Consider the following 144,179-nt stretch of genomic DNA (forward strand, 5'->3'; position numbering starts at 1 on the left):
AACTCCGTATACAAAAGACGTTTATCATTGAATCTTCCAGAGCTTAAAGTAAAAATCTCTGTCAAATTATAATTATAAAATTATTTGTCCTTCATCTTAGAGGAAAAGGTTTCAACTTTTCATTGTTGTGTGTGATGTTTGCTGTGGGCTTGTTATATACAGTCTTTATTGTGTTGCAGTGTGTCCTTTTTATACATAATTTTTGAGTATTTATCATGAACGATGTTGAATTTTGTCAAATGATTATTCTGCATCTATTGATATTATTATATAGTTTTCTCTTTCCTCATCACTAATGTGATATCCTACCGCTATGTATATCTTGAGCTATCCTTGCATCCTAGGGATAAATCTCACTTGCTTATGGTGATAGATTGCTGAGGATTTCTGAATCTATGACCATCAGGTATCCTAATCTGTGAATTTTCTTTTCTTCTGATTTCTTTGTCTGGCTTTACTATCAGGGTAATTCTTGCCTCACAGAGTGAGTTTGGAAACAGTCCCTCCTCAGTTTTTTGGTAGAGTTTGAGAAGAATTGGAATTAGTTCTTTGAATACTTGGTAGTGTTCCACATTGAAGCTACGCAGATCCTGGCCGTTTCTTTGACGGGAGATTTTTTATTACTGATCCAGTGTTCTTATTCATTATGAGTCTGTTCAGATGATCTATTTCATTATTTAGTCATACTAGGTTATATCATCCTAGGAATTCATACGTCTATTTACTATAATACTAGAAGGTTTATCCAGAGCAATTAAACAATAAAGTAAAATAAAACCCATTTGAATCAGAAAGAAAAAGTTAAATTGTCTCTTTTTGCTGGCGATACCATATCATATATGGAAAACTCTAAAGACTCTGCCAAAAATAGGACCAATAAACTAATTCAGTAAAGCTGCCTTATAAAAATAACACATAAAACTCAGTAGCATTTCTATATACCAACAAGAAATTGTCCAAAAAAGACATCAAGGAACTGATCTTATTCACAATAGTTTCCAAAAAATACTTATGAATAGAGCTAACCAATGAGGTGAAATATCTATACACTGAAAAAAAATTAATGAAAGAAATCAAAGAAGGCACAGAAAAATTGAAAGATATTCCGTGTTCCTGAATTTTAAAAATTAATATTCGTGAAAAGTTTATGTTACCCAAAGCAATCTACAGATTTTATTCAATCCCTATCACAATTCCAATGAAATGTTTCATAGAAACAGAAAAATAAATAAAATTTGTACAAAGCCACTTAAGGCCCTGAATAGTGAACAAAAATAATGCCAGAGGTATCACACTACCTGTACCTGGACTAAAATATACTACAAAGCTACAGTAATAAAAGCAGCTTGGTGCTGGCATAAAAATAGACATATAGACTTATAGAATAGAATAGGGAGACCAGAAATAAAGCCACACATTTACAATCGTTATTTTTAGTTTTTTAAATTTATTTTATTAAATATATATATACACACACATATATATGATTTTAATGTGCTAGGAATATACACATATATCATTTTTATGTAGTAGGTATATATCTATATATAGAGATAAATGTATCAATATAGGAGATTATATATATGAGATATCTATAGATAGGGGATGTAACTCATATATATGTATGCAGCAAGATCTCACTGTGTCACTCAGGCTAGGGTGCTTGGCATTATTGTAGCTCACTGTAGCCTCAAACTTTGGTCTCAATTGAGCTTCCTGCATCAGTCTCCCAGGAAGCTGGGGCTACAGGCTTGGATGACCATGACTGGCTAATTTTATTTTTAGTCTTTTTACAGGGACGTGTTCTCACTGTGTTGCCCAGGCTGTTCTGAAACTACTAGTCTCAAGTGATCCTCCCACCTCAGCCTCTCAAAATATTGGGATTACAGATGTGAGCCACTGTGTGTGGCCTATTTATAATTGGTGAAAATCATGCATATTTATCATGAAGTATAAATAAGCTGCGAAGTGACTACATAAAACTAATTTACATTTGTATTACTTCACCAACATCTTTTTTGTCTGTGTCCATAACACAAAAATCCACTCTTTTAGTAGTTTCCAAGAAACAATACATTGTTATTAACCATCCCAGAACTTCTTTCTCCTATCTGACTAAAATTTTATATCCTTGACCAAAATCTTCCCAATTTTACTCCCACATCCAGCTCCTGGCAAATTCTACCCTGCATCTATGAGTTCAACATTTGTAGACTCATCATATAAGTGAGATAGTGCACTATTTGTCTTTCTGTGCCTGATTTATTTGGTTAACTGTTTTTTTTAAAAAAAAAGGTGTGAAGAATACACAACAGAGGAAAGAGTCTCTTTGATAAATTGTGTGGAGAAAATGGGATGTATACATGCAGAAAAAAATTGGACTCTTAACTCACATCAGGTACAAAAATAAACCTAAAATGCAATAAAAAGCAAACAACATAGAAACTGTAAAATTCTTATAAGAAAACAGAGGGAAAAGTATTTTTGACATTAATCTTGACAATAACGCTTTAGAAATGACTTCAAAAGCACAGACAATAAAACCAAAAATAGACAAATAAGACTATGCAAAAATCTTCTGTGCTACAAATGAAAAAAATCAACAAGTAAAGAGACTACTAAGGGAGAGAACATATTTGCAAGTCACATTCCTGATAAGAGGTTAATATTCAAAATATATAAGGAAATAAAATACCTCAATATTAAGAAGGCAAACATTTAAAAACATGTCTTTAGGACTTGAATCATCACATCTCCAAGGATGGCATACGAATGACCAACAGGCATATAAAGAAATGTTCAACATTACTAACGATCAGAAAAATACAAAATCAAAACCACAGTGAGATATCACCTTGCATCTATTATTAGGGCTTTTATTAAAGAGACAAAGATAGCATGTTCATAAGGGTGTGGCGAACTGGGAACCCTTGTACATTGTTGGTATGAGTGTATATTGGTTCAGGTTTCCTGTAAAAAGTATGAACATTTCTGAAAAAACTAAAAGTAAAACTGCAGTATGATGCAGCAATCACATTACTGTGGATATCAGAATTCCTACTCTTTGTGGAAACAATGATGAATGTGGACGATGTTAAGTGAAGTAAGCCAGGTATAAAAAGTTAAATATCATACGATCACACTCTTTTCTGGGGCCTTAAAAAAATGGTACTCATAGACTCAGAGTAGAATGGAGGTTGGGATGGGATTGAGAAGTTGTTAATCAAAGGATAAAAAATTTCAGTTATACTGAAGAAATAAGCTACAGAGACCTATTGTCAACATGATGACTATAATTAATAATGATGTAACATATGCTTAAGGATTGCTAAGAGTCAATTGTAAGTGTTCTTACAACAAAACTGATAAATATGTGAGGTAATGAATATTTTAAGTAGCTTTCTTTAACCATTTTAAATCATTTTGTATGTAATAAATGCATATAATTTTTGTCAGTAAAAATAATTTAAAAATAAAATAAAATTTTTAGCTAAAGGATATTTCCTTCAGTTTATCTCTAAGAAAAACATCAAGGTAAGAAATCTTTGTGCAAATGCATTTTATCAATGACCATAATATTCCATGCCTGCTTACATAGTCACTTTAGGGGAAGATACCCTTCTTCAATATGAAATCTGTGCTTGGTCATGTGACTTGCTTTTGCCAAGTAGGCAGTATAACTAATTTGATTCAAGTAGGGGTCCAAAAAAGAAGCAGCCTATTTATGCTGTCATTCTTGATTCTCTACCTTCTCCTTCAAAACTTGATTAAGATGGCTCTCCCTCTTGGATATCTGTTACTACTATGAGAAGAAGTCTTGTGTAGACAGAAGGTTAGAGACCACGTGGTGGGGAAAAACTGATTCTTTTTAGCTGAGGCTATTCTAGATTATCCAGTCCAGAGCCAACCATGCAGGTAACCACAGATACATGAGTAAGCCCATGCAAGGCGAGCCTATCCTGGTCCAGATTAGCAAAACCATCTCACTTACTTACCAATCTATACCAAGTAGTAAATTGGCTATTTAAGGCACTAACTTGTAGTATGTTTGTTATTCACCAAAGCTAATGGATACAAGCCTAAATCACAAAAGAAGTTAATACACTGAAGTAAATCTCTACCACTGAATACTGTGCAGCTAATAAACATAATGCGCATATCAATATGTTTACATAATAGTTTGTATTAAAGTAGAATGAAAATAGAGAAGTTGATAGCAGTGTGATCTCTGGGTAGAAAAATTATGTATTATAATGACTGTCTCAATTTTGTTTTTCTGACACATATCAAATCATTTAAACCTGTAATATATTTGAGTTCTACATCTCTGATTATAGAAATATCTTTGGTTTAAAATATTTGCTATTATTTGATTTACCCATGTAATATATTGAAAGAGTAAGAGTTAATTCACATGATACAAATGTTGGCACAAGCTTATACAAAAAATAATCCCCTATCAATGTTGTATTGTATTAGAAATATGTAAAGATACTTCTTGGATTTAATGCATTGTCTCTAAAACCTTTCAAACAAAATGTAGTTTTAAAGGAATTGAGAATTTTAGCTAGTTTCACATATGTCATATATATGTTCCAATTTTCCTCTCTAAAGGAGCTAAAAATAGATATGATTCTTCTGAGGGTTTAAATGAGTTAAAATATAAAACGTTCTTAGGGCAGAGTTGAGTATGCAGTGATTACTTAATAAGAATTAGCTTTTTAATGTAGATGCATGCTTATTTCTTTCATAAAAAGTGAGAGTATATTATACACTGTGTTCTGTGTCTTGAATATTTAAACCTACATAAGAGAATTTATCACAATTTTAACATGGCTTAGTTTTTTTAAATATGTAGCCTTTTCTATTTAAAAATTTATCTAATTTTTTTGAAGACAGAGTGAGTCTCTATCACTCTGGCTGGAGTGCAGTGGCAGGACCTCTGCTTAAAAATTAGCTTTAATTATGTAGTATTGAGTAGTGCAGTTTGTAGGAAATAATTCGAGAGTCAGTCCCACTAATAACATTTTTAACCTATAGACCTGGTGGGATAAGATCATAAAGGAAGCATATCTCGATTGCTATGAGAGAAGGTCAAGTGTTAGAATTTTGAAAAATAGCAAATGTAAGAGCATGCAAAAGACAATTATCCAAGTCACTTTCCGAAGTCCTGAAATCAACCTGATCCTTGCTGCTGATCCTTAATAATGGTGATAGCTCGTAAATTTGGCTGACTTACTTATTTGCAAGTGCTAGTCATTCTCTGAATGGATTTGAAAATCTTCTCTTGCATATGCACACACACACACACACACACACACACACACACACACTACACAACAGCATGAACCAGTCATGCTGGAATAGTGTGTCTTGACTTGTGGTTTCAATTACTGGAAACAGGGGAGTCATTAGAGAGGCCACAGCTGGAGAAGAAGCCAAACTGGGTGATATGAGTTCAAAGTTGTAGGAACATTTCACAGTTCCTTTGGAGCAGAAAAGGAAGAACAAATTAGAAAGAAAGTTTTATACATAAGTGGAAGTGCCAGACTTGGAAACATTTTTATGCTAAAAGAAAAAAAAGATATTGTTGAATAGGGTGCTCCTTACTGAAGGTTTTGGCAGAATATTAGCAGTTAAAAATCAAGTTCAACACGAATATACCTTCATAGTAATTTCATAACCCTGAAGAAACAAACCAAGACAAAAAAGTCATTTTCTAAAGAAATATCTTTTAACCACTATAGCCAAATTTGTTTGCTTTTTTATACTGCTTAAACAAATATCACAAAGTTATATTTAAATATATTCATAAAATATTAATACATCTAATACTTTAAAGGCTATTTCTCAAGGACAGAAATAATTACCTATTCTTGCTCTTAGTGTGTGCTTCCCAATCTTACTGGCCCAAGTGATAAATTCAGGACAAAGTAGTACACAGGAACTTTCTGGGTGTAAAAGACCAAAGGAAAAGATGGATGAACTATGACATGAACTGTGAATTTTGCATTTAAAGTAGAACACAGGAACATGGAGTCAGGAATGTCAACTGTGCAGTAGTGCCAAAGAAAATGTGACATTAAGAAAAGTTAAAGAACTCTGGGCTTGGTGGCTCACAACTGTAATCCCAGCACTTTGGGAGGCTAAGGCGGGCGGATAATGAGGTCAAGAGATGGAGACCATCCTGGTCAACATGGTGAAACCCCGTCTCTACTAAAAACACAAAAAAAATTTAGCTGGGCACGGTGGCGCGTGCCTGTAATCCCAGCTACTCAGGAGGCTGAGGCAGGAGAATTGCCTGACCCAGGAGGCGGAGGTTGCGGTGAGCCGAGATCGCACCAGTGCACTCCAGCCTGGGTAACAAGAGCGAAACTCCGTCTCAAAAACAAACAAACAAACAAACAAACAAACAAACAAAATAGCTGGGCATGGTGGCTCATGCCTGTAATCCCATCTACTTGGGAGGCTGAGGTAGGAGAATTGCTTGAACCAGGATCCGGAAGCAGAGGTTGCAGTGAGCCGAGATCACCCCACTGCACTCCAGCCTGGGCTACAAAGGGAGACTCCATCTGAAAACACACACGCGCGCGCGTGCACACACACACACACACACACACACACACAAACAAAAGAAAGGAAAAGAAAAGTTAAATAGATTTCCCAAAGGAAAACATGACTGATGAAAGAAAGAAGTAACACTGAAAGCATAAGTGTCTAGATAGCTAACATTTTGTGAAAGGTTGTATAGACACACATATATACACACGTATACATACATTCTGATAACTTTTGATACATGTACTTTATTCAGTGTATACCTGGGATTGTCAAAAAAAATACAAAATTAGCAACATATTCAGGTAGAAGGATAGAGTATGACTGTTGGCCCTCCTCAAACAACGTTTATGTAAATGGAATGAGTCTGGAGTTGGCCTGTGGAAAAAGGTGATGGAAGAAAAAGAAGACAATGGCTTCTTCCTCAGAGATATCGTATTTTGACAGCTAAGACTGGCATACTGATAGCAGTCTTATTGTAATCTTTGACTAATCAGAACAGGATTACAATTTCCTCAGATTACTTGAATATGAGTTACATAAATATACTGAGATAAAACAAATGTGCAATTTAAAAATGTTTTGCTCGGTTGCGATAGTGGTTAATCTGTAGTGTGGCCTACTTTTGTAGAGAGAAAATATTTGAAAGCACTGTCTGACACTGTTTTGTCAGATATGCATGCCAGACATTTTGTTCATGTATTCTTTTCACAGCAGGAAGTCAAGAAACTGGGAAAATGACTGATTGAAATGGAGGTCTGTGTGCAGGAAATAACTGAGTTATGACAGCAAATTGTGGGAGAAATCTGAAATGGGGCAAGAATGCAGCAATGCATTGTTATTAATCTTTTCTTATTCCAAATATAAAATGACAAACTGACACACATATGTGTACACATATATACACACTGTTCTTAAAATATAATTTTCAATGTAAATATTTTTATGTATAATATAGATAATGAAATCATATTAGTAGGTGACAAACTTACTAATTTCAAACTTCTTTGAATTGGATTTCAAACTTCTTTCTTTTCAAATTGAATAGACTCTGAATATATAGGTTTTGCATAGTTTCTACATCCTTAGCATAAGGTAAAGAGAAAAGAATCATCATAAGCTTTGGTTCAGCTGCTGGTAGATTCATAATCTGATTTCTTTGGAGTGTTAGGAACATGATATATGTATATCTTTTGGAAATTAGTTTACATGAGAAAGCAAAGTTGATTTTTTATGGAATATAATAACAACTGGATTTCAAAGTGCTGACAATAAAAGATTTAAAAACTATATGCAAACATTTTCTGTCAACTTCAATGGCTTTTCTTTTTTATTCTGTCTGATAATCATATACTTATTACTCTTAAGATATAAAAACAGTGATAACTATATCTATTTAAATTATATTGCAGTGTTTTTTATTTGTATTGAAATAGCTGTCATAGTATTAAGAATAATAAAATATGACTATTCTGTTAGGCACCATTTTATTTGGTGTACTTCAAAAAATATTTGAATATATTCAGACAAAAAACCCTGTTTTTCTATTTCCTTTATTTTATTAACAACATACAACACAATTGCTATAATTTATTGTTTTATAATCAATGTGTCAAATATGATTATTTTGCATGTGCAATGTATTATCAGTGACACAAAATAAAATAAAATAAAATCCTAGAAGTTTACAAATTCCTATTGTGTACTCACCTTGATTCTATAATGGTAATCACCTAAAACTTTCACAACAATATTTTTCATATACTGTATGCTTAGTAGACACTGGGTTGAACATGCTTTTTATACATTATAATAGTCGACTCTCACAACAGGGCTATGAAACAGGAGATCTGAATCTAAGAAGACTCAGCATTCTTGCGCCAGATTACAGGGCTTATGGCCAAGCCAGAGTAATAACTCTCGGCTCACTCATTCCCAAAGGCTAGATTTCTTGCCAAGAACATGCATTGTAATTATATGTTAAGAGGCTTATTAACTAAAAGTAAATGCTATTTATAATTTTACAGGTATCGGTTATGAGTAAAGTATATGTATAACAACTTTTTCTTAGTATAATAGTATTTTAAGGTTATTGTCTACTTATATTACATGCCGATATAATACAGTGAATGTGTATAAGTATACTTGTTATGAAGATAGCTAACACTGAACTTTAGTTTTTCTATTTACTAGCTAGTAGACTTAATGGGTTACTGTATTAGTTCCAAGAGGAATACGTGTGTTTAGATATACAGTTGGAAATGTCAGCATGCAGAATCTTTACTTCTATTTCCCTTTGTGTGTGTGTGTGTGTGTGTGTGTGTGTGTGTGTGTGTTGGGAATCTTTCCTTCTCTTCCAGCTATTTTGAAATATATAATACATTACTGTTAATTATAGTCACCCTACTGTGCTATCAAACACTGAAACTTATTCTTTCTATCTCACTTTATACCAAAGGTTCAGCTAACACAACGGTAGTCTACTTAACTGGCATTGGTTTTAATCCTTACTGCCTTATGTCCCATTAAGGAAAAGTCCTGTATTATGGAATAGTGAAAATTCTCAGTATGCACCACCAGTAGGGTTATTTCTGTAAACAGCTTTACTCACTGTTCAGAATTGCACATTTTTTTAAATATATTCTAAGCAGTCAGTTCCTCAAACTTTAATGTTTTTCAAAGTTTTTCCACGATTCAGCTTCAAGGCAGAAGAAAGGCTATAGCGAGGGTAGTGAAAAAAGTAAACAAATTCATTCACATGAATGCTGAAAACACACCATCTGCTAAATGTGTGTAGTAAAGTCTAAACTTAATTCCAAACACTTTATAACTTTTGTCTCATTAGGCAGTGTGTTGACTTCCACATTCAGAACTCTTCCCCAGTTTTGCTATGTGTAAAGTCTGCTGTGGAAATTTTTCCAGTGTTCAACCATTAGGTGAATTTGATTCTTCAGATAAGCTATATCATCTTATTTATCTGTATTAGTAATAAAAATGTCATTTTTCCTTCCCTATTTACTTTGTTTCACTCTCAAATTTTTAGAATTTGAGTGAAGGATTAAGGGAAATATATTTGAGGGGTTCTCAGATCTCAATATGTGTTATATAATTGAAAAAGTATGTGGGTAAATGATGCTATTAATATATTGAAGCTACAGAAAGAAACCAAAGCAATAAGTAGAAATATAATGAGTCCTCAACTATTTAAAGAGTAGCCACATGTCTAACTGAGTTAAACCAAATTTTATAAGAGAGGACATGACCAAGAAAAGTGGAAATGTTCATGACTGTTATTTCCACACAATTTAAGATTGAATTTAAATTCTAACCTTTAATATGTATTGCTTCAGTAAGGAAAATAGGACTTACATTATTTAACTGAAGAACTAATGACCAATTGCTAGGTATCTGGTGGAGTTAAAATAAATATAACTTGGTGACATCACCAAAAGAGATATATAAACAAGAATGTTTTATCTATTGACCCACTTGTGTGTAAAATTAATAAAAACTTGTATAGATGTTTTTATGTCACCAGACTGAAAGATCTTTAAGTATAGGGACCAGATTGTAATCATCTCGGTATCTTTAGCACTGTAAATCTATCAAAAGAAGACTAAAATACGTGATAAAGTCAATTGCACTTTGGTGCAAACTGGTAGCTTACATTAAATTTGTAAAAGAAGTTACTTCAAGAGAGCTTTAATCCACTCAAATTCATAAATTCAGCCATTCCTCAGTAGTCTTGCAACCATTACTTTTTCAAATATAAGTTCTCAAATGAATATATTTCTAAACATCTCACTGACTTCAATTAATAAACAAAGAATGAAACTTAATATTTAAGACAATACAATATTTATAAGGTAAAAATGGACAGATATCATTTGCACATACAAAGGTCTTAAACACGATAAAATAGTTTTCAAATAACCAGAAATATTTAAAATGTAGAAAAAATTGGAATGTTGTTTCTAACCGACAATAGGAGTATCTGATATAGAGTGAGCATAACTTAAGTGATTCAAAAAATATTCATTTGCATAATTAAAATACTTATAAAGATAGTTTATCTAATCACTTCAAATTTTGATTTTATATACATCTTATGAATATAACATTTCAGAACTATTATATGCTCTCATTTGTAAATACAAGTTGTTGAGAGTTTACCAAGTTTTATATATATAGTAGTGTCAAAAGACATCACTGATCCAGAAATCATGTACATAATATAAATAAGAATATTTTATTTTTTCTTCTTTAAATATAATTTTTAATCTGTATCCATGGATTCTTAGAAGAGATTTATAAATGGGATAAATGCCTTTATTCAATTTCTGATATGATATAAAAATTATCCACATATGTTCTTGTTAATTTTATAATCTCAAAATAAATAAATACATAATCTGTGAGTAAACAGAAATTGTTAAACCCTATTACAGAGTACTTTTGTTTGTCTATGGCATCTGGGTACCAATTTACAGCTTCTGCTGCACAATTAAATAGTAATATACAGTAAGAATGTAACTTGCTAAAGAGCTAACTGCTCAAAATAGCTCTCTGGATTTGAGAATGAACTGGAAAATTTGCAGTTAGCACTCATTGTTTTAGTTAGCACTCTATTCTTTTAGGAAATGTTCAATCTGGGTATTTCCTAAAGGAATAGAAAAAATTAAAGAAAATATGCCAATGACCAATATTTTAACTTTAGGATTTTCTCTAGTATTTTAACTTTCAGTGGCTTATTGAGTAGTATTTCAATATTGAAACATTAATTAACCAATCCTATGTTAATTAATTGAACATTATTATAGCAGCAGATTTCATTCTGCCACTGCTCAGCCAGTGTGCTGGAGACTGAAAATATTACCACTGAGTACAGAGAAACATTGGTGTGCAAAAAAATGTATCTGTATCTTGAGTTTCCCCAAGTTTTTACCAAATGTGAAATTCATAGTCAAGGAGATAGTGACAGCCCAACTACAGCTCCTCCTTGGTGAACACATTTTAAAATTCTCTTAATATGTGTGAGACTCTTATATCATTATGTACTTTTTGTACTTAATCTCTATTTTCTTGTTCCTCCTGCTCACTCCTAGGCCAAAGATTTATACTTATGTTAGTTTACTGCAGTCTTCAAACCCCTCTCACTTAAAAGTTCTGTCTTAAAGAAACAAATGCTTCATTTTAAGTATAACCTTTCGATATATATCCTCCATTAACTATTCCTGAAAAGGTTTTGAAGACAGAGAGTAGTTAACTCCACTTCTATCATAATTTATTATTATATTTTTCTAGAATGAACATCATAATATTTACTTAGTATTAAATATGTACCTATGGGTGTTACTAATCTCTTTCAATAAAAATAGTTGGACTAACCTACTCGCTATCAAAAATTCCTCTTGATGCAGTGTGTACAATATTGTGTGTCATATTGGAAGATGTTAAAGAGCAATTTGGAAGTCTGTTGAAGGAATGTTTAGCAGAACCCATTTTACATCACTCGTCATTTTATAGGAACGACTAGGCACAGGCATTGCAACAGACAGTCAGACAAAAATTAGCATTGCATAACCTTGCTTCTAAAATTTTATAGCTGATCGCATCTCATTTCTTGTACTTCATCTCAACAGAAAAGAAAAATTTATTATTCCGTTATTAAAATAGTGCTTTTAATATATTTTGAATATCCCATATTTTTTCAGTATCATGACATTTATTTACTTATTAGCTATATTAATTATGCCCTTTGCTTCAAAGCCTCAGAACACAAGCTGGATAAACCTTCTCATTAAATATTTAAATAATAAAAAAAATTAAACAGCAACATAATAGCTCAACAACAACAAAAAATTCCTGGCATAAAACCACAATTCTCATTTATTGAAACAAGCTCCTTAGTGAGAATAACAGATTTGTGTGTGGTTTCCTTAGCATTATGCATTATTAATGCTAAAATTGAGAACAATGAAATCTGAATTTTGTACAGGGATCCCTATCTTCAATAATTAAAAAAGTCAATCAGTTTGCCACTTCTCACCTTCCATCTTACCCAACTTGTTAAATAATTTAAATCTTATTAACAAGAGATGATTTATGGTTAGATAATTTATACAATTCACTGTAATATGCTGAAAACTTTTAGAGCAATCAATCCCTTGAGATAGAATTTTATATGTATACAGCAAATAATCTTTACTAGAATTATTTTTTGGTGTACTTACCAAAAGGAAGAATTTATCCTATGACAAATAAGTTTAAGAGTACAATTTTACATTACAAAAGCACGATTCTGCTCAAATGCGATTGAGACTAACATCTTCAACTGTTATATTAGAAGATAATTACATGTTTTCCTAAAGACTTTTAAATACTGTTGAGAGTCTTTAGGATACAGGCTGATATGTAGTAGATCCTCAATAAGAGTTGACTCTTTTGCATTGCTTCAGAAAGGTACTTTTTTTCTGAAATAAGGTGTTTTTATTTTAGTACATTCTGCATACTAATTTCCACTGACTTATTTGGTTTATGTCTTAGTCCTTTGCATAAACATAGAAACTATATTTGGTCTTACAATTCAATTTTGCATTAAAAAGTTTAATAATAAATTTAATTATTTTTAATTTTTTATCCAAAGGTAAAATTAAGTAGTATGGCACAATAATTGGTAATTTTGCTTTTGATTTTAGCTCAGGAACACACTACAAGTGGCCAAATATAACAGATTATTTCTGAAAATTTGCTCAATACTGGTTTTAAAACTAATAAATGTTTATTCTTTTCTCCTCTAATAGAAGATCTCTGGTTTTGAACATAAGGGCTCTATTTAGAGTCAAAATAATTTAGAGGTAACATGCTACATATAGGTTAGGCATGGCTCTCCACTTTATGAAGGACTTTGTGGATCTGGTATTTTGGCTAAGTGCTCTAAGTTCCTTTAAAGTATTTGAATGGAGATTCAAATTTGTGGAGAAGCAAATAAATTTAATGTTGTTTTTTGCAGTACTTTAAAATTTTTATTTCTTTAAGCTGTTGAAATAAATATTCCTTGAACTGTGATTTGAAAATTTGACCATTTTTTCTTAGACTCTTATTTCCAGTGAATCTAACAGGGTGCCATTTGTAACAAACACAATTAAAATAAATTTCATTTTGCTTATACTTTATACATATTTTTCCTTCCTTCAGAAAAGCTTTGTAATAAATATATATATTTCCTATTTATCTTTAATTATCATATTTTTCTTGTAAATTATTCTGAAACTAAGATACTTATGGAAAAAAAATTATTGTTTAATTTTACTTTATGTTCACCAAAACATCATTCTTTAAATTTCCAATAAGATCTACATTGTATTTCAAAACATCTTTTTTCCAACACAAATCAGAATTCTATGTGAATTTATTTAGAAGCAAGTGAGGCCATTTTTTCTCAAAGGAGAAGAAATAAAAGTGGTTTTTAGTTTGTCTTTATTTTAATTTTTGTTGTTGAATTTTAGGTTTTGGGGTACATGTGAAGAACATGCAAGATTGTTGCATAGCTACACATGTGGCAGTGTGATTTGCTGCCTTCCTCCCCTTCACCTATATCTGGCATTTCTCCCCATGCTATCTCTCCCCAACTCCCCATCCCCCACTGTCCCTCCCCTATTTCCCACCAACAAACCCCAGTGTGTAGTGCTCGCCTCCTGTATCCATGTGTTCTCATTATTCGACACCCACCTATGAGTGAGAAAATATGGTGTTTGATTTTCTGTTCTTGTGTCAGTTTGCTGAAAATGATGGTTTACAGGTTCATCCATGTCCCTACAAATGACATGAACTCATCGTTTTTGATGACTGCATAATATTCCATGGTGTATATGTCCACATTTTTCCTGTCCAGTCTATCACTGATGTGCATTTGGGTTGGTTCCAGGTCTTTGCTATTGTAAACAGTGCTGCAATGAACATTCGTGTGCATGTGTCCTTATAGTAGAGCGATTTATGATCCTTTGGATATATACCCAGTAATGGGATTGCTGGGTCAAATGGAATTTCTTTTTCTAGGTTCTTGAGGAATCGCCACACTGTCTTCCACAATGGTTGAACTAATTTACACTCCCACCAGCAGTGTAAAAGTGTTCCTATTTCTCCACATCCTCTCCAGCATCTGTTGTCTCCAGATTTTTTAATGATCACCATATCTCAATGTAGTTTTGATTTGCATTTCTCTAATGATCAGTGATGATGAGCATTTTTTCATATGTTTGTTGGCCTCATGTATGTCTTCTTTTGTAAAGTGTCTGTTCATATCCTTCGCCCACTTTTGAATGGGCTTGTTTGTTTTGTTCTTATAAATCTGTTTTAGTTTTTTATAAATTCTGGGTATCAACTTTTTGTCAGATGGGTAAAATGCAAAAATTTTTTTCCCATTCTGTTGGTTGCCGATTCCCTCTAATGACTGTTTCTTTTGCCGTGCAGAAGCTGTGGAGTTTTATTAGGTCCCATTTGTCTATTTTGGCTTTTGTTGCCAATGCTTTTGGTGTTTTGGTCATGAAGTCCTTGCCTACGTCTCTAGAGTTTGTCTTTATTTTGTTTTGCTTTACAATGTGGAGTTTATAATTTTTCTCACAATTATATAGAAAATGATTATCAGTCAAACAAAAAAGTTCAACTAATGTCTTCCTCTTGGACAAAGATGTCTGATCAACTTCCAAATATTAGTTCCATTTGCAAAGGTATGGTACCAATACTCACTTTAAATATATTTTAGTATTTACTATTTTCTGGGTGATTCAGGCACTACTTTAACTATCTGGAAATACAATTCTTATTTCTCTTCCTGAAGTTTACAGTTTCAATTTTTACATGATAATATAGTATCTGGAGGCATGAGTCTGTGAAGAATTTCTCTGCTATCACTGCTCTGTCTACCTCCCATGCATGTCTTTAAGCCTTTCTGTCTATAACAGACACTAGGAAAGAGGGAGATGATGATTTTTTACATAGATAGTTTCTTTCATTGTTAGGTTTTCTGAAAAGGGGGATGAGGACATAACTTTTTCATCTAGTATGAATTACCTGCTTTGTTTCATGACATAGATGTCTGAGCTTAGCTCGCCAGCCTAGATTCCACTTCCAAGATGTCCCTTCTCATCTATACAGCATGAAGTTAGGAAGGTACACATGACAAAGAAACCTGATCTTGGAATCAATGAAAATGATGATAAAACACGTGCCTTTGATAAAAGGTGCCCCCATAAGAAGGTAACAGAATGTAGAAAAGCGGCATTAGTCCCTCAGGAGAAAGCAAGAAAAAACATATTATGTTGGCAAAGATCAACACAGAAAAAGAAACCAAAGTACTATGTAATTCATAATTTTCTTTTCTCAGTGCAAGGAAAACAAGCTTATGTATGGATCAAGAGTGATGCTGATGCCATTAAGCTACCTAGGCATCCTGAGTAATCTGCATATCTTTCTTGCTAGCTGATATTACTCATTTAAAGGCTTTTAATTCCTGTGCCACAGAAATTTGCAGAAATATTCTGCAATATTTTTAAGCTTACAGTCCATGTATAGAGTATGCACTGGCTACTGGATGAAATTCTGCAACTAGACGACTTTGCTCATTGGATGGAGCAAGCACATCATGGCCCAAAAGACCACAACATCAGGAAGTATTTTGGTTAAGGGGAGCATTTATCCACTACCTCCTACCACTAGGAAAGAACTAAAGGTGTTAGAGACCCTCAGGGGGTTTTCATGGCATTACTTGAAGCCTGTTCATTAAAGATGAGCTGGAAGAAGTTACAGTTGTGTACTCAGAAGATTAGTGGGACTCTGACACAATTTCCATCAGCAGATTGCTGAATAAAGTTTTTTTTCAAAATTCATCACACAGATCAAGCTCATGCTCTCATCTTAGAAAACTTCTCTGGGTTTCTTGCCAACTGTCTAAACTCGAGTTAGAAAAAAGGTGGTAAACGGCAGAGACAGATTATTATTTTAGCACCAGCTGGTCAGTTTTTAGATAATTTTAAGAAAGATGACTAAAAAGAAATTAAAGACTGCTTTATTGGCTACTTAGTTAAAACTCTTCACTGAAGAGTTACAGTTTCAATTTTGGCCCAACTTTGGCCACTCTTTGTAAAGAATAAATAACAACATATGTGATTATTGCAAAAAGCTAGTATGTTGGGAGAGGGATTGTAGAAAGAGACTCTGAAGGGTGAAAAATTGTGGAAACATGAGAATCAGAAAAGCCTAAGGAATAACTCACAGTTGTCTTCAAATGGACAGATGTAGGAAGTCTCAGAGGCAGAAACTGAAACTACTGGTGCTACTCAGTCTGTAATTTCCTCAGAAAGTTTTGGCTTTTCATTTGGTGAAAGAACACTATGATATTTTGAGTTAGCTTTCTACTTTTTTTTTTTTTCCTTGCTATTCCCATACAGATAGATTATCTTGCTGAGGACCATACATTCTTATTTTCTTCTGTTTCTCTCATAAAGCTGTTTGGGAAAGACCTGCTTTAAATTGCACATGTTATCCTATTCTCTACTCCAGCGTGTGTCTGTAGAATTCCTTGGGGAAAATGAATGTCATTTGGTTACTATGCACCTTGTAAAAGTAAAGGGTTCTCACAGAGAGTTTCAGGCTCATACTGTACTAGAAAATCACCCCAAGCTACATTGGTTTGGGGAATGGCAGAGTGGCAATTTCATACCATGTTTGTAAAGCACTCCTGTCTGAACAAATCAATCTATCACTTTCAGAGCTGGGGATTGTTGATACTGGTGTAATTTGAGATATAGAACCAATAAAAATAGTTCAGCAAAAGCAAAGTGCATGCCATATGTAAACTGATATCTGATGTCTTAAGCTCAATCAGAAGAAATAAAGCCTGTTATAAAATGATAAAAAGGATAAATAATAATGTAAATAAGCTATCCACCTATAATATATTTCTAGCAAATTAAAAATTTTTTCCCAGACTTATTGAGGTATAATTGACCAATAAAAATTTTGTATGTTCAAGGTGTGTAATCTGTTTATTTTCTTTATCTTTACATTGTGAAATGATTGGTCCAATCAAACTAATTAACACATTGATTCCCTCACACAGTAAATATTGTGTGTGTGTGCATGTTTGTGTCTGATAAGGATACTTAAGATCTACTCTTTTAGCAATTTCAGGAAAACAATACAGCAAAACTGTGGTCACTATACTTGCATTACATCCCCAGAACTTATTCACCCTATAACTGAAAATTTGTATTCTTAGGTCAACATCTTGTCATTTTCCTCAACCCCTGTCAACTATTATACTGTCTGTTTATGTAAGTTCATATGTTTTAGATTCCACATGTACCTGAGATCATAAAGTATTTTTCTGTGTTTGGCTTAGTTCACTTAGCACAATGTCCTCCAAGTTTATCCATGTCATTGTAAATGATAAGATTTTCTTCTTTTTCACTACTGAATATATTCAATTGCATATAAGAAATTCGATATTTGTAATTCATTCATTCATTCAGCAACACTTAGATCATTTCCATATATTGGCTATTGTAAATAACATCACAACAAATATGAGGATGCATATATCTCTTTAAGACACTGATTTAATTTTCCTTAGATATTCAAAAGTGAAATTACTAGATCATATGGTAACTCTATTTTTAAGTTTTTGAGGAAACTCTGGACATGTTTTTCATAATTGTTATACTAATTTACATTCCATGAATAGTGCATGAGAGTTCCCTTTTGTCCATACCTTCAGCAATATTTGTTATATTTTTGTTGTTTTAATAACCACCAAGTGTGAGGTAATAACTCATTGTGAGTTTTATATGCATTTTTTTTGACAATTAGTGATGTTGAACATTTATTCCTAAATATGCTGGCCTTTTGTATGTCTGAAGAATATAAATTTGACAAAGATAGTTGACCACTATATAGATTTTCATAAAAGCCTACCATCAATTCCTGTATTTTCTAAGTCTGTTTCCTAACTTCTGAACTTGGTATCATTTTCTGAAAGTATTTATCTATAATTTATTGATGTTTTAATTTTTTATTACTTTATATTTTTCTAGAGAATGAAACTAGATTCTTATTTGCTTTTGCTTATGAAACAGTCCAATATTTATCACAATCATTTTCTCAAGGGTTTGGGGATTTTCCTCCAATATTTTCTAGTCTTCTATAGAACTTAGAGAAATTTTTCCAACCAGAGGGATTTATAATTATTCAAACTATGGATGTTTTGCTGGTATCCTCAGAAACTAAGGAGCATTGCAAATTTATACTTCAGTTTTATTATAGTTCTTAGCTTCACAGGAACATAAGTCTTCACCAAACAAATTGTAATATTGCACAATTGAACTCTATATTTCAGTCATCTGTTGTAAGCTCTAGGGCAGAGTGCTACAATCTAGGAGTCAGCTAATTTTATCTATAAAATGGCCTATTACAGAAACATAAGGAGTATAGATGATTTTGGGGACTTCTACAATATTGTAGATAGCAGATTTCAGCTTTTGCAAAGAAAACAAAATCTCTGATGGAACAATTACATGACAATTACCTAAATCTTCTGGTTTCATCCGGAAGATCTAGGTAAAAATTGGAAGAAATTATTTAAACATCTGAAGAAATGTTTAAATATACTAGTCATAGCTTCTCCCTAACTTTAAAAAATAGATACCCTTTGCAGTAGGAAATGTTTTATTTCAACAAAAGCTAAAGTATCTTATGAAAAATTGATAGCTGATTTTTCAGAGATAAAACTTTATAACTGCCTGCTTAAATATTAGTATTTCATTGTAGAGTTCCTAAAGGCAAAAGGATGTTTCCAAAGACGATAATTTTGCTGATAGATCTGTAAAAGCTGTTGTTAAAAATACGATAGACTTTAACCTAATATGCTCCACTCTTGAAACAATAAAAAAGTTGTACATTTTAAAACTATGTAGAGATAAATAAATGGACAAATTGATTTAAAAATTGGCTAAAATAAATGTGACTGACTATGGGAACTACCTAACAAAATAATTCCAATATCACAGTCCCTGTTGGCTTAGGATTGTTTTGCCACCAACAAAATAATCTGAATGAGAGAGGGATTTTAGAGGCACTAGAGTCTTAACTACACCTAATAACATATAATTTTTCAAAACATAAAAGAGACATGCTATTTTTGTGCAGAATTATTTTTATGCCACAACCAAAATAACCATAAGAAGTTTTCCTTTAACAATTTTACCAGAAACATTGTGGCAATTGGATTTCATAGAACAACAACAACAAAAAAAAAACCTATAGAAGGTAAGGTAAATTTTTTGTCTAGTTGTGGTGTGTATGATATCTGAGTGGTCTGATACTTTCCCCAATTCATGAACCTAATTTTTGGGAAATGGTAAATGCTCTAGTGATAAATGTAATTTCTGCTTTTGGGATGGCATAGTATCTAAGCCAGACAGAAAAAAAATGTTATGTCTATGGTTATCTAGGAATTATGCAAATGTTACAGATTCCTATAAGACTCAGTTCTCTGGAAAATAGAGCAAACAAATCACTCAAAAAACTCAATTGTCTAAAATTCTGCCACCTTCTATATTAAGATGACCTGGAGCTTTGCCACAATCTTAAAATTGGAGCAACTTCTACAAGCAAACATGGATTCTTTTATTTGCATTTTTGTTTAGTGGACTTATGAATTTGGGTCTGACTTCTTTTCTGTGCCTGATTTAACCGAATCCTTTCCTAATGATTTTAGTACCTCAAAGGGCTTCTCTCTTCCCTAGTGATTCTGAGTCAAAAAGTCCTAAGAACCTGGTAGGACCCACCAGAAGTCTGCCAAGCCTATTTACGACAACATTTCACAAATTAAGGTGTTCTGGAGGAAAGACAGGCTTTTATGTCCTTGGGAAAGACTTTTTAAAATGCTCCCAATCACCCATTTAGCTATCAAAGTGAAAGCAAACTAACTAAAAGTAAAACACAGGATTCATAATTTCCATGTGAAGCAAACATCTCAGGGAAACTGAACTGGGGATCCTACAAAGACTGCAAACAACTTTTATAAAGTAGCTAATTGTTATACTGAACACAACTGAAAGGAGATATTCCAGCAAAATGGATTACTATAGACTGTGTCCTGTCTTAATCACAGTAGGGTTATTTTGATTTCTTCTTTGAGAATCACATTTTAGGCTGGGCACAGTGTCTCATGCCTGTGATCCCAGCACTTTGGGAGTTTTTGGTAAACTGATCACTAAAGTCCAGGAGTTTGAGAACAGCAGCCTGGGCAATACAGCAAAACTCTATCTCTACAAGGAACAAAAAAAATCAACTGGGTGTGGTAGAATGTGCCTAGAGTCCCAGCTGATCAGGAGGGTGAGGTGGGAGGATTACTTGATTGAACTCAGGAGGATTGCAGCAAGTCAAGGTTTTGTCACTGCATTCCAGCCTGAGTAACAAAATAAGATTCTGTTCACAAAAAAAAAAAGGAAAAAAGAATTGCAATTTCCTAAAAGACAAACATATTGTCTGTTGTATTTCTTTTTTTCTATAATCCCAGTCTCATGTATAAAATTGAGTTCCTCAATATTTATATGTTCAAGTCTTAACCCCTGGTACTCCAGAATATAACTTTATTTGGAAAAACATTCATTGACAATTTAATTACTTAAGACAAAGTAATACTGGAATAGGTTAGACCCCAATCCAATATGAAAGGTGTCCTTATAAAAAGGAGAAATGTGGACACATATCGTACAAGGATAAAAGGATAAAGCCATAGAGAGATGAAGGAAGAGGTTAGGCTATTGTTTTTCCAAGTCTGGGAACACCAAAGATTGTCAGGGAACCACCAGAGGGTATGTAAGGGGGATTGAACGGAGCTATTCTAACTGCCCTCAGAAGAAACCAGCCCTATTGACACTTTGATCTTGGTTTCTATTCCCTAAAACTGTGAGACAATAAATTTCTGTTGTTTAAGTCACCCAGTCTGGGGTACTCTGTTACAGTAACTCTAGCAAACTAGCAAACTAACACACCAAGTAACAATTCTCATGATCTCATTTCTATCAACTCTAAATTTTACTCCTTATAAAAGCAAGGTTTCGACTCATAAATACAACAATAAATTACTGATAGAGTAAAAATGAGATTATTCTCATTAGTATAGTAATGTTTTAAAACAACAAAGTAAAACCAATTAATATGCATCTAGACACTCAAGCTGTATTTTGATACTAAAAAATTATTAGAAAGATAATGTAGAAACAAATAATGTGTAATAAGTAGACAAACATATATCTGGCATTTACAGCTAGAGACTGCAAAAGACAGGTCTAGTGTCACTAGAATAAATTGGGAAGCAAGGTCTCCCAATCCTAATATAGACAGATAAACAATGGTGAATGCCTGTTATTCATACAGATTTATTTGATGGGCCAGGTGCAGTGGCTCATGCCTGTAATCCCAGCACTTTGGGAGGTCAAGGTGGGCAGACCACAAGGTCAGGAGTTTCAGACTAGCCTGGCCAATATGGTGAAACCCCATCTCTTCTAAAACTACAAAAATTAGTTGGGCATGGTGGCATGTGCCTGTAGTCCCAGCTACTCAGAAGGCTGAGGCAGGAGAATTGCTTGAACCTAAGAGGTGGAGGTTGCAGTGAGCCAGGATAGCACCACTGCACTCCAGCCTGGGCAACAGAGAAAGACTCCGTCTCAAAAACAAACAAACAAAATATATATAACAGTTATAATAGGATAACTATTGATTCCTTCCCATGCTGATAGAAAACAAACCAATAGACCGAAAAGATGCATAGGCTGAGATTGTCCATATGACTTGAAATAATTACCACTGTGTACGTTAACACAAGAAATTTAATCTGTACCTTTATAAAGTGTATCACAATACAACTTTGATACTAAAGACAGCCAGGAATATCTTTGCATTTCACATCAATAAAAAACTATTGGAGAAAATGGAAAAATTAATAAAAGGCCTAATTATCATATAATTGTTATGGTATTTATGTGATGAACTACAAAACAGATGTTATTTGTTGTGTCTTGAAAGAAAAACCTTTCGCTAAACAGTTATATTATCTGGTTCCAGAATCAAGCTATTCCTTAAGTCTGAATGAGACAGGACTCAGTAAAGGAGTACTAAATGACTATTTGGTTAATCACTTGAAAATATTAAAGACAAATGATTTGTATAATTAATGTATAGCTAATAAACATTTTTGCATGTTGCTAATCAATAATCTGATTTAACCACTCATCATCGATATGTTATATTTGAAGATAGTCCCCTGCTATGGTTTGCTGTGTTCCCACATGAATCTCATCTTGAATTGTTGTCTCCCATAGTCCCCAAAGGCAGAAAGAGGAACTTGATAGGAGGTAATTGAATCATGGAGGCAGTTATTCTCATGCTGTTCTCATGATAGCTAGTGAATTTACATGAGAACTCATGGTTTTATAAGGTGCTTTTCTTCATTTTGCTTGGAATTCATTCCCTCTCCTGCTGCCCTGTGAAGAGATGCTTTCAGCCATGACTGTAAGATTTCTTGAGCGACCTCAGCCATACAGAATTGTAGGTCAATTAAACTTCTTTCCTTTATACATTACCCTTAGCAGCATGATAACTGACAAATGCAGTAAGTTGATACCAGTAGAGTGGGGTGCTGCTACAAAAGTACCAAAAATGTGAAAGCGACTTTGAAACTCGGTAACAAAGGTTGAAACAGTTTGGAGGGCTCAGAAGAAAAGAGAATGACGTGCAAAAGTTTGGAATTTGTTGAATGATTTTCACCAAAATGCTGGTACTGATATGGACAATGAAGTTCAAGTTGAGGTGGTCTCAGATGGAGACGAGGAACTAGTTGGGAACTGGAATAAAGGTCACACTTGCTATGTTTTAGCAAAGAGATGGGTGGCATTTTGCTCCTGTCCTAGAGATCTGTGGAACTTTAAACTTGAGAGAGATAGTTTAGGTTACCTGGTGGAAGATATTTCTAAACAGGAAAGTGTTCAAGAGGAAGCAGAGTATAAGAGACTGGAAAATTTGCTCCCTGATGATGCTATAGAAAGAAAAATCCATTCTCTGGGGAGAAAGTCAGGAGGGCTGCAGAAATTTGCATAAGTAATGAAGAGCCAAATGTTAACCAACAAGATAGTGTAAAAAAATGTCTCCAGAGCATTTCAAAGACCTTCATGGTAGCCCCTTTCATCACAGACCCAGAGGCCTAAGAGAAAAATGTAATTTCCTGGGCTAGGCCCAGGGCCTCCCTTTTCTGTGCAGACTTGAATGTTGGTTCCATGCATCCCAGCCTCTCCAGCCATGGCTAAAAGGAGCACATGTGCAGCTCAGGCCATTGCTTCAGAGACTGCAAGCCCCAGGCTTTTGCAGCTTCCACATGTTGTTAAGCCTGCAGATGTGCAGAAGTCAAGAATTGAGGTTTGTGAACCTCCACCTAGAATTCAGAAGATATATGGAAATGCCTGGACATCCAGGTAGAAGTTTGCTGCAGAGGTGGAACTCTGTGGAGAAACTTTACTAGGACAGTGTGAAAAGGAAATGTGGGACTAGAACTCCCTAACAGAATCCACACTGGGACACTGTCTCGTGGAACTGTGAGAAGAGGGCCACTGTCCTCCAGATCCTAGAATAGCAGATACATCAACAGCTGGCACCCTGTCCCTTGAAAAGCCAATGACATTCAATGCCAGCCCATGAAAGCAACCAGGAGTGAGGCTGTACCCTGCAAAACCACAGGAATGGAGCTGCCCAAGGCTGTAGGAGCCCACCTCGTGCATCAGCAGGACCTGGATGTGAGACATGGAATCAAGGGAGATCTTTTGGAACTTTAATGTTTGATGATTACCCTGTTGGATTTTGGACTTGCCTGGGGCCTGTATCCCCTTTGTTTTGGCCAATTTCTCTCATTTAGAACAGGTGTATTTACTCATGCATGTACCCTCATTGGGTCTAGGAAGTAACTAATTTGTTTTTGATTTTATAGGCTCATAGATGGAAGGGAGTTGCTTTGTCTCAGATGCAACTTTGGACTGTAGACTTTTGAGTGAATGCTGAAATGAGTTAAGATTTAGGAGAACTCTGGAAAAGACATGATTGTGTTCTGAAATGTGAGGACATGAGATATGGGAGGGTACGCGGTGGAATGGTATGTTCTGGCTGTGTCCCCACCCAACTCGCATCTTGCATTGTAGTTCCCACAATACTCAGGTGTCATGGGAGGGAGCTTATGAAAGGTAATTGAATCATGAGGAAAGTTACCCTCATGCTATTCTAGTGATAGTGAGTTCTCATGAAATCTGATGGTTTTATAAGGGGCTTTCTCCCCTTTACTTAGCACTCATTCTTTCTCCTGCCACTTTGTGAAGAGATGCCATCTGCCATGATTATAAGCTTCCTTAGGCTTTCCCAGCTGCGTGGAACTGAGTCCATTAAACCTCTTTCCCTTACAAATTACCAAGTCTTGGGTTTGTCTTTATTAGCAGTGTGAGAATAGATGAATATATTTCCCAAAGCAAATAAAGTACTGATTTTTATAAAAATCAGTAAATATATTATTTTATTATAATTTTGACATTGGTTATGTTTTCTATTTTACTATGGACTTGCTAGATATTTGAATAATTGCAATTTTCCTAAAGAAAGGTAGAGACAACAATAAAAATAATTAGAACATAATAATATTACTATTGTTAAGTAACACAGAGAAGAGATTGAAATGGCAAATTTAAATGTAATATAAAGGCTTAATTCTCCATGATAATGTAAAGAGATCACCCCTTTTCTAAGAAGATTAACTTGTAAATTCTTTTTTTCTTTGAAATGTATGTACATCTTTTTAAAAGCTAAATAAGACTCTTGCCAAGAATGTCTTTCTCAAGGACTTCAAAGACATCTCCTTGAAATATACATACCACAGAAGATAGCTTCCTACCTCCCAGTCTTTTTGAAGAAAATAGAAGCCTGACTTGGGCAGAAGCCTCCCTTTAAATTTCAAAAATGCCTTTTAACATAAAGAAACTGAAGTGTATTTTGTATTTACACAATGACAAATAGTCAAAACAGATGGTTAGGCCAATTACCAAGTGAGTTTAGAATAAACTATGTGTGACGAATGGTGTTACCAAGCTATTTTACTTGAGGACTATACTTTATTTAAAACCTGTATTTAACAAATTGTATCTGCTTGGCTATATGAAAGAGTAAAATTCTCTCTGTCTTTGCAAACCTCTGACAGATTGCCTTTGATGCACATCACATTCTGGTTTTATGTTCATTCAAAAATAAAACTGTTTTTCTTTTTTCTACCTTTGAGGAGAGATTTTCTGGGTTGGGACCTTTTATATTTTATTTTCCTAATATGTTACAGCAAAACTTAACAGAGTTAGTTCAGAAGAGCAAAGAACAGACCAATTTCACTTATAGACACATACACAAAATTCTCAAATAAATGGTTAAACATGAGTGATAAAATATGTACATGAATATGTACTTTTCCACTATTTATGTTAACAAAGGCTGTAATAAATTTCAACTCTGTGAGAAAACATTACAATATAAACATCTATTTTATTAAGTATGCAGCTAACTAAAAAATTGTAAAGAAAGGTATGGAGTATCAAAGTCAGATCTAATTTTTAATTTGTGACTTAGTTTTGCTTTTTGTTTATCCTTATCTATTACTGCTCTGGTCTCAGTCCACTTGATTTTTTTTTTTTCTTGAGTCAGAGTCTTGCTCTGTCCCCCAGGCTACAGTGCAGTGTCACGATCTTGGCTCACTGAAACCTCCACCTCCCGGGTTCAAGCAATTCTCCTGCCTCAGCCTCCTGAAGAGCTGGGATTACAGGCACCCATCACCACACCCAGATAATTTTTGTGTTTTTAGTAGTGACGGGGTTTCACCATGTTGGCCAGGCTGGTCTTGAACTCCTGACTTCATGATCTGCCTGCCTCAGCCTCTCAAAGTGTTGGATACAGAAGTGAGCCACCATGCCTGGCCCCACTTGATTTGTTTATTATACTTTCAATTGCCTGTGTTGTACTGGCCCAAGCATGGAAAGTCAACACCAAGACAAAAATATGCCAAATTGCAGGGTCTTTATTGCCAGCGGAGGATTTTTGTCTCTCCAACCCATGGCCCTGAAAGGAGGGTGTCAAGACATTTTATACCTGTAAAACCACCTGGCGGGGTCAGGGAAGGTGAGGGGTGGGGGTGAGGGTGAGGGACTTCAGACACTCCAAGGGCCAGGGGCTTTTGACATTCTGATTGTTACTTAAGTGGTTCACAAAAGTCAAAATAAGCATTTGTTTACACTTTGTCTGGGTAGGATGGAAATCACAGCCCTTAATTGCTTATTACAAGTTGAAGGGGCCAAGATGGTGTGGGTTTGGACTGCTTGCCTGTCACATTAGGGTCACAGAGAGCAGTTTCAACGGAAAGCCCAGGTATGGTTGAGGTATGTAGTTTTATGTGGCTTTTACCATGGTCACATTCCCCCCTTGTTTTATTTACAGAAATTAAATCATTGATTCCTCCAACAGGTTAGTATTGTTTGTTAGTTCTAAGGGCTCATATTGAGACCTTAATATCATTAGTCTATGTTTTTGGTGTACCCTGATATAGTGGAGATAGTTTCAAAACCCCAATGGGGGCAAAAGAATTCATTTAAGTCTCCACAGTTCCATCTTTTTTTGTGGGGTGGATCCTGGGCAAAGATACCCCATGGTCTGGAGTTGTTGCTCTGCTCCTGAAATGCCACACCTGGTTACACCTCCACTTGTTCTGAAATGGAGACTGTGGCCCAGGAGGGCACAGAGGTCTAGGGAGAAGGTAATGGGGTTCTTTGGAATGTACTCCAGGGTTAAGTTGACGGGGGTGGATCCCTTCCTGGTTAAGGAACTAACATATGCTCCAGTGGAGCCCTTGGTGAGGACCCATTGATAGTAGGTGGGTGTTGGGGGTGGGGTTGCTATAGGGATTTATAGCATGGATTAGGATGGCGAGGGTGGTGACCACAAAGAGAGCACAAGTCTTAGCTTTAGTGAATCAGGGGATGAGTGTTTGACTCTCCGTTGTCCTTCTGGTGGGGCAGTCCTAACGTGGGTGTGATGAATCCAGGCTGTTAATTCATCCACCTTGAGTGCGGTGGGTGTGGTCAGGATAACCGCATAGGGTCCCTTCCAATGGGGAGTGAGGCCGGAGGTGGCAAATCTTTTAAGAAGGACAGAGTCTCCAGGCTGGAAGGGGTGTGTTGGCTGCTCTGCAAGGTTCAGTGGGGTGGGACAGGTGTCCTTAACGAGCTGGTGTATCTGGGATTGAATGGACTGGAGCACCTGTTAAGGACAAGTAAGGGAGGGGGTCTACTGAACATGAGTTCAAAAGGGGAGAAGCCTTTCTGATAGGGTGTGCATTGGATGTGGAGGAGGACAAAAGGAAGCAGGCTGACCCAGTTTTCAGTGTTCTCTAGGATAAACTTTGCCAGGGTTTCTTTTAAGGTCTGGTTCATTCATTTGACTTGCCCTGAACTCCGGGGACTATAGGCACAGTGTCATTTCCAGGATATACCCAGGGCCTTGGCTAGGCCCTGAGAAATGTGTGTAGTAAATAAGGACAAAGGCAGGTTTATTGTCCAACCCCAGCATTAGAGGGAGGCCAAACCGAGGAACAAGGTCCTGTAATAGTTTTTTTGTCACCACCAAGGCAGTCTCTGACCTAGTGGGGAAGGCTTTGACCCATCCAGAGAAAGTATCTATAAACACCGGGAGGTATTTATAGCCATTTGCTGGGGGTTTTATTTCAGTGAAATCTACTTCCCAGTGCTCCCTAGGGCTAGTCCCTCTGAGTCTTACTCCTACCTGGCTAGACCCGTTCCCTTCCGGATTTGCTCAGGCACATACATCACACCGAGTAGTAATTTCCTTGATAAGTTCATGTAAGTGGGGAATGTAGTACTTGGCTTTTAGCAGTTCAGTTAGTTTGGTCTGTCCTAAGTGAGTGGCCTGGTGTATGTCCTTAAATAGAGCCCGTCCTAGAGCCTTGGGGACCACAATCCCTGTGTTCAGTAGAATCCATCATCCTGTGGAATTTTGTGTGCCCCCTTGTTCTTTAGCAATGTTTTTTTTAATCGGGTGAGTACGTAGGAGTAGGGGGCAGGGTTGGGGCCGGCAGAGTTACAAGAAGAGTCAGGGGTTTTATTGGTCCCAAAGTTCCTGTCTGATTTGTAGGTCAGCTGCCCTATTTCCCCTAGCCTCTGCTGAATCTCCCTTCTGTTGTCCTTTGCAGTGTATTAATGCCATTGCCTTGGGCTTCCATATAGCTTCTAGTAGGGCTAGGATTTCTTCTTTGTTTTTGAGGGTTTTTCCCTCTGAGGTAAGTAGTCCTCTTTCTTTATAAATGGCTCCATGTGCATGAGCCATAGCAAAGGCATACCAGCTATCCATGTAGATGTTAACAGTTTTTCTCTCCGCCCGGTCTAAGTCCTTTGTCAGAGCTATGAGTTCTGCCATTTGGGTCGAGGTTCCATGTGGAAGAGCTGGGCCCAGACAACCTGCTCTAGGGTGACTACAGCTGCCCCGGCATACATGACTCCATCGACCATGAAACTGCTGCCATCCATATACAGTACCTCCTCTGGGTTCTGCAGGGGGATGTCGGTGAGGGCCGGTCGAGCCGCATGGAGGATGTCCATTGTCTGTTGGCAGTGGTGTATGGGCTCCTCCGGCTCCCTGTCTGGTAGCAGCATGGTGGGGTTTAAAACTGTAGTCTTTAAAACTTTATGTGAGGCTGGTCCAAAAGTAAAGACTGATGTTGAACTATGCGGGCATTTGACATCCATTTTCCCGGAGCTCCATGGAGTAGTGACTCCACCGCTTGGGATGTCACTAAGTTTAATTCCTGCCCCAAGGTTAGTTTGTCTGCTTCCTTGACTAACAGGGCTGTAGCTGCCACCGACCTCAGACAAGCTGGCCATGCAGAGGCTATGGAATCAAGTCTTTTTGAAAGGTAGGCGACTCGCTGGGACCATGGTTCCAACCTCTGCGTGAGCACCCCCTAAGCGACTCCCTGTTTTTCATGTGCAAACTATAAGGGTTTAGAGATGCCTGGCAAGGCCAAGGCTGGGGCTGCAGTCAGGGCAGTCTTGAGCTTGTCAAAAGCCCATTGCTCTAGCTCTGTCCAAGTCAAGGGCTGATTTCCTCCAGTGCAGGCATACAGGGGCTTGGCTATCTCAGCGAATCCCAAAATCCATAGCCTGCAGTACCCTACTACCCCAAGGAATTCTCAAACTTGGCACTTCACGATGGGGGTGGGTATTTGCAGCACTGCTTGGATTCAGCTAGGTGCCGGTGCCTGGTTGCCCTTTTCTATGATATAGTCCAGGTAAGTAACTTTCGGTTGGCAGAGTTCAGCCTTTTTAGCTGAGACCTGGTAATCCAAAGTCTATAGGGTCTTTAATAATGACTGGGTCATCTCTTAACAGGCCTCCTGGGTTTTCATAGCCAGGAGTAAGTCATCCATGTATTGGAGTAGGGTATACTCGGGGAACTCAGCTTGGAAGGCAGCAAGATCTTGGCTAAGTGCCTCATCAAACAGAGTGGGGTGGGGGGCGTTAAACCCCTGAGGCAGTCTTGTCCAAGTGAGTTGCCCTGAGACCCCCGTATAGGGTTCAGTCCATTCAAAAACAAATATGGGCTGGCTAACAAGGGCCAGTGGGATTCAAAAGAATGTATCCTTAAGATCCAAGACAGTGTAATGGCAGTGTTCTGGGCCCAAGAGACTTAGGAGGGTATATGGATTTGGAACCATAGGGTGGACAGTTTCCACTCATTTGTTTACCTCCCTTAAGTTCTATACAGGCTGATGGTCCTTTGTGCCTGGTTTTAAGACAGGGAATAAGCAGGTATTCTGGGGGACTTACAGGTAGTAAGGATCCCTCCTTTTAGGAGTCTGATTATATGTGGAGCAATTCCCCGTCTGACTCCTGGCTCATGGGATATTGTTGTACCTGGGCTGGAGTTGCCGTTGCCAATAGCTGGACCACAACTGGGGTATGGTGACTTGCCAAGCCTGGGGAATTTGTCTTGGCCCGCACTCCGGGTGCATTCTCTTAGAAGTGATGGAGGAGGTCTGATGTTGGTGGTTGATCTGCCTCTGAGGATAGAGCTTCCTGCAAGAGATATTTGTCTGACAGAGCACAGGTTATGAGGATTTGCTGAGGTGGCCCTGATGCCAAGGGAGGAGGAATTGAGAGGCAAGCCTGGCTCTCACCAAAAGAAATATTTGCTTGAAGTTTGTGAAGCAAGTCCCGTCCTAGGAGTGGGTACAGACACTCTGGAATGCCTAAGAAGGAGTGGGTGACAGTGCTATTCCCCAGATCAATGAGTCAGTTGGTGATCCAAGGGCTTGTTGTGTTTTTTCCTGTTGCCCCCTGGATAATTGTTTTTTACTGGATAGTGGTCCCAGAGGCTAAGGACCGAGTGGGCCACCTGGTGTCGATTAAGAAGCTGACAGGTTTTTTTAATTCCCAGAAGTTTCTTATCATCCACCTTCTGAAGCCTACTTCAGATAATGGAACACAGTCCTTTTCCATCAGGGCTTGTTCCGTTGCTGATGAGGAACTGCAATCCCCTGTAGAGGGAGAGGGGTTCTGATTTTGGGTATGCTCGGCCTTCTTAGGCTGGTTTTTTCCCTTTATTATAAATTGATCCATATGTCTTCTTTACAATTACCGCCTTTCTAATTAGGTTTCTGAGTCGATGTCCAATTTATTGATTCCCAGTGCTGGGATTCAAGCAACCCACTGCGCCGGCCAAAATAGCAGCGATAAGACTGATGGAGCTCTTCTGCCTGGGAATCTCTGGTCTGGCTTCCTTCTTGAGTCTGCAACAAGCGGCTCTGCCTTCCCAGAGCTCCAAACACCGGTCAGTAAGGGAACCAGTCTCGTTTACTCTGCATGAAGAGCTGCCGCGCCAAGGCACTGGCAAAACTGCTGCACCAGCCACAAGAGTCACACTGGCGACCCGTGGGTCTCCTCCACTAGAAATCTGCCGGTCCATGAGCGATGAAAATTCATCTGAAAGTGTGGCATCCTCTCATTCTCTGAGCTTTCCCTGGGAGCTACAATCCTGAGCTGTTAGTGATGAGCCATCTTGGATCTCTCTCCAAAAGAGTTTTGGAACAAGTTCCAAAGAACTTGTTCTAACCCAATGTAAAGAAACTAAGAACTTTGAAAAAAGGTTTGACAAAATGCTGAAAAGAATAGACAATATAGAGAGGAATATAAATAAACTAATAGAGATGAAAAATACAACACGAGAACTTAGTGAAATATGCACAAGTTTAAATAGCAGAATGGATCAAGCAGAAGAAAGGATATCAGAGGTCAAAGACCAACTTAATAAAATAAAAGACAAGACAAGAATGGAGAAAAAAGGATGAAAAGGAATGAGCAAAGTCTTCAAGAAATATGGGAGACTACATTTGATTGGTGTACCTGAATGTGATGGAGAGAATGAATCCAAGCTGGAAAATACTTTTCAGGATATTATTCAGGAAAATTTTCCCAATCTAGCAAAGCAGGACACTATTCAATCCCAGGTATACAGAGAACACCACAAAGATATTCTTCAAGAAGAGCAACCCCAAGGCACATAATTGTTAGATTCACCAGGATTGAAATGAAGGAGTAAATACTAAGGGCAGCCAGAGAGAAAGGCCAGGTTACCCATAAAGGGAAGCCTATTAGACTTACAGCAGATCTCTCAGCAGAAACCCTACAAGCCAGAGGAGAGTGGGGGCCAATATTCAACATCCTTAAAGAACAGAACTTTCAGCCTAGAATCTCATATCCTGCCAAACTAAGCCTCACAATTGAAGGAAAAATAAAATCTTTTATGAACAAGCAAGTACTCAGAGATTTTATTACCACCAGGCCTGCTTTACAAGAACTTCTGAAAGAAGCATTATACATAGAAAGAAACAACCAATATGAGCCTTTTAAAAAATATACCAAAAAGTAAAGAGCATCAACATAGAGAAGAATTCACATCAACGAATGGATAAAATAGCCAGTTAACATCAAATGGCAGTAACCCTAAATTTAAATTGACTAAATCCCCCAATCAAAAGATACAGCCAAAACCTAACGGTGTATCCAAAGATACACAAAGACTCAAAACAAAGGGTTGGAGAAAAATTTACCAACCAAATGGAGAACAAAAATAAATAAATAAACAAAAAGCAGGAGTCGCAATTCTTACATTTGATAAAATAGATTTCAAAGCAACAAAGAAACAATGGTAAAAGGATCAATGCAACAATAAGAGATCTTAATAACCAGATACATAAGACCCATAACGAGATTTAGACTCAACGAGACAGAAAATTAATAAGGATATCCAGGACTTCAACTCAGATCCGGAACAAGTAAACTCAATAAATATTTATAGAGTTCTCCATTTTAAATACACAAAATATTGATCAGCCATTATTAATACCCATTTTTAGAATGAAGCAATATTCCTCTTCTCTCTCCCTCTTTTTCTTCCTTTCTTCCTCTCCTTCTCTCCTTTTTTTACTTTTCAACATCCTAGTTCCTCACCTCTACTCAATACATTCCTCTGAACACCTGATTCCTTGTGATTCTCCCATCCCACTGAAACCTCCAAAAAAAATAAAAATAAAAAATAACTCTTGAGTGTATTAGCCTTTTGCATGCTATGGGTGGAGCAAATATTTTCCCATGTTTTTGTCTTTCAACTTTATTTTTTCCGTACACAAATTTTAACATAGTAAAAATGATCCTTCTTTTCCATCATAACATCTGAGCTTAATGAGAAAGGTCTCTCTCACCCTGGATAATAAAAATAAGTCCCCTGTGTTTTTTTTCTAGAACTTTATAGATAGGTTTATATCAAAATTTTTTCCCATTTCGCATTAATTTGAAGTAGGCAGTGAAGAACGTGTTGGAGTAATTCTTCAGAAGGCTTGGCTGGAAGGTTAGCAAAAAGGAGCTGTCTGACACATAAATCCTGCAGAAGTTGAGCTTACTGAACCACACCATAGGTACATTTTAAACAAGTATGCCAGTATCCTCTGGCCAGCAGGCATGCAGCTGTTTGGTGAGCTTGCCTCTTCAGCTTTCTTTTCTTTGTGGGAAACACATGGATTGTTTGCGATGACATTTGTATTTTCAGAGTAAGGTCTTGCCAGGTCTAGCACAATTACCTAACCAGTTTTCACACATCACCTCACCTGGTTCTCACTTCCAGGTAGCACACAACTTCTTCTTCTGCCAGCAGGGTCACCTTGCTATTCATTCATAGGATAAATAATAATGCTACAACATTTCATATGTGTGCAAAAAAAAAAAAAAAAAAAAAAAAAGAAGAAGAAGCTGACAGGTTTGTCCCCAGCTCTTAAAGTGACCGTGGGCTCCTGGAGGCTTAGTAAGTAAGAGCCCCAGCCCTGTCAGTCCTGACCTTCTAAATTGAGGATAGTCTTTGGTGGCTTTTCCTGAGTGATTGCTCCTCTTTTTCTCTTGGGGAACTCATTCTTTCTAATGTTTCTCTTCCTTACAGTACGCATATTGGTTTCTTCCTAATGGGGCCAGGGACCCCAGGGGCCCTTTTACAATGCCCCCTGCCCTCATGGAATGACTTGTGTCATCTGAAGGGCTGCTATTACTGCCTTAGTAACCTTTTCTTTTGTATGGCTCCAGGAATATCGCTGTTATTAAAACTTTCTGGGCAATTTCTAGCAATTGGGTTAAATTTATTTCCTGGAATCTCTCTTACATCTGTAACTTTCTTTTAATATCTGGGGCTGACTTGGAAACGAAAGCCAGATTGATGGTCCACTGATTTTCTGGAGCCTCAGGGTCACCTGAAGTGTAGGTGTAATAAGCGTCTTGTAGATGGTCAAGGAAAGCAGCCAGCGACTCCTGGGGACCCTGAGTTATCGTCCCTACTGTGGAGAGGTTAGTGGACTTGTGGGCCACTCCCCTAACCCCTTTTGAAAGATACTGGTGAAAAGTGTTAAGAGCCTGGTGACCCCCCCCCAAGGTGTTGGGGTCCCATTGGGGTTGGGTAGAGGAGAAAAAATCTTTTTAATTCAGTCCTATTTTTTTCTTTTCTTTTCTTTCATTTTTTTTTTTCTACTGTTCCTCACCCTGGACTTATGATGGCTTTTAGGGCTTCTTGTCTAACTTTGCTTCTTTCCTTTGTGGTGAACACAATCAATAATAATTGTTGGCAGTCGTCCCAAGTGGGGTGATGAGTCTGAAATACAGATTTTAATAGCCCTGTCAAAGCCTGGGGCTTCTCAGAAAACAGGGAATGTTGAGCTTTCTGACAGAACTTACTCCATTGTAAAACCCCACCACTGCCTTAAGTTCCAGCAGGACCCCCCTCCCAGGGAACTTTCCATCTCAGCATGTTTCTAACCCTCCCCGTCTCACCATCTTAGCAGTTCCCCAGCACAAACCGCTCCCAGGAACTATTAAACTCAGCAGTTCCCCAGCACTTCCCCTCCTGCACAGCCCCTCACACTGGATGCATCTGCCAGCTTACAGGCCATAAAAATCCCCTTTGCCATGCCATGGGTGCTGCACACCAATTTTGGGTACAGCCCGGCAGCTTTTCCCAGCACTTGGTGTTTCAGCCATGTCTTTAATTTCTATCACCTTCTGGTTATATAACTCACTTGACAAGAAGGGGTTGTGAACAAAGAATGGGTGACCCCAATTGTCTTCCCCTGTTGGGGGTGCCTCTCGGAGAGGAAGGACTACCAGTGGGTGTGGAGCCTCACTGTGGGTGTGCAGGAGGGACAAGGTTTGGTTACTGGTACTGTCCAGGGGGTTGCTGATGCCCTGGTTTAGAGGGCCTTCAGTAGGGTGGAGGTAATTCCTGATCCTCCACTAAGGTGAGGAGAATGGCTGGCCCAGAAGGGGCTTTCTTTGGGCCGGCTAACATGACCTGAAGTCTAGCCTGTTTTATGCAGCATTTCAGCCATGGCGGGGTTGAGGGGGAGTTGTTGGACTAAATCCAACCATCAGCTAATGTATGGAAACTGGTCAGGGTGGCCAGGAGTTCCTGCGACCATTTTCCATACAGCCTGGGTAATTTTTTTTTTGAGTCGTAGGTCTCAGTGTCAGGCCACCCAATTTCAAAAGACAGCCATTCTAGTTTAGATAAAAAGCAGTCTTCTCCAGGGGTTAATTTTACCCCATATTGGCCTGAAAACCCAACATTGAAGTTGGCCATCATGCACTGGAGAGGGGTACAAGGCTGGGAGCTAGATGACCCCATTTGGTTTTTCCTTCAGTTTTTGAATTTCCCCCAAGAGATTTCACTAATTTAAGACTGGCTTCACTGAGGATTTGAACCACCAACCTTGCAGTTGCAGGCCCTACACCTTAACTACTGTGCTAACAGGTCACTTGCATTACAAAGAGTTAGAAAGCTTTTCTTAAAGCCATATTTTGGATGCAAATACTGCACCCTGAAGCAATGTGGCCTGCCTGAAAGCTGGGCAGGGTTGTGGCCAGAAGAGAAAGAAAAAAACACTTTTTGTGTCAGTTTAAAACTGAGCAAGAAGCCACTGAGCCGGCTGCAAGTTCCCCACTCCTGCAGCTTTTGGTCACCTTGACACAGGGACCCTAAAAAGCATTAAATTCCTCTCTCCCTATCTCTCTCTCTTCTCTCACTCTCTCTCTCTTTTTCTCTTTGTCTCTGCCTCTTCTTTAGTCTCTTCTCCGTCTACTTTTTTCTCTCTTCTCTCTCTCTCCCTGTCCCCGTCTCCTCTCTCTTTCTTTTCCTCCCCTACTTTCTTGTCCTCTCTCCTTTTCCCTCCCTATCTCTGTTTCTTTTGACAGAAGAAGAGACAATTACTCCTTTTTTCACCCTACAGGGGCAAAGAGGGCTGGTAGTTTCTTATTTAAAGTTTGAGTCCCTAAGGCAGAGAAAAAAACTACACTCAAGTCATTGGGGGCAGAATTTTCTCTTGGACATGAGAAAAAGGAAGAATGAGGCCTCAATGATAGGACAAGAAGAAGGAAAGGAAAGAGAACAGAATTATTTCCAGGGGTGTAAACTCAATTAGAGTTTCTCAAAGACAGTGGTCACTTAGCCAATGGAGAATATTATCCACCTCAAGAGTAACAGGTCTAAACCACTGTACGTAAGCCAACAGGAATCTAACCGAACTGGTAAATCTACAATAAAGACAGAACCACATAAAGGATTGACAGGCAAAGGATGGGTGCCCCCCAGATGGGAGACCAGTCTGATGCCTGCCCGGCCACTTCCCAGGAGAGATGTTTCAAAGCGTCTTGGCTAAGGTGTACCCATATAAACCCCGGGCCTAGTCACCTCAGAATTTTCAGTCCTGAGATGAGTCACCATTATGCATTATGATGTCCCATGGAACCGCAGGTGAAGGCCCATACAAGCCCCATAGCCTTGCAGCTGTGAGAATACATATATACACACTCATTCTCTCACTCACACCGAGGTTATGGAAAACAACTGAAAACTACATTACCCGAGCCTCCGGTGAGGTAACACAAGCCTCCAGTGAAGTGACCTGAGCCTCCAGTGAGACAACCCGAGCCTCCTCTGAGATGACTTGAGCCTCCAGTGAGGTGATCTGAGCCTTTGGTGAGGTGACCTGAGCCTCCAGTGAGGTAACATGAGCCTCCAGTGATGTCTCACGGTAGGCTTGCCTGGTCAGGATTGCAATGATCGCGTTCTGTTCCCTGACTCAGGCTCCCTGATGGACTGGTCCACAGACCTGACTTACCACCCGAGGTTCCCAGGACCCTGAGGAATTTCGGGTGAATGTTGGCCAGGTAGTCGCTCATCCTCCATGGGGCTGGAACTCTGGGGCCCTGGAACATCTTAGGGGGCACCTCCCCAAGGGGTCCCCGAGGTGGGAGCGGCTGCCTGGGAGAGACTCTGAGATGGCTTTTGTCTGGTGATGAACGAAGGTAAATTTTGGTGGGACCTCCAAAATGTTGTACTGAACCAAGCATAGAAAGTTAACACCAAGACAAAAGTATGCCAAATTGCAGAGTCTTTATTGCCAGCAGCCATGGAGGACTCGTGTCTCTCCAACCCATGGCCCTGAAAGAGGATGTCAAGTCATTTCATACCCATAAAACCACCTGGGTGTGGGGAGGGGGAGGGGCAGGGGGTGAGGGGGAGGGGCTTCAGACATTACGAGGGCTAGTGGATTCTGTAAATCACCTCCTGGGAGGAGATGAGGGTGAGGGGCTCCGGACACTCCGAGGGCCAGGGGACTTCTGACATTCTGATTGTTGCTTAAGTGGTTCACAAAAGTCAAAGATAAGCATTTGTTTACACATTGTCTGGGTAGGGTGGAAATCACAGACTTTAATTACTTATTACAAGTCTCAGGGGCCAAGATAGTGTGGGTTTGGACTACTTGCCTGTCACATTAGGATTACAGAGAGCAGTTTCAACAGAAAGCTGAGGTATGGTTGAGGTGTGCAGTTTTATGGGGCTTTTACCATGTCACACCTGTACAAGTTTAAATGACTGACACTCAGACTTTCCTCATGCTGTGTCCTCTACCAACTCTGTGATTATCTGACTTCATTAAGTCTCTTCAACAGTGTCATTGATGAATGCATTTTTAGTATGAAACAGAGAATCAAAGATAAAAAACACATGATTATCTCAATAGATGTGAAGAAGACCTTCAACAAAATTCTACAGCCTTTTATGCTAAAAACTCTCAATAAACTAGGTATCAATGGATTAGATCTCAAAATAATAAGAGCTATTGATGACAAACCCATAGCCAGTATCATCCTGAATGGATGCATTTCTTTTGAAATCTGGCACTAGACAAGGATGCCCTCTCTCACCACTCCTATTCAACATAGTATTGGAAGTTCTGGCCAGGACAATCAGGCAAGAAAAAGAAATAAAGGGTATTCAATTAGGAAAAGAGAAAGTCAAATTGTCTCTGTTTCTAGATGACATGATTGTGTTTTTAAAAGATCCCATCATCTCAGCCCAAAATCTCTTTAAGCTGATAAGCAACTTCACCAAGTCTCATTGGGATGTCAAACTGAATAGAGTATTATTTATAGACATTTAATAATTAAAGAATTATGTTTAATATAAAAATTTTGATAATTTTTAAATAATATGAATGCTCAAACAAAATACATGAAATGCAAACTATTTCTAAGCAACTGGTTTCTGATAAGTTGGCATCAAAACAAATTTAAAAATTCATCCCACTTTTTTTTCTGAATTCTACTTTCAATGTTGTTACATTTAATAAGAAGGATTTCTTATGTCGTGTTATTAAATATGGGTGTAACACTCAAAACAACAATGTCAAAACCTTGCATACCTTCTATTTCAGTCTACTCCAATTGTCGATGGTTTCCTAATGCAAAGAAAAGTTCACTTTGGGAGGCCGAGGCAGGTGGATCACGAGGTCAAGAAATCGAGACCATCCTGGTCAACATGGTGAAACCCCATCTCTACTAAAAATACAAAAAAAAAAATTACCTGGGCATGGTGGTGCATGCCTGTAGTCCCAGCTACTCAGGAGGCTGAGGCAGGAGAATTGCCTGAACCCAGGAGGTGGACGTTGTGGGGAGCTGAGATCGGGCCATTGCACTCCAACCTGGGTAACAAGAGCGAAACTCCATCTCAAAAAAAAAAAAAAAAAAGAAAAAGAAAAAGAAAAAAGTTATTAATGCATATTTCTCATAATACATGAATAAATTAAAATTTTACAATAAAAAGTATTGTCTCAAAGAATTAAAAAGTAGTTAATGTAAAAAATAGTTATTTAACATATCTGATAAGCAGCACAACATGATATTTAAGAATTTAAATTCTAGATACTCAGACAACATGGGTGCAAAACAGTGATGTGGTCAACCCATTGTAAATGGGATCATCTCTGCACCCAAACTGGGTATGACGTCAAGACTGCTGATGTCACAACCACATGCAGATCAAAAGAATATGACATTTTGTAACTGAAATTATGAGGTTTCTTAGGTAAGAAAAGTAAGCATCCAAGCCTGTCTAATGCCTTGAGCTGAAGAGGCCAGTGGCTTTGGTTTATACTGTACTCAAGGTATGGGCCTGGGTGAGAGTTTCAACATGCAGGCAGAGAATTGTGCTTTAAGAGACAGAGTACCTGGGTTTTCTTATTGGTTGTCCAGATGTGACACAAGAAGGAATAAAAGACGGTTGGGGATTGAACAGTGTCGCTGGTCAAGCATCCAAATGTAGTCAGACTCTTAATTATAATAATCTAAATCTATCAATTCCTAGCTGTGGCACTTCAAGTAAATCATTTATTTGTACTACGTAATTGGCATAGATTTGTCTCATGTAACTTCATATATAAAATTGTCATGATACAAATTTTTATTACGTAGAATAGTCACAGAGTTTAAAGAAATATCTAAATATATGTATCTTTTAGAAATTGTTTGGGCACATAGTATCATCTCGGAGATGGTTGTTCTTCTTCCAGAACCATTACGTACTAGCCTCTATGCTAAGCAGAGTATGTGCCAATTGCCTGTCATCAAGAGCTCATAGTGTCATTGGAGAGAAAGCTAAAAATAACTCTAAGGCTGGTGCTATAAATTTCCTATATAATAAATTTGTATGTAGCCTTTATAAATTGTACTATACATATATTTATGTTATTTCAAATATTTAAATATATGCATATATATTTATATTTAAATATATATATTTATGTTTATACAGAGAGAGGGAGAGAAAGAAAAGGGAAAGCTTAACTCAAACTGTGGAGCAGTTAAAATTTGAGGTTGACTTTGAAAACTAAGTGTGGTTTACAGGAAAGAAATAGGGAAAACTATTTTTTAGACAAATGAAATAGTATAAATAAAAGCATTGAGGTACATAACTATAAGTATTGAATAAAATGGATATTAGAGTGCGGGCTTTGGGGGATAACTGGATATAATTGATAAATTGTCCATTATGAATTACAAAACTATAAGAGCTTTCAAAAATAGAAGTGAATCACAATGATAATAATGAAAGAGTCATTCGTGGAGATGAGGCAATTGAATACATCTCCAAGTTAGTGGTATTTGCCTAAATCAAGAAAGTTAGTTGAGTGTATTCTGCGCAGAAAAGAATACAAAGACAATTTGTCTCTGGGACTGGAAAAGACCTGCCTGACCCAGTTAAAATAGATATGTGCAGAAATTGTTATGAATAAATTTTGGTAAACCTCATGGTATCATAACATTCAAGTGTGATAAGAAAAATGTATTAGAAGTTTAAAGCAACTACACCTAAAAGAATGAAAGACACAGAAAATTTCTGTTTATTAATACAGTCAAAAGTCAACTAGAAACTCTACTTGCTCCTCTATAGAGGAATAATTTTATTTGCTGAATCTATAGTGGTAATTAGGAAAGAAGAGGCCCAAGTCTCATGAAGCCTATGATTTAATAATGGAGACAGAAGATAAATAAATAAACAAATAGAATAATTCTAGTTAAAAAATTTAAAAAGTAAGCAAAACAAGGTAAACTGATAGAAAATGAACTAAGACATGGAGTAATTTTAGAAAAGTTCTGCTTAAAGTTGACCATTCATTTGAAACATAAACAGTAAGAAAAGTTTATTTATTCAAATACCTAGAGGAGGAATATTCAGACATAACAGAGTAACAGAAAAAATAGGAATAAAGCAAGAGAGTTCAATTAGCATGTAAGAAACTGAAATAAATATGTAAATAGAATAATTCTTTATAGAAAAAGCAAACAGTATTGGATTGCTATATTATTAGACATAAGGGAAAGAGAAAGAAATACATAAAATTCCAACCAAAGATCTAATGATTATTGAATGAGTGCTTTAATGTACATTTTTCAAATAAGTTTTAAGGTAATAAAGGTACATGGTAGAACTCATTTAACATATGTGAAAGCAGTGGATTTCAGCTGTTGTGAGCTGTCACAATGTGACAATCTGCTGGATTTGAAACTGGTTCTCTTAACTTTAAAGCTCATACCAGCGACGTTTTACCATACTCCCTTTACAGACTTAAGTGATACATGTTATTATTAACACAGAGAATCTACTAGAAAAGAAAATTAATATGCTTACAAAATAGATTTGTAGTCATCTATATGGGACTGCCTGCCAGGTCATTGGAGATGGTTAACAAATAAACAGGGGACCAAAGCTATATTAATTTGAATACCTTCCAAAAAGGAGAGATTTGGGAGAAAAATAGAAGCCTTTGTATTGTTTTTTTCTTGTCAGTCTATGGGGCCTGAAATATGGATTTGATAAAAACATTGAATTTTTAAAACTCATTTACCATTTGGTTACAAAAGATTAATATTCTAATATTTTCCAAATTAAAATTTGGGATTTAGAATAACTATAGAAAAAAACAAATTTTTGAGGAAGTTTGTTTTTTTACCATATTGAAATGTTAATCATTTTTCAGAAAATCACTCTTGGAGTAATCCATTTGAAAATATAATCTAATTAGTTGTGAAATTTTGGCTTCATTTTACATCAGTTCTAGGAATTGAAGTCTATATTAACACCAAAATGTAGAGAAATAATAAAAACATTTGCTAAAATAGGACAATTTAAATTATTTAAGTAATGTATGTAGAGAATGATACAATAAAAAAAAGCTACAATATCAGTTGTCAAGTATTTTTGCTGTTTTAGCAAATTTTAACTTGTTCAGAATAATTTACGTGGAAGAAAAGGCAATGGATGACAAGAGAACTCTGGGAAGATGTCAAGGTAGAATGTATTAGAAATCTTTATTCTCACCTAAACAATATCATCTCTTAGCTCAGCAACAGTTATTCATTCTCACTCTGAAGCCCTGTTGCAGACAGCAATATATTTGTATCTGGGGCAGCTATCACACAGCTTACAGGAACCAGAGTGGGAAATAAAAAGACTGTCTTCAAAATATTGCTGATCTATGTTATGATTGCTGATTGCTGTTTCTGATCATAGAGGTGCAAGCACAGTGGCAAGCAGCTGTTCTCACACTCCCTGCTCAGTTGTTGCAAGCCCTGCTCTATTGTTCTGCAGCATCTTCCAGAGGATCCTAAAGAGCCAGCACTTTTATCCTCCCTTTCATTTTCCTCTTTTTTAATTTTCTTTTTGAGAGTCATATTTTAAACACTAGGGCATTCAAAAGTTATTTCACATACAAGAGAATTCGAAATTTACCACAAATGCCCAGGGAATCGCATAGGCTGAGAAAAGATAAGACAAAATTTTTATTTTACACCTCACACCTCTCTTGGGCACAGAAAAAAATCTTCAACAACAACAAAAAAGTAAACAATTGCAAATTCTAGGGAAGGAAAGAATTCTGATTACTGGAAATAAAACATTATTTCAAATGTTCAGTTTTGAACAAAATATGATAAAACAAATAAAAGAGAAAGTATGACTCATTCAAAGAAGCAAAACAAAAGAGAAACTCTCTGTGAAAATGATTGAATGATAGACATACATTCTAGACAAAGTCCTAAAACAGCCATCTGAAAGATACTTAAGAACTAAAGAAATATGGAGGAAATAAAAGAAAGTATAAAGAAAACAAAAATATTAATTAAAAGAAAGAAAAAGTAAAATAACACACAAATTCTAGAGCCAGGAAATACAACAACTAAAATAAAAAATTATCTACAAAGATTAAAAGGCAGTTTTGAATAGAAGGTAGAAAAATCAGTTAATTTGAAGATAATGTAATGGAATGCACTGAGTCTGAGAAACAGAAAGAAAAATGACTGAAGAAAACAAATGGAGCCTAAGTAATGTATGGAACACATCAAGCAGATAAAAATACACTTAGCGGAGATTACGCTAAGAGAATCTAGAAAGAAAGGAGAAGAATTATTTGAAGAGCTCTGGCTGAAAATTGTCTAAGTTTGATAAAGGACAGGAATATAAACATCCAAGAAAATCAATCAACTCCAAGTACGATGAACTCAAAGTGATGCACACCAAGATATTGTAATCAAACTGTCAAAAGACAGAGACAAAACAAAGTTGTGAAAGCAGTAAGTTCAAGTCCAAGGATCCACCAGTAATATTATCAGCAGAATCATCATCAGAAACTTTGGAGTCTAAAAGGAGGCTCCTAGAGCATAAAGTAATTAAAAACAAAAAATCTGTCAAACAAGAATCTTATATCTGGTAAAACATTTGTCTTCAAACAGGAGGGAAAAATTAAAACACTCCAAAAGTAATGAAAGCTCAGGAAGTCTGTTTCCACAAGATCATCCTTGAAAGAAATACTAAAGGAAGTCATATAAGTTGAAATGAAAAACTTGACAGCAAATCAAAGCCATACAAACCAATAAATATCTCAATATAGGTAAATGCACTGACAAATTTAAAACCTGCATAGCCAATGTTGTGAAAATAACCATAATGCCAAAAGCAATCTACAGCTTTAATGCAATTCCCTTTGAAATACCATCATTATTCTTCACTGAACTGGCAAAAACCAATTGTCAAATGTATATAGAACCAAAAAATAGCCTGCATAGCCAAGGCAATACTAAGCTAAAAGATCAAATTTGGAGACATCACATTACTTGACCTCAAATCATACTACAAGTCTGTAGTCACCAAAACAGCATAGAATTGATATAAAAATAGGCACATAGACCAATGGAACATACTAGAGAACCCAGAGGAAAAAGCCAAATACTGACAGGCAACTGATCTTCGACAAATCAAACAAAAACATATGGTGGGGAAAGGACACCCTATTCAACAAATGGTCCTGAGATAATTGGCAAGTCATATATAGAAGGATAAAACTGAATCCTCATCTCTCATCTTATACAAAAATCAACTCAAGGTAATTCAAAGATTTTTTAAAAATAGTTTTATTGATAAATAATTGATACACCACAATATACACCAATTTCAAGTGTTTAGTGATTTTTATGGTTGTTCAAACATCACCACAATTCATTCTTTGAATATTATCATCCCAAAATATCCATCCTGACATTTTTCAAATAATATCAGTTCTCAAGCCCCAGCCTCAAGCAATCACTAATGTACTTTCCTTCTGTATAAATTTTTTCATTTCTGGCCATTTCATGTAAATGAAATTACAGAATATGTGGTCTTTTACATTTGACTTCTTTTACTGAACATAATGTTTCTGAGGCTGATTCATGTGGCAGCAAATAGCAGAAGTTGGGTCCATTTAATTGCCAAACAGTGTTTTCTGGCATGGTTTTAATGGCCCTATTCTTTGAACCTCTGAGATACCTGATATGACAAATAATTGTTTTTCTGATTTGTAGGGAGTACAGAATATTTTGATTTAAGACTGGTCTGGATAGTGGCTATACATATAGTGTGAAAACATTCTGCCTCCTTTACCCTGATAGAGGTTGACATATCTGCTAAAAAAAATTAATGTTGCCATTTGCCCAGAACAAATATATTAATATGCCAATACAGCTGTCACAAATGGAGACAGGAAACCAATAAGAGAAGGAGGCAGGGGATTTGTACAATTCTTGGTCTGATGAGTACCATATCCTTTTTGAAACATGCACATACATTATCACACACACAAAACACTAGGTGCACACACAGAGACACACATAAGCAAAACAATGAATATGCACCCACACAACTTTACACACACAAAAATATTAGCTTTCTTTCAGCACTATTTACTTAGAATGCAGAGTATCTTCCAAGGTGAAAATAATAATTATATATTTTTTTCTATTTGAAGATCATTAAAAAAGGCCAAGTGCAAATGGCTCATATCTGTAATCTCAGCATCTTGGGAGGTCCGGACAGGAGGACTCCTTGAGTTCAGGAGTTCAGGACTAGCCTAGACAACACAGTCAGACTGCATCTCTACAAAATTTTGAAAATTAGAGGGACATGGTGGCAAGCACCTGCAGTTTCAGCCATTCGAGAGGCTGAGACAAGAGGATTGCCAAGCTCAGGAATTCAGAAGGTCAAGGCTGCATATAATTGTGCCACTACACTCCAGCCTGGCCTGGGCAATGGAGAGAGATCCCCCTTTAAAGGAAAAAAATTTAATAAAAAAGATTGTCCAAGACGAGACACTGGTCTTTTTGGAGTTAACCAGACACTGCTCTTCTTGGTCCATACCAGATCAGATACTTACAAGGAATAGGTTTTTGAGGTAGGCAGACGGATAACTTGAGCTCAGAAGTTTGATACCTGGGCAGCATGGTCAAACTCTATCTACACAAAAAATATGAACATTGGGTATAAAAATTTGTTATAGCACCTTGAACAAACTCATACAGAAATTGGTAATGAGAGGTGTGAGTGCCTCTATAACACATACCCAAAACTGTGGAGGCATTTTTAAATATAGATAATGGGAAAATGTTGTAAAACATTTGGGGTGAATGCTATAAAAATCCTAGATTGCAGTGAAAAAAATTGTAAGACAATTCTGATGAAGGTTCAGAAAGAAAAGAATATAGATATAAAGGAAGTTTTGCCTTCTTAGAGAATATCTAAGTAATCATGAACAGAACGTTTGCATAAACAACAGAGTAAAGGCTATTCTGAGTAGATCTCAGGGGGAAATGAGAAACACGTTACTCAGCAATAGACAAAAGGTGATTCTGGTTACAAAGGGGCTGTGATGGTTGATACTGAGTTTCAACTTGATTGTTTTGAAAGATGTCAAGTATTAATCCTTGGTGTGTCCGTGAGAGGGTTGCCAAAGGAGATTAACATTTGGGTCAGTGGGCTGGGAAAGCCAGACTTACCCTTAATCTGGGTGGGCACCATCTAATCAGCTGCCAGCAAGGCTAGAACATAAAGCAGGCAGAAAAAATGTGAAAAGGATAGACTGGCTTATCCTCCCAATCTACATTAATCCCCCATGCTGATGTTTCCTTCTCCCTAGTATCAGACTACAAGTTCTTCAGCTCTGGGACTCAAGCTGGCTTCCTCTCTCCTCAGCTTGCAGACAGCCTATTGTGAGACTTTGTGAGCATGTGAGTTAATACTACTTAATAAACTCCTTATGTATCCTATTAGTTCTGCCCCTCTAGAAAACTGTGATTAATGCAGATTTTGGTACCAGGAGTAGTTCTAGAGGAACAGATAATTAAGAATGAAGTTCTTTCACTGGTTTTGGGGTTTCTGGATTTGGCTGCTTAACATGATTATACCCAAAAATACTAAGGACTCTACTTCTGATAGTATGGAGAACATTGATAGTCCTTGGCATGAACTGTTTAGAGAGTTATGCAAAATAAATGCATAAGACACTCCTTATCCACCGCTTGTGAGAGGCAATGAGTTTAGTGACTCTATACATAGTAACTTTGACCTCTCTGTGGAGAAGCAAGAAACATAAGAGTACCCTGAGTCAGAGTCTTGTCTCCTGTAGAAAAAGAGCTGAAATTGTGGAAAAATAAACACAAACTCTTATTATGAGTGTGGCTGTCCTGCAATGAAAGGTGCATGCACAGCCTCACGAGATGTCTATTGTTAAAGTGAGGGAATTGATTGAAAAAGAATGGAACTCTGAAACTTGGAATGGGAATAATTTAGAGGACCTTGATTAAGCTAGGGACACTGAGCTTGTAAATTTTGATGAATCTTTTTTGCCATAAGAAACAACTTTTCCATCTCCAGTAATGTCAGCATCCCCACCCAGACCCATGCTGCCATCAGCCTTTCCACTTTCCTCTGAGGATATAAACCTGAGCTGCCTGAAGCAACAATGATGGGCTCCCCTGAGGCAGTTGCCAGGCAAGATAATGTTGGTTCTTCCCAGGAGACAACCCCAACACCCCCATTTGTTTCTAGATCTATAGCTAAAGTTTTGGCAGGCCCCTGCAGGTGTAATTTGGAATGTGATTCATGAAGAGGTGTGCTACACTTGAACAGCTTGAGTTTTCTAATTATATGAGCAGAAATCTGGAGAACAAAGATGGGAATGAATGTTAAGGGTTTGGGATAATGGTGGAAGAAACATAGAGTTGAATCCAACTGAATTTGTTGACTTGGGCCCACTAAGTAAGGATTCTGCATTTAATGTTGCAGCTCAAGGAGTTAAAAAAGGTTCTAATCGTTTATTTGCTTGGTTAGCTGAAATATGGATTAAAAGATGGTACACTGTGAGCAAGGTGGAAATTCCTGATCTTTCTTGGTTTAAAGTAGAGGAAGGGATCCAATGGCTTAGGAAGATTGGAATGGTAGAGTAACCACTTAGATCCACTGATCCCAGCTAGAAGGATTCAGAATATATACCCTTGACCAATGCCTTGTGAAATAGATTCATGAAGGCAGCACCTGCACCTTTGAAGAGCCCTATAATTGCTCTTCTCTGTATGTCAGATCTTCACTCAACTACAACATTTAAATACAATGTGAATAATTGGATCCCAAGGTGGCAGGAGCAAACTTGAAGCACTCAACCTTTAAAGGCAAGGTGGGCATAGCTACTGTAATGGAGAGAAAAGGCAAAGCAGCAGTCAGAATGGTGTGACACATGGAGAGCTCTGGCATTGGCTAATTAATTATGGTGTTCCTAGAAGTAAAATCAATAGGAAGCCTACTGCATTTCTATAAACAGAAAACATCTAGATCAAATGGACAAAACTCTGATTTGAATCATAGAAACAGAGAATCATGGCCACATAGTCAATTTCTAGACTTGAGCCCGTTTACACACCCAGAACTCTTTGAATGAGGGGGAGGCCAGGTCCCCTTGAAGAGGGACCCCACTACATTATTGACAATGTATGCAGTGAATATTTCTCCTATCCTATCCAAGGAGACCTCTGGCCTTTTACCAGGGTAAGTGTGCACTGGGGAAAAGAAAATGACCAGACATTTCACAAACTACTAAACACTGGCTCTAGCTGATGTTGATTCCTGGAGATCCAAAACATCATTGCGGTCCTCCAGTTAAAGTAGGGGCTTATGGAGGTAAGGTAACTAATGGAGTTTCAGCTCAGGTCTGACTTACAGTGGGTCTAGTGAGTGCCTGGACTCATCCTGTGGTCATTTCCCCAGTGCCAGAATGCATCATTGGCATAGACACACTTAGCAGCTAGCAGAACCCCCGCATTGACTCCATGACTGGTAGGGTGAGGGCTATCATGGTGGAAAAGGCCAAATAAAAGCCATCAGAGAGGCTTCTACCCAGAAAAACAGTAAACCAAATACAATATTGCATCCCTCTAGGAATTGGGCAGATTAGTGCCACCATCAAGGACTTGAAAGAGGGGGAGGCAGTGATTCCCACCACATCCCCATTCAACTTTCCTATTTGGCCTGCTCAGAAGACAGGTAGATCTTGGAAAAAGCTAGTGAATTATTGTAAGCTTAACCAAGTGGTGACTCCGATTGCAGCTGCTATACCAGATGTGATTTCATTGCATGAGCAAATTAACATAACTCCTGGTACTGGGTATGCAGCCACTGACTTTAGACCACTCACTTTAGGTTAGTGACTTTAGACCAATTGATACGAGCTGGAAATATCCAGAATACTTATCCTTGATCAATGCCTTATAGAATAGACCTGTGAGGGCAGCACGTGCACTTTTGAAGAGACCTATAATTGCTTTTCTCTGGCAAAAGATTTTTTTCTGCATTTTTTTCATAAGGTACACCAGAAACAATGTACCTTCAGCTGGCAAGGCCAGAAATATGCCTTTACTGTCCTACCTCTGGGGTGTGTTAACTCTCCAACTTTGTGTTATCATCTTATTCAGAGAGACCTTAATGGCTTCACTTTTTGCCTCTGCAAGATATCACACTGGTCCATTACATTGATGATATTATGCTGATTGGATCCAGTGAGTAAGAAGTAGCAAACACACTGATATTAGTGGTGAGACATTTACATACAAGAAAATTGGAAATAAGATTCAAGGACCTTCTATCTCAGTAAAATTTCTAGGGATGCAGTAATTTTGGGACTGCTGAGATACTTCTTCTAAGGTGAAGGATAAGTTGCTGCATTTGGTCCCTCCTGTAACCAAGAGGCACAATGTCTAGTGGGCCTATTTGGACTCTGGAGGCAACACATTTGTCATTTTGGTGTGCTACTTTGGCCCACTTATTGAGTGAGCTGAAAGACTGCCAGTTTTGAATGGGATCCAGAATAGCAGATGGCTCTAGCATGTCCAGGCTGCTGTGCAACCTGCTCTGCCATTTGGGCCATATGACCAGGCAGATCCAATGCTGCATGAGGTGTCAGTGCAGATAGGGAGGCTGCTTGGAGCCTCTGGCAGGCTCCCATAGGTGAATCACAGCTGAGGCTTCTAGGATTCTGGAACAAGGCTCTGCCATCTTTTGCAGATACCTATTTTCTTTTTGAAATACAGCTCTTGGTCTATTACCGGCTTTTGTAGAAACTGACTATGGGTGTGACTATGGGTATGACTATGGGTCATCAAGTCATCATGAGTCCTGAACTTCCTATCATGATCTGTGTCTTTCTGACCCATCTTGCCATAAAGTGTGTCATGCACAGCAGCAATCCATCATCAAATGGAAGTAGCATATCCATGACTGGGCTTGAGCAGGTCTTGAAGGCATAAGTAAGTTACATGAGAAAGTGGCTCAAATGCCCAGAGTCTACACTTCTGCCACCCTGCCTTCTCTCCCTCAGCTTGCACTAAAGGCCTCATTGAAGGTTCCCTATAATCAGTAAACAGAGGAAGAGATGACTAGGGCATGGATCACAGATGGTTCTATACAATATGCAGATATTAACCAAAAATGGACAGCTGCCGCAGTACAGCCCCTTTCTAGGACATCCCTGAAAGACAGCAGTGAAAGAAAATCTTTCCAGTTGGCAGAACTTCAAACAGTGCACCTTTTTGTGCATTTTGCATGGAAGGAGAAATGGCCAGATTTTATACTGATTCATGGGCCGTAGCCAGTGGTTTGACTGGTTGGTCAGAGATTTGAAAGAAGCATGATTGGAAAAATGATGGCACAGAAATTTGGGGAAGGGATATGTGGACGGACTTCTCTGAATGGTCAAAAACCGTGAAGATATTTGTATCCCATATAAGTATTCACCAGTGGGTGACCTCAGCAGAGGAAAATTTTAATAATCAGTTGGTTTTTCTAACCACGTTTGTCATTATTCAATTGGCCCATGAAGAAAGTGGCCATGGTGGCAGTGATGGAGGTTATGCATGGGCTCAGCAACATGAACTTCCACTCACCAAGGCTAACCTGGCTAGAGCCACATTTGAGTGCCCAATTTTGCAGTAGCAGACACAACATTAAGACCTCAATATGGCTCCTTTCCTCGTGTGATTAGCCAGCTACCTGGTGATAGATGGATTATATTGAACCTCTTTCATCATGGAAAGGGCAGAGGTTTATCCTCACTGGAATAGACACTCCACATATGGGTTTGCCTATCCTGTATGCAATGCTTCTGCCAAGACTACCATCCATGGACTCACCGAGTGCCTTATCCACCGTCATGGTATTCCACACAACATTGCCTTTGACTAAGACGCTCACTTTACAACTGAAGAAGTGTGGCAACGGGCTCATGCTCATGGAATTCATCGGTCTTACCATGTTTCCCATTACTCTAAAGCAGCTAGATTGATAGAATGGTGGAATGGCCCTTTGAAGTAACGATGCTTTACAGGGTTGGGGCAAAGTTATTCAGAATGCTCTGAATCAGCATTCAATATATGGTGCGGTTTTTTTTGCAATAGCCAGAATTCATGAGTCTGGGGAATCAAAGGGTGGAAGTGGAAGTGGCACCACACACCATCACCCCTAGTGATCCACTAGCAAAATTTTTGCTGTCTGTTCCCATGGCGTTGTATTCTGCTGGCCTAGAGGTCTTAGTTTCAGAGGAAGGAACACTGACACCAGGAGACAACAATTCCATTAAATTGGAAGTTACAATTGCCACCTGGACACTTAGGGTTTCTCCTATAGTTCAGTAAATAGGCTAAGGTAGTTTACAGTGTTGGCTGGGGTGATTGACCTGGACTATCAAGATGAAATTCCTCTACTACTTCACAACAAAGGTAAGGAAGAGTATGCATGGAATACAGGACATTCATTAGGGTCTCTGTTAATATTACCTGGCCTGTGATTAAGGTCAATGGGAAACTACAACAGTTCAAACCAGGCTGGACTAGAAATGGCCCAGACTCTTCAACAATGAAGGTTTGGGTCACTCCACCAGGAAAAAAAAACATGACCTGTCAAGGTGTTTGATGAAGGCAAAGGCAATACAGAATGGGTAGTAGAAGAAGGTCGTCATCAGTCCCAGCTATGAGCTGTGACTGGTTGCAGAAATGAGGACTGCAATTGTCACGAGTATTTTTTCTTTTTCTTTTGTTGTTAAAAACATATTTGTATGTGTATACAGCTGCACTAAGAAAATATTTTCATTTTATTTCTTTTTTTCTTTATCATGTGACATAATATTTATTGACCTCATATCAGCATTTAAGTCTGTTAACTTTACATAATAGCATTTAGGTTGGAGATTGGTGTGTTTCCAGTTGTACAAAGGATAGTTGTATTTTGTTAGATGTAATTGTGGCCTTTTTATTGCCTTATTTGAAGATTACGTATGATCTCAAGAGATCCATATAGGTTCAAATTGACGAGGGATGGATTTGTGATGACTTATGTTGAGTGTCAACTTGATTGGATTGAAGGGTGCAAAGTATTGATCCTGGGTGTGTCTGCCAGGGTGTTTCCAAAGGAGATTAACATCACAGTCAGTGGGCTGGAAAAGGCAGACCCACCCTTAACCTGGGTGGGCACAATATAATCAGCTGCCAGAATAGCTAGAATATCAAACAGACCAAAAAAAAAAAAAAAAAAAAAAAAAAAGCATGAAAAGACTAAACTGGTTTAGCCTCCTCCCAGCCTTTATCTTTCTCTCATGCTGGCTACCTCCTGCTGTCAAATGTTGGACTCCATGTTCGTGAGCTTTAGGACTCAGACTGGCTTCCTTGTGCCTCAGTTTGCAGAGGGCCTATTGTGGGATCTTATAATCTTATGAGTTAATACTACTTAATAAACTCTCTCTATATATATGGAGATAATACATATATGGAGTTAATATATATGGAGATAATATATATGTGGAGATAATATATATCTTTCATCATGGAAAGGGCAGAGGTTTGTCCTCCCTGGAGTGGATACTACACTCCAGATATGGATTTGCCTATCCTGTACACAGTGCTTCTGCCAAGACTACCATCCATAGATTCACAGAGTGCCTTATATATATTTATGTTTAGTATTAGTTCTGTCATTCTAGGGAACCCTGACTAATACAGGTGCAAATAACATGGTTGAAATTCTCAGGTTCATAGGGTTTTGTGGAAGGTAGAACTTGTAAGTGATGAAATTGCATATTTAGCCGAAGACATTTGCAAATAAAATGTTGAAGAGAGAATTTGGTTCCACCCGACTGCTTACACTAAATTCAAGAAGAGAGGAGTAACTTAAAGATGTAATTGTTAAGGACACATAACATGAGATTGGAAAATTATCCTCTTAACCATACTGCAAAACATAAGAAAACATTTTTGTAAGAGAGCACTAAGCATGAAGCCAGCACACTGTTTGATAAGAAGATGAAGTTGAAATGCCAGATGTGCTTATATATGCAGATTGATCAAGGAAATTTTAGTTCAGATCTGTCTCACCATGGATCTATCAGATCCCTTTACACATTCTGTAGACATTTCCCCAGTTCTGGAAAGCATACTTAATTACAGACATACTCAAAAACTGGTATCCAGAATAGGTCCTTGAGGTGAAAGAATTCAAGGCTATTATAATAGGAAATGTCAAACAGAAACCATCAGAATTTCCTCTACCTAAGAAAATAGTAAGCTGAAGACAATGCCACATTCCTGAAGGGAAGACAGAGATTAGTAAATCAGCATGAACTTTAAAATACTAGGATGAGATTTCATAGCGTGACCCCATTCAGTCCAACTATGTGGACTTTGGAAAAAAAAAAAAAAGCAGAAGAAAATGTAACATGGGTCTTGAAGAATGACAAGTAATTATTTTAAGCCTCACCAGGGGATGACTCCAATTCCAGCTGCTGCTTCAAGTATGATTTTATTGCTTGAGCAAATTAACACATCCTTTGGTACTTAGTGTGTAGCTATTGATCTTACAGATTTTTTTTTCTCAATACCTGTTTTAAAAAAAGACCACTAGGAACAGTTTGTTTTAGCTGATAAGGCCAGCAATAAACATGTATTTTTCTGCGTCAGAGGTTTATCAGCTAAGCAGATCTTTGTCATGATTTAGTTCATGCGGATCTGGATAACCTTTCTCTTCCACAAGGCATCATGCCGCTTTATTATCTTAATAGGATTTGGTTGCTAGGACACAGTGAGCAACCAGTAGCAACTATCCTTGACTTATTGCTAATTCATTTGCATAACAGAGTGTGAAACACAAATCTGACAAAAAATTAAGACTTCAACCTCAGTGAAACTTCTATGGGGCCAGTGGTGTGGTACCTATCAAGACTTCTCAACCTTGTGAAGGATAATCTATTAACAGCTGATGTTTTCTGCAACCAAGATAGAGGTACAACCCCAATGGGCTTCTTTAGATGAATCCATTTCTCATTTGAATGTGCTACACTAGTCCATTTAGTCCATTCAGTGAGTGATGCAAAAGCTGCTAGTTTTATATGAGGTCTAGAGTAAGACAAGGCCCTGTGACAAAACTAGGCAGTCATGCAAGCTGCTCTACCACTTGTGCCATGTGATCCAGGAGATGCAAGAGTGATTGACATTTCAGTGCACATAAAGATGCTACACAAACTAATAAATGATTGAAATATTTCTATGTGTTAGGCAAACACAACAAATAAAAATAATCAAAATCTTCTTTAGCAAAATGCAAATTAAACCACAATGAGACATCATTTCACACTCACGAGATTGTTTATAAAATAAAAGAATGTAGAGATTTGTAAGTGTTGGCAAGGAAACCTCACACATTGCTAGTGGGAATATAAACTGTTAACAACCATTTTGGAAAACAGTTTAGCTTCTCTTATTAAAAAAAATCTCAATGTTTCAGAATTTACTTAGTTTGCATTCTAGGGAGTTGTGTGGTTTTTTGTTTGTTTATTTTAAAGTTCAAACCCTTAACATTCCTCATAGTGGACATTGTAATTCTCAATTACTTGTGGTGAAATTATGCCATTTAGACTGTTAATTCAATGAACGACAGTTATAATTTAAATAGTCTGGCTTAAAGAGGCCCAGATTTCTGTTTAAATTGATAATATTCTTAAGAGTTGGACAGAAGTCACTCTTAAAATTTCTTGTGAAATTTGTATCTTGGACCTCCAACTCTAGCCTCACAATAAAGGACTCCTAGGATATGGAAAATTTGGGAAGGAAGTTTCATACAGAACAAGAATCTTGAAGATAAAGCAAGACACCTGAATAAAACTCTTGGATATTTAAATGAGCTTAGGCAATATTTTTTCTAATATTGTGAAAAATTAGTTTCTGAACTCCTCAGCCTCAAGAAGCAAACATATCAAGGCCTATGACATCCCCTTCTTTATGAATTTCTTGTAGGTGCACACTTGATGAAAAACTTGGATGAAGACTGACCAATAGTAGTGTTTACAGTAACAAGATTACTTTCCACTTAGAATAAAGTTTTTCTAGTAAGATAAGATAACCAAAGGATTTCAAGAGATCCCACTTCCATGGAGTCATATATCCACTTGCCTCTCTGATATCACGTAATATATTTTGTAGATTAATTAGTTTATAGTTTAGATTTACAACTTTAATTAGTTTGTCTAAATGTTTCTATTTTTTTGAAGCATCTACTCACATGCCTATTGACACAGATTTGCTGAAGTTTAAAAATAAGCAAATGCTTTCTAGAAATGATGGGGAATAAAGGTACTATTTAAAGAGGAATGGTGAGGAACACATTGCCTTTTCTCACTTAAAAGTGTTACATTCTCTAATTTTGGTACAATAGGAAGAATTTTGGATTTGGAATCAGATCTGGATTTAAGTCCTTACTCCTTAAGTAAAAATCTATCAGGTGACTGGGCTTTAAACAATATTTTAACAGAATTTTAGTCTTGATTTTCTTATTTGTAAAATCTGGAAGAGGTTTACCTGTCAGTCAAAACTCTACTGATAATACACATGAAAAAATAATATATGCAAAAATTATTGTTATTAAAACCTGAAAATAGAAGGTTATATTTTATTTAAATATATTTTTATCCAATAATAATAATGATAGTTATCATTACAAATAAAATTAAATACCTCCAGTGTGAAATTCATTCTTTCACATATTTTACAAAATATTATCTTCTACATATAACTATGAGAAAATAACATTATTATACCATTTTCACAGGTGAAAATCATGAGAGTTCTCCAAGATCATATAACTGACAAGTGATGGAATTAGTCCCTAATAATTTTAAGGTGGAAGATAGTTTTTTTTTCAACCAAATAGAAGTTCCTCATTCAGGCAATATATATTTCTTCATTCTTCAATATATTTATTGATTAATATATGTTTATTAATATATATTTTTTCATTGCATATATCACAAAGAAGATGCCTAAAATATGTATTGCAGTTTTGCTTTTTATCTTTACCAATAAACTTAGAGGCAGAATAAATGTGAAAAATTTATATTGGCTATATACCTAGAATTTCTATTTATAATTCTTACAGTTATTTATACATGTTAGATTATTTGAAAATTTGGAAGTGTTAGAGACATTAATAGTTCTCAGTATAGTATATGTAGCAATTGTTGCCTTGATAAAAACCACTTGGACCTGAGTCTTTTTATTTCTGACTTATTTCTATATACTAGAGATCATATGGCTCTTGTAAAAAAAAAATCACTTCCAGAGCTGTCACAAATATAACCAATTAGTGCTGTAAACCCAAAATACTATCCATATTATTTAGTCAATCTAAAAGAAAATAAATTAGGTACTTTTTAAAAACAGTAAAACTTTTAATATTTTCTATTCCTGCAGAGATACATGTCTCAATATAATCATGGCAAAAGTCACACTCCAGAAGTATGAGAATGTTTTGTCAGCAGATAGGCAGAGTTGGCTGAAATCTTGAGATTTAGTAGGCAAATAAGCTACTAGAATAGAGAATCCATCAGTGGAAGGAGAGTACTGGCCAGCATTTACAATAGAAGCACAAATAGATTAATGAATCTTCACATTTAGGTAGCCAATCTTCTATGGGAATATAATTTTCTCTAAAATAAGCCAAATTATTTTCCATTCCATCTCTCATACATGTAACAACAAAGTTGTAGGTTTTGAAAAGATTATTTCCAGAACGACAAATAAGCTCTTTTAAGCTTTTGATAGTCCGTATAAATATCTGCCTCAAAACTGCGAAGATCTAGTACAACTCATGGCTTTCTAAACATATTTCAAAAGTAGAATTCTAAAACATTAGTGAAGGGCCTTATAGGGGATCAAACATATTAAAAAGCTAAAGGAAATTTACATTGTTTGTGGTTTACAAAGAGATCTTGTGATTATAAAAATTTGTTAGGATTTGTGAAAATGTAAGGATGCATTAGAATTAGGAATGGTAGGTGCAGTTAGGAAGAAAAATCCAAACAGACCTCATTCGTACCTTTCTCCCCTTCATAGAATTGTTGCAAGGATAATACAAAATTTAATGCTTTGTGAAGCATTCAATACTATTCCCAAGGTAAATGTCTTGCTATCATCTCTCTTTTAAAAATAAAAATAACACTAATATTTTATACATGTTGTTTTCTAAATATTTTAACTAAGTAGAGGGTCTTCATCTGATGTTGATTTTATTGTTATCCTTGTTTTACAGTAGAAGAAACAAAAGTGAATAGCATTTAATCGCATTTAATCGTACTTAATGTTAAAAAAATACACACCTTTAAAGTGTTCAAAAGTTTCACTTAAATATAATAGAGTTTTTTTCATTTATTATGCTACAATTGCCTCCCAATAAAAGCAAACCTGAGTAAATAGATGAAAACCTAGTTTGTTAATTGTCTACCTCAACTGGAAAATAGCTAAAAGGACTGAGACTCTAACCTGTGTGGTACTTGGAAAACTTCAATTTCATGTATTCTGACATTAAATTCATGATAATTCCAAGGAAACTAATGCATGTTAAATAATTATTTCACAGACTACACTATAGTGATCACTTCCTCATGGTGGGTTGACTTTTTCTATCTCGAGGGGTTAAGAGTCCACAATAGGCAGGCACTCATCCTGAGTGTAATCTCAATAGATATTCTTATTCCAACCAAGGACATGGATGCTTTAAACTTAGAAATTTCTAACACCTATTTTACTGGTTGATCTTTTCGGAACATTAACTGTAATGTTAAGAGACGTTTAGCTGTAACTATTTATGAAACTACTACTCCTGAAAACTATAAAGACTGGATCTGAAATGTGCTTTTAATGCTCTTGAATTTCAGATGAAAGAGGTAGTTACAAATACTATTTGGTATTAATTTTCTCAAGAGAATTGGCTAAGTAGATCACTCAGCATAAATATCTCTGGGCAATGAAAATGTTGCTTTAGTTAAACTGAATGGAACACTGCGATAATAATGAAATCACCCTCCAGAAGAAATCTAAAGAAAAACCATCAAACTCTGCCATGTGTCATTATCTAGTAAAGATTAGTATTAAAATAAAAGTTGCCAGACACAGACTTCCTATTTATCAAAATAAGCAAATCGCCATACGCAGCATTTATCAAATACAATTTTAAAAACAGTACCCTCATACATATAAATAATAAATACATGTCAAAGATACTTATTCAATGTATTCTTCACTTGAGGAACCATTAAGACACTACAGCTAGCTCAAAAAATAATTTGAGAAATATGAATATATATAATCAGTCAAAAGAATTCTAAATTAAATATGTTAATAAAAACAGGTTAATGTCTTACATTGTAAAACTATAACATTGAACTTATATTTTCTGCTAGACAGAAATCCACAAGTTAGCATGTGACTCCATAGTGTCTGAGTGCTAATCACATAGTACATAAAAAAGATAAACAGAAGTATGTTTTCTTACATAGTTAATAATATTTCAGTGAGTCTGTTAAATAACGCTGCCCTCTTATGATGCTGGAAACAGCATGCAATTATCAATTTGCTTTATTTACAAATGCTGCACACACAGACACACAAACACAAACACACATATTCTTCTCCTGAATTGCCCACAATAGATATTACATGGTGATGACAGAAAACAATTTTTATAAACATATTTAAAGCATCCTATTATGAAACTCTAAATAAAGTTGTGAACACTTTAAGAAGCCATGTACATCATTGCAATTTATCATAAATATAAAAATTGCCTTGTTCATACCCCCTGTGTACCTAGCTATAGAATACACTAACAAAATTTGAATTAAATATAGAAAGATAAATGTTGCAATCATTTATTTTATGCAAAAGTACACGGAAGAAATGCTTCATCAAAACACTAACATTGAATGCATTTGTCCTACATTAATGGTACATTTCAAAATGAAATATTTAGAGTAACAGGTAACCAACCTTAAATAATTTTTAAACTGTGTATTAAATCGGTTAAATTTCTTATCCATACTTAAATGTACTCAATAAAAATGTTTTCTAATAAATAGAATTCCAAGAAAAATTCTAGTATAAATAATTATGCTTAATTTTCTAATAAAAGTAAGGAATTAACCAATTAATTAACTAAATCCCTTAATTAACGAATTGAATATGTTTCCGCTTAATTGGTTGACTGATTTTAGACTATTTCCTAATTTTTCATAAAAATTTAAAACCAAGTCATTACAAAATATTGAAATAACTTATTCTCACTTAACAAATTTCTTGTGATATTTGAAATCCATTAGTAAATATTAATAGTTATCATCCTTTATAATGCTTGTTCATAAATTTATAGAATTGCCAAACAATACCAAATTTTTTTTGCCCAATTATTTATTATATAACAGAGGCAATTTCATCTGGTTGGCATACTAAATTAATTATTTCAAGGAAATGTCGGGAATAATTAAACGATATTTTATTGCATTTATTGCCTTGCTATCTTGAAATTATCTGTACTTTTGTCTCTTTTGCATTAAACAGTGGATGAGTCTTTTACAACAAATATAATTAAAAAGATCATTTTACTCACATAAATTACTCCTTGCATAAGAATCTAGAAGTGATTACGGTCACTTTTTTATAGAAGAATGATTATTGTCATTTGTCCTATATTGGCAAGAAATGAAATAAATGCTTGAAAATATACAATAAAACCAAAAAGAAGTCTTCAATACAATTATACATAGTAGTTAAGAAAATTATTGAATAGTTATGAGTATTGATACAATTTATGGGTTCCGTACTACTCTATATGTAGTTAATAAGATCATTTTCTAACTAACTAGAAGGTGATGACTCACACTTTTAATAGTTTTTTGCATTTGTTTTTCTAATGATAAATACTGTTGGGTTGCCTTCTTTTATGTTGGGTGGATGGGAAAACCAACTGAGATACATTTTATTTAATCTACTTTTGTCATCATTACCAAAATGATACTTTGTCTCATCCATATTTTTAAAGATGTTTTCCAAGGATAGTCAAATTTTTGCTATACTTTATTTCTGCAGAATTTTCCCTTCAAGTGATTTGATTAACAGACCAATTTGGTGCTTTCAAAATTGAATTAGACTCATTTCATTTTATTTAATATTTTTCTTTGAACAAAACTGTTTTCAGAGTAGGGGTGTCAGGTGGAACACATGATTATGAACATTTGATTATTATACTATCCTCCTTTGCATGTCTCAGTACATTTCTTGTTAAGCTGCAATAATAGCCAATATACATGTGGGCTCAGAAAAATTGGCCATTGTGGCCAAAAGGATAAAACTGAACTCTCAAACACAACTGATTTCTCTCTTTTAGCTTTTTGTAAATGTTTGGTGGTTAAGTAACTTGTATTCCTGCATTCCAAGGATATGTGAATTAAAAAAATTGTTTCTCGCAATGTAGGCTTAATTTTATATATTTAAGCAGTTTCATATTTCACAAAACTACTTGAGCCAGAATAAACATTGCATTTTAAAACTTTATGGAACTAATTTATAGTGTAGGGCAGTCACAAACTTGATCTCATAGCAGCAAAATTTTATGTTTCCATTTCAGCAGTACTGCCTAACACAATAATATCAGGCCAGCAAATCTTAAATATAAGTTAAACTAACATGATCCATTGCCTTATAAAACTGGAGTACCCTGTGGAGTCCTGCTGAATATGCCAAGTGATTTTTCAAAATTTAATCATTCTAAATGTCAGATAAAGGTGCTTTTGCTGTCATTCTTTAAAACTGGTGCAAAAATCCCAAGTGTGCCTTCAAGTTATAGAGAAAGTCTCTTCTTAATACTAGTATTAAATAAACAGCATCCTTTCTAATCACCATTTATTTAGCTAGCCACAGTAAGTAAAGCATATAATAATACCATAAGGTAAATTTAAGACAAACAGTTATTTTGTAAAGATAAAAATATAGGCATCTTCCTAGGAAAACAGAAATTTCTTATAATCATCAGGTCACTTTGAATTTCCCTTTTAGTTATTCCTTGCTAAACAGGCAGAAGTTGGTCAGCTTTAGAAATACATACTTTATTATTATCACAAAAATTATTATATTTTAAATTATTTTTTCTAGTTACATCAAAGTTGTTTATCTTAATTGTCAAGTTGCTTGGATAAACAATATGATCATACAGGCAAATATGCATTTAATTCTAGAGTCGTATTCTGAAAACACTAAATTATTTGGTAAATCATCTGCAGATAATTTAAAGTTTGCTTCTCATAAATATCAGTTACATTTTACATATAGAGTACTAAAGGCAAATTATACTCTCAGAATTTCCTATATAATTCATATTTTAAAAACTATTATCAGAGAACTTATGAGCACACATAATAAAAACACCAACAATCACATCAAAAAACCCAATATAGCAATTTATTGATTTAAAAACCATAATTATTTCATTGAATAACCATGTATAAAAGTGTCAAATTGGTTGCTTAAATGATTTGCCAATAATTATGCTTGTATATCAGCTATTTATTACCTGTGCTAATAATGCAGACTGTTGAAATTTGCATACATATATATATATATATAAAACCATTTCTTAGAAGTAACATATGCAACCAACTTTATTGAACTATAATTTATATGCAATAAGAAAGCATGTACTTTGAATGTAAAGTTTAAGGAGTTTTTACAAATGTATATATCCATGTATTTATCAGTACAATCAAAATCTATAATAATTCCTTGGATCAGGAAAAATGTATTTTGAACTATATTCTAATTATTGAAATGTCTCCATTACACATTTGATAACATTGAAGAGGAGACTTGTTTGCCTTTTACCTACATTCTATTTGCATGGTATTGTAGAACAGAAATAATGGATTTGTAATAAAGCGACTTGATTCTATTTCCTTTGACACGACTTATGACTTAGATGGCCCAGGACCCAGGACAATTCCTTGAATCTCTGTGAACCTCAGTATTTATATTAATTATGCTATGATAATAATACCCTATTTGTAAATGGTTTTCATGAGAAAGAAATAAGACATTTTAAAATAATTAAAATATATATCAGTACATAAATATGTATTGTTTCATATAATTATTAATTCAGCAACAATACATACTTATCTCCTCATACAATTTTCTTACAATAAGCTTTTGCCTTCTGCTTTTCTATTTACTTCTAGAAGTATAAGACAAGCATATAATAGGTCACTAAGACCCAGAAGTGGCATACCAGTTCCAAATGAACACAGCAATATATGTGACCTCAGAGAACCTTTCTGGAATCATAATAGTGGTAGATGATTTCTTATTTCTGCTCTGTGGACAAAGGTTATGAAAAGTTTGTTAATTACAGCTATTCCAGAGCCTGACTCTCAGTTGACTAATTCTATAAGGTAAGCCAACATTTTGAAGGAAATGTACATGATAGTTTCTATTTGAAAATGTCTGTGAAATAATAATTATATGAAGTGGGAAAAATCATGGCGGCTTACTTAGAAGGAATTAAGAAAATCATGAAGAATTAGATAAAAAACTTCCTTTTAGATGTTTACTAGAAAATATTTTACACAGAAAAATAGAACACTAGAAGTGGTTAGGAATACCTTCCACCAGGAAAGGGAGCATAATGAGAAGTCATTAAGCCTGCCCCCCATTACGCCCAGGTGTTAGAGGATGCAAAATATTCAAGCTCACCCATAGTGTTATAATGCTATTTTCTAACGTGGTGCAATTTTAGAGAGCTGGTACTGCTCAAAATGATACAGCATGGATCCAACACTCACTTTATAATCGTTAAATAGTTTTTTTCAACTGGCACTCCAAATGTTTTGATGCTACTGAAAAGAAGGGTGATTACACAGGGCAGTAACATGCCTTTCCTGCTCAGTTGTTATTTGGCAAACTAACTTTGATATTTGCAGCAGGCTTTGAAAAGCTGGGAAAATTTTCATTGTGTGAGAATTGTAAAGCACGGGAAAAAATCAAGACATAAAAATATTTATTTCCCAAATATATTATAAATTAGGGACTGTTTCTTTATACATATATCAGCCCCAGATGACTTAAATCCCAATTAAAAACTGATATTGTGAAAGAGAATGAAGATAGTATTATTTTCACTAATTCCTTTGAAAGTGAGGTCAAAATTTCTGAGCTTGGGATTATGACACTATTCTGGGCTTTAAAAAAACTCTACTTTTAGTACTGCTATAAAGAGACAATTACAGCCTGCTAATAAGAACTCATTTTAGCTGCCATTTATTAAACATCCACTACAAGATAAAAACTTTTGCTAAGCATGTTTTTTAGAATAAAAAGTTTTACTGAGGTATAATTTTCATATAATAAAATTAATTCACTGCAGTTTGTACTTTGTTGGGTTTTGACAAATAGGTACCAATGTGTTACACTATTACCATCAAGCTACCAAACAAATATTCGCCCTTTGAATCTGTCTTAGAATTTTAGTCTGTCTTAGAATTTTATATAAATGGGACCATACAGTATGTTATCATTTCTGCTTGGCTTTATTTATATAGCATAATGCTTTTGTGATTAATCTATGTTATGATTTATATCAGCAGTTCACTCATTTTGTTTAAATCTCTGAATACCATTTCATTGTAATGATATAACAAAATGTACTTACCAATTCACCATTTGAAAGACACTTGGGTTGTTTCCAACTTTGAAATATTATTAAATAGCTGACATGAACATTGGCATGCAAATCTTTGCGTGAACCTATGGTTTCATATCTCTCGAGTAAATATTTTGGAATGAATTTTTGAGTGATATAGAAAATGTGTGCTTAATTATATAGGGAACTGATACACTACTTTCCAAAGTGGCTATTGTATTTTGCATTTCTATGTTCAATGTATTAAAGTCTCAGTCTCTTGGCATTTTGTTAAGGTTGGTTTTCTAGGTCTTTTAAATTTTAGCTATTCTGATGGTGGGTTGTCTCTCACTGGTTTTAGTCTAAATTTTCCTAACAGATAACAATAGTGAATTACTTTTCATAAGCCTTTTGGCCATTGAATTTCACTATTACCTTAAGTGTTTCTTTGAATTTTTTAAACATATTCTTAATCTATTTGTTATCATTTTGCTAGGGTATGAGTTTTTAAATATAATCTGGATATAAATCTTTTATCAGGTTCTTATTTGTTACCAATTATTCTTCTAGGCTGTGTCTTGATTTTCATTCTCTTAATGATTATAAGCTAATTTTAAATTTTGTTATGTTCAATCTATATATTTTTCTATACATAGTTCATATTCTTTGCATCCTAGGAAATGTTTATTGAACCAAAGTTACAAACCATTTTTACAGAGTTCTTCATTCTTTTTTTTTTAATAGTTTTAGCTCTCATAGTTACTTTATAATCAATTTCAAGTTAATTTTTGTTATTTTGAAAGATAAGTGTTTTTTCAGCTTGGGCTGCTTTAAATACAAGCCTCTCTCCCCATCCTGCCCCTGGTCCCAACCCAGACTGCCACTCTTGGAATCATACTTCCAAGACATGAATTATGAGAGACACTGTCAAACTGTAGTATTCTTCCCCAACCCCCGTAATTTATGTCGTTTTTTTTTGTGAAGCTACAACAATTTTTTAATTATTCTCAAAATCTTAACTTGTTTAGTAACACCCGAAAGTCTGAAGTCTCATCTGTGAGTCTGTGAAATTAACACAAGTTACATACTTCCAATACACAATAGTGAGACAGACAGAGGTTACACAGTCTCATTCCAAAAGAGAGAAATAGGCCAGAAGAAAAGAGTAACAGGTCCAAAGCAAATTTGAAATCTTGCAGAAAAGATAAATCTTAAAGCTGCAGGATAATCCCCTTTGATTTCTTGTCTGGCATTCTTTGCACCCTGGTATCAGGGATGGTACTTCAAGGTTTCAGGAAACCCTGCCCCTGTGGCTTCACTGGGCTCAGCATACACTTTAGCTCTTTCAGATTGAAGTGGCACTCTGGTAACTGCAGCTTTCCCAAAAGGGCACTGTGTGCTGCTAGTGGCTTTTTTCTTCTAGGGTCCCAGTAATGGCCCTGATCACACATTTTCCTAGGACATTGCTCTGATGGAATCTCTCTGCACCTTCACTCCTGCAGCAGATTTCTATTTGGGCAACCCAAGTTTGCTGACACATTCTTTGAAATCTAAGAGGGGGAAACAATGCCTCCACAGCTCATGAATTATGTGTTCCTGCAGATTTGGCACAAAGTGAATTACATTTATCACTGCATTCTACAGGGCAGCACATTGAGCTACACATTGGCCACTTCACACACAGCTGGGGCAGATGTGAAGTGCTCCTCTCGGATACAGAGAGCAGAGTACTGAGATAGCCCTGGGCAGCCAGTGTATGGAGAGTGCCGGGAACCAGTTTCCAGAAGCTGTTCTTCCCTCCTGGTCTTCCGTCCTCTGATGGTAGGCGGGGCCTTGAAGATCTCTGAAATGCCTTTAGTGCCTTTTATTCATTGTCTTGAGAAATAGCATCTTGCCTCCCTTCTATCCATCTAATCTCTTTGAAAGGATTGCTTGGCTGTACCCAGGCACCTTTTTTTTTTTTTTTTTTTTTTTTTTGCGCTTTACATTGCCAGGTTGCATTTTCCCAAATATTTCTGCTCTGCTTTCCTTTCAAATATAAATTCTGTCTTTAAGCAATTTCTTTGTTCTCAGTTCTCACTGTAAGCAGCCAAAGTAACCACAAAATATCTTATTTGTTGCTTACACATTCCTTCTACCAGACATCCTAGTTCATCATTCTTAAGTTCAGCTTTCCACAAATTATAAGGCATGGACACAGTTCTGCCAGGCTCTTTGCTACTTTATAAAAAGATTGGTATTTATACCAGTTGCCAATACATTTTTTTCTCAGTTTCATCTGAAATCTCATCAGCATGGGCTTAACTATCGACATTTCTTTCAATGTACTGATCATGATCATTTCAATAATCTCTGACAAGTCCCAGACTTTTCTTGGTCTTCCTTTTTACTTCTACTGTTTTGTTTCTATTTATTTAGTTTTTTTTTTTTTCGTTTTTTTTTTTTTTTCTTTTGGTAGAAAGTGTTTTACTCTGTCACCCACACTGGAGTGTAGTGGTGTAATCATAGCTCACCACAGTCTCAAACACCTGGGCTAAGGTAAATTTCCCAACACAACCTCCCTAGCTTGGTCTTCATGACTTTTGAGCCCTCAGTAGAATTGTCCTTAACACTCTGTTTATGAAATTCTAGGCTTTTTCTAGTCTGCTACTGAAAACTCTGACAACCTCTGTCCATTTTGGATACAAGTCCAAAGCTCCCACATTTTCAGGCATTTGTTCTTAGCAACAACTCACTTCATGGTATCATTGTTTTTTTCTTTGGTCAATTTTCTGCTGCTCTAACTAAATACCTTAGACTTGGTAATTTATAAAGGTAAGAAGTTTATTTAGCCCAAGATTAAGCGAGAGTTAGTTTCTACATACAAAATGGAAAATAGTTGAAAAATAAGAAGTCAAAGAGCCAGAGGACTGCATCTGATGAGGGTCTTACACTGCTTCATACATAGTACCAAAGCAGAAGAGCAAGCAGGCATGTGTGAAAAGAAACAAGATACAATGGATAGTCTTGTTTTATAAGGACCTTCTCTTTTGATAACTAAGCTTCTCCTGCAAGACTGAGAACTCCCTCAGTCCTTCAAGAATTCACCTATTCCCATGAGAGGCTGAGTCAATCTCTTGGATTAAGAGGCATAAATCCCTGATAACTAACTAATTCTCTCTTAAATGCCTCACCTCAGCATATTGCCATAGTAAAAAAAAATTCCAAACACATAAATTCTGGGGGACATAGTTACACTACAGTACAGATCTTTGGTAAATTCACTTATTCACTATGGTAGCTTTTTCATAGATTGCTAGCCATTTTCTATATATACACACAATCGGGTCCAACAAAGTATATCTTACATTATGATTTTGCACTTTTTCTTATTTTTCAACTATTTTCCATTTTATATGTAGAAACTAAGTTTAATAATAAATAAAACTAAAAATAGTAGACAATATGGCCTTGTTCTTAATCTCAAAAGCTTTCAGTCATTTATTATTAACATGACATTAACTGTAGTTTTTTTATAGTTTCTCCATATCAGGTTTAGAAAATGCTTTCATTTCTAATTTCATGAGATTATACCATGAATGCATGTCAAAATTTTTAAGTGCTTTTTGGCATGCATTGAGATAATTTTTAGTTGTTTTTTTATTTATTTAATCAAGTGAATTATAGAGATTGGATTCCAAAAGTTAATCTTGCATTTCTGAGATAAAACCTAATTGTACTTGAAGATTAATCCTTTTATATATGGGTGCATTTAATATTTTTTTTTTTTTTAAGACGGAGTTTCGCTCCTTACCCAGGCTGAAGTGCAATGGTGTGATTTAGGCTCACCTCAATCTCCGCCTCCTGGGCTCAGGCAATTCTCCTGCCTCAGCCTCCTGAGTAGCTGGGATTACAGGCACACGCCACCATGCCCAGCTAATTTTTTGTATTTTTAGTAGAGACGGGGTTTCACCATATTGACCACGATGGGCTCGATCTCTTGACCTCGTGATCCATCCACCTCAGCCTCCCGAAGCGCTGGGATTACAGGCGTGAGCCACCGCGCCTGGCCGGGTGCATTTAATTCTTTACTATTTTGTTTACAGTTTTAAATCTATGTTTACAATTAATATCAATGTTTATTATTAGTTTCCTGCAATGGTTTCAATAGAATTTATTATCATTATAATGGCAACATTATAGCATTCATGGAGAAATACTCATTCTTATTCCACAATTTTTTAAATATTGTATAAAATTGATGCATTTCTTAAACAAATTTTTGGTAGAATTGACCATCAAAATGATCTGTGCCTGAGATTTTCTATGTAAGAAGGTTGTTACATGTAACACCAGTTTCTTTAGTAGATATAGAACAATTTCGATTATCCATTTCTTCCTGAGTGAACTTTCACAGTGTGTGATGCTGAAATAAATCCTCAGTTTTACTTAATCATTCAAATTTAAAATTATTCTTAATATATTTTATAGATCTGTTAATGCCTATCAGATTTGTAGTGATTTTATTTTCTTCATTGTTCTTATCTTTATTATCTCTACCTTTCCCGTTATGTTTTCATTCTGCTTACTTAGCATTTACAGAGCATTTAATTTGCTCTGTCTTTCCTAGATTACTAAGGTGTTTGTGTAGCTCATTGATTTAAGATATTATTATTTTTTGGCTAATGTAAGTATTTAAACATATAAATATTGCTTATAAATATTGCTTTAGCTGTGTCCCAGGATTTTGATATGTTGTACTTTTTTTTATTCTATGAAAAATATTCTAATTTTTTAGTTATTTCTATTATAGGCACATAGGCACCTGGATTACTTAAAAATTGTTTGTTGACTTTCTAAATATTTGGGAACTTTTAGATAAATTTTTTCTCATTGATTTTATACCTTGATTTTAATATGATCAAAATATATATTACTTAATTTAAATAATGAAATTCATCAAAACTTATGTTATGACCTGAAATATTGTTTCCATTATATAATATTTTGCACAGCTGAAAATAAAGTGCATTCTACTGTTCAAGAGCTGAATTATCTGAAAAATCAATTAGGTCAACTTTTTTTATTCTGTTTTCAGGACCTGTTCAGTCTTCCTTTTATTCTACTTGTTTGGCAGCTACTAAGGAATAAAAGTGTCTAAAACTATGACTTTACATTTTGTTGTATCTCTTTGCACTTGTATAAGTTTCTGTTTTATGTGTAAAACTTTGTTGTTACTATATATGTAAAATGTTTATAATCTGATAAAATCATTAAATCATTCTGAAATGTTTCTCTTTATACCAGATAATATTTCCTCTTCTGAGGTGCTTAGTATCTGATATTAATTTAACTACTCCAGCTTACTTGGATTTCTTTTAGTGTTTGCATATTTGTATTCATTTTCTTATAATATTTTCATACATTTTTATTTTAAAATGGTTTCAGATTTACAGAAAACTTGTGAGGATAATACAGAGTTGTCACATAACCAACAATCAGTTTGTCCTATTATTAATATCTTACCTATTGTGGCAAATTTGTTAAAATTAATGAACAACTATTAATACATTAATATTAAATAGACTCCATAGTTTACTCACCTATTTATAGGTTTTACCTAGTGTTCTTTTCCTGTCCCAGGATATTATCAAAGTTAGTACATTTTATTTACTTATGATGTCTTCACGACACTTTTGTTGAGATTTTATTCTAATATGTGGGTAGCAATTGCTGTGAAAATATCTTTATTTTGCCTTCATTTTTAAAGATTGGTTGACTGGTTATGGAAAACTAAATTGACTGTTCTGTTTCTTATCACCTTGAAAAACTAACTCCATTCTTATCTAATTTGCTCAGGTTTCAACAATAAATTTTCTACCACTTTTACCTGTGTTTTTGTATATAATTGCCACATGAAAGTAATGGCTTTTGAAAAAGATTTTATTAGTATCATAACTAATCAGAAATTTTATTTTGACATGTTTAGTTGTAGGTTTCTTTATGTTTGTTCTGTGTGAAGTTCACTTAATAACCTGGGCATGTGGATTTATGCTTTTCATCAAATTTGGAGAAAACAGCAGAAAATTGTTATTAAAATAACTTTTGTGTTTCCCCTTTTTTTCTGAAACTCCAGTTGCACATTTGTTATATTGCAAGGTTTGTCTCATAGGTCTATAAATCTCTATGCATTAGTCTGTTTACTAACTGCTATAAAGAAATACTGAGAGTGGGTAATTTGAAAAGGAAAGAGGTTTCATTGACTCAGAGTTCTACATGGCTTGGGAGGCCTCAGGAAGCTTACAATCATGGTAGAAGGTGAATGGGAAGCAAGGCTCCTTCTTTACGAGGTGGCAGAAGGGAGAATGAATGCAGGAGGAACTACCACATACTTATAAAACCATCAGATCTCATGATAACTCACTATCAAAAAAATAAAAAACAGGGAGAGACCAGGTGGAGATAATTAAAGCAAGGGCAGTGTCCTCTTGTTTTTTTTTTTCAAAAAGCGTCAAACTTTTCCACATCTTCCTATCTTCTGAGCCCTCTAAACTCTCTCAACCTCTGACTGTTACCCAGTTTCAAAGTCGATTTCACATTTTCAAGTATCTTGATAGTATCACCCCACTATCTGCAGTACAAGTTTACAGTATTAGTCCATTCTCTCACTGCTATAAAGAGATACTTAAGACTGGGTAATTTATAAAAGAAAGAGGTTTAACTGACTCAGTTTTGTATGGCTGAGGAGGCCTCAGGAAACTTATAATCATGGAGGAAGGCAATGGGGAAGCAGCCAACTTCATCACAAGGCGACAGCAGGGAGAATGAATGCAGGAGGAACTATCACACACTCATAAAATCATCAGACCTCATGACAAGTCACTCACTATCACAAGGACAGAATGTGGGAGACCACCCCTGTGATTCATTTACCTCCACCTGGTCGCTCCCTTGACAGGTGGGGTGTATGGGGATTACAATTCAAGGTGAGATTTCACTCTGCCTACTGTTTTTTTCTTTAGGTCTCTAACTTTATGTTTCATAGCTTCTATTTCTCTTCACTGATTTGCCTACTCATAATGTCCTTTACACAGATTTTTGTTTGGTGCCCACTAGGAAGATTACAGAAAAAGGGTAAGACTGGCGATGGAGCCTTTCACTGGGGAAGAAAAAGAAGTGAAAAAGGCGGCCAGGTGCGGTGGCTCAAGCCTGTAATCCCAGCACTTTGGGAGGCCGAGGCGGGTGGATCACGAGGTCAACAGATCGATACCATCCTCGTCAACATGGTGAAACCCCGTCTCTACTAAAAATACAAAAAATTAGCTGGGCATGGTGGTGCGTGCCTGTAATCCCAGCTACTCAGGAGGCTGAGGCAGGAGAATTGCCTGAACCCAGGAGGTGGAGGAACGGTGAGCCAAGATCGTGCCATTGCACTCCAGCCTGAGTAACAAGAGCAAAACTCCGTCTCAAAAAAAAAAAAAAAAAAAAAAAGAAGGCACCTTAGGATATCAAAGAAGTGAAAAAGGCTAGATTTTTCATAAAGCCAATTTATTCTATAAGTTTTTGTTTTGTGATATAGTAATATAATATATGATAGAAATTTTAAAAATTGAGATTAAATGCTATTTTATGGGAAACATTGAATCTGCTATTATAGGAATGTGAATGATCCAGTATAGAAGAAGAATGTGAAAGTCATAAAGAAAATAAAATAAGTTCTAACATAAACAATGTCTTGGAGTAGATGATTAGGGAAATCAGAGTATTATAAAAATACCCATTTATTCATAGAAGGATTATCTCATAAAGCAAGATTGCTAATGAATTAAAGTTATGGTCCAGAGATTCTGGACTAGAAAATTTATATTTAGTTAAAATATATGCATTTTGGGCAGTTCTAAAGTCATTCAGCTCAAGATAATATGTAGGCTTGGAGGTAATAAAAACTTCTTCAGGGGCACTTTTAGTAGGCAGGTCAATCAAATATGTTAGTTTTGGAAAAGCAATATTTCATAAGAAGGGTTAAGAGTTAATGGGCAGGAGATAAGAACCTTGAGGTAACTGATTTCTACAGAGACTGAATTGATTGTGGTAACCAGCATGAAGTTATGAGAGTCTTCTTATTTTCTCATGATACAATATATAGAAAGTTTGGTCTATTAGTTTTAGATATTTGTTTCATTTTCCCAACAACTTTTTCAGTTGCCTCCTACCCAAGCCATTCCTTATATGCTCTAAAAACATTTGCAACTCATTTGAGATGATCAGTTTGAGAAGACTGTAAAGTTACCTATTAAAGATTGTCAAACACAGGCCTCTGAGAGAACTACAGAAATCATGGCCCTCATGTTAACCACATCTCAGAGTTTAAAGTGTGTGGTGTCTATAACCTAAACAACGATTTATTCTCTGTAGGAAACAACTTGACTTCCATGTGAAGAGAAGTCCTAAAACTGGCTTTTTATTCCTATAATTATATAGGAAATACTCTACCCTCTTTATATGTCAGAGTTTCACTTAATCTAATTAAAGAAAAAGTCTTTCTCAGGGAGAAAAGATAGTGAAATACAGAATATCTTACACACCATATATTTAATAAATTTTGTTTTTTTGTTTCATTTTGTTTTGTTTTTTAACAGCAGGAAAAAATACAGGCCTTTATTTCACCTTATTGACATTTTATCAAATCCATTTTGGCTTTTTCAGAAGTATGAGTGGAGTATAGATGGATATATAGAATTGTAAATCCCTCTCTATCACACACAAACACATACACATATGGACAGCAAAATATGATTTACACATTGAAAACTTCAAAATTATTTCATTCACTTTTGCATTATGAGGCCACGGGTAGTTCTTGGGATTTACTAATGTGGTTTTCAATAAGTGTTTGTTCTTTAAAATAAAATAGTTACCATTTCAAAATTCTAGTTTAAACCTAAAATATTTAAGGCCATGATTTCCCAATGCCTTTTTATGTTGAGGTTTAAATAAATTTACACATATACAAAATTTGAAGGAAAGTTACCTTTTCTAGTTTCTTCTCTATTTTGGATTATATAAACAGAAATTTACATGAAAACTCTAAAATATTAGATTCTTTTTTCTGTGAAAGAGGAGCTTATTAGTCATAGAATGCTTAATTTGTGAAGTAACCTGTGGAAAATAACATCAATCTATGAGAACAGAAGAGGCTCCTTTTTTAATATTCTTAGTGTGGTTATTCAGTGAATCAAGTTAAAAAGCGCCATTAATCTCAGAAAATACTTTAGATATTTCAATCTAGCTTTAACTGTGGGAATATTGCAAACAAAACAAATAGTATACAATTAAAGAACATTTATATGTTAACTGATCATCTTGAATGGCTTTTTCAAAGTCAGTTTAATTGACTATGCAGTACTGGAAGGGAGTAATTGAAATAAAGAGTGAGAATTGCAAATCTTTAATTATCTTCTGATAATAACGATTACAGTGTGTGTAATCTTAAGTCAGTAACATTTAATTTAGATTATTTCATTCAAACAATCTTCACCAAGTCTACCTTTAAAAAATAATGAAGCAGCTTTCCTTTTTTTCCCAAAGGCACACTATGCAGAATTTACTTATCAAGGCAAGATTATAACTTGTAAAGCCCTATGATTAAAAATACTAATAATTATATAAATGTGTGAGGTTTTCTTGACATGTGATATACCATACAAATTATGTGGACAATTTTCTTTGTTTGATAGTTACATAAAATAAAAACCTTAAAATTTTTAAACTGTGTAAATTTAAGGTGCACAACATGATGTTTTGATATATTAATATCTATATGTAGTAAGTGATTACTACAACCAAATTAACCTATCTATCATTTCACAGTTGTCTTTCTTTTCCTTCTTTTCTTTTTTATTTGCTGATGAACATAGCTGAAATACACTGTTTTACCAAATATTCATTATACTTCTCATGAGGAACACTTAGCTTGCTTTCATATCTTGCCTATTGTGAATAATGCTGCAATAAACACGAGAGTGCAGATATCTTTACCAGGTAATGATTTTATTTCCTTCTGATATAACTGAAGAGAAATTACCAGCTCATAGGGTTGTTGTATTTTAATTTATTTAGGGGACTCCATACTGTTTTCCTTAGTGTCTGCACCAATTTACATTTTCACCCACCAGGTACAGGCATTCCCTTTTTCACATCCTCACCAACATTCTCTTGCCTTTTTGATAATAGTCATCCTAACAAGTGTGAAGGGATAACTCCTTGTGGTTTTGATTTGCATCTTCCTAATGATTAGTGATTACCTTTTCATATACTTGTGAATATTTACATATTTTGGGGAGCCTAGGTCTATTTGAGTTCCCAGCATATTTTTAATTGCTTTTCTTTTTTTAATTTTTTGACTATTAAGTTTTGAGAGTTTCTTATAGACTTTGGATATTAATCCATTATATTATATATGTTTCACAAATATTTTTTCCTAATCCAGAAACTGTCTTCTAGTTTTGCAGATTGTTTCCTGTGCAGTGCAGAGCATTTTAATTTTATGTTTTCCCACGTGTGTATTTTTGTATTTGTGGTTTAGCATTTTGGTGTGCTATCAAAAAAATAATTGCCAAGTTGAATGTCAAGGAGTTTTTCCTCTATGTTTCCTTTTGGAGTTTTATAGTTTCAGGTTTTACATTTAGATTTTAAATATGATAGTTAATTTTTGAATTTAGTGTAATGTTACAGCCTAATTTTATTATTTTGCATGTGGATATTCAGTTTTCCCACACCATTCATTGACAAGACTATTCTTTTCCCACTGTGCGTTCTTGAGGCACTTGTCAAAAAGAAGTTAACTGCATATGCTGAGGTTTAATATTTGTTTTTTCTCTATTCCAGTGAACTATGTATCTGTTCTTATGCCAGTATTATACTGTCTGAATTACTATAACTTTGAGATCGATTTTGAAATTAGGCACTATGGTGTTTCCAGCTTATGTTTATTTTGCTCAAGAATGTTTTGGCTGCTCAGAGTCTTTTGTGTTTCCATATAAAGTTTAGAAATTTTTTCTATTTCTGTGAAAAATGCCCTTGAAACTTTAATAGGAATTGTGTTGAATCTGCAGATTGCTTTGGGTAGTATAGATATTTCAACAATATTGGTCCTTCTAATGTGGAAGTTCAGTCAGCGTGGTGGCAAAAGTGTTAAGGGAAAAATATTAGAGAAAGTTATAGAATATAGTTACAAACCTTCTCAGAAGGTGGAGAAGTTTGCATAGTTTCAGTAGAAGTTTCAGCTGAAGGCAGCCTAATCCCATTCACCTTTAGTCGATAATGAAAAGCAAATAAGTAGGAAATGTGGGGGAGTTTATCGGAATAACTTGTTTACTCATGTAGCCCTATAATTAACCTTTAGTCTTTCATTGACTGTATGGCTGTCTCTGCGGGAGGATGACCAGATTTATCACCTGCAAATGTTTTGCTTTAGGCCTAGAACCTGGCCTTTAATCTTTACCCTATAGTGGTGTTGACTCAAAGCCTTTGTCATTTAATGTGTGCTGAATAAAGGCCGGCAAAGCCAGGGAGTCCAGGCCAGCAGCTGCTATCTCTTTACAGCACTCTCCTTGAGTATCTGTGAGTGGCCACAGACATTCCTAGCCTGCTTGTTCACTGTATTCTGTGTTTGTGTGAATGTCATCATCTGTTGTGCAGCTTGGATCTGACCCCAGCATTGCAATTCATGAATATGGGATATCTTTTCATTTATTTGTGTTTATTTCATCAATGTCAGTGTATAGATCTTTCACCTCTTTTGTTAAAATATATTGTGAATTATTGTATTTTATTTTGTAGGTATTGCCAATAGGATTGTATTCTTAACTCAATTTTTGAATTGTTGGTGTATAGAGATTCTACTGATTTTTGTATGTTGATATTGTATACTGAAATTTTACTGAATTTATTGTTAGTTCTACAATTTTGGTAGAGTCTTTAGAGTTTCTATATGTAAAATCATGTCCTCTGCAAACAGAGATAATTTCACTTCTTCCTTTTCAATGTGGATGCCTTCTATTTCTTTCTGTTTCATAATTATTCTGTCTAGGATTTCCAGTACTATGATGAATAAGTGGTGAGAATAGGTGTGATTGTTTTGTTCTTGATCTTAGAAGAAAAGCTCTAAGCTTTCCACCATTCAGTATAATGTTAGTTGTGAGCTTTTGTTATGTTGAGGTATAGTCCTTCTCTTCCTAATATGTTGAGAGTTTTTAATTATGAAATTATCTTGAGTATTGTAAAACACTTTCTCTGCCACAATTGTGGTGATCATATGCTTCTTCTCCCCTTCATTCTGTAAGATTTTCTTTTATAGAATATTTTTTATTATTAATTCAAATTCTTTACTTGTGATTTGTGTGAAAATTATTTTATTTCTTCATGACATGATATAGGTAGATTGTTTCTAGAATTTTTTACCATTGTGTAAATTATCTAGTTTTTGCCATATGATTATTCATGTTTCTTTTGATTCTTTGTACACCTGTGGCATCAGTTATAATACATCTTCTTTCATTTATAATTTTATTTGAATCTTTTCTCTTTTTTCTTAGTCTTAGCTAAATGTTTGTTGATTTTGTTTATCTTTCCCAAATCATAATTATTCTATTGATTTTTGCTATTGTCTGTTGTTTCCTAGTCTATTTATAACAAGAAAATGTACTTCTTAGGATCAGTTTTTTGCTGTTTAGTAAAAGAAAATACCTAGAAAAATTTAGCTTATTAGGTACAGAATTAATGCCAAATTGTATTACTAGTTAACAGTGTTTTAACATCAAACATAATTCTGTCTTATGCAACTTATGTAAACACAAAACTTAGCATCATAAGCAGTTAACAGTTTTCTTAAGTTATTCCAATTTATGAGGGATCAATAATTATAACACAATGACCTTAGAAATCCTCTTATTTATAAGCATTAGAAAATAACAGTTTGACACAAAGGCAGGAATCTTATAGAAGTATTTTTTATTAGTTCAGATTATAGGCACATAATGTACCTAAGAACTGAAAGAAAATCAAAAATGTATTCATTATTATGGAAGATATTCAGCTAAACAATAATAAGAAAGAGGTTATTGCATATTATCTTCTGTAAAGGTATTTTATATTGAGTAGCTTATATTGAGTACTTATATTGAGTAGCTTTTGATAAGTATGAAATAATGAAAACATACAATTTATATGCAGAAGTGACCAAATAGAAGGTGATATGGCTGTAGCAAATAAATATAAATATTTTTCTGTGCTCTGCAAAATAAAAGACCAAGGAAAAGCCTGAGGATAATATATTTTGTCCTTTGGTGTATACTTTTCAGTTCACTACATTAATTCTAGAGAAATGATGATAGAAAATATAGATGACTAAGCTTTTTTTTAGAAAAATAAAGACCACTATAATACATATTAAATCTTAACTAGATAGGCAACTATCTTAGCGTAAATAGCTAAAATATTTTGTAAGCTATTGCTTTGTAACATCTGACCAACTTTTTTTAATCTCAGAAATGTTGTATGAGGAAATAAATCATAATAATTTATGATTATTATGATAATTATAATATGATGATTAATAAACTAATATATAATAATACTATAACAATACTCCTATTTCAGTAGACTCTTTAAAATAACTTAAAGTTTAAAAATATTTAAAATAGCTAATAAATTTGCCTATAAATGGATTATCCTGTTCATAGCACATCTAATAAAACAGAGTTCTATATTCTTAGCATTATTAGGTTAGAATAAATAAAATTTTGCTAATTATATCAATTATATACTATTTGGAAAGTTAAGATGTATGCTTAATTTTTTTCTTCATATTTTAAAAATCTATGATTGCATCTATTTAATTCATGCATTAAATATAATTTTCTTTCATCATAGTTAAAATATTTGTATTATAAAAAATTATACTTATAAAGGATTTCATATTTAATGAGTACAACTATATGTCAAATTAAAAACATTAAATCCAATACTTAAGACCCACATTGTCTAACTAAAAGTGAAAATAGCAATGAGATAACACTATATAACAATTACAATGACTTAAGTTGAAAAGAGTGACCATAGCAAGTGTTGCCAAAGATGTGGAAAAACTGAAACTCTCACATACCACCAAGAAATGTAATATGATATAATCTCTTTGGTTAACAGCTTAGCTGTTTCTTAAAACAATAAACACATACCTGCAATATGGTACAGCCATTCATCTCAGTGGTATTTATCTAAAACAATAAATGCATATAGCCACATAAGTCTTGTACATGAATGCTCATAACCGTTTTGTTTAGTTCCAAACTGCAAATTACTCCATGTTTATTGACAGATGAATGGACAAACTGTGGCATATCTATATTATTGAATTCAAGTCAGCAATAAAAATTAACCGTTAATGAACTATTTATACATGTCACAATGTATATTTATTTTTAAAAGTTTTTTTTGAATGAAAGTTATCAGAAAAAATACACAGGTCAGGAACAGTGTCACACAACTATAATTCCAGCACTATGAGAGGACAATGAAGGCAGATTGCTCTGGGGTTCACAGCTTTAAGCTGTAGGGTACATGGGTTCAAGACCAACTTGGGCAACATAGCGAAACACCTTCTCTACCAAAAAAATAAAACAAAACAAAACTAGCAGGGCATGGTCCCAGACACTCTGGAGGCTGAGATGGGAGAAACATTGAGCCTGGGAGGTTGAGGCTGTAGTAAGCCGTGATGGTGCCACTATACTCCAGCCTAGGTGACACATACATACTGTGTGTTTTTATTTGTTAGAAATTCCAATAAATACAAATTAATCTATAGCAATAGAAAGCACATCTGTAGTTTCCTGGGGATGAAGGATGGGTAAGAAAGGGAGAATTAAAAAGGGGAACAAGAAATCTTTTGGGTAGATGACCATTTTCTTAATTGACATGATGATTTTATAAGTAGATATGTGTATCAAGACAAATTAAATTAGAAACTCCAAATAGGTGCAGTTTACTGTATGTTAATTATAGCTCAATAAAGCTGTTTAAAATCCCTTATTTTCCACATGAATTTTATGTATTATAGTTGTCATAGAGTTTTTATCTACAATGGGGTCTTTTTCAAATTTTTTTTTATTCAATTGCTAATTCTGTAAATTAAACATATCTCAACATAACATTGGTTTTATTATGTTATAATAAAAACAAGTAGAGGGCCGGGCGCAGTGGCTCAAGCCTGTAATCCCATCACTTTGGGAGGCCGAGGCAGGTGGATCACGAGGTCGAGAGTTCGAGACCATCCTGGTCAACGTGGTGAAACCCCGTCTCTACTAAAAATACAAAAAATTAGCTGGGCATGGTGGCGCATGCCTGTAATCCCAGCTACTTGGGAGGCTGAGACAGGAGAATTGCCTGAACCCAGGAGGCGGAGGTTGCAGTGAGCTGAGATCGTGCCATTGCACTCCAGCCTGGGTAACAAGAGCGAAACTCCGTCTCAAAAAAAAAAAAAAAAAAAAAAAAAAACAAGTAGGTGGCTGATTCAGGATGACTAAGATATCTTGGGCTTCAGAGAGTACACTTTTCTAACAGGATAATTTCCTTAATCAGGGAGATTTATTATGTCATTATGACTGTAGATATTCCTAGAACCCATGACCCATAAATATACAAAACACTATCATCCCATGGCCATCCTCTACTGAGACCGTTCCCATATTGCATGTAGTCTATCTATACTCATTCTAAGCACTGGGATAAAAAGAATTTAAGAAGTTGTGGTGGGATAACTATTTTTGTCCATTTTAAAGTTTTATATAACAATTTCACCATTATATGTGCAACAAATAGAGCTAGTAGTGTTTGTTGGAAACTAATCTCACAATAGTTTGTGAGATTCATTTTTTTTGTATTGATAGTTCATTCATTTGCACTGTTGTATAATATCTCATGTATACTATTCATTTTTTTATTGTGATTGGAATTCATATTTCATGTAATTCACCTTTAAATATAGGGCTACTTTAAAAATCATTTTACCTATATTTTAATGAACATACATACACTTTTCTGTTAGAAATTGAATTGATCATGTTCAATTTCTCTCTTTTTAGAAAACACAGAAACTTTTGCTTATTCTCGTAGTGCCTCTATGTTTATAATTCTCTTTCCCACATTGTCTATCTTTTCTTTCTTTCTCTACCTCCTTAGACATACATGTATTCACAGGTTTTCCAGTTTACTGATTTATTCCTTCTATGTATTTACAATATGAAATCCATTTATGAAATTTTAGTTTCATTTATTGAAATTTAAATACTGACATTTCTATCTGAATATTTTAAAATCAATTTTTGTTTTCTGGCAATATTCCTGCTTTTTTACTTTATATTTCTGTATATAAATACAGGAATATAATACAAGGAAACGCAATGGTGTTTCCTTGACATACTTACTTTTTTTTTTTAATTGAAGGCCAAGAACTATGTAATGACAGATCATTTATTTATTTTTTGAGACGCAGTGTTGCCCTTGTTACCCAGGCTGGAGCGCAATGGCACAATCTTGGCTCACCGCAACCTCCAGTTTACTGGCAAATATTGGACATGGTTGGGTGGGCTTTATTAGTGAACTATTTTTCTTTAATTCTGCTTGTACTTATCCTTAGGTTATAATTCTTATTCCTAGAGCATATGTCTTAATCTGAGAGTGTAGTTCTTTCATCTGAATACAAACTAGAATGATTTCACAGATAATTCAACTTCTAAGGCCTTGAAATACAACCTATTTTACTTCAACACTGGACAATTGCTGAAACCATATGTGTATGGGTCACTTTAAATCTTTTCTTATGAGTTATCTGTTCAGGTTTTCTCCAGGTTTTCTATCTGTTTTTTAATCTTGCTTCTCACTTTATTTGTGATAGTGTGTTATAATTTAGAGAGATTAACAATTGGTGATGTAGGCTACAAATATTTTACTTCTGTTCTGTCTAATTTAGAGAGATTAACAATTGGTGATGTAGGCTACAAATATTTTACTTCTGTTCTGTCTTTCAGTTCTGTTTGACCTTGTAGCATTTTGTTTGTACAATGCAGAATTTTTTTCAGTGTTATATTATCAATTTTTAAATTATCTCTGTTTTTACTTTCTTTGCTGTCTTTTGTAATAAAAAGAATGTTTTTGTTGAAATGTAGTCTAACTTGTCAGAAAATTATAAGGAAAGTTATAAGTGCCTCTCCATTTTATAGTAATGGATTACATGATGTCCAACCACATTAAACTTTGAACAATGTTTCTATCTCTTTTCTCTGTAGTTTCAGTCTAGAGTTGGCCAAAAGAGTAATTTGTGTGAGATCAGGAGTGTAGAAGTGAAGCAGCGACAATTATGTTCGAAATGTTGTTATGGTTAAATGTGGTAATATAAAGACACAAATCTGCCTAGTGTTCCCGTTTGCCATCTAGTTCTGTTCTGCACCTAGCTCCTCTTTCTGACAGTTTCACCTGTTGACCAATAGGAGGACCAATAAGAGTTTTAAGTCCATCACCAAACAACATACTGTGGCCTTACAGTAGTACAACTTTTATATACACTTTTCACTAGCTCCTCCTCCATGGCTCTTTGGTGGCTGTATGTACTTGACTTCACAAATGGATTGTTTGTGGATCTCTTGCTCTCTAATCTTCCAAATACCTGTTTTAGTTAATGTCTCTTTACCTTTCCCCAAGATTGTTTAAGTTCTAGTTCCTTGCAGTAAATTACTTGTTCATAAATCATAACGGTTTTGCCTCCTTGATTGAATTTTGGTTGATACAGTTATTACTTTCAGGAGTAAGATGCTAGAGTTGCACAAATTTAAAATATGTCCATGGACATTGGGACCAGGTAGTGTTTGCAGGATGGAAGCATAGCAAAGAAACTATGAGTGGAAGCTGAAATTATGAGTGAATTTTGGGAGAATGACAAACAAATTGCTATTGAAGTCTGGAGAAAAGATGCTTTGTAATATAAAATTGTGAAGTCTACTGTTACCTGTGGAGTGCTGAAAATATACCCAATAATTTTTTTTATACTTTAGGTTCTGGGGTACGTGTGCATAACTTGCAGGATTGTTGCATAGGTACATACATGCCATGGTGGTTTGCTGCCTCCATCCCCTTATCACCTACATCAGGCATTTCTTCCCACTCCCACTATCTCTCCTTTAGACCACCACCCCCTACAGACCCCAGTGTATAATGTTCCCCTCCCTGTGTCCCTGTGGTCTCATTGTTCAGCACTCACCTATGAGTGAGAGCATGCAGTATTGGGTTTTCTGTTCTTGTGTCAGTTTGCTGAGAATGATAGTTTCCAAATTCAACCAAGTCCCTGCAAAGGACATGAACTCATCCTTTTTTATGGCTGCAAAGTATTCCATGGTGCATATGTGCCACATTTTCTTTATGCACTCTATCATTAATGAGCATTTGGTTGGTTCCAGACCTTTGCTATTGTAAACAGTGCCAAAATGGACATATATGTGCATGTGTCTTTATAATAGAATGATTTATAATCCTTTAGGTATATATGTGTTCCTATTTCTCCACATCCTCTCCAGTATGTTGTCTCCTGATTTTTTAATGATTGCCATTCTAACTGGTGTGAGATAGTACCTCAATGTGGTTTTGATTTGCATCTCTCTAACGACCAGTGATGATAAGCATTATTTTCATATGTCTGCTGGCCACATAAATGTCTTCATTTGAAAAGTGTCTGTTCATATCCTTTGCCCACTTTTTGATGAGGTTGTTTGTTTTTTCTTGTAAATCTGCTTTAGTTCTTTGTAGATTCTGGATATTAGCCACTGGTCAGATGGGTAGCTTGCAAACATTTTTTGTCATTCTGTTGGTTGCTGGTTCACGCTAATGATTGTTTCTTTTGCTGTGCAGAAGCTCTTAAGTTTAATTAGATCCCATTTGTCTATTTTGGCTTTTGTTGCCATTGCTTTTGGTGTTTTAGTCATAAAGTTCTTGCCTATGCCTATGTCCTGAATGGTGTTGCCTAGGTTTTCTTCTAGGGTTTTTATGGTGTTAGGTCTTATGTTTAAATATTTTTTTAGTGTTGCTAAAGAGATTCTCAGACAGAGTGCTGAAATGTCATTTATTTATTTCAGTCACCTGTTGTATACAGGGTAAAAGTGAACTAAAAAGAAAATATTTCTGTTTCTAAGTAGATTTTAGAGGAACTATAGATGATGCAGGAATTATGTCCACCTAGCCAAATAATTTTGAAGTTAAAAATGAACTCAGGAAAATAATGAAATCCAGGGCATTTTCAGTATCTCACATAACACATTGGTGAAAATTAAATATATAATATACATGCATAAATATATGTTAAATATATATTCATGTCAACATGTTCACTAGCAAAGGCTGTAGAAGCAGACAATATCAGACATTGTTGCTAACAATGCAAACTGATGCAAGTCTTCTGGAAGTAAATTTGACATTATCTTATAAAATTGCATTTTCACTGAATTTTGACTGAGCTGCTCCATATCTATGTATTATCTGGAATGTTTTTCAGCAATATGCACACATATCCATCCCCAGTTATTCATTACAGCATTGTACTGTTGCAAAATTATTTGGAACAACACAAATACCCATACGTAGAAGAACAGTCAAAGTATGATAAAGCCATAAAGTAGAATTATTTGCAACTATAAAACACAATAAAAATGATCCCTACAAACTAACCTGAAGTAAAACCCACAACACATGTTTCAGTGCAAAAAGGAAAAAGCAAATTAGAAGAGTAACAAAAGCGTGTTCCCTTCATTTAACAAAGAGGAAATAGGAGCAGCTGCATGTATTTACCCAGTCAGGAAAATGAACAAAAAGCAAACAAACAAATCAGAAGGAATTAGAAAGAGCTACTAAGTTTGACTGTCTGCAGGGTTTGGGTGGTAATGAGTAAATGTAGATAGAAGAGAAAGCATTATGGAGGAGTCATACTCCTCTGAATAAACCTTTCTGTAAAGTCCTGACTTTTAGATCCATACCTAATTATTCACATACTGAAAAATATATGCATAATTAAAAATTATCAAAATGTTAATAAAACTCAAAATGGAGTTCAGGGAGCAATTAATAAGACTTGCTGTATTAGAAGTGAAAATCATAATTACACTTCAGCAGAAGGGGATGGTGATGAAAATAGCATTTGACTATATAACCTAAAGCTACAGACAAACATATATGAACAGTGTACTTTGGTTAGTGAATTCGTTTTATTTAGAGATGTTGGTGAGCAATTCTGAAATTAATATACATATTCCAGTAATGAGCAATTAAGTAAATATACTGTGGATAATGAAAGCTAGATCTCTCACTGTCAGAAAAATATAGTATATAGAAAAGGAGAAAGGATAGGATGAATCTTGTGATGCTGGATTCAAATCAGAGGAAATAGATGAATAGATATAAAAGCAGATAGAAAAGATATAAATTTGGGCACTTATTTGTGGATATATGTGTGTGTGTGTAAATATATATTATAGATAGATGGATACTTACCTATTTTTTCAGTTCTGTCCTCTGAGAGAGCCAGAAAATAATGAATTCCCAGCAATAGCATGTTTAGAAGATATTTGTTTTCAAATATCACTGTCCAATTTTTAAAAAGGATTTTTAGATACATGACTGATACCAGGACTGAGGCAAGCAATGTACAAGATAAGACTGGAATGCTTGTGGAGTCATAAAGCAACAACAACAATGACAAAGTTAGGGTGATGTCAAGAGAAATCGGGAGAAAACAGAAACAAATGATCCCAATTGGCAATTATGGGATATTTTGAGAAGCAATATTAATAATAGTAGTAAAGAAATATATCTGCAAAAAAATAAGTAGTTGTGATTTGATTTTAGCAAAAATAAACAATAGAATATAAAAAATAATGCAGTTACATGGAAAGGCCTTCTTTAGCAGCATTCCAATAAATAATAAATGCAGGTTAAATGATGCAACACAATACTATCATTGCTATACCCCAGTAGAATGTTACAGTAGCTAGCTAGTCAGACATAAACAGGGCAGGAGAAACCTACCCCTAGCCTTGCAACCAGGAGTGTCAGGGATCATCAGGAGATGATCAGGAAATTAATAATTAGTTGCAGCCAGCTCCAGGGAAAGACAACTTCTTTACAAAGAGAAAAAAACCTGACTGCTAATCGATAGCTTCTTGATAAGATTTCAGGAGTTGGCTGAGTAAGCTCATGCTAAGAGGATAATGGCAGAGTTTAACTGGTATATGATCTCCTAGGGACATGTGGCTGGTGAGGAAAGAAGCCTCAAGTGAGCATGTGTACAAGTCCAGTACTCACATTGTTCACTCTCCCCTCCCAGATGCTATCAGGCCACTGCAAGTGTGAACAGCTTACCTCAAGGGAAGAATCAAGAGTGAAGGGACACAAGAACCTAGAAGTATGCCAACATATTAAAATCCCAAGTCAAAGGAACAAATCACCCATTTGTCTAACAAGTTTCCCGCTTGGCCATCTTCCAAGTGTATTTTCCTTTCTTTCATTTCTGCTCTAAAGCTTTTTAATAAGTTTTCACTTATGCTCTAAAACTTCTCTCAGTCTTTTTTCTGCCTTATGCTCCTCTCTTGAATTTTTTCTTCTGAGGAGGCCAGAATTGAAGTTGCTGCAGACCCATATAGATTCGTTGCCAGTGACAGGACACTTGCTGGTAGCATGGCCTCTGGCTTCTCACAGAAGGAGGAATCCCAGAAAGAGAGAAAAGCAGAAACGTCAATGACTTTGATTATCTGCCTGTTATGGTCTGTATGTCTGTGGCCTGAACATTTCTTTGTTCAAACCAAAACACCACGGTGATTGTATTAGAAGGTGTCATCCTTGGAAAATGATTAGGTTGTGAAACCGCTGCGCTAGTGAATGGGATTAATGTCTTTATAAAAGAGACCCCAAAGAGCTGCCTTGCTCTTTTGCTACGTGAGAACACATAGAAAGAAGGCTAACTGAAGCAAAGAGTGAGCACTTACCAGACATAATCTGCTGGCTTTTCAGGAGCAAAACTGGGAATCTTGGAATTTCCAGACCCCAGACTGTGGGCAAAAAAAAAAAAAAAAAAAAAATCACTTGTTTCTAAATGACCCAGTGTAAGGCATCTTGCTATAGAAACAGGAACAGAGTAAGACACTGTACTTTGAATTCACCCTCAATCATTTCGACCACATTTCACATAAGTGACCCACAAAGTAGAACCAGTGCTCAGTGAAGAGGGAAGTAAGTTACACCTCCTAAAAAAAGAAATAACAATGAATATGTGGGTGTATTTTTAAATCAATGCTTTATTTTATAATTATTTTACATTTTGAGAAAATTTGCAGAGTTCTTATATATCCTTGAACTATTTCCTCCTTTATATCTTGGAATATAATGAATTTTTTTTAGTTCATTTTACTCTGTATTTTTACCTGAAAAATTATTCTAATGGAAAAAATATGGTTAAACACTCTTAATTCCACTTTTATATATAAATTCAAATAAAATGAAATTTATATTTCAAAGAGATAGCTGCACCCCCATGTTCATTGCAGGATTGCCAAGACATAGAATATATATACTATATATATGTGTGTGTGTGTATACACAAAAGCCAAGATATATTCCATATTTGTGTACAAAAGAAGGAGATTCTACCATTTGTGACAAGATGGATGAACCTAGAGGACATTGTACTAAATAAAATAAGCAAGACAAAGAAAGATAAACATGGTATGATCTCACTTACATTTGATATCTTAAAACACTGAACTCATAGAAGCAGAGACTAGAATGTTGGTCACCAGTGGCTGGGGGATAGATGGAATGGGAAGATGTTGGCCAAAGGGCACACATTTTCAGTTATAAGATAAATAAGTACTGGGAATTTATTGTACACATGATGTCTATGATTAATAATACAGTAGTGTTTACTTATAATTTGAAGAAAGGTCGGATTTTAAGTGTCTTCATCTCACACACATATAAGTATGGACAGTGATGAGTGTATTTATGAATTAGATTGTGGTCATCATAGAAAAATATAGACATATATCAAACCATCAGTTGTACACTTTGAATGAATGTACAATATTTGTTTGTCAATTATATCTCAATTAACTTAGAGAAAAAAAGAGAGAAAGGCTAATGTATATAACAATATTAATTAAAATATTGTTAATTGTATATTGGGATGCACTATGGATAAAATAAAGCATTCAATAAATGTGAGTTGATCAGCAAAACATATATTTTTAATAAAAAATAAAGTGCCATTTCTTAAATATTTTTGAGTCAATCCCAGAAGTATTTGTCACAATATTTGCGTTTTTAAAGGATAACTATAAAAAAAAAATAATTATGAGAAAAAGAATTAAAATGTGAAATAATGTTTTATTGGCTCAAATTAAAAATAATTTATAACACTAAAGAGAAGATAAGTTATTTCTGCTATTACAACACTGGAAACTCTAGTAGGATTGCCAAGTTCAAAAGAGAGGCAGTGGCTTTAGTAACATGGCACTTACAAAGACTGCAATTGCCTATTGCCCACCAGTAGGTGGCCAAATCAGCAGATATATTGAACTACAGTTTTAGAAGGTGAACCACCTGAGACCTTGCTTGACAAGAGATGAAACTATGAGGGCAGGGATTTTAGTACATAGAAATCTAGCTCACCAATTAATTTCATTACCATTTTGATTGTTACACATATTTTTGATTAACCTTGCCCAAGCTGGGGACACTGAAGAAACAAGGATTTTAAATCATGAGACAACATTGTGGTTATTTTCTAATATGTACAACTGCATATATGGAGTGGAAGTTGTCCTCTCTCTCTCTCTCTCTCTCTCTCTCTCTCTCTCTCTCTCTCTCTTTGAGGCAGGGTCTTATTTCATTGCCCCAGCTAGAGTGCAAGCCTTGACTTTCCAGGCTCACGTGACCCTCCCACCTCAGCTTCCCTACCACAGGTGTATACAACCACAGCAGATTAATTTTAAAAAAAAGTTTATCAGAGACAGAGCCTCATTATGTTGCCCAGGCTAGTAGTGTTCTCTTTACGTGTCTAGACTTTATTATTTAATTTAAACATGAGAGTCTAAAATTAAAAAATATATATATAAATTTTAACTACTGAAATTCTCTTTTTTTCTCTCTTTTTTTTTAATTACAGTCAGATCACACCTCCCCTTTTACAGATAACATTGCTTGAAGGAAGACAGAACTATGCTACTCAAGAATCATGACGAACAGATCATATAGGTATATTACAGTTGAACATTCCCAAAATCTTTATCTCTGACTAAGAAGATCCAAGTTCCTAACTGAGATTTTGGTTTCTCCCTTTTTTTATCTTTGCCTAAGGATATAAATAAACACAATACAAACTCACTTTTCTTTCCACAAAAAAGTTCTAATACGGAGTCAGTAAAAAGAAAAATTTTCACTGTGGGCTCATTTGCTGATTTGAATGTTAGTGTAAGGAATGAAAGAATGTTAAAATTAGAATTCCAAATTGAAAATTTACATAAGATTACTTAAATATCATGCAAGGATTACTAAGTTAGTTTTCCAAGAACACAAACATAACAAAACATAATGTAATGCAATATTCTTTTTTGGAAATGTCATTGTATTCAAATTGTAGAATAATCATTTTGATTCTCAGTTAATTCATTCAAAAGCACTTTACATTCTTTCTGGCCTGGGCACTGGGTCTTCCTTATTTGTATGTAGTATCACATATACTGTGTTTTGAATGAAAGGTACTGACATAATTTAAATGTTGACTATTTTCTCACTGTATCATTTTCTTTTCTGTGGATCCTTTGAGATGTAAATTTAGCATTTTGATCTATTATTGGACAAGCTTGTCTCCTTTATTCAGTCAGTCTTATTGAAAATAAGAACCTACATAAATTATAGACTTGCTCTTACTTGTTTGTTAACATCTTATATAATTAAAAAAATTTTTTTATTTTAACTAGATGAGTTACTTTTTTTAGGTAACTAATCTTCAAAACAAAGAGGGACACAATGTACCAGAATATCTGGGACACATTTAAAGTAATGTCTAGAGGGAAATTTGTAGCACTAAATGCCAACATGAGAAGTGAGAAAAGATCTAAAATCAACTCAATTGTCACAACTAAAACAACTAGAGGAGCAAGATCAAACAAATTCAAAAGCTAGCAGAAGACAAGGAATAACCAAGATCAGAGCAGAACTGAAGAAGTTGGAGTCACAAAAATCCCTTCAAAAAGTCAATCAATCTAGGAGCTAGTTTTCTGAAAAGATCAACAAAATATATAGACTGCTGGCCAGACTAATAAAAAAGAAAAGAGAGAAGAATTGAATAGATGCAATAAAAAAATGATAAAGGGGATATTACCACTGATTCCATGGAAATACAAACCTACCATCAGAGATTACTACAACTCTATACACATGAATCAGTATATTTAGAAAAAATAGATAAATTCCTGGATACTTACACCTTCCCAAGACTAAACCAGGAAGAATGTTGAATCCCTGAATAGACCAATAACAAAGTCTTAAATCAAGGCAGAAATTAATAGCCAGCCAACCAGAAAAAAAATCCATGTCCAGATGGGTTCACAGCCGAATTCTACCAGATATACAAAGAGAAGCTGGTACCATTCCTTCTAAAACTATTCCAAACAATTCAAAAAGAGGAAATCCTCATTAATTCATTTTTTGCGATCAACATTATCCTGATACCAAAACCTGGCAGAGACACAAGTGAAAATAAAAATTTCAGGACAATATTCCTGATGAACATTGATGCAAAAATCTTCAATAAAGTACTGGCAGACTGAATGCAACAGCACATCAGAAAGCTTATCTATTATGATCAAGTAGGCTTCTTCCTGGCGATAGAAGACAGGTTCAACATACACAAATCTATAAACGTGACTCATCATATAAATAGAACCGAAGACAAAAATGACACGATTATATCCATAGATGCAGAGAAGGCCTTTGACAAAATTCAACAGCTCTTTATGCTAAAAACTCTCAATAAACTAGGTATTGATGGAACATATCTCAAAATAATAAAAGCTATTTTCAACAAACCCACAACAATATCATACTGAATGGGCAAAAATTGGAAGTATTCCCTTTGGAAACTGGCACTAGACAAGGGTGTCCTCTCTCATAATTCCTATTTAACATAGTATTGGAAGTTCTATCCAGAACAATCATGCAACAAAAAGAAATAAAGGATATTCAATTATGAAAAGAGGAAGTCAAATTGTCTCTATTTGCAGATGACATGATTGTATATTTAGAAGACCCCGTTGTCTCAACCCAAAATCTCCTTAAGATGATAAGCAACTTCAGCAAAATCTCAGGATACAAAATCAACGTGCAGAAATCACAAGCATTCCTTTACACCAATAATAGACAAATAGAGAGCAAAATTATGAACAAACTCCCATTCACAATTGTTACAAAGAGAATAAAATACCTAGGCATACAACTAACAAAGGACATGAAGGACTTCTTCAAGGAGAACTACAAACCACTTCTCAAGGAAATAAGAGAGGACACAAACAAATGGAAAAACACTCTATGTTCATGGTTAGAAAGAATAAATATTGTGAATATGGTCATACTGCCCAAGTAATTTATAGATTCAATGCTATCCCATCAAGTTACCATTGACCAGAGAACTAGAAAAACCACCTTAAACTTCATTTGGAACCAAAAAAGAGCTGACATAGCCAAGACAATCCTAAACAAAAGGAACAAAGCTGGAGGCATCATGCTACCTGATTTCAACTATTCTACAAGGATACAATAATCAAAGCAGCATGGTACTGGTACCAAAACAGAGATATAGACCAAGGGAACAGAGCAGAGGCCTCAGAAGTAATGCCACACATCTACAACCGTCTGATCTTTGAGAAACCTGACAAAAACCAAGCAATGGGGAAAGGTTTCCCTGTTTAATAAATGGTGTTGGGAAAACTGGCCAGCCATGTGCCAAAAACTGAAACTGAACCCCTTCATTACACCTTCTACAAAATTTACTCAAGATGGATTAAAGATTTGAATATCAGACCTAACACCATAAAAACCCTAGAAGAAAACATAGGCAATACCATTCAGGACATAGGCATAGGCAAGGACTTCGTGACTAAAACACCAAAAGCATTGGCAACAAAAGCCAAAATAGACAAATGGGACCTAATTAAACTTAAGAGCTTCTGCACAGCAAAAGAAACAATCATTAGAGTGAACTGGCAACCAACAGAGCAGGAAAAAAAATGTCAAGTCCCCATCTGACAAAGGGCTAATATCCAGAATCTACAAAGAACTAAAACAAAATTACAAGAAAGATAAAAACCATCAAAAAGTGGGCAAAGGATATGAACAGATACTTTTGAAAAGAAGACATTTATGTGGCCAAGAAAGATTTTAATAAATGTTCATAATCACTGGTCACTTGAGAAATGCAAATCAAAACCACACCGAGCTACCATCTGCAGCCAGTTAGAATGGTGATCATTTAAAAATCTGGAAACAACATGCTGGAGAGGATTGGTGGGAGTGTAAATTCGTTCAACCATTGTGGAAGACAGTGTGGCAATTCCTCAAGGATCTAGAAATAGAAATAACATTTGATTCAGCAATCCCATTACTGAGTATATACCCAAAGGATTATAAATCATTCTATTATAAAGACACATGCACACGTTATGTTCATGGAGGCACTGTTTACAATTGCAAAGACTTGGAAACAATGCAAATGCTGATCAATGATAGACTGGTTAAAGAAAATGTGGCATATATACACCATGCAATACTATGCAGCCATATAAAGCGTGAGTTCATGTCCTTTGCAGGGACATGGATGAAACTGGAAACCATCATTCTCACTCATAAGTGGGTGTTGAACAATGAGAACACATGAACACAGGGAGGGAATCATCACACACTGGTGTCTGTTGGGGGATGGGGGGCTAGGGGAGGGACAGCTGGGTGTGGGGAGATTGGGGAGGAATAATATTAGGTGAAATACTTAATGTAGGTGATTGGTGGATGGAGGCAGCAAACCACCATGGCATGTGTATACCTATGTAACAATCCTGAATGATCTGCACATGTACCCCAGAACTTATAGAATAATATAAAAAAAGGAAGCATGCACCACACTATATGCCTTGAAGTAACTATTTGCCTTCTTGTGTCCAAGAAGCCATTTGTTCTCTTTTGTACAAACAGATGTACCAGTTTCAATCCACCAATCTTTAGTTCTACAACAGATCTCCCTTGATGGAATCATCAATACAAAAAACTAGTCATTATTCTCCAAAGCCTTCCACTATAGAATTTCTGACTTGTTCCCTTTATCATTAATACATGACTTTAAATTTTTTGAGGACAGAGACCCTTTCTGATTGATCCTTTTACTCCAATGGTCTAAAATGTTCCAGAAACATGATAAATAGTAATTCAAGATTATGAAATACCTGGTGATAATTATAATTATATATGTCAAAATTTAGTTACTATATTTAAAATAGAGAAAATTAATTATTCTAATTAATGTTAATTAAATCATTTTGAATAATTTCTGCCTTAAAGTTTTACTAAGAGTGTAAGAAAAAAACACAAGCATCAAATGATTTGAGACATGCTTATAATGTATCTATTCATCTGAGAACGTTCTCCTTAATTAATTACACAATTTTGTTTAATTTTATTATTATCCAGAAATAATAGGAGAATTTCTAGGCATCTTACACATCTTTAATTACTACTTATCTTGTACCTAGAACATTCTAGGTTCTTGGAGTATATATTTATAATATTTATGCTCTACCAAAACATTCCAATTCAATTTATTTTTTCTTTTAGACAGGGGTTTGCAGTGTTGCCCAGACTGAAATGCAGTTTTGTGACCTCAGCTCACCACAACCTCCACCTCCTGCTCCTGCCTCAGCCTCTTGAGTAGCTGGGATTACAGGCACGCAACCACACCAAGCTAACGTTTGTACTTCAGTAGAGAAAAGGTTTCATCCTTTTCGCCAGGCTGGGCTGAAACTCCTGACCTCAAGTTATCTACATTCTTTGGACTCCCAAAGTGTTAGGATTGCAAGCATGAGTCACCACACCTGGCTCCAACCCAGATTTTTAAGGCTCTCCCAAGGATAATTTCCTTAAAGCACAAACTAGTTTATGTCTGTTGATTAACATTCTTTTATGAATTTCTCCAGTTTTCAGAATAAAATATTGTATTTTACTTTTATTTTCAGAAGAAGCAAAATTCTTTGTGTAATTGTGCCTGTTTAAGCTTTAGTCTCTTCTTGTTAGTCACCTAAATATGCCTGTATGCTTTGGTCAACCTGGAAATTTCCTTATGACTTTTCATACTGTACTACCCTCTAATTGTAATGCACTCCTGCTGAAGTAAACGCTCCTCTTCTGCTACATATCACGCCTTTATAACTCTCCTACTTTATGTAACAGAATACTTTGCTTTCCTAGCCTTCCTTTGTAACATAATCTTATGGTTAATATAGAATTTATCAAATTGAATTGAATTTGTCTTTCTTTTTGTGAGTCCACTGTAATATGGGGAATGGAAGAAATTGAATGCATATTTCTAGTTTTACTTTTGTTCATTTCTGTGTTTCTGCTCCTAGGACATATCAATTAGATTAAATATACCATTTATCTAGTAAAATACTTAAGCATTAAGAGAAATTTTGACTTTGCCTTACAATTCACATTTCTGAAATTGTTCCACATTCAAATGAATTTCATAATTCTCTCAACAATTCTTACATCTAAGTGCTAGTCATTCTAGGCTTCAATAGATCCACATGCATTTCAGATAAAATACATGTAATATTATTCTTTTTCCTATGCAGAAGATTGAATCTTGCAATCACTTTTGAAAAAGGAAAAAAAAAGTTGAGTGAATAAAAGTACATTATTTAAATATCAATAAGCAGAAATAACTTTCTCTTTGAGTCTTTATAAGATTTTATTGCATTAAATATCAAAAATCACTAGCTACAGTCAAAATTTAAATATGAATCAATTGTGTCTTAAGAAAAATGTTCATAACACACATATTCAACAGATATTTTTATATAAAACTCTTCCTGTAAAGTATTCAGTAATTGCAAATATGCTTTTAGATTTTTTACAATATTCTACACTATAAATTCAAGCACACCTAACTGGTTTTAAGGTACAAAATGGTCATTCAATTTAAAATGACATATCTAAAGTTTTCATTATAATTGTAGTAGCAGAAGTTTTGTTTCTGCTCCATGCCAAGTCTTTAGAATCTGTCAATTGAATTTATCACAGTAGATTACAAAGCAAAATCTCCTCAATTATTGTCTTTATCTCTGAGGCTAAGGACAGGGTGTTTCATGTCCCATTTATTCTCTTGTTGAGCATTTGTTTTAGGTGGTTTATATTCTTGCTTCATGTATTGTTAATTTATTCCCATTCCTTTTTTGACACTGAAGCTATGGACATTAGTCCTGTCATGGCAGTGCTGTGTTTCCATTTTTTAACACATCGAAAAAGACATACAAAATTTATTTAAATGTGCATATCATGGGGAAATCACAAGAGAATGATTACCCAATAGCCTAATGGGAAACAGAAGCTTATATACCCCCTTATATAGGGAATAAGGAGATGGGAATGGAGGCAATTCTTTTGAGGGCCAGCAAATGATTATTAAGACAAGTGAAGGGACAGAAATTAACTTGTAAATGATTCTTACTGGAATTTGAATGAGAGATGGACATAGTTTTGTTTAAAGGTCCTTCCAGCTGTGGTTGCATTCCTAAGTATGCATTTTTCTTCTTTGAGACACGGTCACCCTCTGTCACCAAGGCTGGAGTGCAGTGGCACAATCATGTCTCACTCCAGCCTCTACCTCCAGGCTCAAGCTATCCTCCTGGGTCAGCCTCCTCAGTAGCTGAGACTGCAGGTGTGCATCATCATTCTCAGCTAATTTTATTTTTGTTCATTTTATTTTGTTTTGTAGAAACAGAGTTTCACCATGTTGCCCAGGGTAGGCTCAAACTTCTGGGCTCATCTGCTCACCTCAGGTCTCCCAAAGTGCTGGGATTGTCAGAGGTGTTTGAACCAGACCAACTTTTCTTGAACAGGGTATGGGTAAAAAAAAGGCTGAGACCTACTGGGCTGCATTTTTAGGAGGTTAGGCATTGCTAGTCACATTATGAGATAGAAGGTCAGCACAAGATACAGTTATAAAGACACTGCTAATAAAACAGAATGCGCTAAAGAAGCCAATCAAAACCCACCAAAACCAAGATGATGATGAAAGTGACCTCTGCTCATCCTCACTGCTTATTTGGTAGTTATAATATGTTAGTATGCTAAAGGACTCTGCCACCAGTGACATGACAGTTTACAAATGCCCTGGAATATCCAGGAGTTATGCAACATTTTTCCTTTCAAAAACTTGACTAAAAATTTCATTTGTGAAAATATACCCTCAGCTGACAGTATGCTATGTAGTCTAAAATGAGGATGAGGAAGAATCCTCAGTTCTGGGAATTGCCCACATCTTTTCCAGAAAACTCACGAATAATGTACCACTTGTTTAGCACATAATTCGGAAATAACCATTAAAAATAGCCAACCAGCAGCCCTCAGTGCTGCTCTATGTAGTAGCCATTCTTTTGAATTTTTACTTTACAAACTTGCCTTCACTTTATTCTGTGGACTGGGCCCAACTTCTTTCTTATGCCATATCCAAGAACCCTCTCTTGAAATCTGGATCTGGATCCCTTTGGGGTAATAGGATTACAGACATGAGCGACCACGCCTGCCTGGTCACTCTTTTTTTTTTTTTTTTTTTTTTTGTCATAGACAATGAGAGTTGAGGGAGGTGATCGGTGATTAAAAGTGATTTTGATGTTTTTGAAAAGAAGCTTCCTTGGTCAGATAAGCAAATTCCAGTGTGATTCTCCCTCTGTGTGATTGCCTCTCTGGCCATAAGAGAATGTTAGAGGGACCCTGAGTGTTAGGCAGCCTTTAAAGCCTCTCCAGCATATCAAAGAGCTAGTCTTTGTGGTGTTACTCTCTGAGCCCCAATATTTTTCTTTTCTAAAACTTGACTAGAAATTTCATTTGTGAATGTATGCCCTCAGCTGACAGACAAAAAGGCTAACTGTGGTGCTCATGCTTAAAACAGAACCACTTCATGACTGGGCAAGAGAGGGGTCATGTACTCGATGTTCTCAGAAGAATGCTGTGAAAGTGTCACAAACCTCCTTTTCTACAATCAAATCAAACAAGTTCCTGCTGTTGGTGTCAAGACCGATTGTGGCCCGATGTGATTAAACGAGTCTTCCATTTCTGGGAACAAGTCGGTTCAATTAAACAATTGTATCTAATCAGGAAATAAAATTGCAGATAAAATTCTCAAAAGTAGGCCTCTACAGATAACAGAGAAACACAGATTTTTAATAAAAAGCATTTTTATAGAAATAGAAGAAAAACAGAGGCTGATGTTTGGAGTAGTTTATAAATTGATTTTTTGGAGGAGCCTTTGAGGCATCTTATAGTGAGTAGGAAGTGGCAATCTGACAAATGTTTCTGGATTCTAGTTCAAATCAGGTATTCTAGTGAACTTTCTAAGTAGTTCATACATCAACAGGCTTTTTATATATAAGTTGCTATCATGATTTCTTTCAAAGTATCAAATTTTCTAGCTTCAGCTTGTAGAATTTGAAGAAAAGCACATTTTTAATTTCTATTAATTTTAAATCAAAAGAGTGGGAAAAAATTTGGAGATGTGAGTCTAGAGAGTCATAGTCATGTAATTTAGGGAATTAAATTTTAGGATTCAGTCCAGATAATAAAACATCTCAAAAGCAAATGGATAGGACCTGAATTTAATAATGCTCATACTATATTTTTTTCTGAAATATTTTTTTCTCTTCATTTCCCCATCTCTATTAAACATAAATAATGATGAAAGTAATTTATTTGTAAAATGTGTTTTAAAAATCTGTTTTTTCTCCTTTTTCTTTCTCTCAATTTTTATTTGCAGTTTACTCAAAAGTAAGCAAAAAAATCTTTACTACTGTGTTAATATTACACAAAAGTCTTGTTCAAAAGAGAAAATCAACTTTTAACTCTGCATTAGTGTATGTTAATGTTTAATTTTAAAATCCGGATGATAAATTTATTAAATTTTAGTTGGGTTAACCATACAAAATTTTGAAGTATTCTTTGTCCTTTAACTTTCTATACCTATTTAGTTATATCTACATTATTTTTTCTTTCTTTGAAACAGTTTTTAAATAACCTCTAATCTAGACAAAATTAATTTTCCTTTCATGAAAGCCCAAACTTTATATCTTTTTAATAACTTTTCTTAATAAAAAATTCTAACATTTTAATATACTCTGTATACAAAATTATTTGTTTACTATTAGTTTTAATTATACATATGATTATAATGTTAACTCTATTTTAATCATATTTTTCAGTGAAAACCTAGAACGTAATCAGTTTTAATTGTTACGCACTGGATGCAGAGCCAAAGGTAGAAGAAGGAGCTTGAAGACAATGCCTGAAAAATGAACACCTCAGCATGGACAGGAGGCAGAGCTGGGCCAAGGAGGCTTGGTAAATGTTGAGCTTGGGTCTGCCCTGTAACTCTCAGCCAAGGTACTGTAAACACAGTATGTCTGGAGGCCTTGTCACGGCCACATGTCTAGAAATCAGAATCTACAGGCTCAAAATCAGACATACTCTCATAGACAAATCAAGGAAGTATTAAAAATATCAGAGAAGGAACAGTTTTATGACAGAAAAACATGGAGTAGAGATAGTATAAATTTGACCAGAATACCTAAGCAAAAATATCTAAAATTCTGAAGACATTTTTAATTTATTTTACCAACAATTTTAAAACTAGCTTTACTTATCAAATATTGCTAAAGTCATGTGAACTTGAAAAGCAATTTGAGTTAGTTATTTAATTTATTAGTGCTCATTTATTTATAAGTCAATTTGGTATGACAAACACAAAATACAAAGACGTACACATACACACATAGAAATAAACACAAACATAAATAGTATATAACTCTGATTTTTAAAACTTTTCCCATGAGACAGGTAAAATCCACAAGTTTAAAAGGGTAGTTGGATTAAACTGTGTCTCTGTAAATGAAAAAAAGTGAAGTCTATCTGTCCCCCATAGTCAAAACTTTACTAAGCTTCAGATAAAAGAGGGAAACAAATTTACATCTTAAAGCACAGAGATAATAATTAAGCTATTTCAGGGATAAGTTGTTTGAGTGTGTTAGATAAATATTAAAAATTGTTGTCAAGGTAATCCAGAAATAATAGAGATTAAACAAAGGATTTTATAAAGAGACCATTTTTTAGCTACATAAGTAGTTTTCAATTTAGTCTGCATTTTCAACTTGACCATTGAGTTCAGAGCAAAGCCCATCAATAAACAATGCCAGCAAAACACTTGTTTCCAGGGCCTACTATTTATATATATGAAGAGCAGATGCAGCTGGAAAGCAGAGCACCTGGATCCACATAAATCAAGGATCAAATTTTTATACTAACTCCAGGATCCCCCAGAGCTGAGACAAAACCTCAAGAGAAATATTATGGGGCTGGGCTGTGCAATGATTCCACAGTGCACTTCTCTGTATGGACATTCTCCCTAGGCTAGGAAGCAATCAGATTCCAATCCGTCTACTTTGTTATTAGCCCAACAACCATGGAAGTCTCATCTTTCAGTGGTGAGTTTCTCATAGCCTGCAAGTATCCAAACTGTGCTTTGTTATCTAAATGCACACACACAAAAACGAGTAGTATCAGGTGGTAATAATCATACACTGCACCTGCTGTCAGTCATGTCAAAAATTGCAGTCCTCTCTCCAGAGACTCACCATCCATTACACCCCAAAAGGTCAGGTGCTCTCTCACAGCATGAAGTAATCCCTGGTAACCCCCCAATGCCAAGAAATCAGAGAACTAAATGCAAAAAAAGAGCAGAGCTTTAGGCTTTAGGAGAACCTGCCCCTGAATCTTGGGGCTTCGTGAGGAAGACAGAAAAGTCCCCAAAAAGGTGACGTGTGACACCTTTTTTGTATTCCTTAAAGGGTTTCAGGGCTTCTAGAAGTCCCTTTTAGATTTCTCCATGAGTTATCAAAGATAGTAGAAAAAAAGAAACAGTAGAAGTAAATTGGAGAATAAATATTAGAGAAGCCAATTTGAGACAGTGAACAAGAACATAAAATGTGGCAAGTAGACATCTAAGGACTTCAAAATTAGAATTATCAGAAAGTTAAAATAACTTAAAAATTGACTGGCAATTAAAAGACTTAGAAAATCTGTATAAGAAACAAGTTGTTATAAAAGTAAGAAAACTTTAAAATTAAATAAAATGTTACTCTTATTACTTGAAAATAATTACATTTAAAACCTAATTGATGCATTTTAAACTATTATAAGAAACACTCCTCTACATATTCTCATACATATATATGTATATTTGTAAAATATAGTCTCAAATATTACACACACACACACACACACACACACACACACGAATGTTTTTATATTGCTTGGTTAAATACCTAAAAGTAACATATCCTTGGTTCTGTGTTAGTTTTACACTTAATTTTATTAAAAATTGGCTAACTGTTCTTCAAACTGTGCAATTTTGCATTCTCACTACTAATATATGAGTCTCAGTACTACACAGCTGCATCAACATTTGACAATATTAGCCTTTTTAATACTGGTCATTCTCATGGGTATGTCTTGATACATTTTTATATGTTATTGTTTACTACCAGGTGACTAAATAAATTTTGGAATGTCAGCAATAGCAAGACAAAAACTATTCATGCTGTGGCACAGGTTAAGTCTCAAAAACAACGTATTAATAAAAGAAGCAAACACAGAATGAATGTAGTTTGAGTCCATGTACATGAAATTCTAGAAAATGCAAAAGGGCAGATCAATGGTTTTCTGAATTGAAAAGTTGACGGCAAATTGAATGAAAAGAACCCTGAGGAAAATGTTCAATAATATGAATATTCTCTTTTTTGAGATGAAGTTTTGTTCTTGTTTGCCCAGGCTGCAGTGCAATGGCACAACCTTGGCTCACTGCAACGTCCACCTTCCAGGTTCAGGCTATTCTACCTCAGCCTCCCAAGTAGCTGGGATTGCAGGCATGAGCTACCATGGCCAACTAATTTTGTATTTTTCTTTTTTTTAGTATAAACGAGGTTTCGCCATGTTGGTCAGGCTGGTCTCAAACTCCTGATCCTATGTGATTCACCTGCCTTGGCCTCCGAAAGTACTGGGATTACAAGCATAAGCCACCATGCCTGGCTGATAATATAAATATTCTATGTCATGTTTGTTGTGGGGCTGACTTAGGGGCAAGAGTCAACAACTTATATAATCTAAATAGCTAGCATATTTTGTACATAAATAATGTTTCAATAAACATTATTTAACATGTTTTGAAAAATTAAATATGAGATGATAGATAAATATGATAGTTAAAAGAAAATGAGTAAAGTGGAAGGTAGATTTTTAGAAAATATTCAAACAAATGTACAGGATTAAAAGATATTAAAGAGAAGTAATAAAGATATATGGAAGCTAAATTGAGGTGAACTAATATATATATATATATATATTTAGATTTTTAAAATAAAATGAAAGAATAGAGAAGAAATACTGTTTAAAGAGATAACTGATATTTTTAGAAAAATGAAATGAAAAATTCTTAGAAATAAATAACACAGGTAAAAGTAGGATAAACATAATTCAGTTTGCACAAGATACTGTTCAACACATAATTATTAATACAAAGAATTCAAAATATAATAAAACTTTCTTAAATGAAAGTTTGTCATTAACCGTATCTTCAATGAGAGATAATCAAAGACTACTATTGATAGCATTCTTTTCAAAGTTTTAAAGAAATATGTAAACACATAGTTAAATCTGTGACTACATTGATTGGATAAATAAGAATGATGTCTTATTTACTTTATCCAAAATATGTAATATTAAAAACTTAAGTAAAAATAACAGGCATAGTCCTGATGCAGTGGCTCATGCCTGTAATCCCAGTACTTTAAGAGGCTGAGGCAGGCAGATCACCTAAGGAATTTGATACCAGCCTGGCCAACATGGCAAAACTCCATCTCTATTAAAAATTGCAAAAATTAGCCAGGCATTGTGGCTATAATCCCAGCTACTCAGGAGGCTGATGCAGAAGAATTGCTTGAACCTGGAAGATGGAGATTGCAGTTAGTTAAAATCATGCCATTGCACTCCAGCCTGGGCAACAGAGGAAGAATCCATCTCAAAAAAAAAAAAAAAATTAAGATAAAAGTAATAAAAAGACAGGCAAATCAGTTATGGAAGAGATAATTGGTACCTTCTACAATCATATTAATATAGAGCAATCAAGTAAAAAGGAGGTAATTAGAGTGTGCCACAGTATAATATGCCTGGTATTCTCAGAAGCAGAGAAAATTAGGGCAGAGACACAAATGGAAGATGGTGTGAAGATGCGGGGAGAGATGACTATCTGTAAGCCCAGGAGAGAGGCCTGGAAGAGGTTTTTCTTTTACAATCCTCAGAAGGAATGAAGCGGGTGACATCCTGATCTTAATCTTCTATCCCTTAACAGTACGGAAAAATAAATTTGCATTGTTTAAGCCACCCAGTATGTGATCCCTTAATCTTGAAACCCTAGCAAATCCAGATGATAATCAGATTTAAAAGAATGTACATTTGTACTGTTAATGAGCAATCTATAAATGTGTGATTAATTTTATCTTTTATTAAACATTTGTTTTTAACTTTTAGGGATGAGCACTAAAATGTTAAAAATACAGTGTATATTTTCCAAACCAGTATAGGAAAAAATATGCATATAGTTAAGTCAAAATGAAGTAAGGAAAGAGAAATAATAACAGTAAATGAATCATGATGAAAAGTTTAAAATGCTATAAACAATCACAAATTTAACATTAATCAACAAATTTATGTGAGTTTCTGTATTCACATGAAATTACATGAAAATTTTCAAAATAAATAAATCAAACTAAAATATATAGCCCAAATGGGTATTGAAAACTCCATAATGATTATGACTTATCAGACCACATTCCAGATTTACTAGAGCAGGCAAGCAAAAATCAATTTAAATATATCATCTTAAATACATAATTTAAAAGTTCAATTTGATAATTGAAGAATGCATGTTTGACTATTATTCAGGTATAGAGTAAATTTCAATTACTTTAAAGCAACAGAGAAGGTATCTCTGACTATAATTAAATTTAGTCATGAAACTATAAAAAAGACCAGGTTTTAAAATAGTGTGTAATTTAGATATTTTCATTTTTCTCTCTAGCAATCAGAAAACAAGAAAGAAATATAAAATCATTACAAATTCCTAATTTAATCTTGATATGGAAGTACTTTAAAGCACAAACAAAGTTCAAGAGTAAACAAAGGTTTCAGCAAGGTGGCTCACACCTCTAATCCCAGCCCTTTGGGAGGCTGAGGTGAGCAGATCACTTGAAACCAGGAATTCGAGACCAGCCTGTTGGCAAAGCCCCATAAAAATACAAAAATTAGCCTGGTATGGTGGTATGTGCCTTGTGGCACGCGCCTGTAGTCCCAGCTACTTGGGAGGCTGAGGCACGAGAATCATTTTAACCTGGGAGGCAGAGGTTGCAGATGGCACCACACCTCTCCAACCTGGGTGATTGAGCAAGATTCTGTCTTAAAAAAGTAAAAAAGAAAAGCAAACAAAGGACAGGTACGTTGAAAAACATGAAGAGCAAATGCCATGGGTGCAGCTTTCAGGAAAAGCTGAAGAAATAAACCTTCAAAGAATACAGTACATATTATAGTGAGGTACAATTTCCAAAATATTTATTTGTACTAGTAAAAATGTGATATAAAAATCTTTCTGCACAATATTCTTTAGAACCAGTTGGTTCCAAATCTCAGAAAATGGTGGGCTCTTGCTGTTTAAATTGTGAGCTGATGATCAATATGTCTTCTTTATAGAAATGTCTGTTTAGATTCTTTGTCTATTTTTTTAATCTGGGTATTTGTTTCTGAGTATTTAGTTGAGTTCCTTACATGTTTGGATATTAGCCCTTTATCAGATATTGCTTTGCAAATATTTTCTCCCAATCTGTGAAGCTTTCCTACACTCTGTTGTTTCCTTTGCTGTGCAGAAGATTTTTAGTCAAAACAATCCCATGTGTCTATTTTTCCTCTTGTTATATGAAATAAATGCCAGCATCTCTAATTAGCAGGGAAATGCGACTTGAAACCACAAACAGGCATCACCTCAGACTTGTCAGAATGGCTATTAAAAGGACAAATGATAATGCGTAGGTGAGGACGTGGAGAAAAGGGAACATATATTCACACTATTAGTGCAAATGTAAATTGCCTTGTCTACTTTGAAAAATAATATGGATATTCATCAAAAAGCTAAAAATAAAATTACAATATTATCTAGCAATCCCACTATGGGTATAGATTCAAAGGAATTGAAATTGAAATATTGAAGGTATATCTGAACATCCATGTTTATTTCAGCATTATTCATGATAGCCAAGAAATGGAAATAACCTAAGTGACCATGGACAGATGAGTGAATAAAAGAAATTTGGTATAAATTCACAATGAAATATTATAGGGCCTTAAAAAAGAAAGAAATTCTGTCATTGGAAACAACATGGATTGACCTGGAGGACATTGTCCTAAGTGAAATAAGTCAGGGACAGCAACACAAATACTGTATAATGTCACTTATATGTGGAATCTGCAAAAGTCAGTCTTGTAGAATCAGAGTGGAAAGGTGGTTACCAGAGGCTAGGGGAGGAGGCATGCTGGGAAAAGGGAGCTGTTGATCTAAGGACACAGTTTCAAAAGTGCTGAAAGAATGGACTTTTAACCCTCTTACCACAAAAAAAGTTAGTGAGGTGTTGGATATGTAAATTAGCTTGACTTAATTTTCTACATTGATGTAGATTAAAATATCAGCTTATATCTCATGAATATAATTATGTGAATAAATAACAAATAACAAAAATATAAAAAGTAAATAAATAAAACAGAGTGTTCTGAATAGTAAAGTCACTAAGTAGTAACAATCACTAAGGAGATTGTCAGAAATTAAGAGTCACAAGCTCTGAGCTATACTCACTCATTCCAAATCTACATTGCTGCAGATTATTGAGGAATGTGTATTCCCATTAAATTAGAGAAGCACCGGCATAAATCAAACAAGAATATTCAGAGGCAATTCGCATTTCTGAGAAGCAGACAGTTTCCATGCATTGTCTTTGGGGTGGGGGTGGAAGAACAAAAGAGAGGGAAGGAAACAGGAAGGGAGGAAGAGAGAGAAAAAGAATGCTTGAGTACATTGCTTAACTCCTATATCAGTTATTTGGGGAGAAATAAAGTGTAAACAACTCAGAAACAAAACTGTAAAACAAAAGGAAAACACTGGCCTTTCTGAAATCCAATTTTTACATTAATCTTACTGAAGTAGGCTGTGAATACACAATCCGAGTAAACCTTTCCTGCTTCTAGAATAAATAATTTAAAAAGAGAAAGAAAACAAAGGATCTATATAAAGATACTATTTTAAAGTGCAAAATCAACATGCAAAATAAACAATAGTTAAAGAGCACTCAGAATAAATAGATAAAAACTATGACAATATTACAACATGAACAAAACAAGCATTGGAATATTTACCACTGTGAAACAGAGCACCGCAATCAATACCAAGAGCACAAGGAAGATAAAGGATGTGAAAACGAATAGAAAGTGATGAAATGTAAGGCAGTTTGAAATCAGAAAACAAATAGAATTAAAGAAGAAAATACCGAAATAAGGTCAAGAACAAAATGAACAGAGATAACAATATTGGACACTGAAGACAATTGTGAGAAGCGTAATGAAAAAAATATAAAAGTTGCTAATGGAAGAAAGACAAGGATCAATCTGCATTTGAAATGAATGAAGAAAATCAAATAATAGAGGAATTTTCCTGATAACAGATTTAGAAGTAAACAATGAATATTACATTGGATTACAGGAAAACAATGACTATCCTGACTTCACTCAGGACAGTCAACAACTAAATAATCCTCTTACATGTTAAATAATATTATGATTCCAATAAGCATCCAGACCACAATATCCACCTGTTTTTAAGCATGTGTAGGGAAAAGCAGGATTATTAGCTACAAATCCCTAGTGGATTCTTTTAAGTTTACCTGCCAATTAGCTACCTGTGTATAGGAACTGAAGCCCCCACTAGGAAAGGATCTATGTACAGTTCCTGTAGAAAGAGTGGCTACCCCTCTCCAGGAGGAAGAGTTACACACAATATTAACTTTCCGAGAGTAGGGCATGTGGAGTTCCTGTAAAATCCCATGAGCTCAAATTGCTTGAGGCCGAAGTAATTGAAATGTCACTAACTCTCAAAGTTACACCCGCAATCTCTCCACACAAAAAGGAGAGGTGGTGGAGAGGAAAAAATGCGTTAAAGGGAACAAAAAACTTTGCAAAACATTGAAAATATATTAACTGAAACAATATTTGAAGGTATATTCATCAATTATAATATCAAATACAAACAAAATCAAGTGGCATTATAATACCCGTTTCATAGAGTTTAAAATATGCGAAGCAGTATAATGTATTGTTTATTGAAAATAACATGCATTACAAAATAGATACATAAGGTGTATTCGTTTTCTAGGGCTGCCATAACAAAGTACAGCAGACTGTGTGGCTTAAACAACAGAAATGTACTTACGTTTTTTTTCACAATTCTGTGGGATCAAAGGTCAAAATAGGTTGTCAGCAAGTCTCTTCCTTCTGAGGAACTTTGAGGAAAGAGTATGTTTCAAGTCTCTTTCTTTTTGGCTTTTTGAGAGCTGTCTTCTCCCTATGTTCGTTGACATAATCTTCTCTCTATAAAAACCTCTGTGGCCACATTTTCTCTTTTTATAAAAGCCATCATTCGTATCGGATGAATACCCACCCTAATGACTATGTTAACTTGATTACCTCTGTGAAGACCTTATCTCCAAATAGAGATAAGGTCACATTGAGAAGTTCTGAGGGTTACAACTTTAATATATAAATTTTGAAAAATACAATTCAGCCTCTTAACATGGTAATAATGAATGTCAACTTCAGGTTAGTTATTACTTTTAGATTTGGAGAATTTTAGCAAGGGGTTAACAGGGTGTGTACAGCTATGTTTTATGTCTTAAGCTGAGTGTTGATTTTTTTAACTCTTCATAATTCTATGTATACCCCAGATTTTTCAGAATAAATTAAAATTAAATAATGCAAAGTTTAGACAAAATATTAAGATTTGAGTCAAGTTCTCTGTTTCAATCCCATAAAAACATTTTTTTAATTAATAAAAGCCAGGAAACTCCATGTACCAGAAGAAAGTTTATACCTAAACCAGAGTGAAAAATTTTAGGACCATTAAGTCGGAATGACGCCATACAGAAACTGTCAATTTTTTTAGACTGCTGGATTTTGGGGAGCTAGATCTTCATTTCCTGCTTAAAAGGAGGTGCCACCCAAATATCCTAACTAAATGATACTGGTGCCTGAACGTTGTCTGTGCTTTCTTCTGGCATATTTCAAAAGAGAATTCTTTTAGTCTTTGGATATTTTACCTATCACTCAAGTTACATTTTAGTAAAATTTACTTACTCTGTGAAATAGTAACCACAATATATCTCACTTCCCAACTCCCTCCAAAATAAAAGGTTAATTTTACATTTTTACCTGATAGTCCTATTTAATTTTTACTATGCTATAGAAACTGTTCTTATTAGGTAATATGATGATGGCTAGTTTATGAATCTGCCTCCCCAAATAGGCTGTACTCTCCTTGCGTTGCAACAAGGTAATTTTCATCTTCATCTTTTTATCAAAAAGCTTAGTACCTGTCATTTACACAGAAATTAATACAGGATTGAATTGTGAATAACTGAAAGTGTCATCCCATTTGACATGAATAATAGATTTTATTCTAAATGCTCATTTTGCCTGTGTAGAATTTTCTGATACATTTGTAATGACACTGATATGCCAAGTCTCTAGGTGTATCATTTTAATTGATTTTACTTTTACTTCTTGAAATATTTGGAAAGTTGGCTGTCAAATGTACAGCCACAGGGAGTAGCTATATTAAGCTAATTTTAGATCAGTATCTCAGAACCCAGAATTTATCCAAGCAAAAATATTATACTTAATGTTAAGATTTCTGACTGTTTGCAAAAGCTATTCTTCATGTGTGACTGACACTATGCTCAGCAGCAGCTACCAATGTGTGGAACTGTAGAACGATATACAATAACATATATATATGGAAGCAAATTTTAAAATCCTGCTTTGTAAGACCAAGGATGTACTTCTTTCTTTGCAGGATTGAATGAGAGTCTGAATCAGCACTTGGTAGACTCTGGTCACATGAGTGCCTCTAAAGTGTGGACACATTTAACAACATGGGTGACCTAAGCTATGGGTATTAGCAGTGACAGTACTAACAGGCCAGCAAGAGGAGCAACATCAGCAACTAAACTTTGGTATTTATGGTAACAGTAAATTGTTCTAAGATGAGAAGCTGACAGTGAGATGTCATATAAAAGTTGGGCTGGGAATGAGGATGCCAAAAGTTGGAGAGAAAATGTATTGGCTATGGCTTGTTTCACACTCTCTTGGTTTTGTCTCAGTTTAAACATGTCTCTGGGACCCCTCCAGCTTAGACTAATTCCACCATAATTGAATTTCATTGATGTACCATTCTAAATAATATCATCTCACAAAAAAAAAATACTTTAGAATGATAGTGACTACTTTGGAAAAGTTTTTGGGTGAATAATTTTTTTTTTTTAAACATATCCTGCCAGTCAGATGAACAGGTGAGAGATTCCCTAAGTTTTTGGTTGCCTGAAAAGCTCTATTTCTCATTTACTTTTAAAGAATAATTTTTTGGACACAGGATACACAGGATTCTAGACTGGTGTGTGTGTGTGTATGTGTGTGTGTGTGTGTGTGTTCCTTTTAACATGTAAAATACTCCATTCTCGTCTAGTTAGCATGGTTTGAGAAGAGAAATTTGATGTAATTCTTTTTTTTTTCTCTATAGCTAAGTCTCCACTCCTCTCTGGCTGCTTCCGAAATTATCTGACTACCTGGTTTTCTCCCATTTGAATATTATATGCCTAGGTGTAAACTTTTGATATTGGTACCATTTGGCTTTCTCTGAGCTTCCTGGATTTGTGGTTTGGTGTTCCTTATGAATTCTGGACAATTTTCAGCTATTACTATTCAAATACTTCTGCTTTTTTTTTTTTTTTTCCTCTCTCTCACTCTTGCTTCTTCCTTTGGTATTCCAATGACACATGTCCAACTGGTTATGGATCTTTGTTTCTATTATTTTATGTTTCTTTTTTTTTTTTTTTTTTTTTTTTGAGACAGAGTCTTGCTCTTTCACCTGGGGTGGAGTTCAGTGGTGCAATCTCAGCTCACTGCAACCTTCACCTCCTGGGTTCCAGCGATTCTCCTGCCTCAGCCTCCTGAGTAACTTGGATTAGAGGCATGCACCACCACTCCCCACTCCTAGCTAATTTTTATATTTTCAGAAGAGATGGGGTTTCACCCTGTTGGTCAAGCTGGTCTCAAACTTCTAGTCTCAAGTGATCTGCCCACCTCAGCCTCCCAAAGTGCTGAGATCTCTATTGATATACTTTCAAAATCAGTGAATTTTTCCTTAGTTGTGTCTAGTACACTGATAGAGTGGATAGAAGGACTTCATTCCTGTTACACTCATTTGCTTGTTTTTTTTCAGACTTATGGTACTTCCTTTTGCTTACTTCTAGGGTTTCGATCTCATTATCCTCTTGCTTATAATACCCATCTGCTTTTGTACCTTGTTTATGTTTTTCAGTGGAATCCTTAATATATTAGCAGTAATTATTTTAAATTGACAGTCTTATAATCCTAAAATCTGTATCACATATGAGTCTTGTTTTTATATTTGCCTTGTCTCATCAGATTATGTGTTTGCCTTTTAGCACGTCTTGTAATTTTTTTTAACTGAGTTTCACACTGTCACCCAGGCTGTAATGCAGTGGCACCATCTTGGCTCACTGCAACCCCCACCTCCCAGGTTCAAGCGATTTTCCTGCCTCCGTTTCCCATGTAGCTGGGATTACAGGCACCCACCACCACACCCAGCTAATTTTTTGTATTTTCAGTAGTGACTGGGTTTCACTATGTTGGCCAGACTGGTCTCAAACTCCTGACCTCCTGATCTGCTCGCCTTGGCCTCCCAGAATGCTGGGATTACATGCATGAGCCACTGCCCCTGGCCTGTTGCAATTGAAAGCCAGACAACCTGTATCATGTAGTAGGAATAGAGACAAATAGATCTTTATCAGGCTAAAGTTAGGCTACATTTAATCTTCTGTAGCCCTGTGTAGCTGTAGCTATCAATAGTTTTTATTCCCTTTGGCGTACTTGTTTTTGTTTCCCTTATTGTCTTTGGGCTTCCCTAGAACTCATTATATAAAGTTTGTGTCTTGTAGCTCTCTCAATTATAATCCACTCTTATTCAGGGACCCTGTTGATGTGCTATTAGGTATTAGGGAGAATAAGCATTTATCTTACGAATAAATCTCCCTCTCTTTCCCCCTTTCTTTCTCTGTAAGTGTGCCAGAATCCCTGATCTGTATCTTCGACTATCTGAGACAGGAATGCTGTGTGGGGATCCAGTTGTCTAATGATCCTCCTTTTAGGTGTGATAAGGCTCTCGTAAGGTAATTTTTCTTAATATAAGGCACTTGCTAGGAATAACAAGCATTTTGGGAGTCCTTACGGTTTCCAAGGTAGAAATAACTCCTACTACCCAAGGGTAGAGAATATTTTCCTCCGTTCTTCACTGTGGGTACCTGGTGAAACTCTTGGAGATAAAACTCACAAAAGCATTTCCTCCTAACCTCTTCTAACACAGAGCTTTCAGCAATTTGTTTACATACAACAATTTGTGGATTAAGTTTTCCTACTTTTTCTTTTTTCTGCAGTTTCTGTTCCCAATGACCTGTGATTTTCTGCTTCTGTCTGACGCTAGTTTTCAAGAGAGTGATTTACATCATATGTCAATTCTCTAATGGATCTAAGAAAAATTTTTGAATTTTAAGTTGTTTATCTTTTTCTCTTCAGGTAGACTGGAATGACAACTTTCAAATTCATTAAATGACATAGTGGAAAACAGAAATTAAATTTGACTATTTCTATAAGAATTTTTGCATTTATATTCAGGAGGCATATTGGTAATAAGGCTGATTCAATCAATGTTCTTATTATGTTTGCATGAAAAAGACAAAGCTTCCAGAAAAGTTGTAATTTTGTGGAAACAGGTCATTAGGACATGATTTATCAAAGACTGTAAATACTTCCAATGGATTGCAGTCTATTCAAAATATTCATTAAGCACTATTCACAACACCCAAGTTATGGAAACAACCTAAGTGCCTGTCAATGAACAAATAAAGAAAAGGTGATACACACACACGCGCGCGCGCACACACACACACACACACACACAATGGAATATTATCCAGTCTTAAGAAAAAGAGATTCCGTCATTTGCTCCAACATGGATGAACCTGGAGCATGTTATGCTAAGTAAAATAAATCAGGCACAGAAAAAAAATGCATGATCTCATTTATGTGTTGAATTTATTTTTCCTGTTCATATATAAGGAAATAGAGAATAAAACTGTGGTTGTCAGGGGCAATGGCGGGGGCTGAAGGTAGGAAATGGAGATGTTTGTCAAAAAATATCAATCAATCAAGTAACAGATGCATGGGATGAACAAGTCTAGAGATTTAATGTACAACATGAGGGCTATCATAAAAATTGTATTTGAGATTATTGTTAAATGAATAGATTCGAGCTATTCATAATGAAAAAATAATCATATTAAGAGAAATGTGTTGCTTTCAATATAGTTATCATTTTATTATCTCTATATATCCCAAGATATTATGTTGAAAATCTCAAATATTTACAATAAAATTTAATTTTTTAAACAAGAAAGTGCCCATATAATACTTAATATTTCAATTGATTGGAAAATATTTAAATTAAAGTGCTCTTACTGAGTTTATATGGTTTCATAACTCAGTATTTCAGATAGGAATCTCTATTTTTTTTTTTTTTTTGAGACAGATTCTTACTATCTTGCCCAAGCTGGAGTGCAGTGGTGCAATCTCTGTTCACTGCAACCTTCGCCTCCTGGATTCTAGCTATTCTCCTGCCTCAACAGTAGCTGGGATTATAGGTGTGAGCCACCACCCCTGGCTAATTTTTTTATTTTGTGGAGACAGGGCTTCACCATGTTGGCCAGGCTGGTCTCAAACTTCTGGTCTCAAGTGATTGATAAATAAAATATTTACCTAATAAGATTAAACTAGATTATTTTGCAAGTTTTGGTTCATTTTCAAGTATTTACTTTAATTAATATGAGTAATCTGAAAGGAAATAAAAAATCTGTGAATATGAATAGTTCAGCTTCTTTATGACTCACATTAAGCTTACAACTTAATGTACTCACATAATTGAATATGCTCATGTTTCTCATCGACCATCAATAAGGAAGTTGAAACAGGATAATTTTCAAGAAGGCATTCATATTGACAGGCCTCTATATAAATCGGATCCAGGTTGAAAATTGTCACGAAGACTATCAACTAGCTGAAATGGCAGTATTTGAAATAATGCGAAATCTTAAACTATACAATGTGGCAGGTACAAAAATAATTCATATAAATCATAGGTCATCCTGTAAAAGACCATTCCCCTTCCATATCTCCAGGAGGTTCCACTGACAGAAAAAATGCAAGTTGCAGCTTTTTTTTTAACCCCCTCTTAAGTGTTAGAAATTGTGAATTTAGGCACTTTGACGTAAAACACTCATTTTCCATGTATCTCTCATGGAAATGTATTAATAGATTGTACCTTTCAGAGTTAATGGATTAAATAGAATACCACTCAGCTGTAAAAGAAAACCAGCTATCAACAGACATAACTTCAACAATGAGTCTTATAATTTTTATACTAAGTCATAGAAAAACAAAGAAAACAAAATGAAGTATCTACTATATGATTCCCTCTCTATAAAAGTCTGTAAAACTATCATTAATAAATACTGACAAAAAAGGAGATTAGTAATTGCCTTGAACCTTGGTGGAGACTATTGAAGGGGACAGGGAAAATGAGAGGTTAAGTTATAAAGGGACTTGTGGAAAAGATTGGATATGATTGATATCTTTATTTTCTTCATTAAAAGTTTTTTAATGAATACCTACACATTCAAAACATCAAATTACACACTTTACAGAAGTGAAGTTTACTGTAAATCACTTATTGTTCAATAAAGCAACATAGAAACAAAAATATATTAAAAGTATCAGTGTGTATTCTAGGCAATGAAATCCCAACTTTTATGAAACCTGATAACTGAAATTTCCCTGTGAATCTAAACAGAAACAGGAACTGTGTGATTTAATTAAAGTCAATGATTTCTACTCTGCATCTTCTTAGTTATCCTAAAGCCATATATCTATTTGTATATGAGTGCTCTAAGCAAGACATCGGAGGTTAGACTCAATCTCATTTGAATGATCACGGACCAATTTCTTATTAAAGGTATTTCAGAAACCCAGTGGCATGTATCTACCCATATTCTCTATGAACAATAGCAGCATCAAGTAAATAACGAGATTTTTCAATTTTGAATTTAAAATGTGCCTTATATTTGATGGTATTTTATGTTTTCAATTATTGTAAATTATCAAAAATAGAAAACATTTATTAGCATGTAGGCTCACCCCTTATGAAATTTCATAATGTTTGCCCCTGAAACATTTCTTTTCATTGCTACAAATTATATCCTGCTGTTCTTTCATTGCTTAAAGAAAGGGAAATCCATGACTCTTTATCGTCTGTGTCGTGAACTAAACATGGTTTTAAATGATTTATTAGAATTCTCTGTGTAAAAATTCAAACTTTCCTTGTTTGTTGGTTGACCATAAGTGAAAACTGAAATAAGTAAATATTAGGCAAAATAAGACCTCTCAATGTAACATTAAAGTGAGATATTTTACTATACGTAAAATCAGATCAGATATCAGAACATACTGCGATTACCAGATATTACTTAATTTGTAAAATGTATAAGATTTAATCTATATCTGCTGTCAGTTCTATTTTGGACTATGCCTGCAAATACAGTACATTATGGAAACAGTCAATGTTTGTACTTATCAAAAATAGTCTATAATAAAAAAATTTTTAAGGATTATGTAACAATAGAATTACTTAAGTAAAAAATAACATGGCGGCTCTGGAAATGTGTTAGCTGACTATTATGCCAAAAACAGATCCTTTCCTAAGATCATGACATCTGTAATAGTCCAAAGAGTCAATTAACTGGATTTGTGAAATGATACTGTTATAGAATGTCACTGATCATTGCAAACAATTACTGGGAAATAAATTTGCTTGAAGATGATTTCTAGTACACTTATAAGAGCTGCTTGAGGTGACAGAGACTTCAAGTAGAAACTCAAAATATTTGTCATTATGCCTCATCAATTTAAGTGAAGAGATTTTACAAATCTTACTGTCTTTTTCTAGTGCATTCCTCATTTATCACAAGCATCATTCTGGAGAAAGTGTCAAGATGGAACATGGACAATAATCCAAGCCTCATTGTCAAATATTTTTAAATAGAAAATCTTCAAACAGCTTTCAGGAAACCACTCACCTGCTACAGGTTTTCTCAATATGTTTGCATATGTTTTTAATATTTTGATGAATTAAAGATTTTCCTTCCCCAAAAAACTATGATTGATGGTAGCATAATTTCCCATTTGATTTTGTGTTCCAATCTGGGGAATTCCAACCTATCTCTCCAGTGATACTTTCACTTTACTTGGATTCTTAGCAGAGAAATTTGAAAAGTCATACCTCTTACTTAGAAATTGTATTGCTTCTCTCATCCTCAATACTCAGTAAAAGTAAAGAGAAACAATGATATTTTGAAACTACATTAGCAAATATATTTGGCATTCCTGAACTTCCTTGATGAATGGTGTCACCTCTGGCCCACCTGTCCATGATGCCCATACCCTGCAGTCTCATGCCTTTCACTAACAAATTTGTCACCATGAGATTAAGTATGTCACTCCTGATTATGAACTCTAGCTTATCTCATCAATACATCACAAATTATTCATCTGATTTATGGAATATATCCAGTCGTTTTAACAACAGGTAAAAACTTCCTTTCTTTACATTCTTGCAACAGGCTCTAAATGGTCTAATACTAAAGACTGTCTTATGAAAATATACCAGAAGGAGAAATGCCTTAGAATAATGTTGAAAAGACCCAGGTAAGTGCTTTTTAGCATTAAAGCAACAGTTAATCTCCAGAGTATTGGTCCATGGCTAAATGTGTTCTAGCTTAAAAGATGTAAGACATGGACTGCCACTATATCAGAAACTGTAAAACATAAGAGTGTCTTAATAAACCTCCAGAAATAGATGGCTTTGGTTGGTGTATCAGTCACAGTGTAGTCAACAGAAAGGAAACCACACAGTCATTCAAATAGGAAAAGGTCAATATTAAAAAATATTAACAAAAGCAAGGAATTGGAGTAATGTGGTGTTGGATTATGATTTAAAAAACAAAAATTCCAAAGAATATAGTCCAAAGCCAAGACTCAGAAACTGTTAAAGAGGGCAAGGTAGAATGGCAGATAAGTTGTTGGGTGCTTACTGACTGAACTTCTGAAAATCTGCCTTCTAGAACTTACTGTAAATCTTAGAGTTCCACAGAAAGGCAAAGGTAATCTGCTATGGAACTACTGTGGCAAGGGTGGTCCGGGGGAGAAGTAGGTTCCAGGAGAAGCTGTCTGCCATGTATTGCATGTACTGGATTGTGTAGAAGCTAACCACACTGCAGGATCTGGGAAGTAAAGAAGCTATATATGCCTCAGGAGCCAGCCATGTGAACACACTGGAAAGAGAAAGAAATATCCTTCCTCCTGCAGAGTCTCTCTAGTAACCTCCACTGACAAAGCTTACCGTAACAAAAACGTAGATAAAGGACCCCGATCACATTTTGCATAGCAGGGAATGAAAGATGAATTTGGAGAATGAGAGGCGATAAATAGATAACTGGCACAGAAAGAGACAGGTTTCCTCTAGACTTTTGAATCAAAATAATTGCATGACATGAGCATCTAATTACAGGCACAGATTTTGTATTTCAATTGGCCCACTATTGTATTTTCTCCTTTCTTGAGGAATGTTCCAGATCGTTAGCATTAAAAAAAAAAAAACTCGGCCATGGTATTAACAAGGTCTCTATCCTTCTAATTTTATTCTGTGTATGTAGTCTCTCTTTGGTAATAGAATTCAACCATCAGCTTCAGTTTTCTCTTTAATGACAAATCAAAACTCTAAACATTAAGCCAAACAGTAGTGATCTGGACACCTTTTTTTCCTGAGTGCCAAACTACTCCCTTTGGAACTAATGAATTATTTTTAAAATGGTCTTACAAGTAATTGTATTCTGCTGATTTTTTTAAAGGTATAATATAGCAAAAGAAAACTAAAAGCATCCAAAATGCTAATACCTTTTGCATGTCATGTCTATGAAGGGAATGACAATGAAACAACACCCAGGGAGCATTTGTAATAGATACCTTCTGTAAGCAAACTTTCATACAGGTAAGGATCAAGAAGCCACTGGTAATGACAGCATGTAATTCATAACAATCACTGAAGTCTTCACCATGCATGCAAGTTTTCTTGATTCATTTTTTCCTATTTACTTATTTATTTCCTCTTTATATTCTGCCTAATTAGGCCCCTATTTCAGAATGTTACGAAAATTGTACAGTAAAATATACATAGCATAGCAGGAATATTTTGCTTGGAAACAAGTTATTGGATCACTTCCCAATATATGATATTAAGTGTATTGCACAAAAGCCAATTGGCTACTAAAAGCAAATTAAATATATACCTACTATCTTTGTAAATTTCCACAAGTCTCAAGAATAGCCCATACTGTCTTCTAAAGTTCATTTTGGTTCCATTTTTCTTTACCAAAATAAGAATAAAAGCAAGAAAAAGAAATGAAAACAGAGATTGCTCAAAAACTTGAATCAAGAGGAAAAACTGAGTTCTGAGATCTCAGACTTTAACTCAAGATGAATTATTTGTTACGTTTACAAATCTCTTCATGTTATACTAATAAAAATAGGCATAAGAAATGGGAAACATTTTGCACGCAATAATTCAGAAATTGACCAGTGCTAGAAAATGTTATTGGGGTGTTATAACTTATCACTCCAAAAATTAATTAATTAATTAAAGGGAAGAGCAGACATAGGTATGATATTGTGTTTTCAAAAGGTACATGTTTTATTTTAGGAGAATTATGTACTTAAATATCTAGTGAACTCTCTAAGGTCTTTAATATTATTATCAAAGTCCAGGAAACAAAGAAAAATCTCATGAAATTATTAAATTTTGCTAATATTCTAATATTGAGAACTCAATACTAATACTATTATATATTATATATATAATACTAATCTCATATATGAAAGTGTTAGTATTAGTATTGAGTCCTCAATCTCTGAAAACCAAAGATTGTTTCTCTTGGTTCAGTTTGTGTACTATTGACTACAAACTTTGAGCATAAATCATCTTTTCATATTTATCTTGATTGCAGTGTTCAAATGCATGATCTCTAGAATCCCAAACTCTGTTATTCAGATAGTCCCATCAAATGATTCAATAAATGGCCATTCATCTTAAAGATCAGATAAAACCAACATATGTAATGATTCAAATAGCTGCCACTCTACAATCATGAATATGCAAAGAGTGCAGTAGATCTGAAATTATCATTTCACCATTTGGCAGTGGTCTATCTTCCAACTCATACTAAATTACAAATATAAAAAGGGTGTGAGAATTAAAACCAGCCTTGTCACCACAACTTAGATATGACACAGACCATGTTCATCAACATTACTTCGCTTGTTCCAGGTAAATTTTGCTGCAGAGTTAAACTATAAAACAATAAATTATTTTAATGTGTGCTTGAGGAAACCCCTAGAGGTCAATGTAATGAAGTTAATATTTTGGTCGTGGGAGCTTACATTTCATGTGTAAAATAAAGATTTATTTCTCAATGCCCATCAAGATCCTCAGTCCTCTAATCCTAAGATGTCATGTCACAAATTTTGCCTAATTTCAACCACATTTTTAATCCCGGAAAAGCCCATTGCAAATTACGTGAGCTCAGACCCCAAAGCCCTATAAATATCCTACTTGTAGCTTACCATTTCTGAAACATTGACAGGTGGGATTCTTTTTTAAAACTTTCCTTTGTTAACAGACTTTGTAGTGCTTTGGGTAGTTCAACAATCCTAACCTTTATAATTCCAAGCTCTCATTTATAAATTAAATTATTTAAGCTAAAAAAGTATTTTCCTAAATGTGTGTTCAAAAATGTTATGAGTTAAAATGCTGATAAATATATTTTAAAATGTTTTACTGCAAATGTTTACTGATAATATTTGACCATTTTTGATATGTTATTATGCATTCTGTAATATTAGGAATAAGACTATAATGAGTAGAAAGTTCATAATTTTATTTTTAAATACAAAATGTGTACAATATGAAGTAACATAAAATTTACTGGATATAGGTTAAAAAATATCTAGAATCCTAAGGGTTCACTTTAGCAATAAGGAGAAAGCAACCAAAATGCTAAAACTTTTTTCATGTCATAGCTACAAGTCTTTACTTAGGTGATATATTTACCTGCTAATATTTTATACAACATATTTGTCAATGCATTTATTGAATTATTATTTATTTATTTATTTTTTAGCTACTTGCTTTTCTTCATAAGGTAGCTGGCTACTCATCATGAAGAGCATTGGTCATGGTACCAGTGAGAGGTGAGAGAAGAGAAGAAAATGGTATTGAAAATGTCATGTATGCATACCCACCAACTTTTCACTACATAATTCCTTGCTTAGTGTCAGAATGCAGATGCATATGGTATCGTATATAAGTGGCATTTTTTTCATGTACCCAAAATTTACCTTTTATGTCTCTCTTGTACAATATATACATTCAAGTTTCTATATCAATATGTAAATATTATGACAATATTTTATTGTTTTACAAAAAGATTAAGGACTTTCCCTTATAAATTGGATATGATCTATTAGTTGCCAGCTTATTGTGAATTTACTTTCTTAATGTCAGTAAGAGTACAGCTGAATTGTTCATATCCTTTTTATTTTGTTTTACTTGTGAGACAATTGCCTGGATCTGAAATAGCATTGAGTTTATCTTCAACTATTATATTATTATTTCACAGTGATTTGCTTTTCTTCATTAAGTAGCAGTCCCTATTAATAAAGAGTATTGGATAGAGTTCATCTTTGGAATAAACAAACCCACTAGTATGAGATTGAATGCTTGGATCCCTAGTAATTTTAACACTATAGTTATCATAATTATAATTATTATAGCTAAGGTAAGTGAACTTCTTTCTTGATCAATAATATACAATATATCTTATGCATAGCTTTCAAATCACCTCTTTTAAGCTGCGTCTCAAGTACAGATACAGCCAGAGTCCAAGCCCAACCATCTACATTGATCTATTCTGTTAGACCTGAAAACCAAGCTCCAAATACAAATGTTGTAGAATACAAAATGGTTCAGAAGACCAAATAACAATAATAATTGATCTCCTAGGAAGAAATCTAAGAAATCTGCATTTTAAAAATAGTCTTCAGATATTAACATTTCATTTGAAGATTCCAAAATAGAAGCTTTTTTGATCTTTAATACAGTGATTTTATATTCAGTAGGACACCATCAAATGTGACCTACTAATCAGAACCCTTTATATTGCTCTCTTATCAGGCTTGCTTCAATTTGTGTTGTTTCTTTTTCTATTTATTATTATTGCTAAAACATTAATGAGATCAACTGATTATAATGCATATTAGTCAACATTAAAACTTTCAAGGTGTCCAGTCTTTGATAATGGTATTTTTAATAAAATTATTTTTGTAAAATCTTCTTATGTTATAGGCAGCTTTACTTGTTAGTGCCATATAAATTTATATAATGTAGTGTATATTTGTTTCTCTTTATAGCAAATATGTTATCAGCATAACAGATGTCCTTTAAATGAGTGGATTTTTCTATCTTGTTTTAACAAACAACTAATGTATTCTTTATAGACTATGCTGTTCAATGAGGCTTTCTGTGATGATTGAAATGTACCAAAACTCCACTGACTGACAAGGTAGCCATTAGCCACATGAAGCTACTGAGTATTTGAAATGCAGCTAGCATAAATGAGGAACTGACTTTTAAATTTTATTTAAGTTTACTTACTTAAATTAAAATTAGTATGTGTGCCTATTAGGTGCCATGTTGGACAGAAGAGCTTTTAACTGTCTTTGAAATATATTGTCACCAATGCCACTTATTATTGTCTTGATGGTTTTCATAAATATATAAAATATTAATTCTTCAAACATGTGGCATATTGTTTAATACTATTATATAACACGTACCTTACAATTTGTTTGTTAAATGGACATAGTTTTAAAGGGATTAATAGGTTATTTTCAATCTAGCACATTAACTTTATATAGGTTGTCTTTCTCCAACTCGCTTTCACATTATCTTGCTATGAAATATAAGTAATATGGAAAGTCATGTTAAATGTATATTATTAAGTATATATCATTTTATTATAATCATTGAAGTTCATCTGTGCTATTTTAAGGCAAAAATATATATGTTTTGTCAAAATTAATAATTCTAGATGTAGCTATAAATTGCTTTTTGAGAGTTACTGCAGAAACAATAATGGACTTAACCTTGTATGATAATAGACATTTGGATGAAGGGATGACACTCAGAACTTAGTAACTTGCTGAAAGCATCGTGTTTTTCTTCAACAAATATGTAAGGTAGATATTTTGGAGTCTTATTTGACATATCTAGACATTCACAATCCATATTTTTCTCTCTGGATAATATTTGGATAACAATTATAAGCAAGACTTTTAATTTGGTATACAACTTTTGAAAAGTGATATCTGAATGAAAATTAATTCTTAAATGTCAATATTTCATACCTACTGGCAAGCTGGCAGACTTTATGAAACTCTCTAAAAGTGTCTCTAAAATAAGAATTTTTCATGAATTTCATTTGGATTATTTAAACTTTTATTGTGACACTCATCAGAATGATCACTTTACTGATTTCAATAATATTAAAAGATAGTAATTCATTCCCTTGAGTTTCTAGAGCCAGGAAAATATGTAAAAACACTATTTTTGTTGCCTTATTATATCCATTTTGTCAATGTAAATCTTATAAAAGTTGAATTTGTATCAGAATTTAGAAATACCAGCTCTATAAGTTTCCTTAGAGGTGAATAAATAAAAAGAGATTTTTCATCAATTAATTAAGGTGAAAAAGCTTTGTGAACAGTAGATGGTAGATGTTTCCTTTTCAATCCATAAAAACATGTCCTGATCTTGGCACCACCAAGATAGCCAAATAAGAACAGCTCCAGAGTGCAGTTTCCAGCAAGAGCAACACAAAAGGAGAGTGATCTCCACATTTCCAATTGAGGTACCAGGTTCATCTCAATAGGGACTGATAGGACAGTGAGTGTAGCCCAAGGAGGACAAACAGAGGAGGGGTGGGGTGCTGCCTCACGTGGGAAGTGCAGTGGGCTGGGGGACCACCCCCCTACCCAACGGAGGCCATCCGGGACTTTTCCAGACACACCAGCACTCCAGTTCAGATACTGTGCTTCTTCCATGGTCTTTACAGCCCACAAACCGGGAGAGTCCCACCAGGCCAACAAGCACTGTGGTTTTCAGCACTAACCTGGGTGGCCATTTTGGCTGGCAATTGGTGTGCCTCTGCGGCAGAGCTGCTCATTCGCCTGAAAAAAGGGGAGCTGAAGGCAGGGAGCCAAGTGATCTGGCTCAGCAGGTCCCACCCCCACAAAGACCAGCAAACTGAAACCCTCTGGCTCAAGATTTTCACAGCCAGTACAGCAGTTTGAGCTTGACCTGAGATGGTCAAACTCCGTAGGGGTGAAGGGCATCTTCCACTGCCAAGGCAGCTCTAACCTTACCTGTGTAAACAAAATCATGAGGAAGTTTACACCACAGCAGAACAGAGCCTGCAGGTGATCAGCAGCACCTCTGCAGGCAGACTGTGACTAGACTCTCTCCTTGCTGGACAGCGCATCTCTGAAAAAAAGGCAGTGGTCCTTCAAGGACTTATAAATAAAGGCCACCTTCTCAGGACAGAGCACCTGGAAAAAGGGGCGGTTGTGAGTTCCACTGCAGCAGACTTAAATGTCCCTGCCCTGCAGCTCTGAAGGAAGCAAAGGAGCTCCCAGCACAGCACTCTGGTAAGGGACAAACTGCCTCCTTAAGCAGCTCACCGACCCCCCTTATATCCAAAAAGACACCTCATATAGGAGAGCTCTGGCTGACATCTGGGGGGGTAACCTTCTGGGACAAAACTACCAGAGGAAAGAACAGGCAGCAATCCTTGCTGTTCTGCAGCCTCCATGGGTGATTCCTGCAAGCAAGGTCTGGAGTGGACCTCCAGCAGTCCTGCAGCAGGACTAAAACTAAAACATCAACAGAAAGGACATCCATTCAGAGACCCCATCAGAAAGTCACCAACTTCAAAGACCAAAGGAAGATAAATCCAATAAGGTGGAAAGAAACCAGTGCAAAAAGGATGAAATCACTAAAAACAGGAATGCCATTCCTCCTTCAAGGGATCACAACTCCTCAGCAGGAAGGGAACAAAACTGGATGGAGAATAAGTTTGATGAATAGACAGAGCAGGCTTCAAAAGGTAGGTAATAACAAACTTCTCTGTGCTAAAGAAACATGTTCTGGGCCAGGTGTGGTGGCTCACGCCTGTAATCCCAGCACTTTGGGAGGCCGAGGTGGGTAGATCACAAGGTCAAGAGATCAAGACCATCCTGATCTACATGGTGAAACCCTGTCTCTACTAAAAATACAAAAAATTAGCGGGGCACAGTGGTGCATGCCTGTAATCCCAGCTACTCAGGAGACTGAGGCAGGAGAATTGCCTGAACCCAGGAGGCAGAGGTTGCAGTGAGCCAAGATCGTGCCATTCAACTCCAGCCTGGGTAACAAGAGTGAAACTGCATCTCAAAAAAACAACAATGACAACAACAACAAAAAAGAAACATGTTCTAACCCAATGCAAATAAACTAAAAACCTTGAGCAAAGGTTAGACAAAATGCTAGTTAGAATAACCAGCTTAGAGAAGAACATAAACGATTTGATGCAGCTGAAAAGCAACATGAGTACTTCTCAAATTACACACATGTTTGAATAGCTGAATCTATCAAGCAAAAGAAAGGATATCAGAGATTGAAGAGCAACTCAGTGAAATAAAGCAAGAAGGCAATATTAGAGAAGAAAAGAGTGAAAAGAAATGAACAAAGCCTCCAAGAAATATGGGATTATATGAAAAGACCTAATCTACACTTGATTAGTGTGTCTGAATGTGACGGTAGAATTAAATTGATCTGGAAACCACTCCTCAGGATATTATCCAAGGGACTTCTCCAGCCTAGCAAGGCAGGCCAACATTCAAATCCAGGAAATACAGAGAATACGACAAAGATATTTCTTGAGAAGAGCAACCCCAAGACACATAATTGTTAGATTCACTAGGGTTGAAATGAAGGAAAAAATGCTAAGTGCAGCCAGAGAAAAAGGTTGGATTACCCACAAAGGGAAGCCCATCAGACTCACAGTGAATCTCTCAGCAGAAATTCTACAAGCCAGAAGAGAGTGGGGGCCAATATTCAACATCCTTAAAGAAAAGAACTTTCAACCCATAATTTCATATCCAGCCAAACTAAGCTTCATAAGTGAAGGAGAACTAAAATCCTTTATGGACAAGCAATTGATGAGAGATCTCATCACCGCTAGTCCTGCCTTACAAGAGCACCTGAAGGAAGTACTGAATATGGAAAGGAAAAACCAGTACAAGACACTGCAAAAACATACCAAATGGTAAAGACCAACAACACAATGAATAAACTGAATCAACTAATGAGCAAAACAACTAGCTAGTATGTGATGGCAGGATCAAATTCACACATAACAACATTAACCTTAAATATAAATGGGAAAAATGCACCAATCAAAAGGCACAGACTGGCAAACTGGATAAAAAAGCAAGACCCATTGGTGTGCTGTATTCAGGAGACCCATCTCACGTGCAAAGACATAGACTCAAAATAAATGGATAGAGAACCATTTACCAAGCAAATGGAGAACAAAAAAAGCAGGGGTTGCATTCGTAGTCTCTGATAAAATGGAATTTCAATCAACAAAGATCAAAAAGACAAGGGCATTACATAATGGTAAAAGGATCAATGCAACAAGAGAAGCCAATTATCCTAAATATATATGTACCCAATACAGGAGTATCCAGATACATAAAGCAAGTTCTTAACGACCTATAAGGAGACCCTGACTCCCACACAATAATATTGGGAGACTTTAACACTCCACTGTCAATATTAGAGAGATCAACAAGGCAGAAAATTAACAAGGATATCCAGGACTTAAATGCAGATCTGGACCAAGCATACCTAATAGACATCTACAGAAATCTCCACCCCAAATCCACATTTACATAAAGAATATACATTCCTCTCAGCACCATATCACACTTACTCTAGAATTGACCACATAATTGGAAGTAAATCATTGCTCAACAAATTCAAAAGAACAGAAATTATAGCAAACAGTCTCTCAGATCACAGTACAATCAAATTAGAACTCAGGATTAAGAAACTAACTCAGAACTGCACAACTTTATGAAAAATGAACAACTGGCTCCTGAATGACTACTGGATAAATAATGAAATGAAGGAAGAAATAAAGATGTTCTTCAAAATCAATGGGAACAAAGACACAACATACCAGAACCCCTGGGACACATTTAAATCAGTGTGTAGAGGGAAGTTTATGGCACTAAATGCCCACATGAGAAGCAAGGAAAGATCTAAAACCGACACCCTATTGTCACAATTAAAAAAACTAGAAAAGCAAAATGAAACAAATTTAAAAGCAAACAGAAGACAAGAAATAACTAAGATCAGAGCAGAACTGAAGGAGATAGAGGCACAAAAAACCCTTCAAAAAATCAGTAAATTCAGGAGATGGTTTTTTGAAAATATATTTAAAAAATAGACCACTAGTCAGACTAATAAAAAAGAAAAGAGAAGAATTGAATAGATTCAATAAACAATTATAAAGGGAATATCACCACAGATTCCATGGAAATGCAAACTACCATCAGAGATTACTACAAACACCTCTATGCACATAAACCAGTAAATCTAGCAGAAATGGTTTAATTCCTGGAAACTAATATCCTCCCGAGACTAAACCAGGAAGAGGTTGAATCCCTGAATAAATCAATAACAAGGTCTGAAGTTGAGGCAGCAATTTATAGCCTACCAACCAAAAAAAGTTCAGGTCTAGACAAGTTCACAGCCAAATTCTACCAGATGTACAAAGAGGAGTTGGTACCAAACCTTCTGAAACTATTCAAAACAATAGAAAAAGAGGGAATCCTCCCTCACTCATTTAATGAGACCAACATCATCTTGCTACCAAAACCTGGCAGAGACACAACAGAAAATAAAAATTTCAGGGCAATATCCATGATGATGAACAATAATGCAAAAATCTTCAGCAAAATACTGGCAAACCAAATGCAATAGCACATCAAAAAGCTTATCCATCACAATGAAGTAGGCTTCATCCTGTGGATGCAAGTCTTGTTCAACGTAGGCAAACCTATAAATGTAATCCATCACATAATGAGAACTAAAGGCAAAAACCGTGTGACTATCTCAATAGATGCAGAAAAGCCTTCAACAAAATTCAATAGGTCTTTATGCTAAAAACTCTCAATAAACTAGGTGTCGGTGAAATGTATCTCAAAGTAATAAAAGCTATTTACAACAAAGCCAGACCCAATATCATACTGAATTGGCAAAAATTGGAAGCATTCCCTTGGAAAATCAGTACTAGACAAGGGTGTCCTATCTTACCACTTCTATTCAACATAGTATAGGAATTTCTAGCCAGAGCAATTAGGCAAGAAAAAGAAATAAAGAGTATTCAATTAGGAAAAGAGGACGTCAAATTATCTCTATTTGCAGACATTGTAACTGTATACAAACAAGACCCCATTGTCTCAGCCCAAAATCTCTTTAATCTGATAAGCAACTTCAGCAGTCTTGGGATACAAAATCAATGTTCAGAAATGACAAGCATTCCTATATACCAATAACAAACAAACAGAGAGCCAAATTATGAGCAAACTCCCATTCACAATGGCTACAGAGAGAATAAAATACCTAGAAATATAGCTAACAAAAGATGTGAAGGACCTCTTCAAGGAGAACTACAAACCACTACTCAAGACAATAAGAGAGGACACAAACAGATGAAAAATCATTCCATGCTTATGGTTAGGAAGAACCAATATTGTGAAAATGGCCATACTGCCTAAAGTAATTTATATATTCAGTGCTATCTCCATCTAGCTACTGTTGACCTTCTTTACAGAACTGGAAAAAACCACCTTAAATGTCATACAGAAACAAAAAAAGAGCCCACATAGCTAAACAATCCTAAGGAAAATAACAAAGCTGGAGACATCACATTTCCTGACTTCAAACTACACTACAAGGCTACAGTAATTAAAACAGCATGGTACTGGTACCAAAACAGAGATATAAACCAATGGAACTGAACAGAGGCCTTGGAAGTATTGCCACACACCTACAACCATCTGATCTTCGACAAACCTGACAAAAACAAACAATGGGGAAAGATTCCCTGTTTAATAAATGGTGTTGGGAAAACTGACTAGCCATGTGCAGAAAGCTGAAACTGGACCCCTTCCTTACACCTTATACAAAAATTAACTCCAGATGTATTAAACATTTTAACATAAAAATTAACATCATAAAAACCCTAGAAGAAAATCTAGGCTATATAATTGAGAACATAGGCATAGGCAAGGGCTTCATGACTAAAACACCAAAAGCAATGGCAACAAAAGCCAGAATAGACAAATGGGATCTACTTAAACTCCAGAGATTCTGCACAACAAAAGAAACAATCATTAGAGTGAACTGGCAACCAATAGAATAAAAAGTAATTTTTGCAAGCTACCCATCTGACAAAGGGCTAATATCCAGAATCTACAAAGAACTAAAACAAATTTACAAGGAAAACACACACACACACACACACACACACACACACACACACCAAAAAGTGGGCAAAGGATATGAACAAACACTTTTGAAAAGAAGACATTTATGTGGCCAAACATATTTAAAAAATGTTCCTCATCACTGGTCATTAGAGAAATGCACATCAAAACCACATTGAGATACCATCTCATGCCAGTTAGAATGGTGAACATTAGAATATCTGGAGACAACAGATGCTGGAGAGGATGTGGAGAAATAGGAACACTTTTATACTGTTGGTGGGAATGTAAACGAGTGCAACCAATGTGAAAGACAGTGTGGTGATTCCTCAGGGATCTAGAACTAAAAATACTATTTGACCCAGCAATCTCATTAATGGCTAGATACCCAAAGAATTATAAATCATTCCATTATAAATACACGTGCACACATATGTGGCACTGTTTACAATTGCAAAGACCTGAAACCAACCCAAATGCCCATCAATGATAGACTGGATAAAGAAAGTATGACACATATACACCATGGAATACCATGCAGCCATAAAAAATGATGAGTTCATGTCTTTTTCAGGGACATGGATGAATCTGGAAACCATCATGCTCAGCAAACTGACACAAGAACAGAAAACCAAACACCACATGTTCTTACTCATGCTGAACAATAAGAACACATGGACAGAAGAAGGAAAACATCACATCCTGGGGTCTGTTGTGGGGTGGGAAACTAGGGGAGAGATGGCCATGGGGGGAGATTGGGGAGGGGTAACATTGGGAGAAATACCTAATGTAGGTGATGGGGGGATGGAGGCAGCAAACTACCATGACGTGTATACCTATGTAACAATCCTGCAAGATCTGCACTTGTACTCCAGAACTTAAAGTATAATTAATTAAATTAAAAGATGTCCTAGGTGCATTTAAATATTTTTCTATAATTAAACTGGTAAGAACCCTACATTTAGTGACTATTACATATTTTATTATGTTTACTTGTTTATTTAAATCAAGAGCAAACATTACTTTAATTATTCTTTTATATTCATATTAGTGAACTGACATCAACTTTCATGAAGGGCCACTCCTATTTTATTTCTATATTTGTTTATATACTTCAGTCCTCAAACCCTGTTTCCAAATTTCACCTTAATAATTCATGTACTTTTACTGATGTATGTCCTTATTAAATAATAATATGTAAGATTTATTTTTACTTTGTTTTATGTGCATGAATTTTATTCTAAAATGACATTGTGCTATAGATGTAATTTTTCTTTATCTAACATCAATATACTTTTAAGAATTAAACATCAATTTTATAGGCTTCTTATATATTGCTTTTAAGAAGTGAATAGTATTTCATGGGGTAAATATATCTACTTATCAATTTCCTTACTGCTGAAAAACAGTTTTCCCCAACAGCTGGTTACCACAATCAATGAACTTTTTTTTTTAAGTGAACTTTGGGGAGAATTTGTCTCAGAAGTAGGCTGTAAGTTTACATGGCTGCAAAAGTCTGTATGTTTATGAAAATGCATACAGATTTCTGTGCTGTCATATCCCACTTGTTGGCCCTTTTTATTATTGCCTTTTTATTATCTACCTTTTTATTATTGCCAGTCTGAGGGTTGAGTTGACTGAGTTCGGACTTGAGCACCATTTAGATTTTGTTGTTGCTGTTACAACCCTCAGAGGACTACAGACTTTAAATATCTCCAGAATTATCTTACAATGCATATAGGGGCTAAATTACAAGTGAGTTGTTCTTAATGTTTGATCTGACCTCAGCTTTAGAGTCTTTTATTTGCAATTCTTCCTTAAAGAACATTTTTCTTCTTTCTTACTTCCCCAAGAATAGATTGCTGTTATGTGTTATTTGACTCTGCAGTAGCCTGAAGTTGGTACCAAGTAGAGGAGGATGACATATTCCTATTCTTTTACCTTCAGCCTCTTGCATTTTCCCTCTTCCTCTTGCTGTAGGAAACTTTTGATGTTCTAGGACCAGAACCTTCCCACATCCTACTGGGTCTTCATTTGTGGTCTATGGGTGAGAAGTTTGTTGCCCTTTCCCAAATGGCTTAAACATTTTGTTTCATAGGGAATATAGAAGACAAGAGTCCAAGTGGGTCTTCATGCCTTTTCTCATGTAGTTGCTTCTGCAGGAATACTCCATGAGAGAGTCTTAGGTCGTCAGTCCAACTTCTAGTCTATCTTGTGAAATAAAGCCTGATGAGGTTCATGAAAAAAAGACTATAAATGGGAACAAATTTATCTTGTGTCTGTGAATTTCAGGAGTATCAGACCAGTCTAGCTTTTAGAAATTCATTACTTAGCTGGGCATGGTGGTGTGCACCTGTAGTCCCAGCTACTCGGGAGGCTGAAGCAGGAGAATTGCTTGAACCCAGGAGGCAGAGTTTGCAGTGGGCCGAGATTGCGCCATTGCAACAGAAAAAAAAATAAATAAAGTTGACCTTAATAAACTTTCAGCTTCTGCTTAAGTTGCAGGAAGCTTAAAATGGTGTAGCTTCCACATTTGCAAGAAAATAAGTCAGATAATGCACAGAACACAAAACATTGTTTAAAAAAACTCATTAAAAGCTAAGATTACTGTACAGCTAAGAAACATGAAAAAACAGGTCACTCCAAAGGAGGAATGACATGAGTGTTGCCTGGGGCAGATGCCAAACACCACACATAATGGAGGTCAGTAAGAAGAATGAAGCTAAAATAATTTGTAATGGATTTTTTTTTTTAGACAGAGTTACACTCTGAAAAGAATTTTGTAATGTCAGATCTTATATTTATGCTTATGACTAATTTTGAGTTAATTTTGTATATGTTATAAAATATGTCTTTTCTTGTTGTGTGTGTGTTCTACGTGTGTATTTTGAGATATTTGTATCCATTTTCATTCCTTTATTTGAAGAGGTCATTTTTTTCCTATTGAATTGATATATTTGTCAAAAATCAGTTGACTATATATTTGGAACTATTTCTAGAGTCTTTATTCTATATCACTAATGAATATATCTGCCTTTGTGTTTATAACACAATATGGTTTATAATGTTGAAATAAGGTGGTTATAAATTCTCTAACTTTTTAAAGAAATTCTTTCACATTTGTTTTGTTTTTCTAGGTCATTCATTTTTCACATGAAATTTAAAATTACCTTAACATTTTCTCTAATATTTTGCAAAAATTTTGACTTGTTAAGAATATACTTATTAACAATATTGAGATTTTTCTCATGTTAAGAGAAATGACAAATATATAAGAAGAATAGACATATTAACAGCTGAATTTAAATAGTTATATTTAAGAAGATGAGATATGAAGAATATTGAGCTTTTTCTGATTTATCTTATGACTTTCTCTTTGATCAATACATGCCCTACTAGCAGTGTGTTTTCTTTCCAAATAGTAATTTCAATAGTAATTTTATATATATGGCTTTTTATTTATTTATCTTTTTATGTTTTAAAATATAAATTTTCCTTTATATCCTTTTACATCATCTGTGTCTTGCTGTAGTTACATATTTAAACATTCACAATCTAGTTATTTGTAAAATATAGAAATCTTACAATCATATAAGTATATGTACACACTTTTCATTTTTTGTTGTATTGATTATATGAATTTATTCATATACATTGAAAACTTCTTGAGACAATATTCTAATGTTTGCTTTACACAGCCATATACCTGTTGTAAAGAACTTAAGAGAATAAATGATTCTGTTAGATTTTCCTAAATATTTGCTATACCAATGTTCTTCATTATTGAACACTCAAGTGTACCTTTGGTATTATTTCCATTTAACCTGAGGAAATTCTTTGTAACATTTCTTATTGTATTAGTCTGCTGGCCACACATTTTCTTTTATGTAAAATACCTTCCTATTTTGTTTTTCTTCTTTAAAAATATTTTTGCTAACTATAGAAAGCAGGAGATTCTTATTTAATTTTTCTTGCAATACTTTAAAGATGCTGCTTCACCCTTTTATAGTCTTCATTTTTTTATTAGAAATTTGTAGTCATTCAAATAATCATTGCCATTTCCCAATGTGTTAATTTACTGTGGTTGATTGCAAAATATTTTATTCATCATTCTTGTCCAAAAATTCAATAATTTTATTACAAGATAAGATTTTCTTTATATTTATCCTGCCTTATTTTGTTGAATTTCTTGAGTGTATGAATTTATGTATTCCACCAAAGGTGAAAGATTTGGGCCATAAATTTTTTCACCATTTTTACTTTTGAGCCTCTACATTTCAGTGTTCATCATAGGAACCCAATTATATATGTGTTACAACTTTTGGTACCATTCTGTAAGACCTCATTTTGTTAGTCTTTATTTCTCTGTTTTTCTACTCTATTAATTAATTTTCAGTGGCTTTGTAAAGTGGATAAAACAATTCTAAATATATATGCACTTACAGCTAAAAACATAGGGTACAATTGAATAAAACTCTAGAGATATCAACAAATGTATACATTCTTTTTGAGAAAATTTATCAAAAATTATCAAATGAAGACCAAAAGATAAGCCTCAGAATATTAAAGGGGAATCAAATCACAAAACGTATGTTATTTCACTACCATAGAATTAAACTAGAGATATTTGGAAAGTCCTCAACCATTTGGAGATAAAACATTCTTCTATAAAGAAATCACAAAGAACAATTAAATTCTGATACAAATAAAAAACACATTTAAAATTTGTGACAGTAGCTAAACCAGTACTTAGAGAACCATTTATATTGTTAAATCCTTGTATGAAAATAATAATAATAATAATAATAATAACAATAATAGTAATAAATTTCTAAAAGCAATGGGCTTAGAGACAAAGAAACAAAATAACCAAACTAATCATTAAAAAATAAAAGAATCACATCAGTGAAATGGTAAATGGATAGTCAATATTGAAAATCTATGAAATTAAGAGCTGTTTATTTAAGAAGATCAGTGAAATGTAATAAGAATCTTTTCATATACACCAGAAAAAAAAATAAAACAAATGGCTTAAAAATATAAAATTATTAGAAAACAACAAAAAGTGTGTAAGATTTGTTCACTGAGACAGTATTTTTACTGAGAGAAATTTAACAAGATATATACACTTGGTATAACATCTTTACGGACAAGATGACAATATTGTTAGGATGTCATTTTTTCTCAAATTGATCTGTAGATTCAACCCAACCTTGAAAATATTGCTGTAGAAGTTGATAGACAAAATTTTAAAGTTCTTTGAAAATGTAAAATAGCTAAAATAACCAGAATAATTTTGAAAAGGGAGATCAAATTGTAGATAATTTACATTTACTTGTGTTAAGTCTTACTGTAAAGTCACAGTAATTAAGATGGTGTGACTGGTGACAATATAGACTGGATACACAAAATAATAAAATAGGAACGAAAGATACATGCCTACACATATATGATCAATTAATAGCTGATAAGGTAGAAAGATTTTTATTTTACAATGTTGGAGCAATTCAATATCTATATTCAAACAATAAATATCCTTACATTATCCCAGTTATAAAAATTAACCCCCGAGATCCAAGATGGCTGATCGCTAACAGTTTGGGATTGTAGCTCCCAGAGAAAGTGCAGAGAACGAGAGGACGCCACACTTTCAGACGAATTTTTGTTGCTCCTGGACCAGAAGATTCCCAGTGGAGGGGACCTACGGGTCTCCAGTGCAACTCTTGTGGCCGGTGCAGCAGTTTTGCCGGCGCCTCAGCGTGGCAGCTCTTTGTGAAGAGTAAACGGGAGGAGATTCCCGGGCAGAAGAGCACCATCAGTTTTATCGCTGCTGTTTTGGCCAGCACGGTGGGTTGCTCAGATTCCAGTGCTGGGAATCAATAAACTGGGTGTCCACTCAGAAACCCAACTAGAAAGGCAGTAATTGTAAAGACGACAGATGGATAAATTTATAACAAAGAGAAGAAACCAGCCTATAAAGGCTGAGAATACCCAAAATCAGAACGTCTCTCCCTCTACAGGGGATTACAGTTCCTCATCAGCAACAGAACAAGCCCTGATGGAAAAGGACTGTGTTCCATTTACAGAAGTAGGCTTCAGAAGATGGATGATAAGAAACTTCTGGGAGTTAAAAGAACTTGTTCTAACCCAATGTAAAAAAACTAAGAACTTTGAAAAAAGGTTTGATAAAATGCTAACAAGAATAGACAATATAGAGAGGAATATAAATGAACTAACGGAGTTGAAAAACACAACACAAAAACTTAGCAAAATATGCACAAGTTTGAATAGCTGAATTGATCAAGAAGAATAAAGAATATCAGAGGTCGAAGACCTACTTAATGAAATAAAACGTGAAGACAAGAATAGAGAAAAAAGGATAAAAAGGAATGAGCAAAGTCTCCAAGAAATATGGGACCATGTGAAAAGACTTAATTAACATTTTGTAGGTGTACCTGAATGTGACGGAGAGAATGAATCCAAGCTGGAAAATACTCTTCAGGATATTATTCAGGAAAACTTTCCGAATCTTGCAAAGCAGCACAATATTCAACCCCAGGTAATACAGAGAACACCACAAAGATATTCCTCAAGAAGAGCAACCCCAAGGCACATAATCATTAGATTCACCAGGGTTGAAATGAAGGAGAAGATACTAAGGGCAGCCAGAGAGAAAGGTCGGGTCACCCACAAAGGGAAGCCTATTAGACTTACAGCAGATCTCTCAGCAGAAACTCTACAAGCCAGAAGAGAGTGGGGGCCAATATTCAACATCCTTAAAGAACAGAACTTTCAGCCCAGAATTTCATATCCTGCCAAACTAAGCTTCACAATTGAAGGAAAAATAAAATCTTTTATGAACAAGCAAGTACTCAGAGATTTTATTACCACCAGGCTGTCTTTACAAGAGCTTCTGAAAGAAGCCTTATACATAGAAAGGAACAACCAGTATTAGCCTTTCTAAAAATATACCAAAAAGTAAAGAACATCAACATAAAGAAGAATTTACATCAACAAATGGATAAAATAGCCAGTTAACATCAAATGGCAGTAACCCTAAATTTAAGTCGACTAAATCCCCTGATCAAAAGATACAGCCAAAACCTAAAAGTATGCTACATCCAGACCCATCTCACATCCAAAGATACAGAAAGACTTAAAACAAAGGGTTGGAGAAAGATCTACCAACCAAATGGAGAGCCAAAGTAAATAAATAAATAAATAAATAAATAAATAAATAAATAAATAAATGAAAAGCAGGAGTTGCAATTCTTGCATCTGATAAAATACATTTCAAAGCAACAAAGATATAGTGGTAAAAGGATCAATGCAACAATAAGAGCTAATGATCCTAACACCCAGAGACATAAGACGCACAAAAGATTTAGACTCAACGAGACAGAAAATTAATAAGAATATCCAGGACTTGAACTCAGATCTGGAACAGGTAAACTCAATAAATATTTATAGAGCTCTCCATTTTAAATACACAAAATATACATTCTCCACCTTAAATACACAAAATATTGATCGGCCATTATTAATACCCATTTTTAGAATAAACCTACGTTCCCATTCTCTCTCCCTCTTTTTCTTCCTCTTTCTTCCTCTCCTTCACTCCTTTTTTTTCTTTCTAAAAAAAATCTTCTTCTTCTTCATAAAAAAAAAAGAAAGAAACTGGAGGACTTCTCATTGCACTCTGTGCTTTTTCTTTGAATAAATTCTCAGAGAATTTATTAATATTCCAATGTGCCTATGAACTCTAAGAAAGGGATATAGTAGTAAATATTTTCAAATTTACTTGACCACAAATACTCTATTCATAGAGAGTATCCCATGACATATAATTTTATATCACATTTGGAGGAAATACTTGCCTACATGTTTGAAGATAAAATCCAAACCCCCTCACCTTAAAAAAAAAAGGAAAAAGATTAACCCCCAACTTACTATAAAACTAAATTTAGGAGTGCAGACTATCTGGACTTTAGAATACATAAAAGAATATCTTAGTGCAATTGGGTAAGCAATGACATCAAATGAGACAAAAACAGAACAATAAATGGTATTCATTTAAATAAAAATATTTTGTGTTGCAATGTGTTCAGCTAAAAAAATGGCAAACAATACACTAGGGACAAAATGTTTGAAAAGCATATGCCTAATAAACTTCTGTATTCAGAATAAAAATGAACTCTTACTCTCAACAGGAAAGCAGCAAAACAGAGTTGTGTCAAAACTCTATAAAATTACTGTAAAATTGACAAAATATTTCAACACATATTTTGCTATAGAATATACATGAATGTCTAATTAAAACATGTTCAGAAGATGGCGCGGTAAGAACAACCCAGGATTGCAGCTCTCAGTGAATGCGCAGAGGGTGAGTCAAAGCCGCATTTCCAGATGGATCTTTGTTGCCCACAGAACGGGGAAATTCCCAGGTATAGGAAAGAAATGGGACACCAGCGCAGCTGTTTTGGCTGGTGCAGCAGCTTCAGCTGGCGCAGCAGCACAGCAGCACTCTGCAACATGCCACACAAAATGCACTGGTCCAGGGGCCCTCTTACACCGGCAATCTGAGACTTGGGAGGGCAGATTAGCATATCCATCTGATTAAATGGTGCTTGGACAGTGAGCCAGACTGGGAGATTCCTGGGAAGGGGCATATGAGCCAGCGCAGTGGGTCCCTGCATGGGAAATTACACAGATCCCGGTGCCCTAACAGCAGCTGACTGAGAGTCAACCATTAAACTTAAAAAAAAAAAAAAAAAAGGCGCTCTTAGGCAGGGAGCCAGGGGAGCAGGCTCGGTGGGTTTCACCCCCACAGGGACAAAGAAAATGGCGATTTAAAATGCTCTGGGTAAAGAGTTTCACTGCAGGCACAGCTGAACCCAGGACAGTGCAGCTTGGTGGGGGAGACGCATTTGCCACCCCTACTGAGATACACTCCCATTGCTGACGCAGCCTGCCATTGCCGAGGCAACCTGCCATAACAGGCAGACTCCGCCGCAAGGTGAAGCCTGTGGCAGCAGGGTAGAGCCTGTGGCAGCAGGGGAAAGCCCTCAGCAACAGGGCAGACCCCACACAAGCAGGGTGGAGCCTCGACAGGCAAATAGTGACTAGACTGCCTCCTAGCTGGGGAGGACAGTGCAACAGACACTCAAAAAGAAAGCCCCAACCCCCCGAGACAGAGCATCTGAGGAAAAAAAGGGATTTTATGAGTTCTGCTGCAGCAGACTTAAATGTAGCTGCCTAACAGCCCTGAATGAACAACGAAGTTCACAGCTCAGCACTTGAGCTCCTATAAAGTACAGACTGTCTCCTCAAGCAGCTCCCTGACCCCTGTATATCCAAAAAGAACTGATCAAACTGACATTTTGTGGGCATCAGTCTGGGACAAAGATAGCAAAAGAAGAAACTGGTAGCATACCTCACTGTTCTGCAGCTGCTACAGGTGTACCCCAGACAAGCAGGGCCTGGAATGGACCTCAGCAGTCATACAGCAGAGGGGCTAGACTGGTAGAAGGAAAACCAAGTAACAGAAATACTTCATCATCAACAATCTGGGCATCCACAAAGACACCCAATGGAAAAGTCAGCAACTACTTAGACGGCAGGTGGATAAATCCACAAAGATGGGAAGAAACCAGCACAAAAAGGAGGAAAACACCAGAAACCAGAACACCTCGCCTCCTACAAAGAACCAAAACTCCTCACCAGTAAGGGAACAAAGCTGGATGGAGAATGACTGTGACAAAATGACAGAATTAGACTTCAGAAGGTGGGTAATGATAAACTTCTGTGAACTAAAAGAACATGTTTTAAATCAATGCAAAGAAACTAAGAACCTTCAAGAAAGATTTGAAAAAAGATTCGAGGAAATGTTAACAAGAATGAACAACTTAGAGAGGAATATGAATGAATTGAAGGAGGTGAAAAACACAATACGAGAAATTCACGAAGCATGCACAAGTTACAATAGCCAAATAGACCAAGCAGAAGAAAGAATATCAGAAGTCAAAGATCAACTCAATGAAAATGAGAAACCAAGATTAGAGAAAAAAATGCAAAATGGAATGAACAAAGTATCCAAGAAATGTGGGACTATGTGAAGAGACCTAACCTACGTTTGATAGGTGTACCAGAGTGTGACAAAGAGAATGAATCCAAGATGGAAAATACTCTTCAGGATATTATCCAGAAAAATTTCCCCAACCTAGCAAAACAGGCCAACACTCAAATCCAGAAAATACGGAGAACACCACAAAGATATTCTGCAAGAAGCGCAACCCCAAGGCACATAATCGTCAGATTCACCAGGGTTGAAATAAAGGAGAAAATTTCTCTCTGGGCAGCCAGAGAGAAAGGTCCGGTCACCCACAAAGGGAAGCCCATCTGACTCACAGCAGATCTCTCAGCAGAAACTCTACAAACCAGAAGAGAGTGGGGACCCATATTCAACATCCTTAAAGAAAAGAACTTTCAACCAAGAATTTCATATCCAGCCAAACTGAGCTTCATAAGTGAAGGAAAAATAAAATCCTTTGCAAAAAAGCAAGTACTCAGAGATTTTGTCACAACCAGGCCTGCTTTACAAGAGCTTCTGAAAGATGCACTACACATAGAAAGGAACAACCAGTACGAGCCATTCCAAAAACACACTAAATGCTAAAGAGCATCAAAAAAATGAATAATCTACATCAAATAACGGGCAAAACAGCCAGCTAGCATCAAAATGGCAGTATCAAATTCACACATAACAATATTAACCCTAAATGTAAATGGGCTAAATGCACCAATCAAAAGACACAGACTGGCAAATTGGATAAAAAGCCAGAACCCATCAGTGTGCTGTATCCAGGAAACCCATCTCACATGCAAGGATACAAAAAGGCTCAAAATAAAGGGATGGAGGGAGATTTACCAAGCAAATGGAGAGCAAAAAAAAAAAAAGCAGGAGTTGCAATTCTCATCTCTGTTAAAATAGACTTTAAAGCAACAAAGATCAAAACAGACAAAGAAGGTCATTACATAATGGTAAAAGGATAGATACAACAAGAAGAGCTAACAATCCTAAATATATATGGACCCAACCCAGGAGCACCCAGATACATAAAACAAGTTTTTAATGACGTACAAAGAGACTTAGATTCCCACACAACAATAGTGGGAGACTTTAACAATCCACTGTCAATTATAGACAGATCAACCAGACAGAAAATTAACAAGGATATCCAGGGCTTGAACTCAGACCTGGAGCAAGCAAACCTGATGGACATTTACAGAACTCTCCATCCCAAATCCACAGAATATACATTCTTCTCAGCACCACATCACACCTACTCTAAAATTGACCACATACTTGGAAGTAAAGCACTCCTCAGCAAATGCAAAACAACTGAAATCATAACAAACAGTCTCTCAGACCATAGTGCAATCATGTTAGAAATCAGAATTCAGAAACGAACTCAGAACCGCACAGCTTCATGGAAACTGAACAACTGGCTCTTGAATGTTGACTGGATAAACAATGAAATGAAGGCAGAAATAAAGAAGTTCTTCGAAACCAATGAGAACAAAGACACAACATACCAGAATCTCTGGGACACATTTAAAGCAGTCTCCAGAGGAAAATATAGAGCAATAAGTGCCCACATAAGAAGTGGAGAGCTCCAAAATTGACACCCTATCATCAAAATTGAAAGAGCTAGAGGAGCAAGATCAAAAAAACTCAAAACCTAGCAGAAGACAAGAAATAACTAAGATCAGAGCAGAATTGAAGGAGATAGAGACACGAAAAACCCTTGAAAAAATCAATAAATCCAAGAGCTGGTGTTTTGAAAAGATCAACAAAATAGACAGACCACAAGCCAGACTGATAAAAAAGAAAAGAAAGAACAACCAAATAGATGCAATAAAAAACGATAAACGGGAAATTCACCAGAGATTCCCTAGAAATTCAAACCATCATCAGAGAATATTACAAACAACTCTATACACATAAACTACTAAACCTGGAAGAAATGGATAAATTCTTGGACACCTGTGTCCTCCCAAGCCTAAACCAGGAGGAAGCCAAAACTATGAATAGACCAATAACAAGGTCTGAAGTTGAGGCAGCAATTAAGAGCCTTCCACACAAAAAAAGCCCAGGTCCAGATGGGTTCACAGCCGAATTCTACCAGACACACAAAAAGTAGCTGGTACCATCCCTTCTGAAACTATTCCAAATAATTTCAAAAGAGAAAATTCTTCCGAAATCATTTTATGAGACCAACATCATCCTGTTACCAAAACATGGCAGAGACCCAACAAAAAAAGAAAACTTCAGGCCAATATCCATGATGAAAATAGATGCAAAAATCTTCAATAAAATACTGGCAAGCCGATTGCAACAGCACATCAAAAAACTTATTCACCATGATCAAACAGGATTCATCTTGGGGATGCAAGGCTGGTTCAACATACGCAAGTCTATAAACGTAATTCACCACATAAATAAAACCAAAAACAAAAACCACATGATTATCTCAATTGACACAGAGAAGGCATTTGACAAAATTCAACAGCCCTTTATGCTAAAAACCCTCAATAAACTCGGTATCGATGGAACATATCTCAAATAATAAAACTATTTACAACAAACCAACAGCCAATATCATACTGAATGGTCAAAAACTGGAAGCATTCCCTTTGAAATCCGGCACTAGACAAGGATGCCCTCTTTCACCACTCCTATTCAATATAGTACTGGAAGTTCTAGCCAGAGCACTCAGGCAAGAAAAAGAAATAAAGGGTATTCAAATAGGAAAGGAGGAAGCCAAATTGTCTCTATTTGCAGGTGACATGATAGTATACCTAGAAGACCCCATCGCTTCTGCCCAAAAACTCCTGAAACTGATAAGCAACTTCAGCAAAGTCTCAGGATATAAAGTCAATGTGCAAAAATCACAAGCATTCCTCTACACCAATAACAGACTTAAAGAGAGCGAAATCAAGAACAAACTGCCATTCATAATTGCTACAAAAAGAATAAAATACCTAGGAATACAACTCACAAGGAATGTAAGGGACCTCTTCAAGGAAAACTACAAACCACTGCTCAACGAAATAAGAGAGGACAAAAACAGATGGAGAAACATTCCATGTTCATGTTTAGGAAAAATCAATATCATGAAAATGGCTATACTGCCCAAAGTAATTTACAGAATCAACGCTATCCCCATCAAGCTACCATTGACTATCTTCACAGAACTGAAAAAAACCACCATGAACTTCATATGGAACCAAAAGAAAGCCCATATAGCCAAGTCAATTCTAAGCAAAAAAAAAAAAAAAACAACCACAATGGGAGGCATCAAACTATCAGACTTCAAACTAGACTACAAGACTACAGTAATCAAAACAGCATGGTACTGGTACCAAAACAGAGATATAGACCAATGGAACAGAACAGAGGTATCGGAGGCAACACAACATATCTACAACTATACAATCTTTGATAACCCTGACAAAAACAATCAATGGGGAAAGGATTCCCTGTTTAATAAATGGTGTTGGAAAAACTGGCTAGCCATGTACAGAAAGCAGAAACTGAACCCCTTCCTGACACCTTACACTAAAATTAACTCCAGATGGATTAAAGGCTTAAACATAAGATTTGGCATCATAAAAACTCTAGAAAAAAATCGAGGCAAAACCATTCAGAACATAGGAATAGGCAAGGACTTCATGAACAAAACACCAAAAGCATTAGCAACAAAAGCCAAAATAGACAAATGGGACCTAATCAAACTCCACGACTTCTGCACAGCAAAAGAAACAGTCACTAGAGTGAATTGGCAACCAACAGAATGGGAAAAAATTTTTGCAGTTTACCTATCTGACAAAGGGCTGATATCCAGAATTTACAAAAAACTCAAACAGATTTACAGGAAAAAAACAAGCCCATTCAAAAATGGGCAAAGGATATGAACAGACACTTTACAAAAGAATACATACATGAGGCCAACAAACATATGAAAAAATGCTCATCATCACTGGTCATTAGAGAGATGCAAATCAAAACCACATTGAGATACCATCCCACACCCGTTAGAATGGCGATCATTAAAAAATCTGGAGACAACAGATGCTGGAGAGGATGTGGAGAAATAGGAACACTTTTACACTGTTGGTGGGAGTGTAAATTAGTTCACCCATTGTGGAAGACAGTGTGGCGATTCCTCAAGGCCTTAGAAATAGAAATTCCATTTGACCCAACAATCCCATTACTGGGTATATATCCAAAGGACTATAAATCGTTCTACTATAAGGACACATGCAGATGAATGTTCATTGCAGCACTGTTTACAATAGCAAAGACCTGGAACCAACCCAAATGCCCATTGATGATAGACTGGATTGGGAAAATGTGGCACATATACACCATGGAATATTATGCAGCAATCAAAAATGGTGAGTTTGTGTCATTTATAGGTACATGGATGAATCTGGAGAACATCATTCTCAGCAAACTGACACAAGAACAGAAAATGAAATACCGCATATTCTCACTCATAGGCAGGTGATGAAAAATGAGAATACATGGACACAGCGAACGGAGTACTAAACACTGGGGTCTACTGGGGGGAATTAGGGAGGGACACCAGGGGGAGGGGAACTGGAGAGGGATAGCCTTGGGAGAAATGCCAAATGTGGATGAAGGTGAGGAAGGCAGCAAAACACACTGCCATATGTGTACCTATGCAACTATCTTGCATGTTCTGCACATGTACCCCAAAACCTAAAATGCAATAAAAAAATAAATACAAATAAATCATGTTCAGCATTATTAGTTACAGTGACAAGAAAATTAAAACCACAATGAAGTAACAGCTGCCTTCAGAAGCTCCCATAGGAATAAAAGCCTAATAAGCTCATAAAGCATGTGAATCTTTTACCAGCAACCAAGGTATCCAGGTTCTCTCATCAGAACCGACTAGGAGGCTAACATGACCAATGACGTGAAAGAACAACAGTGTGGTACATCCACAGCTGACAGCCACATGGCGGGGGAGCCCCGTGCCCCCAGCCAAGGGAGGTGATGAGTGAGCATGCTGCCCAGGAGACACACCATGCTTTTTCCATGAAAGTGCAACCCACGAATCAGAATATCTCACTTGCAAGCCCACATCACCGGATCCTAGCATCGAAACCCGGGAACACATAGACTCTTAAGAGCCTATCAGTTGAAATCTGCTTAAACCCTACCAAACTCCCAGGGGAAGGGTCACCAGTACTGAGGTTGCAGCTGTCTTTTGCTTAAGCTGTTTGAGCTCCTTGGGGTAGGGGCAGCAGCCAGCACTGGGATTCACAAATGCCTAACATGCTAAGCTCCCTGCGTCGGGGACAGGCATCATGCATCTCTATAGCCACAGGCTGTGCTTTCTCCCTGCTGGAGACATGGATGCTGGATGGCCTGGTCCCTCACAGTCCAACACATTGGCTGTGGCAGCATGTGGCCCGAGTGCCTCTTCAGGCCTGACCCTGACCCATCTTTCCTCATTGGGTGGGGCTTCCCCACAGAAACTTTAATAACTCTAGCCAGAGGCTCAGGGACCAAATCCAGATCCCCCTTGGGCCTGAGTCTCTAATTGGAGGGGTGGCTGCAGTCTCTAAGGACCAACAGACTTAGCCTTTCCTCTCAGTAGTTCTGAGAAATCTGGCCAGCCCAGTTGAGTGGATTTACCCTAAGCAATACACACTCCATCCAGCAAGAGACAAACTGCTTCATTAAATGGGTTCTGTTCCCCATGCCAACCAGCTGAGTAAGACCCTCCAACAGGTGTTATCAGACACCCTATACAGGAATAATCCTACTGGCATCATGTTGGTGGTCCTTAAGGTCAGAGGTCCCAGAAAAAGGAGCAGGCATTTATCTTTGCTGTTCTCCAGCGTCCCTGAGTGACATCTCCAGGCACGGGAGTGAATCAGTTAAATAGGGCCTGAAGTAAACCCCCAGCAAACTGCTGCAGTCATACAGAAGAGGGACCTGATCATTGAAAGGAAAACAAACAAGCAGAAAGCAACAACAATAACATCAACAACAAAAAGTCCCTATGAAAACCCCATCCAAGGGTCAGCATCCTCAAAGACCAAAACCAGACAAATCACTAGAATGAGAATCAATGAAAAAGTGCTGACAATCCAAAAGGCCAGAGTGCCTCTTCTCCAAATTATCACATTTCTTCATTGAGGGCACAGAACCAGATGGACTATCAGATGGACAAACTGACAGAAGTAGGCTTCAGAAGATGGGTAATAAAAAGCTACGCTGAGCTAAAGGAGCATGATTTAACCTAATACAAGGAAGCTAAGAATCTTGATAAAAGGTTAGAAGAATTGCTAACCAAAATAACCAGTTTAGAGAGGGACATAAATGACCTGATGGAGTTGAAAACACTGCACAGGAACTTCATGATGCATATGCAAGTATCAACAGCTGAATCAATCAAATCAAAGAAAGAAGATCAAAGTTTGAAGACCACCTTGCTGAAATAAGGCATGGAGTCAAGCCTAAAGAAAAAAGTATTAAGAGGAATGAACAAAGCTTCCAACAGAATATGAGACTTCATTAAAAAGACTGAACCTACAACTGATTGGAGTAACAGAAGGACATGGGGAGAATGGAAACATGCTGGAAAACACACTTCAGGATATTATCCAGAAGAACTTCCCCCACCTACAAAGACAGGCCAATATGCAAGTTCAGGAAATACAAAGAACATCATGAAGATACTCTGCAAGAAGACCAACCCCAAGACACAAAATAATAACATTCTCTGAGGTTGAAATGAAGAGAAAATTGTTAAGGGAAGCCAGAGAGAAAGACCAGGTTACCTACAAAGGGAAGCTCATCAGATTAACAGCAGACCTCTCAACAGAAACTCTACAAGTGAGAAGAGATTGGGGGCCAATATTCAACATTCTTAAAGAGAAAAATTTTCAACCTAGAATTTCATATCCAGCCAAACTAAGATTCAAAAGCAAAAGAGAAATAAAATCCTTTCCAGAGAAGCAAATGCTGAGAAATTTGTTACCACCAGAACGGCCCTGCAAGAACTCCTGAAAGAAGCACTAAATACTGAAAGGAAAAGCTGGTAACAGTCATTGCAAAAACACACCAAAATATAAAGACCAATGACAGTATGAAGAAACTGTACTGGCTAATGTACAAAATAAAGAAATAGCAGCATGATGACAGGATCAAATTCACACATAACAATAGTAACCTTAAATGTAAATGGGTAAATGCCCCAGTTAAAAGACACAGAGTGGCAAATTGGATAAAGAGTCAAGACCCATCAGTCGGCTGTATTCAGGAGACCCATCTCACATGCAAAGACATATATAGGTTCAAAATAAAGGGATAGGATAAAGAAAAATTTACCAAGCAAATGGAAATTAAAAAAAAAAATTTGCAGGGTTTGCAATCCTAGTCTCTGATATAACAGACTTTAAACCACCACCACCACCAACAACAACAAAAAGACAAGGAAGGACATTACATAATGGTAAAGGGAACAATTCAACAACAAGAGCTA

General features: G+C 35.4%; 1 long non-coding RNA gene across 1 annotated transcript; it reads left to right on the forward strand.

The window, feature by feature from the left end:
• The first annotated feature begins 37,070 nt into the window (after window positions 1-37,070).
• LOC118143057 (uncharacterized) lies at window positions 37,071-93,529 on the forward strand. Its single transcript, XR_004727139.3, has 4 exons — window positions 37,071-37,321; window positions 46,574-46,664; window positions 88,193-88,281; window positions 92,908-93,529. It is a non-coding gene; the product is annotated as an uncharacterized LOC118143057 (long non-coding RNA).
• Window positions 93,530-144,179: the final 50,650 nt, after the last annotated feature.

This window comes from Callithrix jacchus, chromosome 7 (genome assembly GCF_049354715.1).
Source record: "Callithrix jacchus isolate 240 chromosome 7, calJac240_pri, whole genome shotgun sequence".
NCBI lineage: Eukaryota > Metazoa > Chordata > Mammalia > Primates > Cebidae > Callithrix > Callithrix jacchus.